This window comes from Diceros bicornis, chromosome 21 (genome assembly GCF_020826845.1).
Source record: "Diceros bicornis minor isolate mBicDic1 chromosome 21, mDicBic1.mat.cur, whole genome shotgun sequence".
Classification (NCBI taxonomy): domain Eukaryota; kingdom Metazoa; phylum Chordata; class Mammalia; order Perissodactyla; family Rhinocerotidae; genus Diceros; species Diceros bicornis.
The window spans coordinates 39,690,495-39,834,673 of NC_080760.1; the positions used below are offsets into that span (position 1 = coordinate 39,690,495).

General features: G+C 38.9%; 2 protein-coding genes across 5 annotated transcripts; one reads left to right on the forward strand and one right to left on the reverse strand.

Moving 5' to 3' along the window:
• Positions 1-30,325: 30,325 nt before the first annotated feature.
• TMEM65 (transmembrane protein 65) lies at positions 30,326-79,831 on the reverse strand. 2 transcript variants are annotated; one of them, XM_058564909.1, is made up of 7 exons: positions 79,127-79,830; positions 47,753-47,797; positions 44,582-44,649; positions 40,094-40,148; positions 39,167-39,209; positions 36,952-37,057; positions 30,326-32,981 (listed from the first exon to the last, which is right to left on the reverse strand). In XM_058564909.1, exons 1-7 carry the CDS (start codon positions 79,419-79,421, stop codon positions 32,880-32,882), a joined length of 714 nt encoding a protein of 237 aa, XP_058420892.1. In that variant the 5' UTR covers positions 79,422-79,830; the 3' UTR covers positions 30,326-32,879. The 2 variants fall into 2 exon arrangements, with proteins under 2 accessions (XP_058420892.1, XP_058420893.1); XM_058564910.1 differs by lacking the exon at positions 47,753-47,797 and having other exon boundaries at positions 79,127-79,831.
• A 49,351-nt stretch (positions 79,832-129,182) lies between these two features.
• TRMT12 (tRNA methyltransferase 12 homolog) lies at positions 129,183-133,960 on the forward strand. 3 transcript variants are annotated; one of them, XR_009223292.1, is made up of 2 exons: positions 129,183-130,692; positions 133,724-133,776. XR_009223292.1 is itself a non-coding variant. In XM_058564902.1 (2 exons), exon 1 carries the CDS (start codon positions 129,285-129,287, stop codon positions 130,602-130,604), a length of 1,320 nt encoding a protein of 439 aa, XP_058420885.1. In that variant the 5' UTR covers positions 129,183-129,284; the 3' UTR covers positions 130,605-130,637; positions 133,724-133,960. The 3 variants fall into 3 exon arrangements, 2 of the variants coding, with proteins under 2 accessions (XP_058420885.1, XP_058420886.1); XM_058564902.1 differs by having other exon boundaries at positions 129,183-130,637; positions 133,724-133,960; XM_058564903.1 differs by having other exon boundaries at positions 129,183-130,438; positions 133,724-133,960.
• Positions 133,961-144,179: the final 10,219 nt, after the last annotated feature.

Below are 144,179 nucleotides of genomic sequence, written 5' to 3' on the forward strand. Positions count from 1 at the left end.
CTTGGCGTGGGTAAGTAGTTGGTGGGCTCAAGGTCAATAGCTGGTAAGTATTTAGACCAGAATTTGAACCCAGATGGTCAACCACTTTCCACTTGGCCACACCGTCGACGCCTACAGGAAGAGTGTGTGACAGCACGAATTGTGTAAGATTTCCTAAACTTTGTAACCTCCCTGTGCTTCTTATTTTGGGATCTCTGCTGTCTATGTCCCCACTGTGATTAGTTGAGGATAAAACACCATCAAACAAGAGGAGCCCATCTGCTTGTCCTTAGAGGCAACAAGAAGAGAAATCTCTCATGATCAGTGGGGCGGGAGTGGGGAAAGGTGACATCTAAGGGGTGAGGTTCTAGAACCTTTGGAAAGACAGAAAGGGAGAGTCTGGGAGTCCGGCCAGGAGAAGCTGCACCCCAGGGGCTCAATGGTAGAAAGACTCAGGCCACCTCACATCATGTTCCCAAAGACATAAATAAAAAAATCTTTATGTAGAGAAAAGAAGCGCAAACGTCCACTGATCACTGAGGTCCCTGGTCATTTCATGGACTTGAGCATAACACACACACAAAGAATCTTTCCTTTTTCAGAAAAAGTGATACTCTTTGGATTTTGACAATATCATTTATTTTTTTTAAAGTCTCCATGGTTGTTTTTATCCTGGAAATACCTGGTCTGAGGCTGGGCCAAGGGAAACCACACCAAGGTCACCCCTCGTCCTTCAGACCTAGTCTCACTGTATCATACGACCCCAGAGGGTTTGGGGAGGCAAGTTAGGCTCCTAATAATATATCTATCCCTTGGGATATTTAGTTCTAACACCCCGCCACCGCCACCACCACCAGGTTAATCTTGGGTGCTCCTGGTGTGTGGAGGACCTGACACCATCAATGACTCTGCGTTAATAGAATGTGTTCACACCAGGAAAGAGCCCATCTCCATGCTGCCCCCCAGCTGGGCTCATGAGTCAGGGACAGCCAGCACCTGGACTCCAGGGAGGCACAGCTTTCAAGACTCAGGGCCTTTCCTGCAAGTTCAGGGAGCCTTCCCTGCCTGTCGCCATCCAAGTTGGCATCACCCTTCTCCCATGGCCAACCTCTCCCTTTTAGTCATTATCTAACGGTTAAGCGTGTAATTGTTTCTGATTGTTTCAGAGGTATGTGCTTGAGTCCTGTTGTAAATTCCTTGAGATTCATGGGGTGGAGGGGAGCAGGGGGACTGCCTTCTGGATAGTTATATCCCCCATAGACCTAGCCCAGGATCCAGCTCACACTCACCAAATCTTGGCCAACTGTCTGGAATTTCTCCGGGTCCTCAAAACTGCCTTCTGAACAGTCCTAGCTGCAGTGTGGCCTGCTCCCGGAATTCTTTCTCATGACTTCTGTTTTCACCTGGCGTATATGGACTCAGAAAAATGAAGAGAGAGAAGTACAAAGACAAAGGAACAGTAACCAAGCTAGGGGAACTAATCTTGGCATCAAAACTGGTTCCTTGGAAATGTTCCTCTCCTGCACATATAATCTCATTTTGATTAATGTGTCCCCATTGGGAGCATAGATGCAGTTTGAAAGCAGTCATGGTGTCTGCAGAGACCAAGTTAGAACAGCCACTAAGCTGTTAAGGCTTTGTCAAATGTGATTCCAACTTTCACTTCAGTCTGAGCCCCCACTGTTCTCCCACCTCCCTCTGTGCTCTGAGCCAAGACTGAACTCCATGGGAGAGGCAACTTGTGGGATGGGAAGAGAACGGATTTTGGGGTTTGGCAGGAGCAGGTCTGAATCCCACCTCCACATCTTAGGAGCTGTGACTTTCCTGGTAGAGCATCTGCCACAACTAAAAGAGATACTATATGTAGATGTGCCAGTGCACACAGTAAGTGCTCAATAAATGGAAATGATTTGTTTTGCGTCATATCATTGGGAACTCTGAATACACCTTGTTGTCACAGCTGCTTCTGCCCTGGATGAATAGCCATCCCTGCTGGTTGACATCATATCCATCCTTTCAGTCCCAGGTTAACTGATACCTCTTCCAGGAAGCAGTCCCTGATTTCCAAGTCAAATAAGACACCACACATGGAAATATGACCATGTCATTCCCTTTCTCAAAACCATTCAGTGACTCTCCATTGCCTAGAGAACAAAATCTAGTCTCTTTAGGGAGAACAACAAGGCCCTTCATGATTTCACCTTTGTCCCCAGCCCTTCCTGAAACTCCACCCTCATTTTACGTTCCAACCACACGCATCTCCTGTGGTTTCCTGAGTACAGCAAACTCCCTCATCCTTCCCTACTGCTGGGCGCTGCACCACCAAAACCAGGCAGCCAAATCAACTGCACTTGGATTTATGGGGCATGAAACATGCAAAACGTGGGGCCCAGTTGTAAAAGGGCTCTTGAAAGGTCCTTTCCTTGGAGCACACCAAGAATCATGCCGCAGGACCTTGAGGATCTCTGCATCTGCATCTTGCAAATAGAGCACTCCTTGAGTTCATCTAAAGCCACACTTTGGATGACCATGTAAGATGTGCTTGTGTCCCCACTCCCCAAACCAACCTGTCCTGCCTGCCCACCTGACAGCAGCCTGGGGTCCAGGGAGAAGGCATCCCCACTGTGGGTGGATGAAAAACCCAGGCCTCTGCCATTGCTCCGTGCAGGATACCGGGTGAAGCGTGGTCTCCCGGCCAAATCAGACCTGGTCCAACCTTGACTTGTCACTTACCAGTTTGGGGACCTTGGCCATGTCTCTGAAACCCCATTTCTTTACCTGGGGGAGGAGAATGGTAATAACCCCAAGGTGTTATTGAGAGGAGTGTCTGGCATATAGCAGGTGCTCAATAAATGTTGATTATTATTAGAATGTCTGAAAGTAGCAGGCAATGATTCCTCTGAAATACCACTGGACCATAACAGGCATTTGGGTTGGGTTTTATGCTCTGCCTGAAGAGACTGATCCAACCACTTTGGACATATTTGAAGTTCAATGTTAAAAGGTCAAGGTTGTGTCCTCTGCTCTAATCCTGCCTCTCCAGAGGCCACTCTGTAGAAATTACAGTCTGATAAGATGCTTCCCTGGACGGAAGCATCTCTGCGTTCCAGGGAGCATGTTCAAGAATTCAGCCTCTGCAACTTTGACTCTTCAGGACTTATTATACGATGTGTGGGGTGTAGTGTGGAAACATCCAAGAACCTGGCGGCAGAGGACCTGAGGTTCCTGAACCAGTTGGTTACCAGCTGAGCTGTGTGATCTTGGCTAAGTGATTTAGCCTCTCTGGGCCTCAGATTCCTCATCTCTAATATGGAGGTATCTACCTCACAAATAAGATAATGAGAGGGTAAGTGTTTTGTAAACTACAAAGTATGGTTCAGGTCTAAGGCTCTTGGATTCACCTCTTTTTCCTGTTGGCCTGTTTTACTATAGGTTAAAAATCTTTTATCTACAATTCCAAAACGCAAAAATATCGGAAAAACAATCTTTTTTGTAACTCATTTGGCTACAATACTTGACCTGAATTGATAAATCTATGTATAGACTTTATTTATCCCACTTATGATGAATATTCTTATGTTTTACTGCAGAAATAATAAAGTGTTTGATTTGAGAATGCTGTTCCAGTTACCTCTGGGGGTGTCAAGTAACACATGAGATATTCTAAATTCTGAAACACATCTGGCCCCAAGAGTTTTGCTTAAGGGATTATGGATTTGCATTCTAGAAGAAGATCCTAGCTGTATTCATTCATGTACCACTTTCATGATTTTTGTCATATCCTCTTATACCTATATTATTATTTGCTTTATATATTTTTAATTGACTCAAATTTTTTACTATTTTTTTAAATGAATCTTTTAAAAACTATACAGTAAAATAAACACCCAATTATACATTCAAAATGTTTGTCTTTGTGATACCCCAATCATACTGCATGTCACAGGGAACGCATCCTATACTTTGGGCAACAGTGACCTCAAACCAGCATAACACATTAGCTCTTAAATAGCCAGAACACAGGGTTAAGGGTGACACTTGTGAGGTTCAGACTCATCTTTGAAGTTCTCCCTTATCATTAATATTCAGCAGTTCGACTCCACCAAGCGTTGGCTGCACTCCTGCTGTGAGCAGTGATAGCCATCACAGCCGCTGTGAAGTTCTGTTGAAAAATCGCAAAGGGGCCAGCAGAGATGGCAGGTGAATCTCCACTTCCTAACAGCTTACGTGTGGTAAGTTCTTTCACTGAAATTTTCATCTGATCCTCACCTCCACCAATAGCAGAGGTAGTATCGGTATAATTTAAAACAAAACCCAGGCCCACAGGGGCTGAGAGCTTTGCGTAGGATCTTCTAAGTCACAGGCAGAGCTGAAAGTAAATTCAGGCCCCTGTGCTGACCTCTGGTTTTCTCTGCCCCGTTGTAGGTTCTCGGTCACACTAAGCCACAGTCCTAGCTGCTCACGGCACAGCTTATGCCACTTTCTGCCTCAGGTTTATGTGTTAATATTCACAAAAGCTGCTGGGTTTTCATAAAACCAGCCTGCTCTCTGCCTAAAATATCCCCTCATGGCTCAGCTACTATTCTTTGCCAGTTCTCCGTGAAAAGGCTCAGCAATGGTTGAATGGGTCTAACAAGGCTTTTAGAGGTTTTAAGAATCTTCAGAATGGACCAAGAAGAATTACGTGATGGTTTTAGCATTTTCCACAAAGTTAGCAGAATAGCAGTTTGTGGAAATGGGGCAGGGCCCAGATAACCTGTTCCAAGGTCACATACATCAGCACAATTTAGCCTTTTGGTAAATATGTTTTTTTTTGTGAGGAAGATTAGCCCTGCGCTAACATCCATTGCCAATCCTCCTCTTTTAGCTGAGGAAGATTGGCCCTGGGCTAACATCTGTTCCCATCTTCCTCTACTTGATATGGGACACTGCCTCAGCATGGCTTGACAAGTGATGCGTCTGTCTGCACCCGGGATCCAAACCCCCGAACCCCAAGCTGCTGGAGCAGAGCGCGCCAACTTAACTGCTACACCACTGGCCCGGCCCCTGGCAAATATGTTCTAAAAACCACAATTTCAGTGGAAATCAAGAATTTCCCAAATTATCTAAACAAGTAAAGGAAAATCGGAGGTCTCATTCACTCTCTTTTCCTTTTTACCAGAGTTAATCACTAATGTTTCCATCTTTCCTCTTTTTTCCCATGTGTAAGGTCATGAAAAGGAAATTATGCTGGGGTTCAGGAGACTGGGTCCTAAGTTCTGGCCTGATACTAAGTGGCCCAGTGCCCCAGGCATCAGTCTACCCACTGTAGACTACGGAGCATGCTCTAAGGAGCTGGCCTGTAGTGTAATATGGAAATCTAGGTGCTGGGATCAAACAGACATATGTTTTAACCCTAGCTCTGCCCCTTGGACAAGTTACTTAAATTTCTCTGAGCCCCACTCTCCTCATCTGTAAAACCTATCTCAAAGGTGTTAATGAGAATTAAAGAACCAAATGGATATAAAACACTGAGCACAGCCCTGGTACAAAGTAACAGACAAATAAATATAGCTGTGTTGTTACTGTCAATTTGGATAATCTGGGCCTTCCAACTGGGATCTATGAACAGATTTAATGAACAGCTCTTGCCTTCAGTGATTGTGGATTTATTGCCCAGAACAGAATGACTAAGGAAACATCATGCAGCTGACAGATAAGCTCATCACAATTCAATTTTCAAATGCATGAATTTTTCTAGCTTTGAGGAGCTATTCACGGTGCCTTGGGAAAAACAAATCAACCAGCACAGCTTTAAATATGGCCAGTCATTGACTGTTAGTGGAAAAGGGAGTCATGGCAAATGGGAATAAATAACATCAGCAAATAATTATTATTTTAGTCTGTGCCTTTGACTTTCAAGACAGAACAGTTTACCCAGGTGTACTCCCCTGATTTGAGTTTCACCAAATTACCATCCTCAGCTCCTCCTCTCCTGGAGGGAAACAGCCCAAAGTTAAGCAGCAAAAGCCCAGAGGAGACATCAGGGACCAGGCCAGTATTTTGTAAAACGGAGTCACCTGACCAATTACATGAGGGTGACCTAGGTGTTGTTAAAATGTAGATCCCCCAGCCCCAAATAAATGAGAGTATCTGGGGTTGGGGGGTTGAAAATATGCATTTTTAACAAGAACGCTTGATGCAACCAAAACTTTGAAACCCGCTGATCTTAAGCCATATTATAATCACGCAATAAATGCCACGTATTATTCATCTCGGTAGGATTTCTCCCTGTCTCCAGCAGAAATTCATGGTCTAGAAGGAGCAAAAGACAAGCAAACAAACCATCCTAGGAATTGTATAGCCAAATAATAGAGGTGAAAACAAAGTATAGTGGTGTCCCAAGGCAGGAGGGCTCAGCTTGCTTGAGGACACAGAGGGACAGTTGTCAGGAAGGTCTTCCCCAAGTGGAAGCTTCACCTGCACACTTTCCAGGTGGACAAAATGCGTGGAATGTAGAGGTTGATGGACAGATGGGGACAGGACACACCAGCAGAAGGAATCACATGAACGAAGCAGAGAGATGTGCGAGTCCCTGACACATCTGAGGAGCTGCAATGATTCTTTATGCGGCTGGAGGCAGGAGTGGCATTTGGAGGGAGAGCAGAAATATGTCTTCTTAGCTGTGCAAAATTACAAATTATACTTTCCTTCTTCGAGGAAGGGAAGCAATCTCCAGTTTCTGGCATTAAAAAGCATAAACAAATCTCTAGGCTCTACTATGACTTGACGTTTTTTTCCTCTTTCTGATTTTAAAACACACTCGCATCCTACACCAAATCCCAAGGAGATGCTAAATATAGTCGGCTCTGTGAGCCTGCTCAATTTACTCTGCCAAGTCAGTCTTTTCGATTGTGATTTATGCTCAGATTGTGATTAAGTCAATGTAGTCAATTAACTTAGTCAAACCAAAGATTTGTTTTCCATAAAAATCGCCATTCTTATTCTTATGAGGTCTTATTATAACTAACTATTTTAACCAAAGATTTGTTTTCCATAAAAATCGCCATTCTTATTCTTATGAGGTCTTATTATAACTAACTATTTTAGTCATATGCTCATGGGTCGACTTTTCAAGTTGGGCCTATTTCACATATCTATTGCTATGTAACAAACTATCCCAAAATTTAGTGGCTTAAAACAACAACTTTTGCATCTGCTCACTATTCTGGAACCCCAACTGAGATTAGTTGGATAAAGCTTCTGCTGGTTTTGATGGTGGTCACTCATTGGCTGAATTCAGCTGTGGGTTGGCTGCGGGCTGGGCTCAGCTGATCTGCAGGGATGGCAGACTTTTCTCAGGCCTCGTCAAATAGTCCCTTTAGCAGGGTAGCCAGACTTCTTATATGGCAGCTCAGGATCCCAAGAGCACCAAAGCAGAAGCTGCCAGCACTTCTTAAGGCCCAGAAGTGAGAGTACCACTTCTGCTACATTCCATTAGTTAAAGCAAGTCATAAACCCAGCCCAGATCCAGGGAAAGGGTACATAAGGGAAGGTAAATACCAAGAGGCATTGTTTATTGGGGCCACCAGTGAAACAGACTGCAACAGTTTTCTCTCTGGTCCCTAACGGCTCTTTACCCAAGACCCCTACATGTTTCATCCTATTACAGCATCAGTCTCAGGCTCAAGGTCTAAGTTCTTGTCATCTAAATCAGATGCAGTTACGTAGATGAGGCTTCTCAGGTATGTTTCCTCAAGATCTGAAGACGTGTGAACTTAAGGGACAAATTGTTTTTCCCCTCATACTGGTGAGACAGAGATAGAACAATCACAGTAGATCCTCCCTTTTAAAAGAGAGGAGAATGGAAGGCACATAGTAGTTGCTGCTCCATAGCACTTCCAAAATCCAGCTGGGCATATGTCACCAATTCCCCCTGCTCCAGGGACAGTCTGATCCCTGGGAGTTATATTCTCATTGCTCATTTGTTTTCCCTTTTTTAAATTGAGGTATAATTGGCATACAACATGATATTGGTTCCAAGTGTATAACATAATGATTTGATACCTGTATATATTGCAAAACGATCACCACACTAAGTATAGCTAACATCCATCACCACACGTAATTACAGAATTTTTTTTTCTTTCTTTCTTTTTTTTTGTGAGGAGATCAGCCCTGAGCTAACATCTGCCAATCCTCCTCTTTTTTTGCTGAGGAAGACTGGCCCTGGGCTAACATCCACACCCATCTTCCTCCACTTTATATGGGACGCCGCCACAGCATGGGTTGCCAAGCAGTGCATCAGTGCGCGCCCGGGATCCGAACCAGTGAACCCCAGGCCGCCGCAGTGGAGCGCACACACTTAACCACTTGTGCCACCGGGCAGGCCCCCAGAATTTTTTTTCTTGTGATGAGAACTTTTAAGATTTACTCTCTTAGCAACTTTCAAATATGCAATACAGTATTATTAACTATAGTTGCCACGCTATACATTAGATCTCTATGACTGACTTATAACTGGAAGTTTGTACCTTTTGATTCCCTTCATCCATTTCCCCTACCCCCACCCCCTACCTCTTATAGCAACTAATTTGTTTTCTGTATCTATGAGCTTGTTTTGTTGTTGTTGTTGTTTTTAGATTCCACATATAAGTGAGATGTTACCGTATTTGTCTTTCTCTGTCTGACTAATTTCACTTAGCATAATGCCCCCAAGGTCCATCCATGTTGTCTCAAATGGCAAGATTTCATTCCTTTTGTTTTCCTAATGAATGTATCTCTAGATAGTTCTGGGAGGAAAACTGTATTTGTTGAAGAGCTTGTTTGTTTTTTTTTGTGAGGAGATCAGCCCTGTGCTAACATCGGCCAATCCTCCCCTTTTTTTTTTTTTTTTTTTTTTGCTGAGGAAGAATGGCCCTGGGCTAACATCCGTGCCCATCTTCCTCCACTTTATATGAGACGCTGCCACAGAATGGCTTGCCAAGTAGTGGATCGGTGTGCACCTGGGATCCAAACCCGCGAACCCCGGGCCGCGGCAGCGGACCGCACGCACTTAACCGCTTGCACCACCAGACCGGCCCCTGTTTTTTCACTTTAAAGTCTATACCCTAGTTAATAATTGAACACAAGGCAAAACAAAATGGTGTGATGCTATAATCACAAAAGTCTCTTGCAGAATGGTTTTATATTGTAGCATCCATTAAGGCATGTGGCTTGGCTGCTTAGGAAAAACAAATGGCGGACTAAGCTAACACCAATGTGCACAAAGCATCAGATCCTCCAGGTGCCCTTCTTCTCTTCCTTTCTGCCTCCTGGCCAGCTTAAGCCCCTTGAGGGCAGGTCGGTACTGTGGTCAAGAGTGAGTCCAGATACCAGCACTGCTGCTTAGTAACTGTGCAAACTTGGACTAACTTTTGAGCTCTCTAAGCTTCATTTTCCTCATAGATAAACTGCGATCATGATAGCACCTACTTCACAGGGTCATAGTGAGGGCTAAGTGAGGTAATACACCTAGAGTGCTTAGAACAGGGACCAGTGGGCACTCAATAGTCATTAGCTTTTGTTATTTTCTCTCCTTTTGGGAGTTGATTGAGCACACTATACTATCAGTCAAGTACTCTTGTAGGTACTAAAATGCCCAGGTGAGCACCTGACTCTACCCTCTCCCAAGTGGTCAGGAAAGGTTTTACTGACCCCTGAGATGAGGGAGTCAGTAAAGGATGAGGAGGAGTTTGGCAGATGGGCAAGGAAAGAAAGGCGGCTCCAGGCAGTGAGAATTTCAATGAGGAGAAGCAGGGGGAGAGTCATGGCATTTTGGGACAACTACAAAAGGACTCACAAAACTTGAGCAGGAGCAACACAAGACTGAAAGAGGCAGGGTACAAGGGAGGCTTGCAGGCTGGAGGATGTGGAACGAGGGACCAGATCATGAAGGACCTAAGCATCATATTCTGGAGGTTGAACATTATCTTGTAAGACATACCTTCTTAAACTGGCGTATGGTGCTGTGCTAGCGAGTATAAGAAGCTATAGCATAAACAGAGTGCATTTTTGGGGAGAGTACATTTTACTCCAAGATTCTTGGAAAAGAAACATTTTTAATTAACATATACCAGTTCTAATGTTCTCTGACCCCAGGTTCCTGAAAAGAATATAAAGAGGAAGACGGACTATGAGTCACCAATGCTACTTTGCCCTCCATGTGCTCCCTCAATGCAGCCACATGGCAGAAAGGCCTTCTGCTGGGAGTCTAATGCTACCCCAAGGAGCCTATTGGGATCTCATGAAGCACACTGGAATTCTGCCGCCTCCCCATCCTTCTTGTCCCCTGATATTAGCTGTGTCCCCCAGGAACAAATGATAGAACCAAAGGGTGGTTTGGCCCCATTGTGCGCTACATTTGGTTATAAGCTCTTTAAGAGAAGATGCCAAGTCTTACCCTCTCTGTAGTCCTCACTGCAATACCCCTCTCTCTTCACTGTCCTCTGAGGCCCCAAGTTCCTCTCCTAATTTAGCCCCAGCCCACTGAGTCACTCTCCATGTTGGACCCCAAGACCACTCCAACCCTAAATTTTTTCCCTTAGTCTGCAGAAAAAGGAGCTCCTTTCTTTTCTGCACCCCAGACCCTCTCACTTTAGTTTCAGGTCCAAACACGTGCATCCGGTTTGCACGTTGGTTGTCTCAGCCCACCAGGTGTCTGGCATTAGGCACTGGACCCTTTGCCGAGCCTGTCATCACATTTGGGTTGTCATCTTCATTGCTGGTTCTCCCTGGATTGCAGAGTCATTAAATTTTAGGGCTGAAAGGGATCTTTGCGGCCGTTGAGGATAACTTGCCTTGATTCACTTATATTTTCTATTTAAGGTATTTCTTGAACATATACATTGCTACATCCTTCATGTGAATTCTCTTAATTCTACTATCAGCCTTATGAGGATATAAGGGGATTATTATGGGGGATTATTATGCTTGCTTTACAGATTAGAAAGCCAAAGCTCAGAGAGGCTAAGTAACTTGCCCAGTGTAACCTAAGTGATACAGCAAGATTCAAACTCAGGTCTGTTGGCCCCAAATCCAATGCTCTTCCCATCCTTCTCTACTACCAGCTGTAGAGGCTCTTTTGCCTTGTGTGGTCTCTGCAGCTCCTTCCACTGGATGTCTCTCTTAACCTAGTGTCTCCATAAGGCCCTCAGCTTTTGCTCTTTACAGCTCTACCCTCCATCATCAAAAACCCTCCCATTTGATTCCATCTAGAAGTTTCCTTCCCTCTCAAAGTTAGGCTCAACAACGTTAGTATGAAAAATACAACCATGATCTTGCCCTGGAAGTCCCTGTGTGCTGTCTTTATTAAAATATTAAAAATTTTTAAGACTCTACACTCACATTTCATATCCTGTGCCTACGCTCATATCCCTAACAAAACTGTGTAAAATCACCTGTGAATTCCTTTTGGAAGAGGAGACTATTTCTACTGCCAGAACTGGATGTTATTATTTCCTACCTTATTTGTACAATGGAGACAGCTTCTGCTCAACTACCTCCAGTGGGTGGGTTTAACACTAAAGTTTGTTTCTTTGAGTGAAGGTGCTTTGTGAACTGCATTGCACTCGATACCTGTTGGGCATTATTAAGGTTATAATCTCTCCTGGTCCCTGGAGATCCCGGGAGTGCTGAAAGTGGCCTGACTGCCCTGCACACCCAGAACTTTCCCTGGGACTGAGCAATGCAAGCTGCAATCCAGATTTTGTTTCTAGCTTGTAACAATGTAATTTACCAACGGGCAGAACCACAATTTTGAAAGTAGTGTGTGTATACTCCTCTTTCTTCTAACACCTCCTTCTTTCTGATGGTTCCACCTTTCCTTTGCTATCATCCATTCTTCCCTTTGGGCTCTGAATACAAAATTCCCATTTTTCCAGATCTATCCCAACCTAGTATTCTTTCATCTTTCACTTGCAGTACCACTTCTGCAGCATCTGGATGCTACTGTTTTCAATATCAATTCTTTTTTATTCAGTTGAGTGTAATTTTGAAAAATCTACTGAAAAATAAACTCTAGAAAGCAGAGAGAAATGGGCTATTTAAAGCAAAAACCATCACTAAAAGTGCTGGCTGGGGTAAAGAAAAAGACTTTTGGAAAACAAGGCATTCAACTATTCCCATAGCAACAAGGGAATCAGGCATTTCTGTGTGATCCAGTAGATGTTTATGAAATGCCAACTCCTAGAAAAGCGTTATAGAGCAAAGAGCATAGGACTTAGAGGCCAAGCACCTGTGTATCAAGAGAACCGCCTCTGTCATTCATTGTATGCCACCTTGAAGTTCTCAGAATTCAAGTGTCTTGCCTATGAAATGGGGTAAGGGATACCTGTGTCTTCAAGGTTCTTATGATGGTCAAATGAGATAATCTGTATGAAATTTGTTTGTCAACTAGAGAGCTCTAGACAAATTATGATCACTCTATTAGAGCAGATAATGCAGAGGTTTAGAAGAGACAGCAACCCAAGATGAATGACCAAGCAAGGGGCACACACACACACCAGGCTTTCTGGAACACATTGGGGGGTGGTAAATTCACAGAGACAAAAGCCATAGTAGATGTGTGAGCCCCTGTTTCCCACTGTATTCGAACAGCATACAAAGATCAAGCAGGGCCAAACTTCAGGCTCTGGAAGAGAAACCTTTGGGCTGTGAGGCTTTTAAGTTGCACGATTGACAGAGTACAAGCCCCCCATGTGGTGTGATCAGGGCTACCGTCCAAACCTTGTGGTCCCAGCAGTATGATAGGTCAGAACCTTGGTTCCATCCCTGTCATCATCTCAGCACTCATCAGTTGGCAAAATCAAGAGGGTGGAGTGAAATCTTGGGATTGCAGCTGTCTAATATGGCAGAACCTCAGCATGCAGCCCAGGTCGGCTACTTTGGTATTCTTGGTTGGGAGAGCACCAGTCCAACTAAACTGACATTTCAGATTTCTATCATAAGCTGGTTTGATTGTCTTAAAACTCAGCTATAGCTGGTTTCTATGGAGTTTTTCAGAGGCCAGCCCGTGAGGAATCAGTCTTGGATAAGTTAGCCCTTACTTTTCAATGGAGTAATAAAGCATATTCTTTTTTCCCATTTGAGTTCTGAACTTTTGAGAAACAAATAAGCCAGGCAGTTGAAGATAAAAATAGCAGCCTTATTGCTGATAAAGTCTCGGGTGGAAATACAGGCTAAGTGTACAGCAACCATAGGCTTCCTAATTCTGCACTCCAGAATTGGGCAGACCAGCTATCAAGTCACAGGCATCTTTTGTAAACCATGGGCCTTTCCTGGAGCAATATGTTTTCTAATAAAATTATCAAGTGGCCAATATCTCTGCAGAGAGGCAGATCCCAAAGAGGACCCAGTAAGTGATAAGTTCCCCCCAACCCAACCATCATAAGCAAAATATGGTAGATACATGCAATCCAGGGGTTGGGAGGAGTCAGGTTAGTGATTGAGAGAGGCTGAAACTGTTAAAATAGATGGCCCATGAAGAAATAAGTGCTGCGAGATTAAATATCTCCTCTTAACAGACTCTGAAGAATCCAGTGAACTGTAGTCAGTCCAGTTTCACAAGAAAAAGGAGGTGTGTCTGAAGTTTTCCATTAAGTAGAAGTCCCCATTTCACCCCCATGGATGTTCAGTATTATTATAACTTAAGATAACAGTATCCCAATGACAAAGTGTTTCCCATCAATGTCTCATTCAATCTTAAAACAAACCTGTGAGCTATTAATAATAGTGTCTTGTACTCATTTTGCAGATGAGCTAAATGAGTTACCTAGGATCAAATAGCTGGTAAAGAGAAGACCTGGGACTTAGACTTAAATATGATTTCAGTGAAACTATAGGATTCATAGGACCTTATCAGCTTTTCACAACACACAAGAAAAACATTGAGAGGCTCCAAATCATTGCACTTCGGTGCAGTTATTTTAGGCGTAGCAGTGGCTGAAATAACTTCAAAGCCATGGGTTTGATCTGGGTTATCTTTTGGTTGCTTAACTTTCATCAAAGATGTGCCTGATGAACTGAGATTTCAATACTTAAAAATAAATAAAGTCACACTATAAATGCCCAAAGGGAGAGAAACTGGAACGTTTTCACTTTCCCATTATTCTTCAGCTCAAAAATATTCAACAGGCTCCATTTTTTGTCAAATATTTAACCATCAAACTGAAGACGGGAGAAAGAGTCCTAAAAATGACTCTCTTCACTATAACCACTTACCGAGCACTTTCTATATGCCGAGCATTTCACCAGGCATTATAAATATATAATCTCAATCCTTACAACACTGGAAGAGAGATATTATTGTCTCAGTTTTATAAATGGGGACACTCAGAGAGTTCAAAGAGGTTAGTTCTCATGTGTAAGTTCCCACAGCTAGGAATCGATTGGCTTAGAACTGTTGAATTCCAAATGACGAATACTTTTAACGTAGCTTCAGACAAGCAAAGGACTTCAGCTGTAAAGTACATCTTCCTCTATGACCCACTGCCACGTCTATCAACAGCAACTATTCCCCTGTGGAGCTCCGAGGCCAAAGGCTTAAAAAGAGCATTGAAAATGGGTGAGCAGTTTAAATCTACCCATGGATTTTTAATGAGTGTACACTTCCCTTATCAAGCCTTCAGAAGTTGAAAATTGATACTTATGCTAATGAAAAACATATAGAAAGAGGGATAACCTATAAAATGGGATCATGATGAATACCAAGGACACAACAATGAATTAGACACAGCCTTTGCCTCAGTGCTGAGGCATCACACGACAGATGTGAAACAATGTGCTAATGGTGTCCACAGGGAGCCATGGGATCATAGAGAATTTAACTCACCAGTTTAAAATGAATTGATGTCTCGCCTCCTAAGATTGCTATATTTCATTTATATTTTTCCTGAACTGCAATAATTCAATGTTTTTATTTAAAAGATTACTTACATTAAATCTTACTGCAGAGTAAAGGTTAACTAATATGAATAGTGTCAAAATGACTTTATTGCCCAATATGTTGAATTATATAAAAACAAAAAACTATAATATAATGGATCACAAGAACTTAACAGCATCATTATGAACCATGTAGGTCAATCACTTAGAAAAACATAATTCTGGAGCTTGCAGAGTATCCAAAGATTGTCCATCTCTCTGATGCCAGAAGATCCTCCAGGGAAGGGATTAGATCTAATGATTCTGTTGACCCACTTCCCTCATAATCTGGTTCATTACTGGACACCAAACACATAAACTCACATAGGAGTGAGTGCAGAAAACGTTTTTTTCTGCATTGCATTTTGAATCTCTAAATTTTGCAGAGACAAAGAGAAAAGCTGAATCTTAAATTAGTTGGTTAAACTATTTATTAGCTGTCTGAGTGGGAAGAATATTGCAGAAAGATATAATTACAAAACCTGAATGTAGCCAGGATTCAGCCTAGAGTTTTCAGCCTGTTTATACAACATGCCAAATATCAGATGGCATGCAAAGGGTAATGTGTTAATAGCAGATAGGCAAAATACTGCCTGCAATTTCTAGGAAAGACTAAAGAATTTGGACGAAGTGTTTGGCAGAGCTGCTCTACAACGTACTTTTTCTCTTGAAATCTGACTGCTTAGAAATAGAAAGGACTTGAATTAAATGAGAAAAGTTTATTTAAAGCGCCTTAAGCATTGTTCTTCTAAAATCTTCCATTTTCTACACAGGGAAATATAAATATGAAAAGCATGGTACCAACAACCAGAATATTTACTCTGTAAATTTAAAACCCCTAAATTATCCACCCTTCTCCCTAGTTGCCTAGCATACTGCAATCCTGTAAAATTTGAAGGAAAAAAAAAGCCTAGAATTTGGAATGAGAAGAGTAGTATTTAAATAAAGGTCTAGCTACTTAAACAGCTTTGCAACTCTTCTCATCTATAAAATTGGGGATTGCATTGCCCTTACCTGTTTTGCTATAAAAATGCTATGATTATTAAGATATTCTGATGGCCCATCAATAGTTGCTATTTGCTTTTGCCTGCTCTGGAAATTCTGATTTTAAATGCTTTAGAATATATCTTTTCTACCCTACCACTACAATGATGCATTTTCAATTTTAGTTTTTTCCTACTTATCTTTTACTTCTCTTATCTTCCAGGAAAAATTCAACACTTATTACACAGTGTGCAAGGTCTGTGATAGTTGCAAAGGGAAATACAAAGATGAGTAAGATCTGATTCCTATCTTCAAGAAACTTATGACATAATAGAAGGGATACAGGTACAAAAAAATGCCCATGATAAGGCATCATCTGGAAGGATAGATCATTATAATAATGGTCTCCAATGAATAATGCCTCCCTGTGTCCATGCCCCTTTGCAATATGACATTGCTGTTCCTCACATCAGAAGAGCGGAGTCAATTTCTCCATCTCCTTGAATTTGGGATGGTTTTGTAACTTCTCTTGACCAAAGGAAGGTGGCAGGAGTCACATGGTGTAAGGTCTGGAGTGTAGGCATTATGAGACCTCATGGTTTCTACTTTTACTCTCTTGGGACCCAATGGCCACATAAAGAAGATTTGGCTAGACTATGAAATGATGAGAAACCAAATGGTGAGAGAGAGTTCGATCTTCCACCTATGCCAAAACGATCTTAAACCCTCCAGCTTCTGCCGTCTCACCAGGTGATTGTAGCCACATGACTGAACCCAGGCAAGACCAGCAGAGAAACTGACCAGCAAATCCACAGAAATGTGAGAAATAATAAATGTTTTCTGCCACTAAGTTTTGGAATAATAGATAACTGAAACATCTGATAAGTGCTACAACAAAAGTAAAAAGTGATTTGGGAATAAAGAAGCATTAGAAATTATTTCCTGCTCAGAGGATGTGGAATGACGGCAGCACAGAAAACTTTACAGAGTAACGTAAAGTAATGTAGTAATGTAAAGTAAACTTTACAGGCTTTTAATGTTTTTCCTTCTTTTCTTTTTTTTTTGAGAGTATTTGTTACACAGCTTTATTGCAAATATTTAAAGTATAAAATATGATGAGTCTTGGCATATGTATATACCTCTGAAAACATCACCACAATCAAGATAATGAATGCATACATCACGTCCCGAAGTTCCCTGGTGACCACTTTATAATCCTTCCTCCCCTCCCCACTCCCCCTCCATCCTCAGACAACCAGAAGTGCTCCATCACTATAGACTAGTTTGCATTTGCTAGGATTTTATATAAATGGAATCATACAATGTTACGTCTGGCTCCTTCCTGTCACCATAATTATTCTGAGACCCATCCAAGTTGTTGTGTGTGTCAATAATTCCTTTTCATTGCTAGTGGGTATTACATCATATGGATAGACTACAATTTGTTTATCCATTTTCCTGTTGATTGACAATTGAGTTGCTTCTGTTTTTGGGCTATTACAAATAAAGTTGCCATGTGCTTTAGTGCTCAAGTCTTTGTGTGGACAAGTGCACTCACTTCTCTTGCATAAATACCTCCAGGTAGAATGACTAGGTCATACGACAGGTGTATGTTTCCTTTCTAAGAAACTGCTGAATTGCTTCCTACAGTGGTTGTGCCATTTTACAGCTCTGCCAGCAGTGCTATGTTCCAGTTGTTCCACATCCTCATCAACGCTTGGTCTGGTGAATTTTTTCCATTTTAGCCATTCTTGTGAGTGTAGTTTTAATTCGTATTTTTGTGACCAGTGACATTGAGCTTATTTTCATGTGCTAATATGCCACCTATATATTTTCTTTGGTAAAATGATTGTTTGAATTTTTTGCATATTTTTGTTTTTTATATTATTATTATGAGTTATAAGAGATTTTACGAATTCTAGATAGAAGTACTTTCTTTCCAAATGTTTTCTCCCACTTTGTAGTTTGCCTTTTCATTTTCATACTAGTATCTTTGGAAGAGTAAAAGTTTTTTATTTTGATGAAGTTCATTTTATTGATCTTTTTCTTTTAGAGATCTTGCTTTTTGTATCCAATTTAAGAAACATTTGCCAAACGGGTATTGCTAAGATTTTCTCCTATGTTTTCTTCAAGAAGTTTTATACTTTTACCTCTTACATTTAGGTCTATGATTCATTTTGAATTCCCTTTTGTATATTAGTGTAAGGTAAGGGTTGAAGTTCATTTGTTTTTGTTGTTGTTGTTTTGGTTTGGGGTTTTTTTGTATATGGATATCCATGTGTTTCAGCACCATCTATTGTAAAAACTATTATTTTCCCACAGAATTGCCTTGGCACTTTTGTTGAAGATCGATTGATTATATACGCATAAGTCTATTTCTGGACAAATTCCATTGATCTATATGTCTATCTTTATATTGTCCTGATTATTGTTGTTTTATAAAACAATCTTGAATTCAGATAGTGTAAATCCTCCACTTAGTTCTTTTTCAAGCTTGTTTTGGTTATTCTAGGTTCTTTGCATTTTCTTATAAGTTTTAGAATCAACTTAGGAATTTCTTTTAAAAGCCTGCTGGGACTTTGATTGGGATTGTGTTGAGTATATACAGTTCAATCTGAGGATAAATGACATCTTAACAATACTGAGTCTTCCATTACATGAATACAGTATGTCTCTCCACTTATTTAGGATTTCTTTACCCCAGCAATGTTTTCTGTTTTCAGTTAACAAGTGTCACATATCTTTTGTCAGATTATCCTTAAATATTTCTTATTTTTGGTGCTATTGTTTAATTTCAACTTCTTTGCTCATTGCTTCTACATAACAATACAACTAATTTTCGTATATTGACTTTATGTCCTGCCACTTTGAGAAACTCCCTTATTAGTACTAGTAGCTTTTTGGTAGATTAATTAGAATTTTATACGTAGATGATTGTGTCATTGGCAAATTAAGACGGTTTTATTTCTGTCTTTCTAATCTGGATGTCATTTATTTAGCCTTATTGCACTGGCTAGAGTATCTAATACAGTGTTGAATAGAAGGGGTAAGGGCATTCATAGATGCTCTTTATTAGGCTGAGGAAGTTCCCTCCTACTTCTAGTTTGCACAGAATTTTTTATCATGTATGGATGTTTGATTGTTTTATTGGATTTTGTCAGTTTATTTTTTTGCATCTATTGAGATGGTCAATATAGAGAAATTAGGTCCTTAAATACCAATGGCTGTCCTTCTTACTGCCACTCGCAGACACGCTTAGAGTTCTGTCCTTGGATCTCCTCTCTTATGATCTACAAAATGAGAAGACCTATATAATACAATGGCTTTAACTAACATCTGTGTGTAAATAACTATCAACCATATATATTTCATCACAAATTCTCAATTGAAATTGAGACCAATATTCTCATCTTCTAACTGTACTTTGTCTACTGGATTATCTTCCATATATCTCTAGAAAGATAAATAAGGGTGAGATAAAAAGTCCAATGCCTATTCTCTTCAATTAACTGACATTGAATTAAATAGGATCCTCATTGAATTAAATAGGATCCTCAACTTGCATTTATACCTTTTTTTTTTTACCAATTAAGATCCTTTAAGTGTAAGGTCAGAACAAGATCTGAAATCAGAGAACTTTTTAAAAAATATTAAGACCAAAGGATTATAATGCAGGATTTCTCAGTCTTGGTACTATCGACATTTTGGGCCAAATAATTTCTTATTATGGGGGCTGTCCTGTGCATTGTATATATTTAGCAGCATCCCTGGCATCAACCCACTAAATGCCAGTAGCATTCCCTACCCACTCCCCTGTTATGACAGCCAAAAATGTCTCCAGACACTATCAATTATCCCCTGGGGTGGGGGCAAAATCATCCCCAGGTTGAGAACATCTGAGTTAGTAGCTTGCAGTAGATCATTGGTCCCACGGAGATCAACTAGAAGAGCTAGATTTTTCTAAGCTGTTTGCAGACATTGGGGAGCCTCTAAGCAACCAGGATATGATAGGACAAAAACTAGCACATTGGGAACTTCAGAGATATGAAACAACATTTTTGCAGTCATTTTTTTCTTTAGAGTATTTGCCAACTCTGAGTGTGGAAGAAAAGGCCAAGGACCTGCACAAAGGGCCAGGGCATAGTACCACTACTAAGAGGATGAGACATCAGGAAAGCTCTGGGATGTTTCACAGAGCTAGAGAAAAACAACTAAGAATTTGAGGGGCTAGGAAGATGGTGAGAAAGGAGAGGAGAAAATTGAGCCCGATGCTATTGGCTAGTTTTCCCTTCAGGAAATTTGCTGAATTCTGAAGTTGTTTGGGACGAGAGGATAAGAAATCAAGCATCAAAAAAGCCTCTGAAAAGCAGAGCAGCGTTCTGGCCATCTCTGTCCAGAATCACTCGGGGAAGCGAGTCCAGTGAATAACCCCGGGCTCTCAGTTGGACCACCTGGAGAAATAGTCCATAGAAACAAGGTGAACCAAAGGGAGAGGGAGCCTTTCAAAATGGACAGAAGAACAAATTACCAATATCAAGAATAAAAAGAATATAAATAACAACTATATACCAATAAACTTGAAAATTTTGATGAAATAGACAAATTCCTAGAAAAATACACATCAACAAAACTAAAACAGTAAATGGAAAAACGTTAATAATCATATATATATATATAGACAAAATTAAATATTTAATTAAAAATCTTCCCACAAAGGAATTTCCTGGGCCACACTGGTAAATTCTTCGAAATGTCTAAGGAAGAAATAACACCGATCTTACAAAAAATTCTTCCAGAGAATAGAAAAAAAGGAACACTTAACAATTCATTTTGAGGTCAGCATACTTTGATACCAGAACTTGACAAGTATACTACAAAAAAGGAAAATTACAAGCCAATCTTTCTCATGAATACAGATGCAAAATTTCAGCAAATTGAATGCAGCAATAGATAAAAAGAGTAACATATCACTATCAAGTAGTTTCACACCAGGCATGCAAATGTAACTTTACACTTAAAATCAACCAGTATAATTCACTGCATTAACAATTAAAAAGAGAAATATCATTTGATTATCTCAATAGACAAAGAAAAGCATTTTATAAAATTCAACACCCATTCATGATTAAAAATAAATAAACCCTTACCAAACTAAGAATAGAAGAGAACTTCCTTAATCTGATAAGAGGCATCTATAAAAAACACCTACAACAAACATCAGTTAGTGGTGAAATACTGAAAACTTTCACTTTGAGATAAAAAAAAAAAAAAGAATGCCCATTACCAACGTCGTACTGGTGATCGTAGCCAAAGTATTAAGAAAAGTAAATAGGGGCCAGCCTGGTGGTGTAGTGGTTAAGTTCAGGCACTCTGCTTTGGCGGCCCAGGGTTCGCAGGTTCGAATCCCGGGTGCAGACCTGTGCACTGCTTATCAAGCCGTGCTGTGGCAGGCACCCCATGTATAAAGTAGAGGAAGATGGGCACAGATGTTAGCCCAGGGCTAATCTTCCTCACAAAAAAGAAGAAGAAGAAGAAGAAGAGAAGTAAATAAAAGAGCTAACGATTGGAAAGAATGAAATAAAACTATTACAGTTAGAAGACTACATAATTATGTACGTGGAAAATACAAGACAATGTACAGAGAAACTATTGGCTTTTTTTTTTGGTGGAGGGAGGAGGACTGGCTTTCAACAAGCTGATTTCAAATTTTATACAGAAATACAAAGGGCGAAGAAGAACACAGACAATCTTAAAAAACAAAAGTGAAGGACTTATACTACCAAATATCAAACTTTGGTTACTAATTAGTACAAATATAAACAAACTGACCAATGGGATAGAATAGAAAATCCAGAAAAAAAAAAAAGATGCGCATATATACTGTATTAATTTTCTATTGCTGCCATAACAAAATTATTACAAACTTGTCATCTTAAAAACACACAAATTTATCAACTCATAGGTCTGTAGGTCAGAAGTCTGGTGGGCTTGGCTGGTTTCTCTGCTTAGAGTCTCACAAGGCCCAAATTGAGGTGTCACTAGGGATGTGTTACTTTCTGGAGTATCTAGGGGAGAATCCATTTCCTTCCTCACTCGGGTTGTTAGAATTCATTTCCTTGAGATTGAAGGACTAAGGTCCCTGTTTCCTTGCTGGCTATCAGCTGAGGACTGTTCTCAGCTTCTAAAGGCTGCTCATATTCCTTGGGTCCTATCCTCTACCTCCATCTTCAAAGCCGGTAACAGCAGATTGAGTCTTATGCTTCAAATCTTTATCTGCTAGATTTCTATAACTGACTGTTCTGCCTCCCTCTTTCATTTTGATAATCCAAGGTAATCTCTCTAATCTACAACCTTAATTCCATCTGCCCTTTTATATAACATGTTCACAATTTCCAGGGATTAGGGCATGGACATCTTTGGGGAGCCATTATTCTGCCTACCACATGCACACTTAGTTTATTATAAAATTGACACTGTACAGATATTGAGAAAAGATTGTCTTCTTAAGGGATAGTACTAAATCAATATGAATACCTATATGGAAAATTGTATTTCAACTTTTGCCTCAAGCAACATATAAGAATCAATTCCAGATGAATTGGTAGATCTAAATGAGAAAGGTAAAACAATAGAGCTTTTAGAAGAAGACATGATAGAACATCTTCATGTCCTTAGAGTTGGAAATGATTGCTCACATAGGAAGCAAACAATACTAATCATGGAGAGAAAAATTGATAAATTGGACTTCCTTAAAATTAAGAATTTATGTTCATCAAAAGACAGCATTAAGAAAGTGAGAAGGCAAGTTTACTTCATCTGATGTCGGTGTAACAGCTCCAGCTTTCTTTTGGTTAGTGTTTGCAAGCCTGCTGTCAACAAATTCTCTTGGTTTTTGTCTGTGAACAGCTTCATTTCACCTTAATTTTTGAAGGTTATTTTTGCTGGGTATAGATTTCTAGATTGGCAGTTATTTTCTGGATGCACTTTAAAGGTATTATTCCATTGTCTTTTTTGGTTTTCATTGTTTCTGTGGGAGAAGTCAGCTCTCGGTCCTACTGCACTTTGAAAATGTCTTTCATCCCCTCTTTGGTTGTCTTGAAGATGTTTTCTACATCTTTACTTTTCAGTTGGTTTACTGTGTACCTAAGTATGATTTTATTTTCCTTTATCCTGCTTTGATTTTCTGAGCTTGGTCAAATGTTGCTTCTGCCCCATTCTCTCTCTCTTCTCTTTCTGAGACTCTAAACTACACATTTTTAAAAGCCTTTTCATCGTGCTCACATGCCTCCAAAGCTCTTGTCTGTTCCAATACTTTTTTCTCCTTATGCTTCAATATGTATTGTTTTCTACTGACCTGTCTTGCAGTTCACTAATTCTATCTTTTGCTATGCAAATACACTATTACATCCATCTAATGTGTTCTTAATTTCAGATATTGTATGCAGTTAAAGAATGTCCATTTCATTGAGGGTATAATGCAAAGTGAAATAAGTCAGAGGGAGAAGGTCAAATACCATATGATTTCCTTCATTAAGTAGTAGATAATAACAACAATAAACAAACACATAGGGACAGAGATTGGATTGGTGGTTACCAGAGGGGAAGGGGGGAGGGAGGAGGGTGAAAGGGATAATTCGGTACATGTGTGTGGTGATGGGTTGTAATTAGTATTTTGGTGGTGAACATGATGTAATCTATGCAGAAATAGAAGTACAATGATGTACACCTGAAATTTTTACAATGTCATAAACCAATGTTACTGCAATAAGCAAAAAATTTAAAAAAAAATAATGTCCATTTGATTCATTTTTATAGAATAACTTTCTGATGGAAGTCTGCCTTTTCATTATTTTCTCCATAACTTGCCTCAAACAAAAATAATGTGGTTATTTCAGAGTTCTTGTCAGCTAACTCCACTATCTGGATTATCTCTGGGTTTCTTGTGTGTCTTTTTTTCTCTCAGTTTTTGGTCATGTGGTCTCATCTTTTGGCATTAATCTTCAATTAATTTCCAAGTGTTATATATAAAATTTTTACAGGCTTCTGGTGATGTTTTCCTCCAGAGAGGAAGGACATCCCCTTTCTTCTGTGGGGACAATAAAGAGTGGTCACTTAACCAATCAGGAATCATGATAAATCAAGGCAGAGTTGCAAATCTTGGTATAAGGCTCATTCTACCTTTGATTTGCCCCTGACCTTCAGACTGTTCTAATAATAACCTAGGATATTCACCAGATCCCCTTCTTCCGGCAGGTCCTGAATTTTAATCTTTGTTTCATGACACTTTCTGCTTAATTTTGTCTTCTGTCCTAAGCAGCTTCACAATTTTGCACATTTTCTGAGGGGAAACTGCACATGTTTGAGGCTCCTCCATATCTCTACTGAAAGCTCTCTTGGTTTCTGTCCTCCAGAAGCAAGCCTTATAAAATATAAAACCAAAATTATCAGCCTCCTGCCTGATTTGACCAAAGCCTCCTGCAGAATTGACAAAAGCCTCCAAGCTAAAAGCAGCCTTAGAAATTAGCTCACTTCTCAAGTGTTCACTCCTCTTTGAAGTCTTGCCTAAACAGGTTCCCACTGCCTTCAAATAGATTAGCTGGGGAATGATGATGATGGATTTAATAATTTTTAGCAACTAGTGACAGTTGTGTTGCTCATTCTTTCACTTTCTGAATAGAAATTATTATTGCATACTGGGTGTGTAAGGGCACACCTTTTTCATTTATAGGTTATCTTATACCAAGGAGCCAGTTTAAGACTTTACAGAGAGAATGGTACATTCCCAGAGTTGAATGAAGTCACTGCATAGGATCTTGAGCCCAATCCCTTGTGGACAGGTGTCTTCCATCTTGGGAAAAATGTGAGGCATGAATACTTGGTAGCAAAAGCAATGGACTGTGACAGACAGCTAGTTTTCCCCCAAGATATCCTTCCCTTCTTCCAATGTTTGGCTATACACTTGGCCAAACAGAATGGCATCTCTTTTCAGCTCAGTGTATTCATGTGACGGAGGTCTGATAAATAAGTAGATAAGCCATGTGGTGACTTAAAAGTTGGTTTAAGCCCTTTACCTTTCTTTTTAGTTCCTTCGTCCTAGGTAGAGTGTAAATATGATAGCTGGGGCTGAAGCACCCACTTGAGAACATTAAGTGACTTTGAGAATGAAAGCTATAAATGATGAGGCAGGAAGATGGGAATCTGGATCTCTGACTACTTTGTGGAGCATAACGCTTATACAGCCCTGGACAACATATCACAATAATTTTACATGAAGGAGAAACAAATTCCCATCTCATTTCAGCTACTGTTAATTGGAGGTTTCTTACTTACAGCTAAACCTATACTAATTAGGAAAGTTCAGGGCAGCAGTTCTCAAAGTATGGAAGTGTGGTCTGCAGACTCCTGATTTTTTTTTAGGGAGTCCATGAGTCAAAACTGTTTTCTTAGTATACAAAGACATTATTTACCTTTCACTGTGGTGACAGGTTCACTGATGGTGCAAGAGCAATGGTGGGTAAAAGCGCCAGCATCTTAGAATGAATAAAGGAACTAGTAATTGTTGTATTCTTCATTGCCATGCACTTGCAGAAAAAAAAAAGTTTCACTCAATGTCCTTGATAAAGCAGTAAAAATTATTTATTTTAAATCTTGAGTCTTGAGTAAAAGTCTTTTTAATATTCTGTATGAAAAAATGGAAAGTGTACACAAAGTACTTCTGGGGATACCAAAATATGATGGTTGTCTTGAAGAAAAGCAATTGTGAGATTGTTTTGAGTTGTGAGATGAATAAACCAGGTTATTCAGATGTGAGTATTTGGCAGATATTTTCTCAAACATGAACGAAGTGAATCTAATGGTATGTGATCTTAATGATAAAATTTAAGCTTTCAAGTGAAAATCAGAATTTTGGAAAACGTGTATCTGCCATTTACACACATACATGACAGCTTCTCAGTACTTAACAGGCTTTTTAAAATAGATGGCTGGTTATATTAAACATGTCTTTTTATTTTATACAGTGAAATGTATTAACATTTGCAAGATCTGCATAACTCAGTGAACCAAGTTTGCAAATGCTGAACGCATAATGTTTGTAAAATCATCCATGGGAAAAATGTTCAAAGTGCAAGGCAGATCAATGGTTTTTAATGAAACTCAGTGAAAAACTTCATTGATATGGTTTTAGATTCTACATTGCAACTAAACATTTAAAAATTACCCCTTGTTCAGTTTCAGTACAGTCTCCAAGAATAAATCTATAGCCATGTAAAAAGGTTATTAAAATTTTCCTCCATTTTCCAACAACATATCTGTGTGAGGCTGAATTTTCTTCATATACTTCAAACAAAACAACATAGCAAACAGAATGAATGCAGAAACAGATATGAGAATCCAGCTGTAATCTATTAAGAAGGACAGTAAAGAGATTTGCAAAAAATGTAAAACAATGCTATTCTTCTCATTATTATTTTTTTGGAAAATAATTCTCATAAAATATGTATTATCTATGTTAACATGAAATTGTTATTTTAAAATAAATTAGTAAATATTTTTGTAATTTGTCAGTTTTAATTTCTAATATAGTAAATATTTATATAACCCTCATAAACAAAAGCTATTTGAAGACCTCAATATTTTTTTCAGAGTGTAAAGGGGTCTTGAGGCCAAAAAGTTTAAAAATCTTTGGTTTGTGATATTGAAAGAATTTGAGACACAAAGCTGTTCTCTGTGAAATCATGAGATCAGTAAAAGTACCTTTAAGCCCAAGGTGGGTAAATAATGCCATGTTCAGAAGAGAGAGGGGGAAGAGAGAGGTTCTAAAAATTGTATGCTAACATACTTGATATTAACACTCAAAAAATATTAGTTCTCAAAAAAATTAGAACAGATTAAACAGAAAGTAAAGTGGCAACCATTGGTTCCCAACACAAGTTCACTAAGAATAAATCACGTCAAACCAAAGAATGTTTCCTTGATAACTGGTAGAATGGTGAACATACATATGTACTGAATTTCCCATTAAGCATTTGACTGTTACAAAACAATGGCCTAGAGAACTGCCAGTAGGAGATGAACCATGAACCAATCTACCTGAAGCAAAATGTGTTAAGTTCAGAAGTGATACAGAATGTGACAGAGGAAGTGACACAGCTTTTTAGTACTGATAGAAAATGGGCTGGGAGTCAAGCCTGAATTCAAGCGCCTAGAGAGAAGGGCATAGCAATGTGGGCAGCAATGATTCTTTCATTAAACAAGTATCTATTGCACATCTACTGTGTGTAAGGCACTGTACGAGCATTAAGGATAGAGAAGTGAGCAAGACAGATGAGATCCCATCCTTTGGGGTGCAGATCCCACAAGTTTATTCTTAGTGAACTTGCATTGGGAACCAACGGTTTAAGGCACAATCAGATCTTTTCCCTCTTATGAAATGTGGGCTCTTTACCTGAGTCGGTATGGAAGAAAGAACAGTTAGAGCTGTTAACAGTAAAAGAATGAACTAAATTAATTAAAATTTGTTTTCCTCCTTCCAAGTGGGGGTGGGAAAGAGAAAATGTTTGATTTACATGCTTTTAAAGTAACAGTGTGGGACATAAAATACATTCTAAAAACTGCATTTCCATCAGTCTGAGGTTGAGGAAAACAAGAGAAAATAAGGAAGACAACAAATGCACTTGAGATATAGGGGAAAGACATACAGAAGAATCAACACATTGCAGCGCAGGAATGGGGGTGGTGCGCTTGACATGCAAGAAGGAAAAACCTTAATTCTAATTAAAGTACCCAACAGTTTTGACTCAACTATCTCTCTTAAACCCCATTTAAGTCTAGCATCTGCATAAATATTTTATAAATGGTAAAGCACTAAATAAATGTATAGCTTTCATATTATTAACAAATGGCAAGTCTTTTCTGAATTTCACAGTTCTCATGGAAAATTCCTTTATCCTAAAGTTTTTGAGGGTTCTCCTCATCTCCCTCCAAAAGTAGTTCCTTTAACTCTTTAGTTATCATTCTCACATTTTATTCACTTAAACAAAAAGTTTGACTTGTAGTTGTAGGGAAATTGTATATTATCTCAGATGCCTACTCGACATTTTTAATCTTTGTGCCAATAAAAAAATTTGCTCAAATTTCTTTCATTCACAAACTTTTCAATGGCATTAACTTATGTTTGATGCTATAAACTTTCATATAAAAATCAATACACAACACCATGTGCTTCATATGGCTGTCAGCATAAGATCAGTAGACTCAGAAAGTCCTGAAACTTCAAAATTAAAATGTTATGTATCCCTGCTTTAATTACCAGTCCATTTCTAAAAGTTAAAGGAGAAAAAACTAATTTCAGTGTTACGATTCATATATCAATAGCATCTACTGCTTTGGTAAAAATAAGTGATCTGTTAGTAAGGTTTCATTATGAGCACATAACAAACCCTAAATTATTTGCTGATGGATTATCCACTCGCTTTATGAATTTCAGGGTAGCTTCACCACGCTTCTGGGCCATTTCCCTCTACTGCTGTCAGAATATATGCAGGAAGTATTAATCTTAAAATATAAATATTAATCTTTAGGCTTAATCCAGAAAACATTAATAATGCAAAACAAACAGGAAAACATCTTACAATGCATTCCAAAGTGAAATATATTTGATATGTTGGACATTTCCTTACCTTTCTAGAACCTAGCATGATCCCTTCCCCTTGCGTGATAACTTCTCCTTGCAGTATTGTTTATGCTCTTCCTACTTTCAGGTCTTCCCCGACCACCCTGTATAAAAATATCCCCCCACATATGACCACTGGTACTTTCTAGTCCCCTCATCATGTTTCATTTCTCTCTAAAGAACTTATTCCACTGACATGAAAAATATTTGTGTACATTTGCTTTTCTGAATTCTTCTCCCCCACTGACACCACCCAGAGAATAAGCTTCATGATGATAGGGACGTTTGGCTGTTCACTCAGTGCCTTGAATAGTTCTTAGCACATAGTACGCACCCAAAAACACAGGATTAGTTAAATGCACTTTGAGATTATACATACAATTCCCTTAGATTATAGATGAGAAAATGGCTCCACAAAAATAGAGGTAAAAAGGAATCTAAGCAGAGAACAGATGTTACAAAGCCCATGCAACTGATGTCTCTATTGCATAGTAGTTAAGAACATAGGCTTTACCCCTGGACAAACCTGGATTCCAGTCCACTTATTAGTAGTGACATCACAGGCAAATTAACCTCTCCATGTCTCAATTTACCCAATATGAAATAGGGATAATAATAGCACCAACTTAATGTTATTAAAATGATTAAATGTGCCAAAGTGTGTAAAATACTACAGTACATAGCAACAAATAAGTGCTTAATAAAAGAGAGCTAACATTATATTTATCATCATCATCATCATCACCATCATCTCACTCAGGCTCCGTAGCCTATTTTCTAATATTTCCCAAATAATTTATGGTAAAACTGGCTATCTAGTTTCTCAGTCCATACAGCCAAGAAGCAGCCAATTAGAGAGAGAAAGCAGTTGCCAGAAGTGAGAGCAGCAAAAAAATGGGAGGAAAATGAGAAACTATAAAATCCAGATTCCTGAGGTACCATATTACAGCACAATAATAATGTCCATGAAGATGATACTTAGCCACTAAGAAAAAGATTACATTACATTTAATAGACTTTTTTAAGATGACAAGAAAATATAATTCTAAAATTAGGAAGCTTGGGGCCAGCCCCATGGCTTAGCGGTTAAGTGCGCGTGCTCCACTGCTGGGGGCCCGGGGTTCGGATCCCAGGCACGCACTGACGCACCGCTTGTCAGGCCATGCTGTGGCAGCGTCCCACATAAAGTGGAGGAAGATGGGCACGGATGTTAGCTCAGGGCAAGTCTTCCTCACCAAAAAAAAAGAGGAGGACTGGCATGGATGTTAGCTCAGGGCTGATCTCCCTCACAAAATAAATAAATAAATTAATTAATTAATTGAATAAAATTAGGAAGATTTACTTCAAAATGATTTACACAAACTTTCTGTGTAAAAGATAAACTTCCATTACCTTCCAAATTCACCTTCTAGAGAAAAGAAGTAAATGAGGCGTTATTACACAGAAGGCTTGGATATCTCTGCTGTAAATACTCATCAGTGTAATTTATGCCAATCTCTCTATCTCGAGGTTTTTTTGACATCGATATGGGATCATTCTTCTCTCATAATCTATAATGTTGTATCTCAAGTGTGGATTTCAGGGAGGTGATAAATAGTTCCATTGTACTGTCTCAGTGACATTGCTACAACCCTGTAACAAATCTGCATTTATTAATTCTATTTCCTTTAGCAACAGAATAACCAGGGCCTTCTGAGATTAGGAAGAAAATCAAATTTCAAAATCAAAACCACATTCCAAATTTCTTAAAAGATTTCTTTTTGTTCAATTTCTTTGTAAAAACATTGGTCACCATATAACACAGTGTCAACAAAATGCACCCAATTTACATGCATCAACAAGTCAATAAGTCATAATACATGGACAACAGGAATTTCAAACGAACAGTACTAAAGTAGCTCATGTTGCATTTAATCATAGCTGTAGTGCTCCCCATAAAGATAGCTAATATGAGAAGAATTCCAGTTTCAATCTGAAATAAGGTTCTTTGCGACAAGTAACATGAAACAATGATTATATGAAGTCATTATCTTAAAGGGAACAATTTTTCAGAAATCACTTTGTGCAAAGCACCATACTAGTTTAGAATAAGATCTTGAAAAAATGTGTACCTTAGGTTAAAGACAAAAGGGCTCCATTTTTTGAAAATGAAGGACGCAAATTTTTACTGAGTGCATAAATTAAAATATCTTTCAATATGAAGGTTATATATTCCATGTTTTGACACCTTAAATAATTCTGCAGACGTTCAGCTAAGCTGAAAGATTCTGTAGGACTGGGTTATTTTCAAGAGCAAAACAGAGAAACCAAAAGTCAAAAGCCCTTTCTAAACTCACAGGCAAGTTTTGTGGATATGGGATTTAATTAATAAGAAGGAAATACAAGTTAGGCAACAAAAGTACTTAAACATTTACAAACAAAAATTTTTTAAAAATAATACTCTAATCCTATCATTTGAAATAATAATAAAAATTTTTTTGGTTTGTGTGTGGTATTATGTGGAAGATACAAACCACAATTCTGTTTAAGATGTCAAGTTCTATAATTCTAATTTGATCAAACGAGATTGTCATATTATTTATCCATAGGAAGAATGTTACATATTTATTTTTATACTGTATGATTTATTTTCTTTTTTTCCCTCAAAAATCTATGATTAAAGGATAGCACTAAGTTATTTTGAAGTGCACAGAAGAGAATTTATGACAAGTTGCCTTATGGGAAAAAACAGCTCCTCTGAAATAAGAACTCAAAGTAAATATGTGCAACTAAAACTTTAAAATAAGGTAGCTATAAATACAGCCATCTTACAAGTTTCCTTTCTTTTGGTTCTATTTAGCAACATAATTTCAGTAGCCCAAATAGTAATTTTAATTTCAGTTTTTCTCCTCCATGATGTATTTACTCTTAGAAGAGTAATTTTTTAGCATGTGTAATAGACCACATACTAACAAACTGTGAGGGTTCATAAAATTAAAATTTATAATTCATACACAATTATACTTAAGTCAGATATATTTTGTTGTTATGTGCCATATACAAGACTGGAAATAAGTAACTTCAACCTAGAATATGATTTAAAAATCACAAAAGAAAAAAGACCAAAAGAGGGAGAAAGGATTTCTCCTCGTGTAACATTTGACTACTAGACTATATACAGCCAAAAGCAAAACATAAAATATTTAGTTAAACCTCAAAAGAAGTTATCCAGAAATAAAATTCACTAAACAAGATACAATGACGTCAGGATTATGAGTATGGAGTACTCAGACTCATTCAATTCAGATGAGAAGACGACGCTTTGGGGAAAAAAAAAATCCGTCCCAAACAATATAATTTGTTATCTCATTAACTTGACAAACATCATTTCAATTTCACCACTTATATCATAAACTTTCTTGACAGTTCCCATTTTCTACTTCTTGAAAAAAAATTTTTATAGCCTCTTAATTTCCAAGTGTCACATCAAACCCCTTAGTTCACCCTGATTCCATAATCTCCATTAAAAGTATCCTAAAATAATCATTTTTTCCCCTCAGCAGTCAGAAACTACCATGTAATTACTCAAAATTGAAAAGTAAAAGTAAAAACATCAGCTCCAAAGAATACACTCATTAACATATATGGTTTTATGTAGTAGGGAGACTACATAATTGCTCATTCTCATTAACCTTTGGCTCTTGACACAGTAAGGTCAGAAAATTAAAGTGAGTGATAAATACTTAAAATACTTAACGTCTGCATCCATCTTGAATAGATGTGTGAGTTTAAAAAAATGACTGAAATATGATTGTAAATGTTTACTGTGAACCAGTACAAAATTGATGGTGCCAAAAAAAATCTTTAACTGGTATTAAACATCTTAAGTAATTTGGAAAAAATCTTAAGGTTGAATTGTAACTATAGGGAATAACAACAATAACAGCAACAACAAAAAATGCTTTCATGCATGTACACATGTTAAGTAACAAATAAGCAAACCCCAAGTCAGTACAGTACATCAATGACTGATACTTAAATGATATTTTGATATATAAAGAAAGAGAAGGAAAAGGTAAAATCTTGACTGCCATTGATGAACAAGCATTTCAACAATTTACACAAAATGATAGTAAACAGTGTTTTTAAAAAGATGTCCTAAGAAAACCAAGCCACAATAAGTTAGTGTTTTCCATAATACATGCTGAATTATTTGATCCCATATCTATACACTGTTAACTGTCTTAAATCCTAAACGTTGTGACAGCATATTTAATAATTGAGGTACATTAGTTTACATCTTTTTATAGGTATTCTAAGAGGGTTAATTTTTCGCTTCCAGTTTTTCATCTTCTTCACCTCCTCCAAGGAAAAGCAAAGGAAACATTCCTAGAATGCAGCCAATAGTCACCCCAACAGCTTTGCCCTAAGGAAACAAAAGAAAACATTTTTTAAAGTTATTTTATCCCTGTAAGAGGAATGCTTGCTTAAGTATCTATAATAAACAATTACTGTGTACTATCAAATTCAACTGTGACTACATTTGTTTTGATCATAGTAAGTTAAATATTAAAATAAGCTACAAAAAGGTTCTAGAACAAATAATACTTAAAGTTCATAGCAACCAGGAAGATTTTTTTCAAATTGCCATAAAAATAACATCAAAGAAATATTCAAGTAGAAAAACACTTCTTAAAAATTGTACACATATTTTACTGTCAGAAGATAGGAAGAAAGGAAAAAACCTCACCAAGTACTCCAATATATTTTGATTTGCTACCCTTTGTACATATTCCTTTTCAATATTTATCCCCATGGATACCTAATTATATGTAGGTTTAATCATTATGTAAACCTCACTCCTCACCCCAGAGCCACACGTTATAATAAGCTCTTTTCCAAACTGTTTCATGAGCTTAATATAAAAACTTCCAAATTCCACTGAACTGATGAGCCTATAATCTACTTAAAGCTCTCTTTACCATTAAAAATCATTGCTACTTTTTCACCATTTTAAATGATATAACAATAAACATTTCTGTGTATAATTCTTCCTCAATGATTTATTTAAAAATCAAATAATATGACTGTTTGTGCATATTCTTAGGGTATTGCCATGCTGTCAATTCTAGACAAAACTGCGAACACATATATACCAATTGCAATATATGTATATGTATATATACATATCAATTTTTCTGCAGCCTCATCTAGATTATGAAAATTTTTTAAATTTCATTTTTGTAACTGGTTTTTTAAATTTGCATTCCTGTGATGACTATTAAGGTTAAACACTTTTCAATTAAATTTCATTTCTTCATATAAACATTTATAGAGAATCTACTATGTGCTAAACTCTGCTAAGTACCAGGGAGACAGGGACTGATCAGATGCAGTCTGTCTCTCTCCTCCAGGAACTTCCAGTTACTAATATAAAGACAAACAAAGTAAGTTCTATCAAATATTATAGGTGTTACGATAGCTACATAATCTACAGTCTTGAATAAAATGTCTTTTCCTATACATTGTCCATTTATCTATCAGATCCACAGTTTTTCTAATAAATTTCAACAGTAGACATTAATGTTCTGGTAACAGCTTGCATAAAAAACTTTCAATTCTATTATTTTTGGTTTGTTGTTGTTGTTGGTAGTGGTGGTATGGTGGTATGCTCACGCTTTATATTGATAGTCAGATCTGTCCTTTTCAAGTCAAATTTTAAAAGGTATCATTCCTACAGGGTTCTAATAAGCAGAAATTTTCTTCATTCCAGATGCTGATAAAGTTAACCGTAGATTCTTATTTTGACCTTGGATAACATTTATATTCATTTACATATGCTTAGAGAGACTATATTCTATTTTAGATTGCTGACTTCCCCATATACATGAAATGACCATTGCTAATAGGCTCCACTTCCTCTTCCCACCCATTCTGTTAGAATGCCTGTTACTATCATCCATGGAAACCAAAGCTTTCCTCCTCACTCACTTTAGGAATGCCAGTCAATGAGTTCCGACCCATTTATCTCAACAAGACATAAAGTCAATAGGGAGGAGAGGCAGGAAAGAAGTGAGATATCTTTTTCTGGCTCCCTGATCCAGGACCTGAAACATATTTTTCCATTGTAAAAAGTTACTTATATGTTATTATCAGCTCTTGTGATACTCTAGGCTCTATAGTTAACTACATTGGGGCTAACCTGAGAACTTGAGTACATGTGTAATATTTTCTGCAAGAAAGTATTTTCCAAGTTTCAAACAACCAAATTACAAATGAGGTTTTAAAATACAGCCTATGTCAGTTGGAACTTGCATGTGTATCGGCACATATTCTATTACAGGTAAATTTCAGATCAGTTTATGTCATGAATAGATGGCTGATCACTAAGTTCAACTACTTTAGGCTGTTTGTAACCAAACGTTATGTTACAGAGTAGAAGATTTGATCCTAACATAAAACAAGCAGAGTCAACAACTAAGGCATAGAATCACTCCACACGCTGGTGGGAGATTTAGCAAAATACACACACACACACACACACACACACACACACAACATATATATATATATATATATATATATATATAGTGTACATATATATATACTATATACCATATATACTAGTATTTATACTAATGGTACATGTGTATACTAATATATATGTGTTTGTGCATGTGTGTATATATATATATATATATATAATTCAGTAATGAAGTGCTTTTGTCATAGAAGAAGGGAAATGGATCTGCTTATAATATAGAAAGAAAAGAGAATTATCAATTAGTGAGAAGAGGAGACCCCAGGAAAAAAATCTCTTGATCCCAACTATAGTGCTAAAACGTTAAGCCAAATTGCTAGAATGTTAGATTATCCTTATTCTTGAACAACTCTGGCTGGTATTAGCTAGCTAGTTTTAGCTCAATTTACCTACAAATTGCAGGATATGGACATATATATATATAATTTGTTACATAGCAATAGATAGGTCTAAGGTGGAGCCTGAGAATTTGCATTTCTAAGAAGTTCCCAGGTATTGTTGATCCTGCTGGTCCTGGCATCACATTTCAAGAACCACTGCCGTATACAATCTCACCTTCTCCCAGGGTTTTAACTATCACCTACCTTTTCAGGGAGGTCTGCAGTGATCCTCTTATATTTAATACTGCAATCTGTCTCCATCCTAGCACTCCCAAACTCTTTTACCCTGCCTGGCTTTCTTTTTTTCTTTAATTCCCATAACACTTGTGGATTGCTAATATACTAAATATTTTATTTGCCAGATTTTTAAATTGTCTATCTTTTCCCTGCTAGAAAGATCACTAGAAAAAAAATCTTGTTTTGTTAACCAATATATTCAAAACCCCTAGATCTGTACCCTGCATACAGTAGGTAAACAATAAGTACTTGTTGAATGAATGACTGAAAATGCCCATCATCTCTAATTCAGACCTCTCTAACTCTTGACCTTTAACCCAAATGCCTACTAGGAGTCACTACTTGAATGTCCTACTATCATCTCAAATTCAACATGTCCAAAACAGAACTCATTATCTTCCCTTACAAACTTGTTCTTCCTCCTTTACTTCTTGACTTAATTGGTGGCATGGTGATCCACCCAGTTTCCTTCCTATTTAAAATTCTTCACTAGCACTCCAGCACCTAGGTATGAGGTTCAAGCTCCTTAGCACAGCTTATAGATAGAAAGTACCTTTCCTGTCTGATCCATTCTTACTTCTCCAATGCTGTTTTCTACTGCTGCTTCTATCCACAACTACTATATATTATATCCCAGTAATACCTAATTTCTTGTATTTCTCTGAACACACCTTGTTTTCATCATGCTTTTCTACTTGCTAGTCGATATACTTGGAATTCTCTTGTTCACCTAGTAAATGTCTCATCAATAATTAAAAAATCGGCTTAGATATAATAATTGCCATGAAATCTCCCCACCAAACGAAATCTCTCCCCACAAAGTATTAATTCTCTTACTTGTGCTATTGCTATATCTAGTGCATAATTCTACTCCTGCATATGTCACTAAATTATAAATTGTTTACATTATAAACAATTAGGTCTGGTTCTCCACCTAAACAATCCTCAAAAAGAACTATAGTGTATTATTCATCTTATGTCCTTCAGTCCCTAACACATAACTGATACTCCTCAACACTAACTGAATCATATAAAGAATTTTTAAAAAATCAAATATACCTACAAAAAATAAAGAGTCCATAAAAAATTACTGTGCTTCCGAAAACTGCCAAAGTTTGGAAAATTTTTGTTAAAAACTCCACTCGAATTTTAATCTCAAATTTCTCAAGAGACTGAAATATACAGTGTCTTGCTCTGGCTACTCGAATTCATTGTCATAAATCACATAAAGTACTTACCAAATGTGTACTAAGACGTGTTTGCCACATGTCAACTTGTTTTGGTGTGAGATCAGGAATTGATAAGCCTAACCTGGAAGCCAAAGCTTCAACGTAGCCTGCAAGTCTTTAAAAATACAAGAGGACGGAATATAAGTTTTTAAAGAAAGACAAAAACATCCTCAGATTGTAAAAACTAACTACTACAAAGAGAAACCTGTAATTGGCACTCTAGAAACGGTGTAAACATTTTTTTACAACTTTCATTTTTTATTGTGTATAAATATATCCAGTTTAAAAATATTTTCATGGGGCCAGCCTGGTGGTGTAACGGTTAAGTTCACATGCTCCGCTTCTGCGGCCCGGGGTTGGCAGGTTCAGATCCAGGGTGCGGACCTATGCACCACTTATCAAGTCACGCTGTAGCAGGTGTCCCAGATATAAAGTAGAGGAAGATTGGGCCAGGGCAAAAGAAAAGAGGAGGATTGGTAACAGATGTTAGCTCAGGGCTAATCTTCCTCACAAAAAAAAAAAAAAAATTTCATATTAATATATTTAATACATAGGTAAATTAATTTACTTAGAGCAATTACTCTCTACCATTGCTTTAAAAAGATCGATTCAAGGTATATAAAAAATTTTTACAGCAATTACAATTAATGCACTTATTCCAAATTCAAAGCGAAGCACTTTAACATACGATATAAATTAAAAACTGTCATCAGAAAGCAAAAATTTCCAAAATTTATCAGATTTATATACTAAGAAAAACAGCCTAGAATTTTTAGGGCAATCTCAAATATTTATCAATTCTAAATCGCCATCATTTATTGGATACAATCTTACTTTATGAACTGTAAAAAAGAAAAAAATTGCCAATTAAACTATGCATACCATCAATTATAAGATGGATCTCAAAGTCAGATATGTTAAGTTCTAAAAAAACTGTGCATCTAAGAATTGATAAAATGTGCTATTTGTTATTTAATGATATTTTTTAAAAGGCAGAGGAGAAATAGTTCTTAAATATAAAGACTCTCAATAAAATCTTTATCTCTAATCAAAAATAACTGTTTTATGATGTGATCTAAAACTAAATGACCTTAAAATCTATTAGATCATTTGCTTCTATTAAATACAGAAAGCTATCATAGTAGCTATAATATTATCATTATGAACCCCAATGTTGGAAACTGGAAAATGGAATGTTTAAGGGGTGATATCCTTATAGATTTATGCCAGGAATTCCAGGAACATAAAGTTTCTGTCTTGGCCCAGAGCAAACAAACTTGGTTTTTAACAGTAGCTTTGGCCCCAGACTCCAGTACAGAAGACTAGTATATAGGGTTAGATTACTTATAAAGCTGCCTTTGCTTAGATTATAGGGCTAAGTCGACTTCTTCTAGACCCAAATCCAAATCTCAAAACTCACCACTCTAAGGAACCAAGAAAGGAAGAAATAGAACCAAAGACCGAGCAAGAGAGAGTATGTTTATCACAATAATCAACGCCAGTTTAGTCTAATTTACACTTTCAAGGCTTCCCCAAGCTCAGGAAGCAGCCCAGGCCATCTGCCGCTTGGAAGAGAGAGTGTAAAATCAGAAAGAGAGAAAGAGACCTTTTCTAAGTACACATTCTCAGTTTATTTCATCATTCCTGCCACAAGGAATAAAAAGAGCAAAAACTAGCCAAACCCATGTATGCTTTGGCCATTATTCCTTTTGAAAGTTCCTCTTTCTAAAAAACATGCCCAGTCAGTATCCTCACATTTGACCCATATCTCTTATATTTGGGCTTAATGGGAGGAGGGTGGGCTGGAATAATGATAGGGGTTCTTACTTTGAATCTTCTCACCCTTGGAAATGTCTATAAAATACATATAAATACTTCAGTAAATGAAATTCAACTCTGCTTACATTATAGTAGTTTTATAAAAAAATTTTTGCTTATATCAGAATTGCTTGAGAAGATTATTAAACACAACTGTCAGGGCCCCATCCCCAGAGACACTAATTCTGTACAACGGGCTGTGACCCAGGCATCATCAAGTATACTTGATGCACACCAAAGATTTAATATTACTGATTTAGAAATAGTAAATTAAAAAATTTAGTTCTAAAAGACATAAATAATAAATGTCCCTTTTTTTATACGCTTCTCAATTAAAGGAGAATGGAGAAGAGAAAAAGAGCAAGTAAGTACACACACGCACAAATGAATAAATGAATGAACATACCCAAGTCCAGCTAAATCTGACACAAGATTTCCCAAAGCAGCAGCTAAAAAAATGAAAAATGGACAAGTGAGTTGTTACATGGGAGTCAGAAAAATCACTATAATACATCACTATATAATCAACAAAGCACTGGTCTGGAAGAGTTATTACATTTCTCAAACTACAACGACTATATCCAAAGTAACTCATTGGCTAGCTATGAATCTCAAGACTTCAAAATAGAACACAGTGCTTCTGAGAGTAGAGTATTCTACCTCCATCAAGTAGTAGGTTTTTTCTGTGGTAGCAGCCAGTTTCCATTTTGGTTTCAATATTAAAACACTTGTACAATATTTTATAGTTGTAACTTTCAGCTAATATTTGTTTAAGAAAATTTGGATATTTGGAAGTTAAAGAGTAAAGCCATATGTACAGCTCTGAAATTCAAGAAAATCAAGCAGAAAAGATTAACTCATCTACTTTATGTGTTCTATACAATAAACACAACACAGAACCATCCCCAAATTTCACCATCATGAAGAATAGAGTGGTTACTGGAGGGAAAGGAGATAGAACCAAATTAGATTTTCAGTCTTGTATTTCCTTCTTTGATTTTTCTACCCGACTTGAAAATAAATAATGTAATAGAGAAAAGGGGTAGAAAGGTTTTAGGGTAACACTGAATTACAAGAAAAACTTTTCTTAACATAATCAATATAGCAGATTATTGCTACCTGTTAACTAACATAAAGAACCCAAAATTTCTCACCAAAAAAAGTGCTACATACACAAAATTAAGAATTACAGTAACAGGATTAAGGAGATAAACTAACAGACATCTCAATGAGTAAACTCATTCAAATAAATCATCCTCTTCTAAACCTAACCTATTAAAATGTTTTATAAATATACAGACAATGGAATAATAACATTACTATTATTAAATACCTGCCATAGTTGAAATTCCCAAAATAATTCCAATAGACATTTCAATTTGGGTTCCCTGAAAAATGATACAAAGAAATTAATCTTAAAAATTAAAGCCGAAGCGTCTGTAAAAGAATAGCAAAGTATTAATAAAACAAATAAAATAGTAAACATGTCCTTGGGGCAAAATTATATATACAAAATATGCAGAAATATGTACATGTAACGCAGTAATTCACTTAATTATTAAATATATGCATTCATGCAGAAATAATATCAATATTTTAGTCATTAAAATTAGGCTTTCATAAAAATAAAAAATAGCAAAACATACAGCAATACAATTTGTCATTAAGAACCCAGAATTTATATTTTCCTACCACAGAGAAATAAGTTTTAAAGCTCTTTGAACACAAAGACAACCAACTCACCTAAATTTTAAAATCTGAATGATACATCTATACTACTGTTATTTACTCTCCAAAGGGTTAAAAAGACAGACTAAACCAGTTTCTAGGAACCCAAAAGATCATACACTTCAAAAATTATCCCTCTAGGGGCCGGCCCGGTGGCGTAGTGGTTAAGTGCATGCGCTCCGCTGCAGTGGCCCGGGGTTCGCAGGTTCGTATCCCAGGCACACACCAAGGCACCGCTTGTCAAGCCATGCTGTGGTGGTGTCCCATATTAAGTAGAGGAAGATGGGCACAGATGTTAGCCCAGGGCCAATCTTCCTCAGCAAAAAGAGGAGGATTGGCAACAGATGTTAGCTCAGGGCTGGTCTTCCTCACACACACACAAAAAAATTATCCCTCTAACCCTTAGTTCTTTAACTAGTGAGACCATATGATTCATTTATAAGCAACAATAGCATTTAATACAATAGAGCTACAGCAAAAATGAGGCTGCATTATATTTCCACCGAATTTATTTATTGAGAGAATTTATGACTGTCCACATCTATCTCATTCTTCTGAAGAAAAGAGGGGCTCATATTTTTACTTCTACTTTAAAGAGAAGGAAATGAATTGAAAAAGACTAAACTATGCTAATGGGTTATTACAAAGAATAAAGAAGATATCCTAGGATCTATTGTGCTAATTCAGTTCTAATCCTTGGGCAATGCTGCCATAGTGGACTTAATTTTCAAAAGCACTGTTGAATACTGATGCTTGAAAATTTCTAAAAAAATTTTTAAATCTCAGTGACATTTGTGGAGGAAAAAACAAAGTACACTCTATCTGGTACATAGAAATATTGCATTACTCAATTATTTACAAAACTAAAGAGAAGCTGAGTTAAGTTTTCTTCAATTTTCGTTCCCCTAGGCCTTTTGGTTCCAACCCCTTATAAAACAATTCTTGTAGAGTATGGACCAAACAGCCTGATGTACAGAAGTCTCCCAGGCACTCAAAATTACTTGTAAAGAATTACCAAAGAAATAGATTTCTGAAGAAGAAAAGAACAGGCACAAAGAATGAAAATGTGTATCTTTATATACGAATGCAAAACAAAAACAAAAAAGAACTGGAGCATTAATATAGAAGGGAAGCACCTGAGAGCTACAGTGTATAAAAAATAAATACAGCATCTTTACCAGCAATGAATTATTAGGAGTGACCCAAGAAGAACCTGTTTGCAATACATGTATTCAAAAAGTACTGAAGTGCTTAATCATTTGGTTGAATTTAAGAAAGCTGAAGGTCCTTCTAATAGCATGAAAAACCTCATATAAAGTCAAAGTTGATTTGAAGGCAATGGATTATCCCCTCCTTTACTTTTCCCATAGTTACATCAAATTTCATGTTAACAGGTGAAGTAGAAATTACAAATAAATCTAATACTAGTTGTCTTAAAGTTATATCTGGTTCATCACCTTAATTAAATTAATCTACTCTAGAATTCTAATAAATTCTAACCTAATTAAATTGTAGGAAAAATAATTTTTAAAAACCACTAAAATATGTCATAAAATGCAATCCCAATAATATAAAAATATAATTAAAAACTATGAAACCAAAGGCTTAGTATGAACAGCAGCCAACAATAAAGGTCAAATCTATTACAAGAAGTTATATAGGAATTTGTTTTTATGACTATAACTAGGGTAGCAGCCATGAGAGCACACCTAACAGAAAAGAGGAAAACATCAAATGTCTACGGCATAATAAAAAAGAATCAAATAACTTACTATCTTAAAACAGTCATGGCTGTCCCACAATGTTAGGAGGCAATTAGTGTTTAAAAAAAATAAAAAGGTGAAAAACATTCTCAAGATAATAAGGATCACTTATTTCCCTTTTCACAGATTCTATAGTTATATTATTCTTGTATGTTAGTCTCAGCAGCCTATTACAAAGCCTCTTTGGAAAATATCACTGTCCCTGAATTAGTCTGCAATTATCACAGGATGATATTTTTGCCACACCTATTAATCAGGTATTGAAGCTAGTATTTTAAACATTTATCTGAGTATTATATAAATAAAAAACTAGAGATAAGTCCCTGAAACTGTATTTCAACGTAAACTAGAAAAACAAATATTACTAAATTGGAGTCAACCATCTCTAGCCTGGAAAAACAGTCTGCTCTCAGTGTTACTAATAATGAGACACAGGCCTGAGTAACACAAAATATTAAACAATATTACAATAATTTGACTCTAGAATGTGAGTGTTTTGTTTTGTTGGTAGCTGTATTTAAACAAAAATATCTCTTACTTTAGATATTTATTTCAAAAAAAAGATAAGACCACACTGTGAAGGTCTTATTCAGTATCTAAGAAGCTACCCAATTTTCCTATTCTGATCTCTCTTCAAAATCTTCCTGCACCCCTCTTTATGCAAAATATATCAACTCAACACTTCCCTGTAGCAAGGACAGTATTTCAGCATTTGAATATCTAAAGTCTTCCCTATTGAGGTGGAAAAAACAAATGATTATTAAGATGGTAGTATGGGGGGTACTAGCCATCAATAAAGAGAATCAAAATATTGAGTCATGTAAAATTGAAAGAAATATTTGCCACAGAGAAGCTTTAATTCAATCTATTCAAGAACACATCAAAGTCTTAAACAGAGCTTATAAATTCAACATAATAGCATTTTCTTACAATTAGATTTGATTTACATTAACTATTTAAATAATCTAACTCAGATGTTAGTAATTTCAGAAAAGGTGGCTCTAAATGGTTGAATAAGTTTCTCACATTCACAGATACATAAATTGGCCAATCTGATTCTTATATACCTATTAGGAAAATGTCATAATCAGTCAAGAAACTAGCATTTTGAAATTATATTTTCGAGGCTCCTGCCAGACCACTCTGCTAAAGAATTATCCAGTGGGTGTTTATCATTTTCAAGTTGTGTGCATACTAGAATATCTTCCGTAACTGTTTATGAAGCAGTATATCTTCCTGCTGTGTGAACCCTGTAAGTTTCCTCAACCAGCTGAATGGCTAGACTTTCTGGATATCTGATCCCCATCAATCTGGACACAAGGTGAGACTATACAGCAAAGAAAACCATTCTTGAATGAACCAATTTTAGATATTCTTTAGGCAAATCTACAATCTATACAATGTAAATTATACTTTTATCCCTATTTTGAAAACAAATAGTCTATTTATGTCCATCAGTAGTATACATGACCTCCAAAACACCAAAAAAAAAAAAAAAAAAACCACGCATCTCTCATATGTACTTTCCTCACATTCAATAATGCTAAAATTATTCCTTTTTTTCGAGCAGTCTCCTACACAATAGCTAGAATTTATAGAATTTTTTTAAAGTTAGAGTCGGCAAAGAAAAGTAGTTAGAGCACTGAGCAGTTTCAGGAGGCTTGCATCTTAATTATGGACTTATTTCTGACTTTAGAATCTGGACCCAATATTGATATCCTTTAACAAAGGGAGTCATGTAACAGTAAGAAAGGTAAATCAGCCATCCCTGAGACTAAACAACACTTTTATAGAACATCCTTACATTAAAATGAGTGCAGCAAAGGAGAACTTGTTTTTAACATTACAATGGAACAAAGACAGAAGAGGGAAATATACACAGTGTTCTGAATTGAAACTTAAAATATCTTTGGATTAAATGGATAGACTGTATATCAAAACACCCCTTAAAACATTTTTGCATGGAAAAATTGAACGAGGAACCAGTCAAATAACATACATATATGTGATGAGAACTGCCGATACAATTAAAGAACATCAGAAAATTTTACATACTTTTTTTCTTTAATAAGAATGTTGAAACTAAAACAGGATAATATAGACCCAATAAATATGTTTATTATTGTCGATGCTTTACCAAAAATCTTAATGATTAATACATATGATGCTTTAAAATTGAGCTTTAGTCTAACACGAAGTATAGTAAAAAATAGCCTCATTCATTGTGATGTTAATTAAAACTTTATAGCTACAATATACAAATAATGAGGAAAATTTAGACCACATTAATTTATTAACTCAAAATAGAAGGGGTGAGAGAAAGAACTTACTGCAACAATCATAATTGCATTATCCAAAAAGCCAAACCCTATGAAAGGTATCGCATTGTGGATGAATACTGAAAAACATCAAAAACAGAAAAATATATTTTAAGATTTCTATAATTTTAAAATGACAAAAACAGACCATATGATTAAAGTCTCCTAAATAGACTTGATAAGCTTTGGAATTTGCTTTCCATTCCCCATAGGAAAAAGATTCTGCTCCTGATATAAGTTTAGCTATTTGTAGAAGCTATACAGGGAAAAAAACAAAATAAAAAACACATGTCATGTAAAAATACTTGTGTTAGGCTTTTGTGTTTTCTTACTGGCAACACACACATACACACAAATTATATACAGTTAACGGCAGAACAAATAAGCACATACATAGTATGAGTACCATGTTTTACCTGTTTAATTGCTATTGACATCAATCTGTTTCTCTCTTATACCCAAAGATTGATATCATAAAATTGATCTCCATATTAGAAATAAAAAATTCCCTGAAATTTATACAATATTATAAACCAATGTTACCGCAATAAACAAAACAAAAAAAAAATTCAGGGAATCTATTTGGTTACTTTTACTCACTAAACAATTTTTCAAACAAAAATGTGATTTTTTTCTAATGAAAAATGTGACTATCTTATCTATATTGGATATCTATGTACAGTCTTTTTTCCCCTTCAACAACATATTGGTATCCCTGAACACTTTCACAAACTATAAAAAAACAATATTTGATTTAAATCAAAATGTAACTTGGCCTCTTCCTACCAAAGGCACATCTTATCTCATCTATCTAGTACATAATCTGAATGACCTGAGATAACAGAACTGTAACTAGGAAGAACTAATATCTATATATTTTTTATACATTTAGCCTCATTTGTTTCATATTTGCATCTTCAGCACAGTGCAGACTGACTAGTACATAGGAGATGCTCAATAAACATTAGTTAAGTAAATTGAGGACCACTAACCTGGAAAGGAAGAGAATTCCAGATTGAGAGAATTGAAGGCAGACTGTGAAACAGATTCAAAACTGGGGATAGTTAAAAGACTTTATTCTAATTAATTTATAAAATTGCCAAGGTATAGTCAACATCAGTGCAACTGAGGACTTTTTTTAGATAAAGATCAAAGCTCTGAGTTTTATACCACATCCAAAAAACAGTCCCTTAAACCAATTGGTTATATGTATCTAGTGACTTCAGAGTCTTTTTTTCTTTTAATGCAGTTAAGTTCACAGAACGTATAATTAAAATATAATCCGGAAGTTATGAAAGTTTGATATTACTATAGTTCTATACCAATCAGGGAAAGCTAATAAGCAGTAAAAAAACCCAAAAAACAAACCACCACTTCTACCTATAACCACTATCAAAGGCTAAGGTCAAAGGAAAATAGTATAAATAGTATATATCCAAGGTCATTTCAAATTTCTTGTTATCAAGTAAAAATGTTCAAGTTAAAAAGCATCACCTTTTTAATTATAAAGACTATTATTTTAAAAGCTATTAAAGATAATAAAAATCAAATAGCACATTAATGAAATGGGATTTTTCAATTAAAGAGTCTAATCTTAGTTCTTTGACTTTTTGCTTAAGTCTAGTCACTTAACTACTAGACATTCAAAATTTTATAATAAGCAGCTTCCAAAACATGTACACAATCCTAATTTTCAAAAAACATAATACAAACTTGATAGGTCAAAACAGTATAATGAAATTTTTAAAATTCACTAAATGAAACGTTTACAGTGAAGAGAGCGCTACTTTAAACATATCTCTGCAGAGAAGTCTCTCGATTCATCTTCTCAATCGTCTTTGAAATGTAAATATGGCAAAGTAACTATGAATCCTTTGGGATTACTTAACATTTTGGAGTTAATTTGATGGCATCTCTAAAACTGGCCAGTTACAAATATCTTAAAATTAGTTGTTAAGGCTACTAAATTAAGATTAGACTAATTACTATCCTAGTAAAAACTTGGTTGGCAAAACCAGGGCACGTTGCTATAATAATCACTTTGAACTATAAATATATCATGTTTTTATGTTTAGACATAAATAAATGTGTCCTACAAATAAAAATTTATTTTCAACCCAAAGGAAAAAATATAATTTTCAAGAAGTTAAATAAACATGTACTGGACACTCCACTGGACACTTAAGATACAAAGATAAATAAGACTTGGTTACCAACCTCAAGAAGTTTGGGTATGATAACACAGCCGTGTAAACACTTAATTTCAATATGACCAAAGGAAAATGATAATAGTATTATACAGTGCTATGCATATAGATTGTATAAATCTAGGCTAGGAGAATCAGGAAAGATGACCTGGGGAAGAAGTCTTAAAGAATTCTTAAATTGTTTTGGTATTGGGAAAAGTTATTTATTTCTAATATAAATTACATGCTACCTCTGTGAGAAAAAAGAACTGGCTATTAAATAGGGTTTTTAAAAATTATATAAGTTTTCTCTCCAGTATTTAAGGATCTCCTACTATTCCATAACTCAGCAGTTGTTAGCAAATCATATCTAATATTTAGGTTTAACTTACAACCTACTCAAATTCACTGCACCATTAAATAATTCTCTTCTTACTGTCTTTACAATAAGATTCCAAACTGTTTCCATCACTTCAATGTTAGCCCTTGGATATTTATTCCTATCATAATAGAGTAAAGAAAGCACACCAGCAGCATTGTAAGGTTCTTCTTCCTGGTGGTTTTAAATGAACTTGACTTTCTTCATTATTACAAACAGCAAGCCAGAAGTATCGTCTCCACCAGAGAACAGCTGTACTTAGTTAGCCTTGAGCCTAGAAGTTCTAGTTCTGTAATTATCCAACCTAAATCCAAACTAAAGTAAGCATAGCCTTCTTCCTGGGAATTAAGAAAACCTCTCCTTTAAGTATAATTCTGTTTCTAGATGGTAACAATATTTAAACAATTTTAGATATGGTTAACAATATTAAAAATTCCATAATATTGCAATATGTCTTAAGCCAAGTTTATAAACTTTTTGCTTCATCATAATAAATAGGATAATCCACTCTATCTAGAAAGACTTAGTTTACTGACATCTGTACTATCAATGAATGATACAGTTATTTCAAATCCAAAAGATAGATGCACAAATATGTAACAATTATAGAACCATTACCATATCTCAGCTGTCCTGGGGTGGGTGGTGGAGCTTCCAATTTTTCTAAAGGGGAAAAAAAGGGTGTGGGGCAAGAATTAGTTACTATAGCATGATTTCTTTGTTATTACATCGAAGAAAATACCAGCAGATTTACAAAGTGGGAGAATATCAGAGTTTATTCATAAATTATCTTTAGGTTAATGGACCAAAGCTATCCATACAGAAAATATTACTTGATATGGATTAAATCACAAAGCTAAAGAACAAAACTGAGTTTTAGTTACAAGCCTGCCATGGACTCTATACTCCTGGGTAAATCATCTGCTTTTTGTTTTTTAAGTCCTTGCATCTATATAATGAGCCTGTTTACATTAATTACAGTTAAAAAAAAAAGAAATTTCAGAACTATAGCTGCCCTTCTTGAAGATGGCAACCCTAGATGACTTAAGAAATATATCCAAACAAACATTGATAATGGGAAAAAAAGAATATTCAAATAGATCTAGATGTCCTTTAAAAATAGGAAAATAATATTTTTAAAGCAACGTATTATAACAATGACTTCACCGGCTTGTGTTCTGTTCCTTAATTGATCTCCCTTGATCAAATACTGAATATTTTGGGTTTTGAAACATGTACTACTGGATAATAAAGAATATTCTACATAATAAAACAACCCAAGAAAAGTAGGGTGTTTTTCAACAAGTTAACTACTATTCATAATGTATGTCATAACAAACACACAGAGTTTTCCCAAGTATATATCAAAGTAAATATCTTCAAGTGCCGTCATTAAATCTAAAAATTAACAATTATTACAAAGAAGCAACTTACCTAATCTCATAATAATAACTACCTCACCATTTGTATAAGTACAAGAATAAGCTATGGTAAAATGGCAGAGAATTCTACCTTCATCCAATCCAACAGAATTACCTGATAACCTATAAAGAAGAACCCACACCGTGGCCTGCTCTGCTCTAAAGATTTAGTACAACCAGACTGTTCAAGGAAACACATTACAAACTGCATATACATTTTCTAAAATATACTTATAATCTATAAAACTTAAGAACTGAAGAATTTAGTTTAAAAGATGTAAAAAGCAAATAAATCTCCACTGATAAGCTATACAAAAAAAGGAGTATGGTTTACATTTGTGAATGCTATTTTACTAAAAAAGCATATAGTACCATAATGCCTTTACAATAAGAAATACACTGAAACCTAGAGTTTAATCAATTATCATATTATTCAGAAAGTTCTAAGAATGCAAGTTGAAGTTTCGTTTTTCCTTGTCTAGTAGAGTTAAGATATGAAGATATACTAATCTTTACAGAATTTTAGACCTGATTAAAATATATTCTCCATTCTTTGACTAGCACTATTATCTCAAAATCTACTTTGAAAGCATGCAAATGGTTTTCCAAATTTTTAACATGGAATATAGGATACCACTGTACTCCACAGAGTTTTCTGGTGAAGTAAACATGCAAAAGTGGTTACATACCAGAACTATTTGCTAGTTGCATTACTCTCATCATCACTACAGTTCTGACACTGTGAGAAGTCCTTGTCAGTTGACTGGAACATCTTGAAATACCTAAAAATTCAACAAGCAGGACCTTCCCAACAGAATGAGAGTACACAGAGTCCTTGCTTTTACTTCTTAAAATTCCCTACATATTGAGCAAAATATTTAAAATATTTTACAACTCCTAAGAAGAAAGGATAAGAGCTATGCAAATGTATAATGTGCAGCAGTAAAGAGAAAAAAAATCAAATAAGTAATCAACATTCCTAATCTTTCTTTCCAACTATACATAAGGACTAAAAAATTAAAGGTAATACAAAAATAATTTTTTTAAAGAGAAAAGAAAGAAATACAAAGTAAAGAAGATAGAGCAGGGAGGAAAACCATTGGCACAGAGATTAAAGCAAAATCAAAGCATAGATTCTGCCTCCTGCTTCACAAAGAACCTAAACGGTAAAAATAAAAAAAACAAAAAAACAGTAAAGAGGAAACATGAAAGGAACATTTCCTAGAAAGTGGAAATTTTATTGGAAAGTATCCATCAAAAAATTTTTAAATCATAAATTGATAATTTTGAGGACTTTGACACTGTAAATGATCTTTACTTTATTAACTGAATCAAAACAAAATATATATCAGAAGCAAAAAACATTAGATGTACAATACACAACAGAACTTAATCTTGGAAATAAGCCCAAGGTTTCAGCAACCTGTACAAGTGCTAAAACGTAATGGCTGCTAATATAACTTCCCTGAAAATAGTCACAACAAACCCCAGAAGCTTAACTTCCCTACATATATATCTTAACCTTAAGAATTTTCTTCTGACATATGGTAAACTATCTATACTTACAAGCGAAATGTATTCTAATATAATGTTTTATTAAGCAGACTTTGGAGTTAGAAAAATCAGTTCTTTCAGTTACTATATTTGTGTGTGTGTGTGTGTGTGTATTATATACATCATAATTTCTCTCTTCTTTTCCTGAATATTTTAAAATAATAAGATGACCATTAAGATTGTACTTCACCACACCGTATTTTCCAACCATTTTTAGCTTAAAAAATTCTGGTTCTGGGGCCAGCCCAGTGGCGTAGTGGTTAAGTTTGCACGCTCCACTTCAGCAGCCCAGGGTTGGAGGGTCGGATCCCAGTCATGGACCTACACACCGCTTATCAAGCCACGCTGTGGCAGGTGTCCCACATATAAAATAGAGGAAGCTGGGCACAGATGTTAGCCCAGGGCCAATCTTCCTCAGCAAAAAGAGGAAGATTGGCAATAGATCTCAGCTCAGGGCTAATCTTCATCACAAAAAAAAAAAAAAAGAAAGAAAGAAAGAAAGAAAATTCTGGTTCTACTTCCAATACTGGCTGAGTAACCTTCTATCAGACCAGCCCTCTTGCACAGAACAACTATAAACTATACGCAAAAACACAATAAATACATAACCACCTGAAACCACTAGAAAATGACCAAAAATAGGTTGATTCTGGAGAGGAGTCAAAACTTAGAAGACAGAATGGACACTTAGTGAGTTACCCATTTGTTGCAGCTTTTGGCCAGGGGGTAAGCCTCAATCCATAACCTGCAGGGCAACTAAAACTCTAATAAAAAATCTTCAGTCTTTTTGGCCTGAGAAAGCAGTGGAGAGGGTGCAAGGTAAACAAAGCCACTGGAAAGTGAGAGGGGGATTCTGGAAAGAATAGAGTCAGAAAGGAGGAGCCCTAAATTCCATATATATATTCAGTTCAAACATATGGCTGACCTGTACAGAGAAAACCCCGAAAATCCCAGCTAAGGGTAAAATAACTGAATATTTGAGTTGCAGCCCAAGAGAGACAGTTTGCAGTTTGAGCCTAACCATTAATTGCCTGCTAAAGCAAATAAACAAAAATAAATATTTCAGAAGAATAAAACAGAATCCAGAGTCTCTGCAACATATTAATCACAGCAAAGACTCGGATACAATTCAAAATTACCTCACAAACAAAGAAACAGGAAAACATGATCCATTTTTCAGGAGAACAAACAATAGACGGAGACCAATTCTGAAGTGACTCAAACGTTAGAAGTAGAAGACCAGAACTTTAAAGTGGCAATTAAAATTATATTACAAGACATGAAAATATGCTCAAATAGAAACTATAAAAAAGAACAAAACTTAAGTTCTAGAACTGAAAAATATATTGCCTGAAATTTTAAAATTAACTGGATCCAGGCTTAAAAGCAGAATGGTGCTTTCAAGCAGAAGGGACAGAAGAAAGAATTAGTGAACACAATGACAGATCAGTAAAAATTACCCCATCTGAAGAACAGAGAATAAAAGGATTGAAAAATAATGAACCAGAGTCTCAGGGATCTGTGGCTAAATATCAAAATGTCAGTATATGTATATCTGGAGTTCCAGAAGGCAAGGAGAATGAAAAGGACCAAAAAAATATTTGAATAAATAATGGCTAAAAATTTCCCAAATTTGGTGGAAGACAAAAATTTCAAAAGATTCAAGTTCAGTGAACCCCTAGGTGGATAAAATCAATGATAAAGAAAAAAATCTTGAAAGCAGTCAGAAAAAAATGACACATTAAATAAAGGAAAGCCATATTAGAATATGCTAAAAGAAAAAAAAGCTGTCAGTCCAGTATTCTATGTCGAGAAAAATTATCCTTCAAGAATGAAGGCAAACTGTATCTCAGATAAACTAAAACTATGAGAATGTTTTGCCAGCCAACTTGCAAAACAGGAAATACAAAAGGAAGTTCTTCAGATTGAAGGGAAATACCAGTTGGAAAGTAGGATCTTCAGGAAAGAATGAAGAGCATCAGAAATGGTAAACATTTGGTAAATACAAAAGACTACCTTTTCCCTAGTAATTTAACTTAAGTAAATCTGACTGTCTAAAGTAGAAATTATAACACTGCCTTGTGGAGTTTATAACATACGTAGATGTAATACATATGACATCAAAGCATAAAAGATGAAAGGGGTTACAAATGGACCAATTTGGTAATCCAGTTGCAATATTTCTTTAATGTATATGAAGTGGTACAATATCAGCTATAAGTAGTCTGCGAAGAGTTAAGAACGTAAATCTTTGTAATCCCTAGAGCAACCACACACACACACAAAATGCAATGAGGACATATTTAAAAAGCTAAAAAATAACTTGAAGGGAATTCTAAAAAATATTAAATTAAGTCAAAAGAATGCAGGAAATGAGAATACAGGAACAAAAAACAGAGGGACAAACAGAAACCAAAGAATAAAATAGTAAATCTATATCCAACCATATCAATAATTACATTCAACGTTAATGGACAAAATACTCCAATTAAAAGGCAAAGATTGTCAAAACTGATAAAAAAGCAAGACCTAACTATATGATATCTGCAAGAACTACGCTTTAATATGTTCAAAGTAAATGGATGGTCACTCCTGTCAGAATGGCTATAATTAACAAGACAGGAAACAACATGTGTTGGAGAGGATGTGGAGAGAATGGAACTCTCATTCACTGCTGGTGGGAGTGCAAACTGGTGCAGCCACTATGGAAAACAGTATGGAGATTTCTCAAAAAATTAAGAATAGAACTACCATACAATCCAGCTATTTCACTGCTGGCTGTTTAACCAAAGAACACGAAAACATGCATGCATAAAGATACATGCACCTCTGTTTCATTGCAGCACTCTTCACGATGGCCAAGACTTGGAAGCAACCTAAGTGCCCGTCAAGGGAAGGATGGATAAAGAAGATGTGGTATATATACACCATGGACTACTACTCAGCTATAAGAAACGATGAAATCCAGCCATTTGTGACAATATGGATGGACACTTAGGGTATTATGCTAAGCAAAATAAGTCAGAGGGAGAAGGTCAAATACCATATGATCTCAATCATAAGTAGAAGATAAAAACAACAACAAACAAACACATAGACACAGAGATTAGATTGGTGGTTACCAGAGGGGAAGGGGAGAGAGAGGAGGATGAAAGGGATGATTAGGCATATGTGTGTGATGATGGATTGTAATTAGTCTTTGGGTGGTGAACATGAGGTAATCTATGCAGAAATCGAAGTATAATGATATACACCTGAAATTTATATAACGTTATAAACCAATGTTACCACAATAAAAAGATAAATAAAATAAAATAAAAAACGAAAGTGAATGGATGGTAAAAGATATACAAATCCAGTCCTGGTGGTCTAGTGGTTAAGATTTGGCACTCTCACTGCTGTGACCTGGGTTCGTTTCCCAGTCATGGAACCACAACACCCATGTGGCAGTTGTCATACTGTGGCAGCTGCATGTTACTGCAATGTTAAAAGATATGCCACTGGTATTTCCAATAGCAGCAGGGTCAAACGTAGTGGAGAGATTTCAGCGGAGCTTCCAGACTCAGACAGACTAGGAAGAAGGACTTGGCCACTTACTTCTGAAAAAACTGGCCATGAAAACTCTATAAATAGCAGCAGAGCATTGTCTGTTACAGCGCTGCAAGATGAGAGGATGGCACAAAAAGACTGGGCAGGGTTCTGCTCTGCTGCACACAGGATCACTAGAGTCAAAATCTACTCGACAGCACTAACAACAAAAAAGATATATTACACAAACAGTAAGCTTACAAAGGCTGGAGTGGCTATATTAATATCAGATAAAGTACACTCAAAGGCAAAGAGAATTATGAGACCCAGGGACCTTTCAAAATGATAAAAGAGTCAATTCATCAAAAGGCATAATAGCAATTTGTTTATACCTAATAACAGAGCTTCAAAATGTGTGATGCAAAATCTGACAGAATTAAAGGGAAAATAAACACTTCCACAATCATATGTGGAGATATAAAAGCCTCTCTCCCAGTAATTGACAGAAAAGTACACAAAAACATCAGTAAGATATAGATTATTTGAATGATACTACCAACCATCTTGATCCAATTGAGATTTAAACAAAATTGATATTAAACATCCACCCAACAACTACAGAATACACATTCTTTTCAAGTGCAGATGGTACACTCATCAAGATAGACCATATGCTGATCCACAAAACATGTGTCAATAAATTTATGATTAAAATCATAAAGAATATGTTCTTTGACAAAAATGGAGTCAATAACAGTAAGATAACTAGAAAAACAAACTTGGAAATTAAATAATATCTTCTAAATACATGGACCAAAGAAGAAATCAAAAGGAAAATTAGAAAATACTTTAAACTGAATAACAATGATAATAAGACAAATTAAAATTTGTGGGATACAGCTAAATGAATGCTTGCAAGGAAACTTAGTCTGAAATACTTTCATTAAAAAGAAGAAAGGTCTAGGGGCCGGCCCCGTGGCCTAGCGGTTAAGTGTGCGTGCTCCGCTGCTGGCTGTGCAGGTTCAGGTCCCGGGCGTGCACCGACGCACCACTTGTCAAGCCACGCTGTGGCGGCGTCCCACATAAAGTGCAGGAAGATGGGCACGGATGTTAGCTCAGGGCCAGTCTTCCTCAGAAAAAAGAGGAGGATTGGCATGGATGTTAGCTCAGGGCTGATCTTCCTCACAAAAAAAAGAAGAAAGGTCTAAAATAAATTACCTATGTTTCTATCTTAAGAAGCTAGGAAAAAAAGAGCAAGGTAAACCAAGAGTAAGTAGAAGAAAGACGGAAATAATAATGAAAAGAGCTGAAATCAATGAAATAGAAAACATTAGGAAACAGACAAAGACAAAAGTTGGTTCTTTGAAAAGATCAACAAAATTTTAAACCCCCAGGTACACTGATCAAGAAAGAGAGAGAGAACATAAATTACTAATATCAGGAATGAAAGAAGGGACATCACTACAGATCCTCCAGACATTGAAAAGAGAATATTATGAATAACTTTATGCCAACAAATTCAACAACTTAGATGAAATGGACAAACTCCTTGAAAAACAACTTATCCAAACTGACATAAGACGAAACAAAAAAATCTGAATGCCTCTATCTAGTAACAAAATTGAATTTGTTACCAAAAACTTTTCCATTACATACACACACAAAAATCCTCCAGGCCCAGTTGGTTTCACTGGTGAATTTTATCAAACATTTAAAGAAGAACAAACACCAATCTTACACAAACTCACAAGCTCTTTCAGAAAAATAGAAGATGAAATACTTTCCAACTCGTTTTATGAGGCCAGAATAATCCTAAATACAAATCCTAACCAAGAAATTACAAAAAGGAGAAAGCTACAGACCAATATCCCTCATGAACACAGACACAAGAATCCTTAATTGAATAATAACAGTTCTGCTTTCCTAAGTGTGTTTATTCATAATAGTGGCAAAAAATAACTAACATTCAGACTTCCTTACATTTTTCCCTTTCTTAGATATTTCTCACTGTTTGAAGGAAAAGTTGCTCTTAATACGGTTTCATGTTTAGAAATATATAGGTCAGGAAAATTATCTGCAAGTGTCTATGAGATAATATTTACATACAGGACAGGATTTTTTTTCCTTTTGATTTCACATTTAAAAGCCTTTGCTAGAGGTAGTATAAATAAGACAAGACAGTTGTTGCAAATTGCTAATATATACTATATAAAATCAAATAAAAATTATTTGAAATGGGACTATTTCTTCCTCCAATCTGTCCTTGAGAATTTAAATACATTCAATTATTATAATGTAGAGACAAATCTTTTCCTAATACAAATATACCCTAGATATTCATTATAAATTCTGAAAACATAAGAAAAACACTTTGCATGTTTAAATATAAGATTTTTCAACATTTTGTTTTGCTTGGGTAACTCAGGAAGATTAGAGAAAACAATGTAAAACATTTAAAGCAATTTACTTTTTTTATCAAGTGAAACTCTAATTTTTTAGAAAGTAGACAGAATGAGCTATTCCAGATAGCTTTCTAATTAACTAAGGCAAGCAGAAAACTGTTGTAGCTTATCAAATACCGTTATGACTTAAGAAATATTGAATTTTTTTAAAAAGGAATATTTTTTTGACAAATTGGAATATTATAGTGCATCAGAATCATCACTTTAATACTTAATTATTACCTATTTAGGAAATATAAAACTGAGGTACACTGTCACATAAAAAAGAAATCAAAAGCAAGTCAGAAAAAAACACAAGTTAAGGCTTTTTTCTCCTATTTCAGGAATAAAAATGTATTTAATCCAGCTGATTTTTATATTCTGTTACATAATATAAGTAAAAATATTTAAGTTTTATGTTGTATTCACTTAAAGAAAGGGGTAAGTCAAGGTGGGAGGAGAGAAAGACAAAGGGAGAAATAAGAAACAGAACAAGGTAAGAAAAACAGATTAGGAAAAAATGCAGAGATTTTTTAAAAAGAGAGAGAGACACTTTTTTAAAGAGAGCCTCAGAGAAGGCCACACAAGCAAGAGACTCCCTAGATCCAGGCAAATGAGTTGCTGGGACATGGGTTTTTTCAGTCTCTCTACTGTGTTTCTTCATTGCTTGGGCATACAGTGGTCTAAACTTGGCACCTTTCGATCAGACTCCACCGTGCACACAGATACCTCCTAATATACAGCACAATGCTAAGCACTATAGGAAAACCAGATGAATAGAAATCATCTCCAGCGGTGCCAGAGGTTCCCAGGTTTTGCCACAGGACACAGGTCTAAAGGTTTCTGTATCCCAGACCGTGTTCTACAAGTTTATTTTAAAAGGGCATCTGGTTGGGCTGGCCCCGTGGCTTAGCGGTTAAGTGCCCGCGCTCCGCTGCTGGTGGCCCGGCCAGGATCCCAGGCGCGCACCAACACACCGCTTCTCGGGCCACGCTGAGGCCGTGTCCCACATACAGCAACTAGAAGGATGTGCAGCTGTGACATACAACTAACTATCTACTGGGGCTTTGGGGGAAAATAAATAAATAAATAAATAAATAAATAAAATTAAAAGGGCATCTGGTAAGAGAGGAAATTGGTTAACTGTAGGCTCTAATAAGTTGAACTCCAGTTAATCAAGTATTTTTTTTCTTCTTTTTCCTGTAGTGAAAGGTAACCAATAGTTTTTCGATTGGTAAGATTAAAGAGAAGCTTTACCTAGGACATATATTTGGGACAGTAATCCTACAACCAAGCCTATACTACTGTAATGACCGTATCACCTCTAACCATACAAGAACAAATACTGCCACTTTACAGCTCACATTTGCTTTAATCCTGGAAAATTCCTACCAGGTTTTACCAAAATGTTTTAGAATACTTCATAACTAAAATGTAACTTATATATTCAAATATTTTTATCAGTGCTATAAGCATACTAAAATTTACCCTTTATATTAATGCTTAGAATAAAATAGAAAATTCTTTTAAATTGTGCTTTTCAGGAATATATAACATGCAAGTTTTAGAAGAGAACTTCTGGGACTAGAACAACTGCCTGCAACCTCACCATACAATGCCTTGTGCCTTTCATTGTGCTGTTCAGTTAACATTGATTGCTATAATAGGAATTTACTGCAAACATCTTACGTTAAACAAGCCAAATTTATATACACACACATACATATACATAACTTACCCATAAATATTTATTTATTCATATTTACATATATTAAAAGAATGAGGATATTGAGTTTGTTTCTTTAACTTAAGAGGAATTTTTAAGTAAAAATTAGAAAGTAATGCTTAAAATACTAACTTTCTTTGGTTTATCTAAAGGAATAAGTTACACTTTTCAAATAAGGAGGTTATACGTGTTAATGAGATTCAGAAAAACAAAGAAAATTAAAACTACCTATAATTTATCAAAAACAAACATTTTAATGTATTATCCTTCAATCTTTTTTCTATAGAGATGTATATACAAAGTTGTATTTTGTGGTTTTCACAAAGCACTATTTGGTGAATATTTTCCGTTATCTTTAAATTTTTTAAGGCAATAATTTTATTAGTGGCATTTTATTACCCCATATTTATTCTTTTTCACAATAACACTAATATAAACTTGTACCCAAATCTTTTTATGTTCTTCTAAAAGTTCCTTAGGGTAAATTCCTAAGTGGCATTACTGAGTCAAAAAGGCATAAATTTAAGGATTTTAAAATTTTTACAAAATTTCTCTCAGAAGGAGTATGCCAAATTACTTTCATCTTGCTGCATTCTTATTTTTATTTATTTTTTTGGTGAGGGAGATTGGCCCTGAGCTAACATCTGTTGCCAATCTTCCTCTTTTTGCTTGAGGAAGCTTGGCCCTGAGCTAACAACTGTGCCAATCTTTCCTCTATTTTGTATATGGGTCACCACCACAGCATGGCTTGATAAGCGGTGTAGGTTCACGCACCCACAAACCCGTGCCACCAAGCAGAGTGTGCAGAACTTAACCACTACGCCACCGGGCTGGCCCCTGCATTTCTATTTTTTTAATGTTACACTCTACTAAAAATATTTTCATGTTTTCAGAATGTAGGTAAAATGTCATTAAAACAAAATCCTTGAAAGAAATTTCCAAGCCCCAATCAATTGCCAATCTATTTTAATTAGCAAAAGATTCCAATACAACAAATAAGTAGAATAGGTCTGAGAAGTTTACTATAAGATTCAACCTGTATATCTCTCCTTAATTATTTTCCCTTTAAAAATAAATATTTTATAAAAAATCTTCAGTCCCACATTAACAAGTGTTTCTAGAATATTTTTTAGGGTAAGCTATGCCTGATGTATCTCTTTTTCTAATAAGTTATTCTACCAACAGATACATCTTAAAGTGAAAATCAAAATATTTTGGTAGAAGAAATGTAACTGGAATATCTATAGTCTAAATTTTGGTCTACTTTATAAAACAAAATGTGTTTACAATGGTGGTGCTAGAAAATCAATCTAGATTTCTTGGCATATAGAGTGAGTTCTATTATACTATTTAATAGAAAGTATAATTTGTCATTTTCATTGTTAAACATTCCATTAAATTTAACCATACTTCACAAGGTATAAATCCAAACTTGAAACAAAAGAAAATCTGAGAAACAAAAACAAGAGTCTTGTTTTCTATTACTCTTTCATGGAATGATAATTCTAAATGTGATAAACTTATTTCAATCTGTTACCATGGACGTACACATCAATGGATCACAAATCAAGAGAAAAATTCAAAATCATTTATAATAGACTTAGTAAGAAAAGTATCAAAACAACTTCACCCTGAGATAACATAAAAGGACTATTCCTTTAATTACAAAAAACTCAATACTCTTTAAGTATCCAATTATCCAGTTTCCAATCTTTTGACAATCTAATATTTGCTCCAGGCCCCACCCCAGCATCTGCCCCAGGAAAGTGCAGGAAGTAGACACAAATCACAAGTGGGCCTAATAAGAGATTTAGGAAAAGAACAGAGATGAAACTACTGTGTTTAAGCAACAATTTGAGGACTATGGGTTTCAGTTACTCATATTTCTGAACATTATGAATAACTAACTGTTTAGACTTTCAATAGAACCAAAAGTTCCAATGGGTAAGGTGAAATTTATAATATATAAAACATTAAAAAATACAAACAAAATGCAAATCATGCCGTATGCAAAATAATTTAAGCAAATCATATTAAATGTCAAAAAAATCAAACATGCACCAAAAAGACGTTTATAACGCTACACAGCAATATTTTTTAAAAGAAACAAATGAATATTGCTAAGTAATATACTTACAAAAAAATGATGTTCAAAATTGAAAAATAAAAACACTCGTTAGAAACAGCAAGGAACTTCTTAACTTAGTAAATTTCAATTACCAAGTCTTGTCTTTTAAAATAAAGACCATAATTGTAAAGGGTCTTTTGAATAATTTTTAAAAATACAGGCCTTGGGGCCAGCCCGGTGGTGTAGTGGTTAAGTTCATGCGCTCTGCTTCGAGACCCAGGGTTCGCAGGTTCGAATCCCAGGCACAGACCAACGCACTGCTTATCAAGCCATGCTGTGGCGGCATGCCACATACAAAATAGAGGAAGATGGGCACAGATGTTAGCTCAAGGCCAATCTTCCTCAGCAAAGAGAGGTAGACTGGCAATGGATGTCAGCTCAGGGCCAACCTTCCTCACCAAAAAAAAAAATACAGGCCTACCTAAGACAAAAAAAAAAAAGCATTTGAGTGTGATTTTGTAATTTTTTTTTTTTGATTTTGTAATTTTATTTAGCATTTAAAAGCTATACTGAAACATGCATATTAGATAGCAAAGAAATTTCTACCTCATTAACCTCCTAGGAGACGTAACATGCAACCTGGGGCTTCTTTGCAACCTAGACCGGTATCCAGTTTACTTAAGGGCAACCAACCTATTCCCAGGCTGAGGCAGGCCAGTGGTACAACAGTTGAGGTCAAGAGTTGGCCAGTAGTAACGATGAGGCAGCCAATAGTGCCCAATTAATCATCACCCTTATTAACCTCATTAATGTACTAACCTGTTGATTGTTCAACTCTGGTTTAAGAAACAGTAAATACTAGAAGTATAATAATTTATTTCTCTTATAGCTATCATTTCATGGAGATTTTTTTAGGATAATCAAACATACTATTGATTTGTGGTTGCTTTTACATGTCTAACTTGGACACCTGGAACAATTATATATACTAATTAACACCAAGACTATATATAATCCTTCCCGTCCTTCATGGCAAAGGAGAACAGACAAAGAAAATAATTACTATATATAATGATATTCCTTTTTTTAAAAGGCTAAGATATTAAAACAACAGTACAACTTTTAAAAAATAGTCAGATCTATGCAACTATGACACACAACTATCTAGTGGGGCTTTGGGGAAAAAAAAGGAGGAGGATTGGCAATAGATGTTAGCTCAGAGCCGGTCTTCCTCAGCAAAAAGAGGAGGATTGGCATGGATGCTAGCTCAGGGCTGACCTTCCTCAGAAAAAAAGAAAAAAAGTCAGATCTTGTTACTGTTACTTATTAGGTATAGAGATAGTACCCTATAACTTTAAGTTTAGAAAATCGTATAATTACACACATTATACATGGATATACTATAGTATAGATGGAAAGCTAAAAGTGAGCTATAAAAAAATAATTCATCTTGGAACATCATAAGTCGTAGATATATCTGTGCGTATGGTTACATAGATCCCCAGAAAACATTCATTTTAAAATAAAATTGCTTAATACTAGGAAGGAGAAAAGATTTTTCAGTCAAGGCATTACCTTTTTACCTTTCAATCATTCCCCAAATAAGAATTCATTCACAGAATGTCAAAGCTGAAAGGATCATTAGAAACCATCAGCCAGTGGTTCTGAACATGGGATGGTACCTCACCTTAGAAGATGCTCGGAAATGCAGGGTTGTTTTTGGATGTGATAATGACTGGAAAATGCTACTAGCGTTAGGGATTCTAAACATCCTACAATACACCAGAGAGTCCTTCCTAATGAAGAATTATCCAGCCCAAATGCCAGTACTGTGCCCTCTGAGAAATCCTGACTTAACTCTCCACTTTAAAGACGCAGCCACTTAGTCCCAGAGACGTTAAGTGATGTACTCAAAGACACACAGCTGGGTCTAGAACTCAGATTCTAATTCTCTTGTCCTACTTCTCTCTCAGTGAATTAATTCTCAATAGAAAAACATAGAAGAACCAAGAAACAATCATATATAAATCAAACAATCATATATAAATACATAAAACATCGTCAAAACATTGGTCATGCATTAATACTTGAAATTGAAGTAAAACTGCAATTAACTAAAATACTAATATCCTTTTCAAATTGCTTTTTTTCTCTCCTAAGAAATAACTGCCTTTCAGATAAATCATTTTCAAAAATCCATCCAAGTTAAAAGAAAGAGGAAGAAATCAACTGACTTACTATGGTTACCAAATAAAACATTTTCTGAATGGGAAAATTACAAGGTTTCTGCTGGTTTAAGAACAACTGGATAGGGGCAGGCCCCGTGGCTTAGCGGCTAAGTGCGCGCGCTCCGCTGCTGGCGGCCCCGGTTCGGATCCCGGGCGCGCACCGACGCACCGCTTCTCCGGCCATGCTGAGGCCGCGTCCCACATGCAGCAACTAGAAGGATGCGCAACTATGACATACAACTATCTACTAGGGCTTTGGGGGAACAAATAAATAAATAAAATTGTTAAGAACAACTGGATACCCTATAGTCTAGCACTAATCTCCCCTGCTAACCCCAAAGAAATTTATTATAATGAAAAGAGCACTGCCCTAAAAATCCAAAGGACTTGACACTAATCCCTGCTTTGATATGTATATAACTAGCCGCCAAATCTTGAACATATCATAAACCCTCTAGATCTCAGTTTTACCTTACATAAAACGAGGAGTTTACGTCTCTGCCATCCCGTCTAGCTCAAAGATTCTCAGTCTATATTTCTTCTTTATTGCATAATGAGTAGGATTAACAACACAGAGGGGTACCCCTAAACATTCACGAAGAAGCACACTACAGTGAGTAGGGATATAACTGAAGACTGAGTCTCAAAAGGAGATCACTGACAGGTAAGTCCTACTGTTAGTCTATATAGTTATTGTTCAGCAGCACGTTACCTCCTAGAGATGTCATCTGCCATCATCTATAGAATAAGTATCATTCCTTTTTCCCTACATTGTCCTAAAAATGAGAGCTAATTAAACAATCTTCCGAATAATTCAAAATTAAAACTTTATTCTTTAAAAGATATTTGCATTAAATGTTTAACTTCTACCTAGAAAATGAGATTAAAATTTATTTGTAGAACTACATTAGACCTGGTAAAGTCGAGTACACTGGGGGATTTCTGCAGATAATGTACTAATATGTTAATATATATGTATATGTGTATACATGTGTACACACACTATATGCCTCTACATTTCTCTGAAGTTCTTACAATTTGGTTTTACTCTTGACACTACATATACAGCCTAAGAAAGCTGAGGTGTACTTACTATTTATCCCTACAAAATTTCAATTGGTCCAGAAAATATTTGATTGCTTTTCATACATTGTGTTGTACTTCTTCGGCAATGCATCTATATTAAATAGTAATCAAAAATAAATAAAATAGGGACAGAGAGATATTTATTTCTCCCTTCCCTTTTCTCTCTCTCTCTGTCTCATACATGCACACACACTCAACACAATTCCTCCACTACCACCACCACCACAGCATGCAACATAAGTCACCAATCAAGCTATATGGAGACTGAATATACAAACACTTTCAGGAATGGCCTTAAAATGAACTTATATACGGCTTTCAAACTATTCAAGAATATATTTTTCAAATATATTTTCCTTAAGTTCAGTTACTTAAATACAGTTCCTCTTTACAATATTCTGAAGGTTTCCCTGCGTGTGGTCCTTTTTTCCTACTCATTCATCCTAAAGAAATTCATAATCTTTATTGCTTGTTATGTCTCACTTGCTGTGGTTATTTCAACAATGTTTAAATACGCTATTTAAATATATAAATATAAGTGATTTTGTCTTTTGTTAAGGTTATAAATTTAATATTTCAGTTAATTAAACATGCAATTATTATTCCATCACATCCACAAGGTCTAGGACTAGATAATAAAAATAAATATTCAGTAGACAGTCCAAAACACTGATGCAAAAAAAAAAAAAAGACTACCATTATAACCAAAGCATTTTATTTCAAACAAGCAAGAAGTTCTGTCAAATAGATGCTTTGCTATTTGCAATAAACATGTGACTAACAATCAATACTTTAAGATTGTACTATACCAAAACTATCAGGGGTCTCTGCTGAGGATACCTCCTTTGCTTGCTTCACAATGGCAATCTCAGGTTTGGGATATCTGCATGCTAAAAATATTTTTAAATCAAAATGTATTCAATCAATAAAGTAATAAAATATGTATAAACAAAAAATGTATATGAAATTTTGAAGTGAAAAGTGCTAGAATATAGGCAGTCCTCACTTTGCACAATAGTGTGAGACCATAAGAATGACAATGCAAGCTGAAACCACGCAAAGCAATCTTAATAACCAATGCAAAGGGGCCGGCCCAGTGGCATAGCCGTTAAGTGCACGTGTTCCGCTGCTGGCAGCCCGGGTTTGGATCCCGGGCGCGCACTGACGCACTGCTTGTCAGGCCATGCTGTGGCGGCGTCCCATATAAAGTGGAGGAAGATAGGCACAGATATTAGCCCAGGGCCAGTGTTCCTCAGCAAAAAGAGGAGGACTGGCATGGATGTTAGCTCAGGGCTGACCTTCCTCACACACACACAAAAAATAATAACCAATGCGGAAAATTACAATTGTTCTGTAACCTTTAAAATTTTCTTTAAAAACTCTTTTACTGACAGTTAAAAATACAAAAGGAAATCTTAAAAATAGTAAAACTAATATTTATTTAGTATACTGTAATTTAAAATATTAGAAACACTGAGAATTGAAGTGTTTTATCTCTTTGTAAAAAGATTATCAAAAGTAGCTTCAATAGTGCTAATACTCTTCTCATCATATAACTTACAATGTGGAGCAAGCATCTTTTCTATGCCTTGGTAAATTGTCACATTCCTTTCTAAGCTTGGATTAGCTTACATTTTATCCTTTATATTTTCAATATCATGAAATATCTCTGAGAGTTCCTTTAATGTGAAGTTTTTACCAGAGTCACTTCCTCTGGAACATCTTCATCCTTTTCATCACAACCTTCTCACTTTCCTCATTCATGTCCATAAGGTTCGCCTTCTCTAAGCTCTTCTGGCTGCATATTTGGAGTCTCTCAAATGGCAGCAGTTCAACAGCGGTGTCAGCATTCCCACAGTCAGCTATTTTTCCTATAACTCCATTTACATTTGATTAAAATTTCACTTCAGCATTATCACTCTTCGTTTCTTTGCTGTACTTTCATCTTTTTTGGTCAATTCCCTTTTGATTATCCATTTTTGTAAAACATCTCATTGGTTTATCACTGGGACATAAGGAAGCAACACAACTACACATTTTGCTTTGTGTGAACCAAATAACAGGTAAGTAGTGACCAACCAGTGACAGACTGAAAAAGTGATGTTACTGATCAGGATCAAGACACACATCTGTTTTTACACAGTGATTCGTGGACTGAGGAGTTAGCAGCAAAGTTAATACTTTAGGTAATTACCCATAGTTAATATACTGTGGTAAATGAAATTCGACCATGTTCTTGGGGACTGGTGTTATTTAACTAAAACATGGCTACTGAAATTCATGCATATGGTAACTGTGCAAAGCAGAGACTGCCTGTAATAAGAAAAAAATGAATTATTTAATGAAATGGGCATAAATCCAGTGGTGGTGATGAGATATTGGTGACATGTAGGAGGAGTGATCAAAAGAATAAATATATCAAGGATAACGGGAGTCAGGTATTTTTCCATTGGAGAATGAAGTTAGAAATAGAGAAAGAGAGAAAAATAGAACGTATCCTGTGGTGTTGGATCGGAACTGGAGAAATTGTTATGAACTTTTATTTTATAATATATATAGACAGACAGAGAAATAAAAATATAAATGATATTTACTCTGTATATAAATACATATATTCACTAGCTCTGTCCACTGTGGGGGACTGGGAACAGCAACACCTTAATAGCTACAAGCGGACCTAATGCCCAAATCTTGGTTTCTAAATACCATCTACACTGAAGAAACTCTTTGAATAAATGGCTGATTCCAGGGTTAGGGCAGGAAAAGTGCAAGATAAACCTGGAACATCTTGTGGTGCCAGAAAGTAAGGAAATATTCAAAAAATAATGGGGACGTGTCAGAAAGATAGAAGCCAGCCTGAAGGGGTTCCCACTGGCAAAATATGGAACAGTTAGAGGGTCAAAAATGATAGTAATGAATTATAACCCATTAAATAGAATAAGAATCCATGAGTATATACTGATATAAGTTAATAAATAATTGATGACAAATGAGATATTTGTTATACTCAAAGTACCTCTCCACAAAATATTAATTACAAAAGGAAAAATACTAACTATATAGTGGATAAGTTAGCACTTTAAACATCACTTTAAAAGTCAATGTTCAAAGGAAATGGTTAACCTGGAAATGGTTAACATCACCAGGGACAAACTGAAATCATGAGCCAATCAAAAGGATGAAAAAGAAGAACGTAACATCAAATTCCTGCCAAAGGTGCATAACTAGAATCTATTCATGAGGAAAGAGACAAAACCAAATTGAAGTACATGCTACAAAACAACTGGTCTGTAATGCTCAAAAGCATAAACTTCATGAAAGGCAAGGGGAACACTGAGGAGCTGTTCCAAATAGAAGGAAATTAAAAATATGTAGCAACTAAATGCAACATGTGATTTTGGACTGGATCTTTTTGCTGTAAAGGAGCATTATTGGGTCAACTGGTGAAACTTGAATGGCATCAGAGTATTAGATGGTAGTACTCTACCCATGTTATACTGAGGCTATAAGGGACAATGTTCTTGTTTGCAGGAAATAGATGCCAAAGTACTCCAGTTGTAGTGGACATTGTAATGCACAGTCGGTCCTTAGATACCAGAAGTCCTGCCAAGAGACAGCCCTCAGTGGACAGTCATCTCGGGGGACTGCCTCAGCTGAAGAACGCTGCCTCATCCAAGGCTCTGCACCCTGCCCAGGGCAGCCCACATCCAATAGCTCATTTTCACAGAGGTTGAGGCCCAGACCTCTCACCCAACTCAGGACAACACTGAAGGGTCATCCAATCTCTAGAACCTCTGCCAAAGCCTGCTTCCTTCCCTTCCCTTTCTAAAGTGAGGATTCCAACAGGACTCCCCAATAAACTTCTTGCATGCTAATCTTTGTCTCAGAGACGGCTCCCCAAGGAGCCTAACCTGTGACAGGGATGATAGGACATCATGTCAGCAACTTATTCTCAAATGACTCAGAGGAAGAAAAAAAAAAGCTTATTGTACTATATTTGAAACTTTTCAGTAAACTTGAGATTGTTTCAAAATTTAAAAAGTAATACGAAATTAAATGAGGAAAGCACAGAAAGAACAGAATGAAGAAAAGCAGAAGAAAAAAAGTATGACGGGGGACATGGTTCACTGAAGAAATGAGACTAACGAAAAGACAGCATATTCAAGGTAATAATGGGAAATAAAAAGAGGAACAAAAAGGAACACATCTATGACACCACATTTATTACTCAAAAGTGATCACTGTATAGCTATAAAATCAGTTTAACAATTCACATTTTTTCTAATGTCTTTAAGAAGCCCTCTGATCAGAAAAAATGCTAAGATAATGTTTTTTAAACCATAAGATTTTTTCCACACAGAAATATAAAATTCTGCCAGTTCACAAAATATGCCACATCTTACATCATCACTCTCACATCTGTTTGCCTGTTTCTTTTCACAATTCAAGCATGCCTGAGTTTCTCTACATGACTTCAACTCCTTCCTGTCATAAAAACAAAAACAAAAACACCTTCTAGAACCTTGCTACTCAAAATATGGTCTCTGGACCTGTAGTACTGAATCACTGGGAACTTGCAGTGACTAGAATTGCAGTAGTCAGAAATGCAGAATCTCAGGCCCCACCTCAAACCTACCGAAACATAATTTGCATTTCAATAAGATTCCCAGATGATTTTACATGTATATGAAACTTTGTAAAGCAAGGTTCTAGTTTCCACTGTGGGACGCAGAAAGCTGCAAACAGCATTGCTCCCACACTTACAGCGAAACAACATCAAACTAAATTCAAATTCACGACTTATTTCTAACCTGTGAGAGAACTCAAGTCACAGAGCAAACAACTGGCCATAAATCAAAAGAGAAGCAGGCACCTGCAAGGGCAGAGGGGACACGGGACATTAGCACTTGCTTACTTGGGATAGATGCAACCGGATACCATAGGAAGAGCATGGCTAGAATAGTAAGGGAACAGGTGAAGGCAGAGTGAGGGCTAGGAGGACAGTGTGAAGGCATTAGGGGATGCATAAATTGTAGGGAGTCTGCACTTTCTTGCAGGTTCTTTCAGCAGAAATCCCACCAGACACAAAAAAGGATAAGAGAGGGAGCCCCAAGAAAGTGTCCACTGCGGTGCAGATCTAGAGGAAAAGAAAAGCAATAGTGTAGAAGGAACATGAAACTCTACCTGGATCCTTTTCTCAATCTCTCCTTTGAGTCAAAAGCCTTAATCTGGGAGAAGGCAAAAATACTATCACCCTTAGGGCAGGCAGGGTGACCAACTGTCCGGTTTGCCTAGGACTGTCTTAGTTTTAGCACCGCAAGTCCCACATCCCAGGAAAAAATGTTCCCTCTAGCTCTTAGGTACTTTAATTTGAAAAATAGAGTTTCAAATCATCTTCGTGATTTCTACAAGCTTCTTACCAAAGAAAATGAAAAGATCTTACCTGCTAAATGGCCTGCATATTTTCTAGTGAATGCTGCTAAAAAGAGGTGTTGATTTGCTTACCTGTGATATTATACTTTTCTCTGATAAACGAGAATTCTACACAGGCATTCTTTAAAAAATGAGTATACTAGTAACAAATATTTAAAATAAGTTCAGACTTCTGATCTATGTATGAGTAAAGAGATAATCTCAGTAGTACTCAAGCTACTGCCCAACGCCTCCTGCTCTCCATCTCCAAAGTTCCCTTTAAAGAGTTGATTCCTTCCTTATTGATATTTCCTCCTCAGCCAACTAAAATCTGGCTTCTCCCCACATAATTCTTACAAAAACGCATCTGACAAAGATATCACTTCTCTTTCGTGTTATTAAATCCATCGGACCTTCTTCCCCCCACTCCCAGTCTTCCTCTTATTTGACCTATCTAAAAAATCAGATCATTCCTTCTTTTTTGAAATGCTCTCTTCTTCACTTAGCTTCTGGGATACACTACTCTTGCTATTTTTCCTGTCTTTGTGGACACTCTTCCTTGGTCTCCTTCTAGTTCTAGTTCTTCTTCCTCTTCCCTTCCAATAAACATTGGTGTTTTCCAGAGTTCTCTCCTGGATCTATATACAACTGTTAACACCCACACTTACAAACTCAACCTAAACTTCTCCTCTGAGCTCCAGATTAATGTATATAAATAAACACACACACACACCTGCTTACTTGACATCTCCATTCACATTCACAAAGGTATCTTAAACTTGACATGTCCAAAATTAACACTTTAATTTACACCCCCCCAAAATCTATTTTTCCCCCGTCTTCTCCCTCAGAGTTAATAGCAACACCTTTTAATCAATCACTACAGTCAGAAACCTAAGTTATCACTTACCATTTCCTTTCCCTTAATTACCTGACCCTTTCTAACCCATCAGCAAGTCCCATCAGTTCCCTCTCAAAAATATATCTTGAAGCCATCCCCTTCTTTTCATCTCCATGGCAACCAAGTCTTAGTCACCATCATCCCTCGCCTAGACTCCTGTAACAGGTTCCCAAGTGGTCTCCCAGTTTATGCATTTGCACCTTCCAGTAGCAGCCAAAGTGCTTTTTAAATCCCATTATCTCACTCTCATATTTAAACGCTCGAATGGCCTTCCTATGGTTTACCTAGAAAGGCCCTGACTAATCTGGCTTCTGCCTACCTGCCCATCTCATCCCATTCCACTCTCCCTTTTGTTCATTAAGTTCCACTCATATTTGCCTTCTGTCAATTCTACAGTATGCCAAGTTCCTTCCTATCTCAGGGTCTTAATATTTGCTTTTCCTTCTCAGAATGCTTTTCCTCCAGCTTCTGAATGACTGGCTTCTCAATCCTTTATTTCAGCTTAAATATCACCTACAAAGGCTTTCCCAGATCCCTTTATCTAAATTAAGTGTCATTCTGTTTATTCTTCTAATAGCATAGATAGATAGCACATACTATCTATAATTACTTTATTTATTTACTTTATTACTCATATCTTTCCTCTCTCAAAAATGTAAGCTTCATGGGAGTATTTTGCTAAATTAATTCTCTGATGTACCCCCAACATCTAGTACAGTGTCCATTATATGGTAGAGAGAGTAACAAATATTTGTTAAATAAATAAATTTTCAAAGTTTAGAAAGCTTTTCTATGAATAGTATGTTAGCTATTAAAAAAAAGAAAAACAAACTCATTCAAAAACCTAAAGGAAAATTAGAGTAAAGGCTAGAAATTTATGACAGAAGTCCCAAATATTAGTTTTCTGACTTTTTCAAAATCCTCACACAATTTATAAGCTTTTTTACACAATGATTTTACTTCAATTTCCCTTAATTTCAAAGTAACAATGCCATATTTCCTTTTGTATTGAACGCTATATATTGTGCAAACATACAGAAGATAGACTAAGATTAGTTACCAGCACATGTGATTTTATTGAGCATCTGAGGTGTTACCTTTTTTCCTAGCATGTGTTAAAAATCCCAGGTATGAGTATTCAGAAGGGTGCAATAATAAGAACAGGGGTTTTAGAATCAAACAAAGCTAAGTTAAAAACTCTACTCTGCCACACAAGGTTGTAGGATCTTGGGCAAGCTCCTCTTAGCCTCAGTTTCTTAATCTATAGGATAGAGATAATTCCTTCTCTCTCCAAGAGAAGTGAACAAAATAATTATATCAAAACTCACTTAGCTCAGTATGTCTGACACATAGCAAATATTCAATAATTGCTAAGTAATGGTGGTAAAGATGGTGTTAGCAGCAGCAATAGTAGTAGCAGTGAGATGTCTTCTATAAAATATAAGAACCATTATATTATAGAAATTTAGAAATTGTGTTACAAAATATTAGGCTGTTTTTAAAATTATAAATGTTTTTAATAACACAATGTATTAAATAATCTACTCTAAAACTCAGAAAGACAGAAAATTTAAACTAAACCAAGACAAAACACCATTCTACCTTACATTTCCCTGAAATTTTAAGATCCATAAATAGTAATGCCTCAGTTAACTACACTTCAGGTGCTTAAAACACAGGTCCTTTAAACAGCCATAACCCTGATGTTAGCAAAAATACTCACAAGAGCTTCAGTGGGAGATCTAAAGAGTCAAAGATCAGTGATAGATGCAACTGGCTAGCTGGAAAGATAAAAGAAAGTAGAGGTCTATGACCTTGAAATGTCTATCAAGATTAAACTCCACTGAGAAGCATAGGGGGTTTAAAAAAAAAAAAGAGAGAGAGAGAGAAAATGAAAGAAAAAGAAGACAAAAAAACACTATGGAAGAGTGATAAAGAGCAGACATTAGCAACAATAACAGAGATGCCAAGAAACAGACTTCCTTACACAGCAGAAAAGTTTACCACAACCACAAGAGATGAAGGAGACTAGAGTAGAAAAGTCTGAGGGCGTGGGGAGGGGGAGGGGAGAAACAAGCCCAACACATTTCAACACCACTATGACAGAGTCTGAAAAGCATGCCAACTGAAATGGCAGTATTCTGGAGGCATTTGGTGTGATGACTAGTATGTCTGCAAATAGAAGTAGCCCCAAAGAAAATTATTGTATTAAAATACAGTATATAAGGACTCTGACATCTGGTAGAAGCTAAATTGTGCTCATACTTTTACTAAGGCAGAGAAAAATGCAATATGTTCAAATACGTTGCCATTAAAGTAAATGTTTCAGAGGTTAAGGGGAATGACGTTTTGTTACCTACAAAGTCCTTTGTCTAGGTGAGTCTCTCATTTACCAGATGGCTTGAGGTAACTAAATGATTATATTTAACACATAACTACTTATTTTTATGTGGCTGTTTTCATTAACTCAAAGCAGACCTAAACCTATGAGTCAATGACAAGGCTAGATCCTATAAATCTACATACTAATTAATTCAGCTGACTTGACCAAGATGCTTATAAAATCTGCACTTACGAATTTAGTCCCTATTTGTTCCAGTTAGCTTTACACTCTGACATGCCAAAGAAAACCAGTCAAAAGTATGGTTATGCAAACATCACTATTTTTAGAAAAACTGAAACAGTCGCCACTAATAATGGTTCAATATCAGAGCATCCCCAACATTCAAGTTCACTATCTTTAGTTTACCTGATCCTTCGGATAACCCTATAAATTTATGTTGCAGACTTTATATTATTTCAATTTCCCTATATACAAATTTGTGGATAAAAATTTGCTTGTCACAATTACTATAAAAAAGTAAGCGAACAGTAACTATTGAGATGAACAACACCAAATTAATTACTGATGAATTAAACTATAGCAGTATTTGACTTACCTGGAAGCCATATTTTTAAAGTGTCTAATATTTAGAATTTAGTCAAGAACTTAGAGTGAAGGAACATCACAATTAAGGAAAACAATTATCACAAAGTTCATTTATTTGATAATAAGGTGAGAAATCTAATACAGAGGTGAGGAGTTACTCTTCTGGCCTTATACAGAGACAAATAAATGTAAAATAAAGCAAATGAACTAGAAGCAAAGAGAATACACTGATAATAGCAAATATCAATGGATGATAGGAAAAGAGGAGCGACAAGCCTGAGGACTGAAGAAGAAACAACCAATAGCATTTCATATAAAGCAATGGCCCTAAACCAGAGTGACTTTGCTACCCTCCCCCTCTTCCTCCCACTCAACGTCTCCTCCAGGGAACATGCGGCAATGTCTCGAGACAGTTTTGGTTGACACAACTGGGGGTGAAGAGGGTGGCAGGGTGCTACTGGTATCTAGTGGGTAGAGGACAGGGATGTTGCTAAATACCCTGTGTGAAGGACAGCCCCACAGCAAAGAATTATCCAGCCCAAAATGTCAATATTGCCCAGGATGAGAAATCCTGATATAGAGGAAAGAGTCCTATACATCTCAATATATAAAGGAATCACTATACTGGCACTCAGTATAAGAACAAATGTTCAAAAGTCTTAAGACAAGCTAACACAAACCTAATATGTTAACGGTATGCATTAATAGAGAAAGATGTAATACAAGATTTCCAACAGAAATTATTTTTTTAAAATGTACTAATATAAAGGAATAAACTACAATGATTAGTTATGGTCATGTAAATGGAATACCTCCTACTAACTTCCCTTCCCTTGAATCTAAACTGGCCTTAGTGACTTGTTTGACCACCATGCAGCAGAAATGACATTCTGGGACTTCCAACGCTAGGTTTAACAAATTTGTGGTAGGCTGAATAATGTCCCCCAAATATGTCCACATCCTAATATTCCAACCTATGAATACATTCCCCTATATGGCGAAGATTTTGCAGTTGTGATTAAATTAAGGAATTTAAGAGAGTAAGATTAGCCTGGATTATCCAGGTGGGCCCTAAATGTAATCAGGAGGGTCCATATAAAAGAGAGGCAAAAAGGTCAATGAAGGAGAAGATGATGTGACAACCGAAGCAGAGATTACAGTGATGTGACCAGGAACCAAGGAATGTCAAAAGCTGAAAGAGACACCGACCAGATTCTCCCCTGGAAAAAAACAGTCTTGCTGACACTTTTATTTTAGCCCCTTAAGTCTCATTTTGGACTTCAGACCTCCAGAACACCAAGAGAATAAATCGGTGTTGCTTTAAGCCACTTAATTTGTGGTAATTTGTTACCAATAGGAAACTAATACAAAGTCTTACAGCTTCTACCTAGCCTTCTTGGAACATTTTCTCTGGGAGTCCTGACCCATCATCTAAGTTTTACAACCATCTTAAAAGACTGTCATGCTAATAAGATTACATGCATCTACTCTGGTCAACAGTCCCAGGTGAGCCCACTCTTCTAGCCATCTCCAACAAAGTGCCAGACATGTGAGTGAAGCCATCTTGGACCTTGTGCCCAGCTCATTTGCCAGCTGTTTATGGAGTGAGCTCCATAGATACCACATGAAACAGAGGAATCATCCAGCTGAGCCCTTCCTATATTCCTGATCCAATCACAAAATCATGAGATATAATGGAATAGTTACTGTTTTAAGTCACACATAATTCTGGACATCAAGTTATATGTAAGTGATGATTAAAAATTGTTAAATAGCATATATCCACGTTATAATGGAAGAAAAAAATCCTATTTGCATTATCTGTTTTCTACTGGCAGTAATTCCTAATAATAGGGCTACTCCAATATGCCCAGTAACTCTCAAGTATTTAGAATTCAGCTTGTTGGAATATACTGCTATAATTAGGTTCTTTCCATATTGATAAAATAACTGATTATTGCAAAGCTTCATTTAACTTTTCTAGGCCCAAGATACAGAAGCTCTCAGCTTATTAGGCATCTCTTACTTCTCCTGACTCAGTTCACACTTCATATCCTCATCCTGGTTCTTCTCCTCTTGCTGGGTCTAGTTCAGGCTACACTTCCCTTATCCCTCTTAAAAGCCATTGAAATATCTTTATTCACATATCTTAATTTGAAGTATGAAATGTTTTTATTGCCTTCTTTCTTATTCTCTTTGAGCAAAAGCCAAGATTACCTCCAATTCATCCCAGAGGCTAACAGATTAACAGAGTTGCCACTTTCTCATAATCCTGATCAATGCACAGAGAAAAATGAGGACACTCTTGTTAAGAGTCCAAGAACCCTAGTGGATCGGAACTCCAGGAAAAATCTTATTTGTTTTTAAGTATTCAAGGTATCCACTTTAATATTACCTTTTTATCTTCCAGCCTTCATTTTGCCAAAGGCCCCTTATGCTATATGGCAATTCTCAAAAGAAGCTCCTCATCCCACCTTAAAAAAATAATCACAAAAGGTGGGGAACTACAAGATTAAAGTTTAAAATTATATGATGTAGGGGCTGGCCCTATGGTATAGCAGCGGTTAAGTGTGTGCACTCCGCTGCTGGCGGCCCAGGTTCAGATCCCGGGAGCGCACCAACACACCGCTTGTCAGGCCATGCTGTGGCAGCGTGTCACATAAAGTGGAGGAAGATTGGCATGGATGTTAGCTCAGGGCCAGTCTTCCTCAGCAAAAAGAGGAGGATTGGCATGAATGTTAGCTCAGGGCTGATCTTCCTCACACACACACAAAAAATTACATGATGTATTTATATAGATGTAGATAAACGGTAAAAAATAAATTTAAAATGTGTACAATTACCACTTATAGAGAGAAACAGAAAAAAATGCAAGCTGATAAAGATCTAACATTAATAGAAAAACTGCTCTGTTCACCTGGATACATCTCTTATTTTGCTATATGTAAAAAGAATCTCATTTTTAAAATACCTTAAGTACACGTTTTAAAAAATATTCCCTAGGAAGCTCCTTTTTTCAAATCGCATCTTTCATTGTGCCTCTCCAAAAGCCAGCTCTTATCTCTCTGTCTAATTCCCCAATGAGCACTAATTACAACACCTTATAAGTGTGAAAGGCAGCCTCCAAGATGGCCCCTAATGATTTCCACCTTCTGGTACTCACACCCTGTATAGTACCCTCCTACAATGTAACAAGGCAAAAGAGATGGACTACCTCTCCTAAGATTGGGTTATGAAAGACTGTGGATTCCAGCTTAGGACCTCTCTCTCATCACTCATTCTGGAGGAAACCAGCTGCCATGTCTTGAGAACACTTAGGCAGCCCTGTGGAGAGGCCCACATGGCAAGGATTTGAGACCTCCAGCCAACAACCATGTGAGTGAGCCTTCTTGCAAAGGAATCCTCCAGCCCCCCAAGACCTCAGATGACACAGCCCCTGCTGATTACAATTTCTTGAGAGACTCTGAGCCAGAAACATTCCACTAAGCTGCTCCAGGATTCCTGATCCTCAGAAACTGAGAGACAATACATGCTTGTTTTAAGTCACTATGTTTTGGGGTAATCTGTTATACAGTAATGTATTTCCAATACAATGAGCACTGCCCAGCCTTCAAAAATCAAATTGATATATTTTTTAAGTTTTAAAAAATAATTATAAATAGAAATAGTAATCGCAAAACTTGGGTGACAAATTTGTTTGAAAAATCTTGGTGAAAATTGAAAGGAAACTACAATAATGTCAGCTCGCCAGTCCTACTCGTACAAACAATGAACCAACAATGTACTATCAGAAGAATATGGACTGTTCCTGGAAGAAGAGAGACAAGGTTGAGCAGATACGTTGATAACATCAACTTTTTTAAAATTGGGGAGAAAATCAGCTTATAATTTAAAAATCACAACAGCCTATTTAACTATGATAAGACATCCCACAAAGTCTGCCTTATCTATTAAAAATGATTGTAAAGCTTTCTCTTGTCACAGACTATATCACATGCCTATTAATAAGGGCAAATGTACCAAATTTCAGCAGATTCCACTGTCATATCAAAGCCTGGATGATTTTTTTCCAGTACTGTTTCCACACCAAATCCAAAACACTTCATTAGATCACACAAGCACCCTTCCCAGGAACACATAAGATTTCCTATAAGAAACAGCCCTTTTAACAGAATTTATTTCATTGGAAAGTGTACTTAGGACACACATTTAGTACATGAGTCGGGTACTTAAAAACATTCAAAAAGCAACAATAAAAGAAAAAAAATGGGAGTTTTCCATTTGTCTTATTGGGAAAAAACCTTGCTTTCAGGATCGGAACGAGCTGTATGCATTCTTAACAGTAAAATCCTCTTTACTTTAAATGATTAATGAATAAGGTAGTTTACTAGTAGTGATGATTCCAGTTATCTCCATAGGAACTATATGTATTGACATTGAAAACAATAGGGAACACTAAGAATGTACTAAAAATTAAAGCAACATCATCAATAAGTGTCACCTGAGTCAAAAGGCAATAAGTTAGTCATCAACATTGACAAAAATAATTGCTGTAGGGCCTGCCCGGTGGCGCAAGTGGTTAAGAGCACACCCTCCGCTGCGGCGGCCCGGGGATCGCAGGTTCGGATCCCGGGCGCGCAGCAACGCACTGCTTGGCAAGCCATGCTGTAGCGGCGTCCCATATAAAGTGGAGGAAGATGGGCACGGATGTTAGCCCAGGGCCAGTCTTCCTCAGCAAAAAGAGGAGGATTGGCAGATGTTAGCACAGGGCTGATCTCCTCACAAAAAAAATAAAAATAAAAAATAATTGCTGTAAATTCTGAAATTCTTTAGCTTATAAACAGGAGATAAGCAGTTAACTACCACAGTTTCCTATATCCTTGCCTGTTAATCTTGAACAATGACAAATTACTAACTTCTCTCTCATATAACTTACATACTTACTAAGTTTAATTGATGCTAACTGATCTCCATTAACTGAAGTTACAGGTCCTTTCCAGAATATTTAAAATCATGTTAAATTTAAAAATATTATCTTCACTGGAAAATGTAGCATCCCTACTACAACACTACTGTCATGTGCTAAAGCAATAAGGTATGAGGTAAAATTTATCCAGTTTAATCGCAGGACACGCTTTTCAAGAACTGTCATAAAATCATGTTAACAGGGCCCTCCAAACCTGTAACAATGTTAATGCAGAATTTCCAAGAAATTACTTAGAAAAGGCCAAATGTGTGTTCAAATAGTCTTGCCCATGGACAAAGGTTCCTAAAACTAATGCTCCAGCATATGACTGTCTACGTTGTTTTCCAAGGAGCCCATTTTCAGAATTGAATATTTTAAAACCGCACAGAGTGCACACCTAGCTTACAAATATGCTAGTATTCGATTACGACTTCCTACAACATCATGATTACACATTTAACAACTGAATTGATTGCAGTGTTCCATTTTTCCTGTAAAAGCTTTGTGGGCAGACAATGTCTGGACTCATCCAACACCATAAACTGGTCCACAATTCCCTGAACTGAGAAAAGAAAGCAAAGCGGTTAAAAGGCACAACTAACAAAAAGTCTCTGCAGAAGTAGTACAGACAAGTCATGCTTCCATGAGGTAGATAATTTCCTCCACTCCTGTATAGAGGCCAAAGAAACACTTTTAAGTGCCTCTGGCAAACCAAATGCCAGGTTCCAAATCAATGTGCTCTAAACTTAAGGAATCTACGGACTGTTTATGTACCTGCCAACTTGGGGGGGAGGGGAATAAACTTAAAAAAGAAACTTGCAAACACAGCAGAATGTAATATAAAATAGTAGCAATGTATTTTGTCCGGCAAGATACTTTAAGACTGGATGATTTAATCGTTTTCTCCTTTCATCCCTTTGATTTTCTCAACTTTTAGCTTTCCCACCTGGACTCAAATTCTGACCTACCAGCATTCTGCACCGGTTTTAAAAATATCCTATTTTAACATGTTAACTTAAAAATAGCTTTGTTTTCACCGTCCCACATTACTGTTGAGCAGAAGTCTGCCTTTTACTGGAGAGCCACAGATTCCCAGAAAAATACCTTCTGATTTAGCATTCTTTCAAACTCTGGGGAAACAACAAACACTGGGGTTTAACTTGTGCGGCACCGAACCTATACGGGCTTGCAAGTCTGCATCTGCGGTTACTGGTTTGATCCGTTCTTTCCATTTCCCAGGAGAATGTTTCCTTAAATTAAGACAACCAGATCCGCGCGCACCCAAGCAGCTGAGAGCATCTCTGACTTCGGAAGCCACATCCCTTCTTTTGGACACCCAGACGTTTTCGTCTGACAACCCTGCAAGAAAGTTTCCCCCTGCCTCCCTGCACTTTCGGAGGAGGCTCGGCACGCCACCTGCCTGGCTGCACGTCCACGAGATCGCAGCGAGAGCTCGGGGCCGGGAGGGCCGGAGGGGAGGTGCACAGCAAACCAAAACAAAAGCAAAACGCGATCGGGCGGCAACAGGGGCTTCTGAAGCCGGGGAGGAGGCAGCAAGCGCTGGCCCCGGCGGCCTGGCGCGATCCGCGCCCGTCCTCCCTGCCCCGGGGACACTCGGGAGGCGGAAAGTGCCCCCCGCGGACGTCCCAGGCGCGGGGCCGGCGGCGGGGGTCCCAGGCCGCGGAGGGGAAGGGCTCGCGGGGGCCCCGGATCGCCCCAGCCGCCCCCTTACCTTGGGCGATGGCAATGGACTCGAAGCGGTGCAGCTCCTTGAGCAGGCAGCTCCTCTCGGTGGAGTGCAGGCTGTAGATGAAGTCGCGCGCGCCCTGCGCCGTGTTCAGCGCCTCCATGGGCTCCTTCTTGGGGTGCGTGCCCAGCCCCCGGGGGCCGCGGGGGGCCGCGAGCGCCAGCAGCCCCCGCCCGCAGCAGCACCAGGACGGCGGGCGGGGCGCGGCGGCCGCGGCGGCCGGGCCCGGCCTCAGGCTGCGCGCGGTCCGGCTCCTCAGCAGCGGCAGCAGCCGGGACATGGCGGGCTGAGGAGCAGAGACCCCCGCGGCAGTCCGGGAGGGCGATTTCTGGCGAGGCTGAGCGGACAAGAAGGAGCTGGGCTCAGCCCGACCCCGCCCCGAGGTCCTCCTGACAGGCAGCCGAGGCGCCGGGCACCATGCACTCCCCGAGCCCGCGCCGCCGTCGCCTCCTCTGCCGTCCCCCTTCCCTTCCAAAAGGCCCGCGGCGGCTCCGGTCCCTCCGACGGGAAAAACTTTCTCTGAGGAGGCCGGGCTGGGAGGGCTCCCGGAGAGGGCGGGCGGGCGGTGCGGGCGGGCGCCTCCCGCCTGAGGAGGAGCGGCGCGGGCGGGCGGGTTCGGCGAGGGCTGGTGTCTGTCAGTCTGATCTTCCAGAGGGATGAGTCAGCCACGCGCCGCCCTCCTCCGGCGCCGCCCTCCTCTCCCGCCGGCTTTCCCACCCTCTTGCCTGCCCTCGTCGCCACTCCGAGCGGCTCCCGCGCCCTCAAAGCGGCCGCGATCCCTCAGCCGCCGCCGCTACCCCTAGCGGCGGTATTAGGGGTAACAGGGCGGGGCGAAAGGAGAAGGCGGGGCGGAGGCGGGGCCACGCAGGCGCAGTCCCCAGGCTCGCTAGCCGTGCTCCCTCCCGAGTAAGCAGCGTGCGCGCGCGTCTCCGCACGCTCCGGGGCGTGAAGGTGGCGGGAAGCGGGTGCCGCTTGTGCTGGGATCCGCCACCTTTTCGGCGAGTGGAGGACGGAGACAGAGCTTTGGACTCCTCTCCCGACCGAGTAGTGCAGCTGCCACCCGGCCCGCCCTAGCGCCATGCCTAAATCTGGGGGTCGTTCTGAGCAATGCTCCAGCGTGCGTCCGCCGTCGCCCGGCACGAGCCGGGAGTAGTCCCTCCAGGCCGCTCCGGAGAGCCTCGCTCGGAACCTCGCGGGGTCACAGCGCCCTGCTCAGGTTTTTGGGCATTGAAGCGCCCAAGCCGCGCCCTTTGCCAGGTTGGCGCCCACCATGGCCCAGGCCAGACACTCGGGTCTCCGAGGCACCCCTTCTGGGAGCTCTAAAGAGGGCGAGGCCGGTTCTACCGCTTCCCAAGAGGGATTTGAGACTGAGACCTTGACACTGAGAATACCCTTCCTCAATCTGATGCCAGCAGCTTGCAGATTGTTAATGCTGCAGTGGGGGGCAAGCATGTCACAGACCTTTTCTGGGTGTTTTGTCAAGGTTGGGTTTTTTTCCTCTATGCCCAGGCGGAAAGAATTGTGCGATTCTCCACTATTTCCGCGTGTCCAGGTCCTAGGCATCTTTCAAGGACCCGTTCAAAGGGTTTCCTACTCCAAGCTTTCCTTGATCTCTTCCTAAGAGGGGAGATCTCGGCTTTATCTGAACCTGTCTAATGACGCTTAGGCTTCCTGTCTTAGAGAACAGATCCACTTAGAGAATAATCTGCTTAAGTGTAATCAAGATCTAAATCCTATCCTTATTATATCCGATACTGCACCCAGCCCAAGACCTTGTATGTAGTAGATGTGCCGTAAACACATAGGTGCAAAATATAAATGTGAGTCAAGGGAGGAATATTATAGCTAAATTCTCCTGCTGCTCTAACTCAGTGGTTCTCAAAGTGTGGTCCCTGGACGGCAGAGCTTGTTAGACATGCAAATTCCTCTGCTCCACCCAGGACCTCCTGAATCAGAAACTGGGCGTTGGGCCCAGTCATCTGTGTTTTAACAAGCTTGCCACTCAATACTGATGCACATAAAAGTTTAAGAACCACTGCTCTAACTTAAAGAAACATGGAAGCATTTTTTTTTTTTTAATTTCAAGGCAATGCCTCTGGTGTAATAATAGCAATTAAGAATGCACTCTGTGGAAAATGCAAATTCTTTGAGTGTAGAGACTGTGTCATTTTTGTCTTTGAAACCCTCTACACCCCCAGTGTGTGTTGGACTCCCCTGCAAAGTTATTTCAGTCTCAAGTTCTTGGGATTACCACCACCCTATCCCTTACCCCCAAGGGATTCTGACTCATTGGGCTGGAGGTGGGGCCTGGGAAGTGAGATGTGGAAAAGCTCATCACTAAGAACCCATTCCCAACAGTCTCTAGGACACAAGTTTTGTGTGTGGGCTCCAGAAACAGACTGCTGAAAGTTTGGTAATTGGATCAACCATTCCCTAGCTATGTGGTAGATTATTACAATAGTGGTCCCAATGAATCATGCCTTATGGCATCCACTGCCTTGTATAGACCTTGACTGCATTGACTATGGGCTTGGTCGTGTGACTTGCTTTAGCCGATAAGTGAGACATCACAAACCTGATCTACGTGCTTGCTTGTTGGGGCTTGCTGTACTGTGTTTGCTGTATGATTTATGAATATTCCATTCTGCTATAGAAAATAAGAGAAACTAAAATGTAGACACAATTTTCTTTCGAGACGTTGCACATAGAATAAATGGATATGTGTTGAACATAGATAAAAAGGATAGAACAAATGAAAGGGCTACTTTAAATAGAAAGAGATAGACCAAGTGAACTTTAAATATTAATAAGGCATGGATCATATTACCTGTAGACTGACAACTATGGCATCCCTAAATTGGCCACCTAGTAGTGACACCCATTATAGCCCCGTGATGGCCTCATGTCCTGTCTGCACAAGAAAAACAGATAAACTCCTAACTACTCAGCCAGCTAATGGCCAGCTACAGTTATGACCAGACACAGTTGCCTCTATGTCTCTCTGACAGAAGAAATGAACGTTGGTTCCAAGTCCCTTCGATCTGCCAACCCCCCTCGCTTATTCTCTACTCCGGTCCTTAAAACCACACCATCTGCGGAGAAGACTGGCACAGCAGAAACGGATAGGACATATGAACATTGCATAAACAAAATTTAGGTACTATGGTCCTTCTACCCTGCTTATACCCTATCCTAGGCTTGTTTATCTACCCTATCTCTTTCCTCTTGCTTCTCACTCTGTTCTAAATTGGTTGATAAACTGGGTTACTAGTGCTGCTCTTTAAGTGAACACGTTATACCAAACTTAATGGCTTAAATAGCCAGTTTAAATAGCCAGCTCCTGATTTTGTGGCTTAGAAATTCAGGAACGGCTTGCTTGGGCAGTTCTTTGTTGGAGTCTCTTATCAGATGTCAGCTGCAGCCGCTGTCATTTGAAGGCTCATCTGGGCTGGACATCCAAGACAGCACACTCATGTGGCTGACAGTTGATGCTGGCTGTTGGCTGGCTGAGAGCTCAGCTTGGGCTGTGAACCAGAGCACCTTCCCACTGCCCCTCCAGCATGGCAGACTTCTCAGATGGCAGCTGGCTTCCCTCAGAGCAAGTGTCTGAAAAGAACCAGGCTCACGGCTTTTTCTGACTTATCCTAAGAAGTCATGCAGCATCACTTCCAATGTACTCTACTAGCTACCAGCAAGCTACTAAGACCAGCCCAGATTCAAGTGAAGGGGGTATAGCCCCCCCTCTCAATGAGAGCAATGCCAAAGAATTTGGGGACATGTTTTAAAGCTGCCACATAAACAGTGTGATTCAAGCATCTTAATTTGGTCTATAAAGCATATCTGTTCTGTAACCTATGGTACAACCTGTCTGGTGCTATACTTGGAGGCTGCCATGGCATCGAGGTAATTTTCCACGTGCCATTTTCCCTCTTGGAATTCAGCTGCCATATAAAGAAGTCTGGAGTATCCTGCTGGAAAGGCCACATGGAGGAGGAGGCAACAGCCAACAGCCCCAGCTAACTACCAGGCACATGCACGAGGCCATCTTGGACCGGCCAGTCCCAATCAAGCCCCAGATGACAGCATTGTGATCTTTAGCTCTGGAGCCAGACTGCCTGGGTTTGAGTCCTTGCTCTAGCATTTACTAGCTGTATAACCTTGAGCTAATATCTCAACCTTTCCGTGGCTGCTCAGCTGTTTGATGGAGATAAAGGCATGTTGCTAAGTTTGCTCCTCTGTTAAATGGAGAAAGAGGGCATCTGCTTAATAGGGTTATAGTGAAACTAAATGAGTTAATACATGTAAAGCATTTCAAACACGCCTGGAACATGGTAAGTGCTCAGTAACTATTAGCTATTATTATCCAAATTCCCAGGGAGCCCTCAAACCTCTAGGATTATGTCTTTGGACCCTAATTTGAGAGATATCTACCTAGCTACTTGTCATTTAATACACATTAATGTGTATTAACTGGGTTCTCTATCCACTCCCTTTCTCCAAACACTTGAATGTTTGGATATCCTAAATAAGAATACATAGAGGAGATGGAGGGGGGAGGGTTTGGGGTCCATGTACGGAGCTACTGAAAAGTATAGGATAAGACAGGTCTAGGTGTGTGTGGCAAGAGGAAGGTTCTGAGGAAATATGAGGGTGCTGATGAGGCAGTACTAGCAGGTTGGAGCCTGTTACAAAAACAGAAGAGGAAGAGGAGGAGGGTTCAGAAGGCAAACTTGGCCTGGGTTCGGCTTAGCCTGCTCTTCAATTTTAAAGATGACCAGCATCGTGCCTCAGTTAACAATCACAGTTTCCTCCTCATGAAAAATTGCTGCTGAATCAACAGTCCACAGTAGGTTACATGAGGCAGATGCTCTCCAGAGTTCCTGGCATCCCTGTTGCTGATGGGGCACAAGGCTATTTGCTGTCTACCTCTTATGATATGTTATACACCCAGCCATAACTGTCCACTTTAAAATTCTTGAAATCGTAGCTTTCCTTTGTGGGACCTTTAATCATTTCTTCTGCCCACATGTTTGCGGTTCCCTTGTTGCACTTCTCATCCATCAAGTTCCTGACTTAGGAGTCTGACCCCTGAGGTCCCACGCCCCATCAGGGTCGTGGTGAATCAATTGCTTCTTCACAATGAAAACCACAAAATTAAACAAATAAATGGAGAGAAATACCAGTTCAAGTTCGGAAAACTCAATAGTACAAGATGTCAACTCTCCCTAGATTAATCTATAAATTCAGTGCAGTCCCAATCAAAATCCCAGCTGGATTTGTGTCTCTATATGTGTGCATATGAAATTGCCAAACTGATACTAAAATTTGTGTTGAAATGCAAATGGACGCAGTATCTTTCAGCATACCAGAAAAAACACAGGTCCCCCTGAGTTCAAATCCGAACTCTGACACCTGCTAGCTGTATCAATTTAGACAAGTTGTTTATCATTCTAAATTTTGGTTTTTGGGTTTCTCCTTATTTCTTAAGATCTATCCCACAGAAACATGAAGATAAAACGAGATAATAGTATGTAAAACATGTGGCACAATACCTAACATGTAGTAGGATTAAGATTTAAAAATTAGTGCTAGAAGTAAACAATGTGTCTAGAAGTATCAGAGGCTCATATAACTTTAGAGCTAAAAGAAAGAGAATCCAACAAAATCTCTATTTTCTAAACATTCCTTCACTCTCCAACTCCCTGCAATCTAGCTGTCTAATTTTCAAAGAACAAGGCTTAGAGATATAAATTTGGGAGTCATCAGATATCATTTAAAGCTATAGAACTGGCCAGGTTCCCATTGGGGTAAAGATGGAGATGAGGGGAGGGGCTGGGGCTGACCCTGGGACTCTTCACCACTGAGAGACTGGAAGAGGCCGAAGAGCTAGCGAGTTAGGAGGAAAACCAGACGGCTGTGGTGTTCATTGTCTTCTTTGTTCATATCATTGGAGGTGCCTGGAACTATATCCACCTGGTATAATACTGGTCATTATTATTTTGGGGATATTGGATGATTTTTTTTAACTTTCTCCTTTGCACTTGTCTCTGTTGCTTGAATTGTTTATAAGTGTATATAATTAAAACAAAAATAAACTTTTAACTCTAAAGAAAAGGGCTATACAACACTTTTGGTATGAAAAACACCTGAGAAATCCTAAATAAATCCTGAACAGACCATCTCTCTTTTGGATCCTTTGTCTTCCTCTACCCCAGTCATTCAATATTGCCTCTCCTCATCACCTCTATGGCACTTCATTTATGACGATTTGATCTACATGTTGGAAAGTGCCCATCACAGGGCAAGAAATAGTATCTCACGGAAGCAGGGTGCAAAATATAAGACAGCAGCTATCACTTGGAGCTCAAAAATCCTGGGCTCAATTGCATACTCTATGAGGCTCGTATTTATCTGTTCATAAACATACCTATAGGTGACAAGACTGTGACTGACCCACACCCAACATAAAAGTGCACGCCTAATACCCGCACACATGCACACACACATACACACACGCACACACACCTACCTAACTCAGGGCAATATTTTGTAACTTTTTCCCCTTTCCAGGCTGCCCATTGTATTTGAGGTTGGAGAGGGATGTTGATCAAGGTACATATAAACAAGAGAGCCACGAAATGCCTTCTTTTCAAACTTTAAGCTCCAATCTTAGTGAGGCTTCCAAATACTTAGATGCTGCAAGAACTATTTTTGAAAAATGACTCCATCTTTGGGCCCAGCAGGAAGGTCAGTAGAAGGATTTTGAAAGTTCCTGTTTGTTTTGGAAGGAAAATAAGGCATCAATTCAGACTTTCCTGAACACCTTTTCAAACAGACTTATCAAATCGTCTCCCAACACATATCTGAGTTCAACATATGTTGATCACCCCTCTGTACCAGCCAGCAAGCTAGGTACTGGAAGTATAAAAATAAAAAGATATTTTGGGGGCTGACCCCGTGGCTTAGCGGTTAAGTGTGCGCGCTCCGCTGCTGGCGGCCCGGGTTCCAATCCCGGGCACACACCAACGCACCACTTCTCTGGCCATGCTGGGGCCGCGTCCCACATACAGCAACTAGAAGGATGTGCAACTATGACATACAACTATCTACTGGGGCTTTGGGGAAAAAAGGAGGAGGATTGGCAATAGATGTTAGCTCAGAGCCGGTCTTCCTCAGCAAAAAGAGGAGGATTAGCGTGGATGTTAGCTCAGGGCTGATCTTCCTCACAAAAAAAAAAAAAAAGATATTTTGTTTAAGGCCAAATTTTCTATTTAAGACCTAATATTTTCAACGCTATCAGTTACTACTGTTCTGATTCTCAGGCCCAAGAGGATTGCTCTTCCCTGTCCCCTTGAAGTTAGAGGTGGCCGTGTGACTTGCTCTGGCCAGTGAATGGAACCTGACACATTTCACCTCTGGATGCAGGCACTTAATTGCCTGTGCTCAACTATGCAGCCCTCTCCTCTCCTAGCATGGTGAGATTCGCAACATGTGTTGAAATGGACATTCCATGAAATTGAAGAGGTGGGAGTAGTGAGCCAGTACAGGAGGCCAGCTGCCCTGGAGAGTAGCCCCAATCCACAACAGATTTTGCATGACAGAGAAATAAACTTCTTTGTGTTAAGTCAGGGTGATTTAGAGATTGCTTGTTACTGCAGTAAAAGCTCCCATGTCATGGCTAGCACAGCTCCTACTTGGCTCTGTTTCTTCCTTTTGTAAAGTTGAAAGCCTTCCTGCACTCCTGCTATTTTCTTTATCTAAAGGGAGGACCTGTTTTGGCTCCAAGGTGTTTGTTTTTCTTGATTAGGGTATAGGGAGACGGGGTCCTCTTTTCCTCTGTCTAGTTTCTGAGCCTTATATGTGTCTGGAGCCACAGACATAGATTTGGAAGTCAATAGCGTTAAGGAAGTGGTTAAATCTATGCAAGTGGATGATGCTGTCTACAGAAAATGTGTAAATGAAAACATAGGAGGATAGAGACCTGGGAAACAACAACATTTAAGGGGTAAACAGTGGAAGAAAAAAGAACTGAGCAAAGAAGGTGAGCTGAAACGGCAAAAGGAAATAAAACTGTGGCCACAGAAGCCAAAAGATGATAGTTTCTAGCAGAAGTGGTCTAGAGTTTCAAATGCAGCAGCAAAATCAAGCAAATTAAGGATAAGAAAATGCTCATTGGAAATGGTGAGTTGAACACATAATAAAAGCACACTAAATAAAAGTAAATGGGTTAAAAAAAGACATAGCCTTGCAACCACAGAGTTAATGGGAGAATAGATGACAGCAACACAGTGACACAAGATGGAAAGCAGATGGAGGAGTGGTAACTAACCTGACTGATCGGAGAAAGGTGAAAACTAGGCTGAATGGAACAGACTAGAAGAAGGTTACTTTGAGCAACAGCCTCAAAAAAGTACAGGAATTGGAGGTCCCAGGTACCTGTGAAGGTAGAGATATAATTGAGCTTAAAACAGAGGATCTAGTTGAAAAATTTTAAAGGAGCAGTTATAAACCTAGATTTCCTCCTACATCTTGTGCAGCTGGGAGATTGCCACTTCCTCGCCCCAGGAGAAATCTAGAAGTTTACTAGTGGAGAGACACTAGGCTTGGGGGCTCCAGGAACACCTGAGGACAAGGGAGGCATACCAAAACCAAGGAGATTAAGTGAATGCCACAGACCAACTCATGGATTCCTGTCACTCTTCTACTCTGCTTCAACATCACTGGTAACCATACCATTGGAAGATTCTTCTCTGAGCACCCAATAAAAGAGCTCAGCTAGACCTCCCCACAATGAAATCACCCATTAACCAGTTCTGCCAATCACAGAACTTCCAAATAGCTTTTTGTTGTCTCACTCTTAAATACAAAATACGAGCCAAGAGCCTAAAATCACTAGTCAGTTGAAGAAAGCCTTCAAGATGGAAAGACAGAACCAAAATAGCCAACATTAAAAAAAAAGGATCTCTGAGGACATAGGGAGCAGAATAAAAGCTTTTGAAAATGCATAACATTGACATCTTTACAAAATAAGAAAAGATACTGCATCAATGGAAAAAATAGGAGTCTATAAAAGTAGACACATCCAGAAAACAAAAAAAAAATTTCTTGAAATTCAAAAATATGATACTCAAAATGTAGCAAAAAGATTGGAAGATAACATTGAGAAAAATTTCTTTAAAAGTAGACAATAGATAATATAACAAATGTAAAATACAAGATAAATGACAAAATTAAAGAATCAGGTTGGGAGATGCAAGAGAGTCAAAGAAGATAAAGCACTTTTGAAAATGTAAGGGAGAAAATTGTCAAAGAAATGTCTGAAGGAAAGTTCCCTAAAGTGAAAGTCACTTGTTCCCAGATTGAGAGAGTTCATTGAGGGCTCAGAACACTAGATGAAAAAAGATCCACTTTAAAGCATGTCATCATGCTTTACTGTCATCAGATCACTGGGTACCAAGAAAAGACCCTAAAAGTTTCCAGCAGCAAGGTCAATGGGTGTCAAGGGAAGTTAAATAAAAAGAATTTAGTTTCAGAATTTCCTCAGATATCTCAACAGCAATGCTGGAAGCCAGAAGACAATGGAAAAATAACTTCAAAATTCTGAGAAAAATTATTTCCAATCTAGAATTCTATATGCAGCAATCTAGTGTGAGGGTAGATTTTCAGACATTGGAGTCTCAGAATATTTATGTCTGATACATCAGATCAGGAAGAAACTGGAAGATATGCTCCATCTAATTGAAGGAATAAACCAGGAGATCCGGGAAATGGGAGGTCGCAGGACGTTAGCTCTAGAGAGCAACCAGTCTATGTGGGAACAAGGTGATACAAGGTTTCCAGAGGTGTATCTCCAACAAAGAGATAGACTTAATAGGTTTTCTGATATATCTGAAAATATTGAAAGGAGACTTACATTTCTTTGGGAGAGTTTTGGAATGGATTAATTATAGGTACCAAGAAAAATAAACAAAAACTGAGGCAATTATTAACTCTAGTAAATGAAAATTATATTAGGGAGAAATTATAATAAATTAAAATGTCACAGGCAAATAGTATTTACAGGATTATAATAATTCAGAATGTTGATTTAACCAAAAATTAAAACTTCTAAACTGGGTGGATGGGGGATGGGAAATATCTTTGTTATCTCAGGCCGCCATAACAAAATACTGTAGACTGCATGGCCTAAACAACAGGAATTTATTTCTCACAATTCTAGAGGCTGGGAGTCCAAGACAAAGGTGTCAGCAAAGTAGGTTTCATTCTGAGGCCTCTTCTCTTGGTTTGTAGACAGCCACCATCTGCCTCACTGTGTGCTCATATAACCTCTTCTTTGTGCAAGTGTGGAGAGAAAGAAAGCAAGCATTCTGGTGTCTCTTTTTATAAGGGCCCATCATGAAGGCCCCACCCTCATGAGTTCATCTAACCCTCATTATGTCCCCAAATCCCCATCTCCAAATACTATTGGAAGTTAGAGCTTCAACATATGAATTTGGAGGGTGGGGACACAAACATTCAGTCCACAACAAGAAATGTGTGTTTATATGTATATGTGTCATGGGGCAAGGAAGTAGGAGTAAGAAAGCTAAATCCTTATCTTTTGTAGTATCAGTCAGGTTCACAATGGGACACAAATGGTAGTACACGTTGAATAGGATAATTTGAGGAGGGTTTATTTCCAAAGGGGCTGTTTACAAAGGTGTGGGTGAAGGGGAACCACAAGAGACAGTGCAGTAACCCAGGGCTTAGTAGCAATTGCACTGTTACCAACCCTAGGCTCAGAGGAATAAGTGCAGTGCATGGTGACCACAATCTAGAATGAGAGTCAAGTAGAGTAGGCCTCTTTGGGAGAAGCAGTGACCGCTAGTTGAGGACACAGCCGGCTAGAGTAGATGGTCAAGGAGGGATCCAGGGGAATAAAGATTCTGATCTCACTGTCTTTTCTCTCTCTCTGATCTCCTCTCCAGGTTCTCCCAACTGGAGAATAAAAAACTCAATCGGAAGCCAAAGGACCCATTCATAATTCCATTGAGATGGTCCATACAGGTGAGTTTCTCTGAACAGAAAGCAAGGAGATGGGTAGAGAGAAGATCCAAGGGAAAAATGGAAGACATCCAGCACAATAAAAAAAAACAAACAATGAAGAAATAATAGGCATAATCCCATTATGTACCCAGAAGAAACTTCTAAAAAAGTGGAAAATAGTTGCCTTTCTGAAATGAAAATTGGAAATATGGAGACGCAGGGCTGGGAAGTGCTTTTATCTTTTTTATATTATATACTTTGTAGAACTATTTGACTTTTATAACTAAGTATAACTTTGATAAAAATAATCTTTAAGTGCTCTTTGGATTTGCAATGAGAAAATCATTGATGACCTTTTGCCATGCAGTTTCAGTTAAGTGCTGGGAGCTGAGGTCAGATTATAATAGGTTGAGAAGAAAAGCTGAGATGAGTGGGAGATGAATTCTAAAAGATAGCCAAATTTTGTTAATCAAATGTTTAGTTAATGTCTTTAATAGCTAGCCTATTAGTTTAGATAATAGGTGTACTGAATGTGTACTGAATGTGATTTGTGTTTTAATGAGCTCTGCATGTATAATCCATGTGTCCAGTATGTTCATGCACAGTTTTAGGATTCACAACATCTTTTTATGCTTTTAATTATTAAAATGGTTTCTGGCTGTCATTCTTAACCTGTCCCCAAATATCATCTTAGCTCTAACATCCATTCCTCTTGCTATATTTCCTTTGTATACCTTCCAAACTCAAACTAAAAGTTTGGACCATTTTTGATCTCTTCTTTCACTTCTAACCTGTCCTTGCCAAATGCTATACATTCTACCCATTAAATGTTTTTAATTAATTAATTAATTTTTGTTTGGCTGAGGAAGATTCTCCCTGAGCTAACATCTGTGCTAATCTTTCTCTATTTTGTATGTGGGTTGCCACCTCAGCATGGCTGCTTACAAGTGGTGTGGGTCCATGCCCGGGATCTGAACCCAGGCCACCAAAGTGGAGCGTGCCAAACTTAACCACTAGGCCACGGGGCCAGCACCAAAATTTTTTTAATTTTTATTAAATTTAATTTTTATCGTATCCATCCTGGCTGGTTCTGATAGAGTCTAAGCCATCAGGATTTGTTGACTGTCACTATGGCCTAACTACCTCTCTATGCCTCTAAACAATATCTCCAATAGATTCCCTTATTAACTAATGGACTTCTATCTTATTAACTAATGATCTTATTAGAAACTGTTTTTCCAGCTGCATCTCTTATTAGTTCTCCTTTCTTGAGCCAAACATGACTCCTTAGTACTCTCCAAGACTCCCACTCTCCACACCTACGTTCGCATTGTCGCCTCTGCTTGCAGCACCTTCACCCTCATTTCTTCTGCATGTGCAATCTTTCCCATTCTTCAGGGCCCAGCTCAAATGCTTTCTCATTCTTGAGGTGGCTCTTAGAGATGCTTTTCAGGAAGGCATGAGCTCTTTTTCTGAACCCCCTCATCACTCTCTCTGAACCCTCTCCTGTGTTCTAGTATACTGGGTGCCTCACTTACAAGCAACTTGAAGGAAGCTTCCCTGTCTGATTCATTTTTGTTTTCCCTTAGCAGCTAGCATAGTATCCTTAACATATATACACTCAATACATGCATTGAATTTTTAAATTAAGTTGCCAATCAATATTTTTCCTGCTTTATTGAGGTATAATTGGTATTCAAAAAACTGTACAATTAATGTATATCATTTGGTAAGTTTAGACATATGTATACACTCATGTTACCAACACCAAAATCAAGGTGATAAACATACCCATCACTTCTAGAAGTTTCTTGTGTCCCTTTGTTTTTGTTTTTTTGCTAAGAATGCTTAACGTGAGACCTACCTTCTTAAAAAATATAAAGTGCACAATACCTTATTGTTAGCTATAGACACTAGGTTGTATAGCCGATCTCTGAAACTTATTCATATTGTATAACTATAACTTTATACCCATTGAACAACTCCCCTATTCTTCTCCCCCATCCCCTGGTAACCACTATTCTGCCAATCAATATTTGGTTTTATTGTGTACTGTCATTTGAAAGGCAAAAAAGAGCAATAATCTTAGGAAACAAACTGTTACCATAATATGACCAGCTAACTTTGCCCCAGGTCCCAGCAAGAGAGGAAAATACGATAAGGTTGTTAAGAAAAGATAAGGGATGGGGGGACTGAAATGTCCTACCAAAATTGAGAAGCTATAACCCAATTTTGTATCTGCTGTGTACATAAAGGTTAAGAACATAGAGTCAGATTAACCTGGGCTAAAATCTTGCCTCTTACCAGCTGCATATCTTTGGACCAATTAACCTCTTTGAGCCTCAATTTCCTTCCTGGCAAAATTCAGACAATAATGGTACCTACCTCCCAAAGCCGTTCATTTACTTAAGTAAGATAATGTACATGAAGAGTTTTGCAGAATGCCTGGAAAACATCACACACAAACATACACTCAGTAAATGATAGCCTCTTTTTTATTATCAGTGGTGAGAGCTGTATTAAGCAGTTGCCAAGAGCATTAGCTTTGGAATCAGACAGAGCTGGGGAGTTCTTATTATTAAAAAATGATGAGAGAATACTTCCAAACTCATTTTATTAGGCCAGCATTAAACTCATACCAAAGCAAGATAAGGACACTACAAGAAAAGCCAATTACAGGCCAATATTCCTGATGACCATAGATGCAAAAATCCTCAACAAATACTAGCAAACCAAATTCAACAGCACATTGAGAGGATCATGCACCATGATCAAGTGAGATTTATCTCTGGGATGCAAGGATGGTTCAACATACACAAATCAATAAACGTGATACTCCACATTAACAGATTGAAGGATAAAAACCATATGATAATTTCAATAGATGCAGAAAAATCACTTGACATAATTCAACATACTTTCATGATAAAAAGTCTCAATGAATTAGGTATAGAAGGACTGTACCTCAACATAATAAAGGCCACATATTACAAGGCCACGGCTAACGTCACACTCAGTGGTGAAAGCTTTTCCTTTAAGATCAGGAACAAGACAAAGGGGCCATTTTCACCACTTCTATTCAACTTAGTACTGGAAGTGTTAGAGCAATTAGGTAATAAAAAGAAATAAATGGCATCTAAATCAGAAAGGAAGAAGTTAAATTGTCTCTGTTTGCAGATGACACGATCTTATATTTAGAAAATCCTAAAGTCTGCACCAAAAAACTGTTAGAACTAGTTAACAAATTCAGTAAAGTTGCAGGATACAAAATCAGTATACAAAAATCAGTTGTCTTTGTATACGCTAACTACAAACTATCTGAAAAAGAAATTAAGAAAGCAGTCTCATTTACAATACCATCAAGAACAATAAATACCTAGGATAAATTTAACCAAGGAGATTCAAGACCTATATAATGAAAACTATAGGATGTGGATGAAAGAAACTGTAGAAGACACAAATGGATTGGAAGAATTAATATTGTTAAAATGCCAATATCACCCAAAGCCATCTATAGATTTGATGCAATCCCTATCAAAATGCCAGTGGCATCTTTCTTATACCTGTTGGATATTTGTAGGTCTTCTATGGAAAAATGTCTCTTCAGGTCCTTTGCTCTTTGTTTAATCCAGTTATTTGTTGTTTTGCTATTGAGTTGTAAAAGTTCATTATATGTTTGGATATTAACCCCTTATCAGATATACGATTTGCAAATACTTTCTTGCATTCCGTAGGTTCCTTTTTCATTTGGTTGGTTGTTTCCTTTGCTGTACAGAATGGAGAAAACAATCGTAAAATTCATATGGAAGCACAAAAGACCCTGAATAGCCAAAGCAATCTTGAGCAAGAAGAACAAAGCTGAAGGCATCATTCTTCCTGATTTCAAACTATATTACAAAGCTATAGTAATCAGAATAGCATGGTACTGGCAGAAAAACAGACATATAAACCAATTAAATGAAATAGAGAGCCCAGAAATAAGCTCACACATATATAGTCAACTATTTGACAAAGGCACCAAGAATACACAAGGGGGAAAGGCAGTCTCAATAAATGGTGTTGGGAAAACTGTATATGCACATACAAAAGAATGAAATTGGACCTTATCTTACATCGTACACAAAAATCAACTCAAAACGGATTAAAGACTTAAATGTAAGACCCAAAACCATAAAATTCCTAGAAGAAAACGAGAGTAAGTTCCTTGGCATTGGTCTTGGTGATGATTTTTTGGATATAACACCAAAAGCACAGGCAACAAAAGCAAAAATAAACAAGTGGGACTAGATCAAACTAGAAAGCTTCTGTACAGCAAAGGAAATAACCAACCAAACGAAAAGGCAACCTCCAGAATGCAAGAAAGTGCCTGCAAGCCATACATCTGATAGGGGTTAATATCCAAAAAGTATAAGGAATTCTTACAACTCAAAAGCGAAAAAACAAATAACTGGATTAAAAAATGGGCAAAGGATCGGAAGAGACATTTTTCCAAAGATGACCTACAGATGGCCAACAGGTATATGAAAAGGTGCTCAACATCAGTAATCATCAGGGAAATGCAAATCAAAACCACAGTTAGGTATCACCTCACACCTGTTGGGATGGTGAGTTCCAAAATGACAAGAGATAACAAGTGTTGAGGAGGGTGTGGAGAAAAAGGAAGCTTTGTACACTGTTGGTGGGAATGTAAATTAGTACAGCCATTATGGTAAACAGTATGGAGATTCCTCAGAAAGTTAAAAATAGAACTACCATGTGATCTAACAATTCCACTTCTGAGTATATATCCAAAGGAAATCAGTATCTCAAAGAAATATCTGCACTCCGTGTTCCTTGCAGTATTATTCACAATAGCCAAGATATGGAAACAACCTAAGTGTTCATCAACTGATGAATAGATAAGGAAAAAGTGGTATACTGATAAAATAAAATGGAGACTGCTTGAAAATCCCCCAAGCAGACAAAACCATTTAAGCCATGTAAGCAGAACTTAATCTAGCTTATTTCATGAAAACAAAACTTAACTTAGGTTATTTCTCCATCCATCACTTCCCAGTTGCTATAAAGTTAAATGATTCGGTCTGCTGATGATTTTCATTGTAATAGCTAATTACAGTTGTCCCTCGGTATGCACTAGAGATTGGTTCCAGGACCCCCAGAGGATACCAAAATCCATGGATGCTGAAGTCCCTTAGTAAGCACTCCTCATCCAAGAGTTCTGCCTCTGCAAATTCAACCAACATAGTACAGGATCCGTGGTTGGTTGAATCTGTGGATTCAGAACCCACGGATACAGAGGGCCGACAGTATTTATTATTCACCACACAGAAGACCCTATGCTAAGTACTTTGCATACTTCATCTCATTTAATCCTCTTAGCCTTGCAAAGTAGCTTTTGTTATCTCTGGTTTCTAGATAGTAATAATAATGAAGGTGATTATAGCTCACCATCATTGAGTGCTTACCAGAGTCCAGGTACTGTCCTAAACCTTTAATATAGATTATCTCTCTTTATCTTCATTAATAACCTTATCAGGCCGAAACTATTTTTAATCCTCATTTTTTAGATAAGAAACTAGAGGTACAGAAGGTTAAGGAACCTGCTCAAGGTCACACAGCTAAAAAATGATGGACAGGATTCAAACCTCTGGTCTCTGTGACTCCAGAATTCAAACTTTTTCCCCTAAAAACCCCAGCCAAGTTCAGGGCCAGACATGATGACCTTAGAGCTGAGAGACACTGGGCCACCACCACCTTGTCTTTGCATGAATTTCAAGGTTTCTCAAAATCAAAAGTCTATTTTCTCCTCTTGATCTCTCCAGCGGCAGCTTCCCTCGATAAGTTATCTGTTGCCTGCCTAGCTCCATATTTAATGATTTTATTAATATCCAGTTTGAATTTCCCCTTGTCATTACCCTTCTTAATTACCTCAAATGATTTCTTCGTATAATGTTGTCCCTGAGGCATTGGAAAACATACCATTTGAGGAAAAATTATATAAGATAATACACGACATACAGGGTCTATTAAGACCAACCAAAACAAATTCTAACAAAAATGTTAGAAAGGATTAATGTATTTCAACCTTTTTCACTTGTGACTATTTATTGGCAAACTTCTCTCTGCCTAGCACTGAACTGGGCATCCTTTTCTTTCAGTTACATGACCTCCTCTCCTTCCAATGATCCTTTTGCTCCCCCTCTCTTTGGCCACTTATCCCCATGGTCACACCTGGCCTGGTCATCACAGATAATATCCACACCTTAAAATTCAATTATCGCACTCCCCTCTCTGATCATCGCTTCCTACCCTCCTAGATCACTTATTCTTACTCTTCCCCACTACAGTTGTTTGACCCTATCAGGACCTCTAATCCTTTGATTCTACCACTTTTTCATTATCCATCAATCCTCTCGTGTCCTCCCTTCCTTTTGAACCCAGCTTAAACTCCATGGCCTTATAATCTCTCCCTTTGAAACACCAACTTGCTTGCTCTCTTCTCTCTCCATCCTATTAGTTTGACAAAATGTCACTCTTGTTAAACTCAAGTATGGGCCCAATATCCACACCAGCTCTGAGCAGGAGCACGTGGCTGGAGTACATTATAACCTCTTTATCTGTGCCCACCCCTGGGCCTTCTCTCCCTTTACAACAGATGAAAGGTTCCTACTCTTATCAGAGGCATGTTCTTTGGATCTTAGCTGCTCAGCAAGACCACTCCTAGAATTAACCTCTAGTCTCTTGCATCTTTAAGTGCTCTCTACTGGATACTTCCCACAAGCATAAAAGCATCTTTCATTATCTTCCATCTTTAAAACAAATCTTCTCTTCAAAACAGATTCACCTACACCTACAGCCCCATTTTTCTATTTCACTTCAGGGCAAAACTTCTGGAAGAGGTGTTCATGGTCAGTATCTCCTCACTTCCCGTTTACTCTGTAACCCACTCAATTAGGCCTCCACCCCTGCCACTCCACCAAAACTGCTTCTATCTGTCAATTAATAAGATCAGTGTTGCCAAACCCAATGCTCACTTATCTGTTCTGATTTTCCTCCAAATCTCAAATGTATGCGAGATAATGTACTTCTCCCTCATTCTAGAAATCCTCTTTATTTGACATCTGGGAAAACGATCTTCTGGTTTTCCTACCATCTCATTGGCTGCTCCTTCTTCTAAGTCGTCTTATAAGGTTACTCTGCATTACCCAGGCATGTTCCAGGGATTATCCTCAGCCTACTTCTCTTTCTACTGACACTTTCACCCTAGGTGATCTCATTCAGTCCTATAGCTATAAATGCCATATATATGCCAAGGATTCCCAAATCTCCATCTCCATGCTAACATGTCCAGACTCATGTATCTGCCTGCTCACTTGACATCTCCATTTGGATCTCCAGCATGCATCTCAAATGTGACATAACGGGCTGGCCCCATGGCTTAGCGGTTAAGTGCGCACACTCCACTGCTAGCAGCCCGGGTTCAGATCCCCGGCGCGCACCGACACACCGCTTCTCCGGCCATGCTGAGGTGGCGTCCCACATACAGCAACTAGAAGGATGTGCAACTATGACATACAACTATCTACCAGGGCTTTGGGGAGGAAAAGGGGATAAAAAGGAGGAGGATTGGCAATAGATGTTAGCTCAGGACTGATCTTCCTCACAAAAAAAAAAAATGTGACATAGGCAAAGGACTTATGATTCTAAATCAGTTATCCCCAAACTAGCCCCAGGTAAACAGCACTATCACCCACCCAAATTCTTGGGTCAAAATCCTAAAAATGAAATGTCTATAATAGGCAAATCTGTAGAGATAAAAAATAGATTAGTGATTGCCTAGGTGTATTGGGTTGAATGACAGCTCCCAAAAAGATACGGCCATGTCCTAACTCCAGAAATCTATGAATGTGACCTTATTTGGAAAACGGGTCTTTGCAGATATAATTAATTTAAGGATTTTGAGATCAGATCATCCAAGATTCTGTAGGTGGTTCTTAAATCCAGTGGTAATTCCAATGACAAGAAGAGAAGAGACATAGAATTGTCTCTGTGTCTTATAAGAAACAAGAGAATAGACGTAGAAGAGAGGAGAAGGCCGTGTGAAGATGGAGGCAGAGATTGGAGTGATGTAGCTACAAGCTAAGGAATGCCTGGAGCTGCCAGAAGCCAGAAGAAGTAAGGAAGCATTCTCTGCTAGAGCCTTTGGAGGGAGCGCAGTCCTGCTGACAATTTGATTTTAGACTTCTGGCCTCCAGAAATGTGAGAGAATAAATTTCTGTTATTTCAAGCCACCAAGTTCCTGGTAATTTGTTACAGCAGCCCTAGAAAACTAATTCAGGCAATTCAAGATTAACCAAGATGTGGTGTTGTAGAAAAAGGCATGAGACTTGATCTCAAAAGAAGAGTTTAGATCACAACCCCTTACTCTGTGTGACCTTGATGAAGTTCATCTTTCTGAGTCTTACTTTCATCCCTTTTAAAATCTCCGAAGTAATACCTAGCTTACAGGTACTTGAGATTATAAGCAAAGAAAAGGGCTCTTTTTTTACACCTCTTTCTCTCTCACTTCCTCTTGCAGTGTTTTCTGTCTCATGGATGGCATTATTAATATTCACCCAGCCGCTCAAGCCAGAAACTTGGGGGCTCCTATTTACAATTTCTCCAGATCTATTTCCCGCTGTTCCAAAGCCAAACCAACTTTCACTCAGATCCACCTCTTTCCATTTCACCACCATTTCTCTCATCTAGACAATCATCTTTCACTTGGAATACAACAACACTCTCCTAACTGGTCTCCCAACACTAGAGCTATTCTCCACAGCAGCCACAATTATTTATAAAATGCAAATTTAATTATCTCATTTACTTCCTTAAAACTCATCAATAGCTTCCCATTGCTATCAGGATAAGGTATGCAGTCTTTGCCCTGACCCACACGGCCCCGCATTGTCCCGCCCTGGCTCCCTCTCCAGCTTCCCCTCGACCCCTCTCCTACTAAGCTCCAGGCACACTGGTCTTTTGTCCCTTCTGGAACCCTCCAAGCTCCATCCTTCCTTAGACACTCTCATATTCTTTCCATTCTGCCTGAAGCTCTCTCCTTCTCTCTCCACCTTGCTGATCGTTCGTACCCAGTTCATTTTTACCCATCTTCCAGGTCTCAACTGAAACATCATCACTTTCTCAAAGAAGAGTTCTCTCACTCTCTCTTCCCTCATACCAGAGTATATCCCCCATCAGGTGCCTCCATCACACAGACACACACAGAGCCCTCATCCGCTCTTCTAATTGCTTGATTAGCATCTTATTCCCAGCTATTCCTGTGCTTCCCTAAGTAAGGCAAGAACTGTGTCTGTTGTGTTCAGCTTCGGTTCTCTGGTGCCTATCAGTACATAATAGGTGCACGACAAATGCTTCTCAAATTAATGAGAGGTAAAAGTGAGTCTAAGCATATCGTAAACTATAAAAGGACTATAAAAATAGCAAATTTCACTTTCTTATTACAGCCACATAGGTAGAACATTATGAATCTAGCTTTGAGCTCATAGCAACCATCATGCCAGCTATAAGTATGGCATATTTTGGGTTCCTGGCTATTTGATGCTAATCCAAATGGTTGGGAAAACTTCTGACACTTATATTCCCCTTATCTTTATCCTGCAGGTTTCTTTGACTGATAAACTCCATGGAAAAGAGCACAGGCTCCATGATGGCAGGGATATTCTCTGTCATTCACCGCTGTATCTCTTAGGTTAGGCTGTAAACACATACTACATCCTCATTAAATATTTTCCTAGTAAATGAATCACTGGGTTTAATAACAGTTCAAACAATGCACTTCTACCACCACCAACAAATATCCTGAACTTCTCAAACTCAGATTTGCAATGTAAATAATATGTAAATAACTAGATGGTATTTTATAAAAAAGGAAACACCGCCATGAGAGTCCTCAGAGAGGAACACAGGTAAAGCAATTTTCTTGTTGTTAAAAAGATTAAACTAAATGAACCTCCAAAGGTCCCTTTCATTTTAAAATTCTGATTCCAGGATTATGTTAGGCATTTGGAATAGCAAGTGTATGAGCTTACTGAGAAGTAATTGGGTTCATGGGACACTGGTGTAATTGACACCCCAATTTAGTATTGACTTTTCGCAGGGCATTAGCAAGGACTTTGCACTAATTGGTTTTAAAGCTTGGTGACTGCAGCATTCCTGTTAATAGATAGTCTTGTAGCTTAGGAACAGTGTTTCAAAGAGACTCAAAAGAAGGCTCTAAATTCTTCTTCGTCAGTACCAGCTTAAAAAGGCAAGGCCAAGTACTGGAATGGAAAGAACACTGGTTCTGGAGCCAGAATTGGGACAAGTCCTAGCTCTACCTGCACTATGTATGGCCTCAGATACATCATCTACCTCCTTCATTTGTAAATAAATCTTTACCAGGTAATCTCTAACATCCCTTCAAGTTCTGAAGACTCATGGTTCTAAGATACTGTGAAAGCTTATAAGCATGCACATGTTATTCCTCTGCTTTAAAATTCCCAGTGCTCCCCATTGTACTTAAAATAAAACCCAGACTCTTTATACTGGTCTAAATATCTTGGATGATCACCTGATCTCAACCCCTACCACTTGCTGATTTTTGGCTGTGCCAGGCACGTTGCTGCATCTGGATGGAGCACGTATTATTCCCACTAGGTGGGCTATTCTGCCCCCAGGTCTTTACATTGCTGGCTCCTTTTGATCATTCAGATTCAGCACAAATGTCACCTTGTGAGAGAGGTCTTTCGTGAACACTCAATACGAAGTAGACCCCACCCCCATGCCCTTCTCTGTCACTTCATCCTTGCCTTGTTTTCTCCACTGCACTTATCAGGATCTGAAATTACCTTGTCTAGCTATTTGTTTCTCTGCTAATTGAGAATTAGAATGTATTGCTACCTGAAAGCAGGAACCTTGTCTGTCTAATCCCCATTGCATTCCCAGTACCTAGCCCAGTGCCTACGCCAAAGTAGATTCTCAATAAATATTTACTAGTTTTAGGCTCAGGATCAAGTTCAGTTGTTCTCTCTGCGTCAACATTATTTGCTTGGCCTGTTGATGTTTTTTGCATGATCAAGATAGTAGGTCCCCAAATATGAAAATATTTTTGGAAAGAAGAAAAAACAAAAGGAGATATCACTGTAGGTTTAAGAACAAATCACCAAAGTGAATAGATTGGGACTTGCAATTAAATCACTTAAAAATGATGGTGTTCACCAGTTTCCAAAATATCAATCTTTATCAATAAACAGTAAAAGGCTTAGATGAGTACTATCTATTCACATTGAACTGCTGAAATTATTCTCCAGTAAATATTCACTTTTTTCACAATCTGTAACTTACCAATGGTTGGGATTCCAAAAATTAGCTTGGTAAATTGTTTGTTTACAACTTGAGGTGTGTTTGTCCAAAGAAATTATTCTCAATGATGACATGCCAGGTGAGGCAAAATAAAAGAAAAAAGTATAGGAAATCCCTCTCACGCCTGATTTTAGCACCGTACTAATACATTGTGTCCCCATGACTCACACTGCTTCTATAGCAAAATCAACTGCAGACTTCCAGAAAATTATTTCTGGGCAGCATCCCTTCCCTTCCCTACCCTGTCCTCTCTGGCTCCAGAGAATTTAGTTTTTGAAAAATCTTAGGTTCTTGCCTTTTCTTCCTTGCCACAACATTAAATTGGCCAATGTGCACCAGAGAAATTTTCTGTAAATTCAGCAGAAGGTAAGTGGATGACTCAGGTGGGCATCTGAGAATACAGTTTCTCATCTGTGTGCAACCTAGGTGACAGAGTGGCAAAAGGAACTTTGCCAGTGTGATTAAATTAGGGATCTTGACATGGTTAGATTATCCTATGTTATCCCAGTGGGTCCAATCTAATCACAAAAGTCCTTTAAAGGGAAAAAGGGAGACTGGAGAGTCAGAGCAAAGATGTGACTACAGAATCAGAGTGATGTGATTGCTGGCTAGGTAGGTATCACAAGCCAAGGAATGTAGGCAGCATCTAGAAGCTGAAAAATGCAAGGAAACAGATTCTCCCCTAGACCCTCCAAAAGGAAGGCAACTCTGTTAGCACCTTGATTTTAGTGTCGTAAGACCCACTTTGGATTTCTGACCTCCAGACCTGTAAGATATTAAATTTGTGTTGTTTGAAGCCATTAAGTTTGTGGTAATTTGTTATAGGAGCGATAGGAAACTAATGCAACATTTTACTATCATTCATTATAACTGGTTTCCTTGGTAATTTTATTTTATGCATTCAAAAAATTTTCAATTCTGCCACTTACTAGCTGTGACCTAGAGCAAATTACTTCCTCTCTGTTTCCTCATCTATAAAAAGGGAATTAAAAAACCCACATCCCAGAGTTGTTGTGAGAATTAAATGAGACAATTTATGTGAAGACCATAGTGCAGGAGGCTCTTGGTAAGAACGCAACAAAATGTTCTTTCTGTTGCCTGTCTCCCAAAGCCCTTACGATTATGGATTCTTAATGAATTTCTAGATGATAATCAGTGTGTGACATTGTAACATTTTCCAGGCCTGACCAGTGTTGTTAAATCTTAACTGTAGCTACTGCTAAAAATATCCTAGACCAGTTGCTTAATTTGACTTTGGCCTTGAAATGTTTAAATACTGACTGTGTTTGGAAGTCTAGTTCCAGTTTTGACTAGTATTTTCTGAATAGCTTTGGGTAGATAATTTATTGTTTCTATTTATAACATTGCTCCTTTCCTTTGAGTAATCTTTGGTACATAAGTTCAAATATAATTTATAATTGAGACGGTGATTAAGACAAAAATAAAGTGATAAAGTATTTTTCCTGAAAGCATGTACAATAAATATTATTGTCTTAGTGACTACATTGTACTTAATGAACCCTATATTCTGCAAGTGTCTGAAGTAGTCCCTCGTTGTTGATTAGCCACCTTTGAAATCATTACCCTTTGGGTGTCTATTTGGCATCAGAAAAGTATGACATTAAGTAACCAGGTTATCCAGGCCTCAAAGGTCGGTGCATTATAAATCAATAAGCACTTATGGAATTCCAACTTTTCTATAAATTCTTTGAGGGCAGGGGCCATGTATTTTTCATTCCCATTTGTGAGTCACAAATTATCTGCAGCATCATAAGTTCAGTGACATGTCTTCAGAAACTTAAAAGGAGGATCAGAAGACCCCAAATTGCAAAGTGGTTATTTTACAAAGCTTTCTCTTTTCTTAAGATAGTTTTCTATAGTAATATGTGTGTGTTTCTTTAGAAATAACTAAATAGAAATGATGATAGAAATACATTAATAATCATATTACAATATATACTTATGATAAATGTCATATTTATCATATTATATTTAACATATTATAATAAGTTTCCAAGCTAGCCCATAAACTTCAATTAAGCCCATAATAAATAAAACAACCAGACTGTACTTTTTTTACATTCCATGTATTTTAATATATGATAAGACTCTTAAGGATTATCACTAGGCCAGGTTTCCCTCCAGAGTGAAGCTTTGATTCACAGCCACTGTCTAAAACCCCAAGCAGGACACTGAGACTGGATTGGCGGATAAGAGGAGAGAGACGGAAGGCATAAGGAGTCCTTATGAGTGGCACTCTGGTGGCAAGAAAGGGGACTAAGAGACTTTAGTCTGCGCTTATCTGGCTCCTAGAAAATGATATTAGTAGCAGCTTCTGCCAGAGTTAGTATTTGTAACATATAAGGTTTTTTCATGTACATCAGGCATTTATAACCTGGGGTCTATGGGATGTCTAGTGGATCTGTGGAAGGAGTTCTGGTGTTCGGGAGTGACTCCTCTGAAATCATAGGCAAAGTCTAGACTATGTACATTTTTCTAGAGAAGGTCTTTCTCAAAGGGCTCTGTGACTCAAACACGATAAGAGGCCAAGAGACATGATCTCATTTGCCTCCCCCCCACCCCCCATAACTATCTGGTGAGGGGAATAGTGTAGCATTATGACCTCAGGGCCATCCTCCAATCAAAGGCCATAAGTAACAGGTAGTGGCCCCACAAAATCTACCAACCAGCTGCCCAGGTAAACAGGAATCCAAGTGCATAGGAGCAGTGATCTGGCTGGCGAGGGGAGGACTAGAGGGAATGAGAAGTAATGTTGAGGGAATTCCTACAGGTAATATTGTAAGAGAGAGTGGAAAGAGAGACAGGAGATTAAGTGGAATTTAAGGAATCAGAGAAACCTGAAAAAATGGCAGGGCTATAATTTTTATCTAAGGGACACAAAGAATTGCTTATAAAGGGCAAAGTCACTCCCACAAGGAACTCCTACCCTTGTTGGGCACGGGGACGTAGAAGTTGGGATCAACACATAAAACTCGAAGTTGACTTGACGGAAGTGCTATTTTATGGATCTGGCCATAGCCCTCAGTAATGACCTCAGTGTACAAAGCAGGGGCTCAGATGTTTTGTTTGTATATCATGATGACAGCGGACACCATGAGTATAAAATAGAATTACTGATCAATGTGTGGTACTGTTCACAGCCATAGATAGTTAGAAAAAGCATAGAATAATTGGGGGAAAAGCCAGAGAGGAGACAAAAGTTTGGCTGCACCAGAAAAGATGAGCAATATTTTTAGCAGTCGAGTAAGTGTTTAGACAAATATTGAGGACAAAAGCGATATTTGTCTGGTTAAAGCTCAGAGAGCTAAAGCAGGAGGAGAGCCCGAGTCCTCATGTGAAGAGGTGCTGATTTGCCCATCATTGGAAGCTCAGGGCTACACTCAGCTCTCTTGACTCCTAGACGCATGATTTTCCCACTACTCCATGCTGCTATGTTGGAGAGTAGTGAGAAGTAAGACTGCATAGGTAAGGTGGGGCATTATATCCAGGAATGAGGGGTTTGGGCTTTGAAAATCCAAAGTGTGTTTCCTGAACAGAGGAGTGTTATAGAAGAGGCACTATCCAGTAGAGGAAAGCTAATCCTGCGTTTACACAACGAAGAAAGAATTTGTTCCATTCTACAATCAATAAATGTCTGGTGGTTTGGCAAGTACTCAGCATAAGAATAAAAAATTTGACATCTAAGTGATTTAAAGTAAACACTAAAGATAACCAGGGCGTGCAGCAATGTGGCCCAGACCTTTGATAGCAGCCACCTGTGCCTAATGGATGATGGGTGTCAGCCACACAGTCAAGAGTATCAAAGACATATCCCGGTCACAGGACACAAAGCGCTGGTAGACCTGGTGTCCTCGGGTGCAGAAATCAATTTCACGTGCTACATGCATGAGTGGAGAAATGACGCATTAAATCAAGTCTTATCAACCATTATCTTTTAACTGTGACTCATGATTTTTCACCAACCCCTACAAGATGCCTTTTTGCCTGAGATATTAGCTTCATGACTGGTTGCAGATGACATGCTTCCCACTTCTAAGATTCATTTGATGGCTCATTTGTCACATTAGCCATTTTTAAGCATTCCTAGATGATGTTTAGAATGACTGTAAGCTTTTCCTTGCAAGTGACTGAATCATCAACTTCTATAACACGCCTCAATTGACAGAAAAGGCAGAGGATCATTCGGCCATCGGTATATTTTTCTGTTTTAAAGGCAGAGTTGTCAGGTTCAGGGTGTTTTCCAGGTATGATTTACATACAATGAAATGCACTGTACCTCAGTATAATTTTGATGAGATTTCATGAAGGCATACCACCCAAGTTACCCGTGTCCCTATAAAATACAGAGCATTTCTACCACTCCGGGAGGTTCCCTTGTGACCCCCTCCTAGTCAGTTTCTGCCTCACCTCAGGCAATCTGTGTTCTGATTTCTATCACTATAAATTAGGTTTGCCTGTTCTAGAATTTCATATAAGTGGAATCATGATTATATACTATTTTCTTGACTGGTTTTTTCACTCAGCATAATGTTCTTTGATATTTGTCTGAGTTGTGTGTGTGTCAGTAGTTAATTCTTTTTATTGTTGAGCAGTATTTCATTGTATGAATATACCACAGTTTGTTTATCCCTTCTCCCGTTGATGGATATTTGGATTGTGCCAGATTTTAGAAATTATAAATAAAGCAGCCATGAGCATTCTTATACTAGTTTTTTGGGGACATATGTTTTCATTTCTCTTGAGTATACACACAAAAAGTGGCTTTGTGGGGCATAGAGTAGATGTCTGTTTGACTTTATAAGAAACTGCTGAACAGTTTTCCAGAGGGGTTGTGCCATTTTGCATTTGCACCAGCAGTGCATGAGGGTTTCCATTGCTCCATATCTTTGCCAACATTTGGTATTGTCAGTATTTTTCATTTTAGCCATTCTAGTGTGTGTGTATTGGTGTCTCATTGTGATTTCAGTTTGCATTTGCTTGCTGAAAATTATATTGAGCACTTTTATATGTGTCTATTGCCCATTTATTTCTTTATGTGTGTGTGATACGTCTCTTTAGGCCTTTTCTTAATTTTTTTGGTGGTAAGGTGTTTTGTCTTTTTATTATTGATTTTCTGGAGAGCTTTATATAGCATTGTGAATATTTTCTCCCTGTCTATGACTTGTTTATTCATTATTTTTCTATAAGCAGAAATTTTTAAATTTCATGAAGTCCAATTTATCAGGTTTTTTCTTTTATGGTTAGTGCTTTTTGTGTTCTAAGAAATCTTTGTCTACATCAAGTTACAAAAATAATCTCCTATGTTTTCTTCTAGAAGCTTTATAGTTTTCGTTTTTATGTTGAGGTTGAATTATTTTTTCTGTATCATGTGAGGTAGGGATCAAGGTTCATTTTTTTTCCATATGAATATCCAGTTGTTGAAGCATTATTTATTGAAAAGTCTTTCCTTTGCCCACTTAATAGCCTTGGTGCCTTTATCAAAAAATCAATTAGCTATAAATGTGCCTGTCTATTTCTGGACTCCTAATTCACTTTCATAGTTCTTTTGTTTTACCCTTATACCAATTTCAAGCTACCTTTGTTACTGTAGGTGTATAGTAGGTCCTCCAACTATGCCCAAGATTGATTTGGCTGTTCTAAGTGCTTTGCATTTACATATAAATTTTAGAACCAATCTGTCAATTTCTACCAAAAAGCCTGCTGGGATTTTGACTGGGATTACTTAGCATCAAAAGAAAAATTGGGGAAGAACAGACAACTTAACAATATTGCACCTTCTAATTCATGAACATCTCTCCATTTATCTAGGTCTTCCTTAATTTCTCTCAGCAATGTTTTGTAGTTTTCAGTGTAGAGATCTGAAACATTTTCCATTAGATTTATCCCCAAATATTTTATGTTTCTGATGCAATTATAAATTATTTTTTAATTCATATGCCACGTAGGTCCCTTTATCTTCCCCTCTTTTTAATATAATTGTCTTAATATTTCCTCTACATACATTGAGCACCACATCTGAATTTTGTGTAGATATAAATTTTGTGTAAACCATCAATGTGCTCGAAGAAACTCATGAAGAGAAAGAGAGTCATGAGAATTAAGTGGAATTTGGTGGGTGGGACTTCTAAGGAAGCATATTAATGGTGGCAGACTCAGTGCCATGGGCCTTTTGACTTTCTCCCATACCCTTCTCCCTTTCTTCCTTCCTGCACTACAGCTCAATGCTTACAGATGGAGAAGGGATTTTGAGAGCACGAGGATGAAGACATATGAGAAAGCCAGAAGGATCTCTGGTCCCTGAAGGCATTGTGAAACTGCCTCCCTAGTTTACCTACCTCCAGACTTCTTGCTATGAGAAAAATGAGAGCCTATCCTGTTAAACCAGTATGGGGGAGAGGTGCCTTCACTCTCAATGTTTCTGATTCATTGGGTTTGGGGTAGAGCCCAGGAACCTGCAACTTTAACATGAGCTCCAAGTGATGCTCATGCCAGTAATCCAAGGATCATCCTGAAGAAACTCTGCTTTGGCAAATGTAAATAGGAAATGTAGTGGTAAGTGGCGAGGACAGGAGAGGAGAGGAGCAACATAAATTTGAGGAGGGGTAGCAAGTCAAGTAATAAATTGCCAGTGGCATATACAAGCTCATGAATGACTGCTTAGGCTTTACATTAAGATACACTAACATGATCCTTAAATTGTCCAACTTATAAGACATCGCAAGAGAGAACTGATGGTAAAACTAGAAATTGCTTTTAGCAGATTCAGTCCCTTCAGTTCTCATTTAGCTTTATTATGAAATCCTTTTGAGTAGCTGAAATGAGAGCATTTTCTTCCAGAGAATTGTTGCTCTGTAAAATATTGACTTGGGTGACCTATACCAAGAAATATAAGACCTATTCGATTCGCATAAGTGCAGTTCGAGCAGTTCCCTTTCTAAGAGGCAACACTAACTATAATAAATGGATACTACCTCAGTTTAAATAAATAAAGGGTTTTAATTTTCAATATCAGTGTGAAAAAATATTCTCATTTGTTTCTTCCTGAGAGTATCTTATTTACAGGCATTAGCCCCGGTTCTAATTTTTAACCATGACAGATCCCTTGCTAAAACCAAATCCAACGCAGAACAGCCTGTTCTTCCACCAAATAGGTCTATGTTATTGTTAGTTTTCTTTATAAGATAGCAAGCTCCCCTAATGCATTTAAAATTGGACTTTATTGAGACATAGCCTTAGAATACTTATACTGAAAAGTGGTGAAGTGTATATAGCAAATGTAAAATAATTACAGTGGAGTTCTATCTTGTTGAGGAGTCAGGCACCCTTAAGTGTGCTCATAAGACTCAGGTGTAAACATAACTTAACTTTGTAATCTCTTAAATCATCCATACAGTGTAACACTGTCTTGACATGAGTACAGCCATGTTTGGCTGGTCCATGTACCTACAGCCACCAGCACACAAAGAAATATAAAGCAGCTTTCTGTGTGGTGGGAACTGGCCCTTCTCCCACAGAGATAGTTGCAATTTGTAAGATTACAAGACTCTTTGAGCGTCATAGCCCAGAACAGACTGGCCATTCGTGCTGGGCTAGGGTGATAACCAAGGAGCCCAATGCACGTACGCAACTGATGACCATTTGTGCATGAGAACACCAAATGCTTACTCTGGAGATTGCTCATACTATATAAGCTGCTGGAAACTGAGGCCTGGTGAGAGTCTCACCTGTGGGGGGGACGCCTTGCCCAGGACCTCTTTTGATCAGCACTCCTGCCTAGCTGTATCAATTCAAGGGACTCTCCCCAATGTAAGGACATGGATGTTGTAAGTACCCGATCTGATGTTTCTTTTTTCAATCGATCTGATGTTGTTTCCTCTTTTTATTGACCTATTTGGATGTTATAAGTATCCAGTCTGATGTTTCTTATTTGCTAACTTTTGCTTTTACCCTTCCCTGTATAATAAAGTGTGCATTCAGTCCATTCATTTGGGTTGGAAAGTTTCTTTCACGTCTCCAATCGAATCCATCGAACCTAATACAACAAACACCAATATTAGTTGTCTCTGGTCTTCAATGACATAAATGTTTAAATACACAAGCCATTCTTTTGTACTTTCAGAACTAAAAAGGAGTTGATAAGAATTGACAAACAGAACATTAAAGTTGCCCATATCTGCCAGGGGCAGGGGATTCAGAGGAAAAGAATGAAGTTGTGGCCTCTAGGGGTTCAGCCTGGTGGAGAAGACAGACCTGGAAACAGATCATTATAGTGGGGTAGTGCTGTAGGGGAGTTATGGACAAGCTGTATCATGGATGCATAAAGGAGCAAGTTCTGAACTTCATTTGAGCAGAGACTGAGCCAGCCAGAGAGAAGGGGAGGCAGCCAGGGCAGACATCTGAGAGGAGGGGCTGACACTGGAGCCACTGTAGAGGACGGCATAAACACGGCTGTGTGTGGTGCCTGTGGAAGCAGGAAAGGGGGTGAGGTCTTTTTTCGTGGGTGGAGCACAGTGTGCTTCAGGAGGGGGGCCAGTTATCCAATAAGAGACGAATAAGGCCCATTGCCTAAAAAGCCTTGAAGACAAGGCCAAAGAATTTCAACTTTATTCTAAAAATAATGAGCAGTCATTAAATGATAGTAAACAGAAAAATGAATTGACTAGATGTGCATGTTAGAAAGTTTACTCTGATTAAATTTGGTGTTTATGGTCATTTCTGTAAAGCAGTCAGTATCAGAACCTTGGTCAGGAACTTCACCCCCTAATAGGACCCCTCTAAGGTCTTTATATTTCCCCTGAAATTGACAACCAAAAATAAAGATGACTTCCTGTGCAACCCTATGTATTTTCTTCCCTTCCTTGGGCCATTATGACCTTTGGAGTCTTCTCTTCGAATTCAACAAATCAATGTAAAAATAATTTCGTAGAAACTATCTCCCTACTTCTTTTCATTCATTTATTTCCCAAGGTCAGTTTTTAAGTGAATCTATCTAGAGAAAGTGTTGCTGTGGAAACTGTACAATGAAAAATATAATGTACCAGTCTGTGGGGCCTGGATCTCTGAGCACAGGATGGCTCAACTGAAATCCTGGAGGAACAGACTTAGGGAATCTGACCTTGTCACCTGTTGGTCAACATCTCCCATGGTTCCCCATCACCTTCTGGACTACTTCCAAGGCCTTCTGCAGTGGCCACAGGTCATTCAGGATCTGACCCACATGTATCTGTCAATCTCTCCCTGAGCACCGCATGGTGGAACTTGAGGTGCTAGCAATACCCAAGTCCATTTACTTGTCCATCAAGCACATGTGTTCTCTCTCCCTCTCATACTTATGCATCTGTTGTTCTTTCCGCCCTAAAGACCATCTGGCGAAAGAACAAACTCCTCCTTTAAGAAGGAATTCATCCTCCCTCACTGCCTTAGTGAAACATCTCCTCAGATTATGGGTTCTCCTCTCTACCTTCTTTAGAACTTAGTGATTCTGTACTTAGTCTAGTGAGAACAGGCTACACTGTGGAGCTCAGCGCAAAATGAAAATGAGGGATCCCTTGTTAAAAAAATTATTAAGAATTTCAAGACAGCAACAGCAAAGTGGGCCTTGTACAGGCACATGGCCCTTCTAAGCTTAGGGCCATGTACAGATGCAGAGGTTGTACACCCATGAAATTGGCCCTTGACTCTACTGTGTGTCTTCTAAGGACACTGAGGACAGAAACTCATCTGTAATCTACACATTCTCCAGGCCCAGGTCAGCGTCTCCCGCACAGGCACACAAAGATGTAGTTGAGTAGATGCACAAAAGAATGAATGAATGATGTTGAAAATAGTTTGCATTTTACAGGAGATTGTATGTATTCTTTTCCTAGGGCTGCCATAGCAAATTCCACAAACTTGCTGGCTTAAAACAACAGAAATTTATTCTCTCATAGTTCTGGAGGCTAGAAGTCTGAAATCCAAGTGTCAGTAGGGCCATGCTTTTCTTTGAAGGCTCTGGGGAAGGATCTTTCCTTGCCTTTTAGCTTCTGGTGGCTCCAGCCACCCTTGGGGGTTCTTGGCTTCTAGCTGCTTTACTCCACTCTGACTCGATCATCACGTGGCCTTCTTTCCTCTGTGTGTATCTTTGTGCTTCTTCTCTTTTTATCAGGATACCATTCATTGGATTTAGCACCCACCCTAATCCACTATGACCGCATCTTAACCAATTACATCTACTAAGACCCTATTTCCAAATAACATCACATCCTGGGATTCCAGGAAGACATGAATGGGGAGAGGGCACTATTCAACTCACCGCATTTGTTCATAGGACGTTCTTCAGAATGCCTCAAGACTATTTTTTGCTGAAATGTTTAACAGTTCATATGAATTGTAATTTAATTGTGTTTGCCAAGGGAACTTGAAAGATACATAAAGCCATACAAATTGTAGAGAGGCATGTATAATAAATATAAGTATAACCTGGAAAACTAAAAAAGTTTTGGATGTGGTCATGTAACTAATATCAATTATGGTTGAAGCATCCTGGAAATGTGAAAGGCAACGCCCAAAAAAGAGGAATAGGAAAATGTCTGATTTTTCCTAAGGAAAATAAGGTGAAATCCAGGAACTGCTAAATTTTCTGCCAGCACTGTGTATGCGAATGGCTGGGACCTAATTGGTTAGAGTTTCCTGTATGGTTCTCCTCCTCCTGGGAGAGACTAGGGGAAAGTCTAGGTGGTTAGAATGCCCCTGGGCTTAGCAGTACACATAAATTGTTTATTAAGGGTTAGGAACAGTGTATCACTGTGCATACGTGAAGGAGATCAGGATCTGAGAGAGGCCTCTTTGGGGGTTTAATTAAAATATACTGTTGACATTTAGAGGTTCTTTGCTGAAACATTGTTCCATTAATTATTTAAACTATTACAGAAGCATGGAGGTTTAAGTGTTTTTTCCCCAGCTTTATTGGGATATAAAAAATTGACAAATAAAATTGTAATACGTTTAAAGTGTACAACATGATGATTTAATATATGTATACATTGTGAAAGGATCCCTACAATCAAGTTAATTAACATATCCATCACCTTGCATAGTTAATTTTTTTTTTTTGACGAGAACACTTAAGATTTACTCTCTTGGCAAATTTTAAGTATACAATACAGTATTATTAACTACAGTCACCATGCTGTACATTAGATCCTCAGAACTTATTTATCTAAACTAAAAGTAACTAAAAGTTTGTGCCCTTTGACATACATCTCCCCGAAATCCCCACTCCCCAGCCCCTGGCAACCATCATTCTATTCTCTCTTTCTATGAGTTTAACTTGTTTGTTTACTTACATTCCACATATAAGTGAGACCATATAGTATTTGTCTTTCTCTGACTAGCTTATTTCACTTAGAAGAATGCCCTCCAGGTTCATCTATGTTGTCACAAAAGGCAGCAGGATTTCCTTTTTTTAATGGCTGAATAATATTCCAGTGTGCGTGTATGTCTCTGTGTCTGTGTGTATGTATGTGTACCACATTTTCTTTATTCATTCTTCTGTCAGTGGACACTTAGGTTGTTTCCCTATGTTGGCTATTGTAAATAATGCTGCAGTGAACATGGGAGTATAGATATTTTTTTGAGATAGTGATTTCATCTCCTATGGATGTATACCCAGCAGTGGACTTGCTGGATCATATGGTAGTTCTGTTTTTAATTTCTTGAGGACCTTCCATACTGTTTTCCATAGTGGCTGCATTAATTTACATCCCCACCAACAGTGAACAAGAGTTCCCTTTTCTCCACATCTTTGCCAGCATTTGTTATCTCTTCCCTTTTTGATAACAGCCATCCTAACAGATATGAGGTGATATATCGTTGTGGTTTTGATTTGCATTTCCCTGATAATTAGCGATGTTGAGCATCTTATCATATACCTGTTGGTCATCTAGATATCTTCTTTGGAAAAACGTCTCCTCTGGTCCTTTGCCAATCTTTTAATCAGGTTATTTGGTTTTTGTTTTGGTTTGGTTTTATTTGTTATTAAGTTGTAAGAGTTTATTATATATCTTGAATATTAACCCCTTATTGGATATATGGTTTGCAAGTACTTTATCACACTTCACAGGTTGCCTTTTTACTTTGCTGATGGTTTCCTTCGATGTACAGAAGCTTTTTAGTCTGATGTAGTCTCACTTGTTTATTTTTTGCTTTTGTTGCCTGTGCTTTTGGTGTCATATCTAAAAAAATCATTAGCAAGACCAATGTCAAGGATTTAGTTTAATTGATTTAATTTTGTTAATGCATCCCCTGTAAAAGAAAGAGGAGAAGGTTGGTTAGGTAGTAAGGGGAATCATGTTTAACCCTCATTTGATAATAAAATAGGGGGGCTGTAGAACTTTTCCTGCCCTGCAGGTGCTGGGCTGGGTCTCTCCTTGGCCCTGGCTGCCTTTAGCATAAGAAGTAGAGATGGAAAGCCTTTCTGTCAGAAGTTCTGAGCTACCAAGTAGAGTGTTCCTGTGGGCACTCAGGCTGTCGTGGGCCACCCCTGCCTCCTCTTCCACTGATTTCTCCAGGCTGGCCTGGGAAACCAGCACCATCAAAACACCTAGATGCTCTCCTCCCGGTGCAGGTACTAGATGCTGCAGCCCTTCAATTGCCCAAGCATGCAACTTGTGGGCGGTTTATTTGTAGGGAGATTTGGCTCTCTTCCTCTCCTCCCAGACTCATTCTCTGAAAAGGGCTGTAGAGTGGAACTACTTTGCTGCCCCAGCGTAGCCAATGCCTCTTGTCAAGAATGCACTCCTCCTGTCTGACCTCGACAGACTCATTAGGAAGTCTTGTAAGATAAGTGTCTGGTGCCTTCAGGTTGTGTCCTTGGATTCCCTCTGAGTGCCCCCTCTCATGGGTTGAGTCTCCCAACAGGCCACTCTATCCCAACATACTCCAGTTATCAGAACAGAGCAGGAGATTCCTGTCCAGGGCTGGATCTAGGACAATGGGAAACTAGCATGTGTAAACACCATTTATTTAATCATTCATTCAATGTGTTCCTTTATTCAGGTATTCACTCATTCAAGAAGCATTTATTGAATATTTACTGTGTACTGGTCACTGTGCTAAACACTGAGAGAGAGTGATGAGCAAGACCGGCAAAGTCTCTAACCTAGTGGAAGGAAATGGAGATACAGGTTATGAGAACACACAAAGGAATTTAGCAGGAATTTGAGAAAAAACAACTTGGAAAAGGGCAGTTCAGACAAGGTTGGCAAGTAAGACCACTCGGAATGAGGAAGTGACATTTGAGCTGAGAGCCAAGAATGGAAAGGAGGGAGCCATGTGAAGATCTGAGGAAGAGCATCCCCAAGAGAAGAAGCTGAGATAAGTGCTGACAGACAGCAGAAGGCTTGGACCATTTTGTAGGGCTGGGCAGGAGCCAGATCATGGTGGGCTTCGTGGGACATGTAAGTTAGATTTTATCATAAGAGCAATGGGAAGACATTGGAGGGTTTTAGTTTGGGAGAGAGACATGATCAGATCAATGTTTTAAAAAGAGAGCTCTGGGGGCCAGCCTGGTGGTGTAGCAGTTAAGTTCAATCCACTTCGGCGGCCTGGGGTTCGCCAGTTCGGATCCTGATCGTGGACCTACGTACCCCTCATCAGGCCATGCTGAGATGGTGTCCCACATAGGAGAACTAGAAGGACCTACAACTAGGATATACAACAATGTACTGGGGCTTTGGGGAGAAAAGAAAAAAAAAAGAGGAAGATTGGCAACAGATGTTAGCTCAGGGCCAATGAAAAAAAAAAAAAACGCCCTGCCTTATAGAGTGATAAGAGGAGGATCCCATGGTCCAAGGGGTAGTGTAGCATTACACTTAAAAAAACCGAGAGCTCTGGCTGCTGCGTGGAGAATGAGTTCTGGGTACAAATGGGATTCCATTTAAGGCTAGAGTAACCTGGGCAGGGAGTAGTGGTGACTTGAACTAGGGTGAAGGCAATGGGGATGGAGAGTTGGGGACACGCTCAAGATGTATTTTGGACTTAGAACAAAACAGAACTTGCCAAAGGACAGGTTGTAGAGGATTGGGAAAGGAAAGATGCAAGGGCAGCTCCTACAACTTGTTCTTGAAAAGCTGGGCAGGTGGTAGTGCCATTTCCTAGAACAGAGAAAACTGGGGGAGGCTGCCCCAGTGATCTCTCCATGGCATCCCATGAACTGATGGCATGCACACTGGGAATTCCTCTCTACAGATGTGCTCACCTCGCTTTGTTTATATTAAACACCTGTGGCCAACTTGGTACTGTCCTCTCCTGCAGTTCTCCCAGCAACTCTATGAAGTGGGTTCTATTATACCCAATTCCCAAGTCAGAAAACAGGTGAGTGTGGAGGATAGACCAAGCCATCCCTCTCTTGCATTTTGAAGAACACATTCTGTTGTTTTTCCTCCTACCTCACTGAATGCTGCTTCTTATGGGTATACCATGGGCATCTTCCATGATTAGGCATTGTTCTGGGGTGATGATGATAATGAAGAAGCAATAATAGCCAGAAATTTTTAATCATTCACTATACGCCAGGCACTGTGTTGAGGACTTCATATACAGGACCTTGAAATCTCCAACAACTCTGTGGGAGGGGCAATTATTGTCACCCTTGTAAAGATGAAACTGAAGCACAGAGAGCTTAAGTCACTTGCCCCGGGTAACACGATAGAAAGTGATGAAGCCAAGAATGGCGTCCTCCCCACAAGAACCTCCTTAAAGACCTAAGTCCATGTCTGTCTTGTTTACCTCTGTATCCCCATCATCTTGCACAGCACCTGGTATAGAGTAGGTGCTTAATCAGCGTTGATTGTTTGAATTTGCTTTTTAAACATGCTCCTCCAGATAAATCTGATGATGTGTGTGTGTGTGTGTGTGTGTGTGTGTGTGTGTGTGTGTGTGTGTGTCAGGGGTGCATGTGGGATCACTTTGAGAGAAACTGCCTTGGTGACTAGAATTTAGAAGATGGTTTGGAGCCACAGAACGTCTGGACTAGAAAGAGCGTTTGAAGCCATTCAGCTCTGCGTTGTTAATTTTCTTGTGAGGGAACTGGGGCCCAGAGAATCTAGCTCTACATTGTTAATTTAGTGATGCAGAAATTGAGGCCCAGGTAATTTAAATGACGTGTCCGGGATAACATAGGTATTAACCGGCTGTCTTTGCCTGACATCAGATTTGCCCTAGATTCCACAGCAATAGCCCCACAACCCTGCCCTGAGAGCACGCTACACGGCCACGGGAGGATTGCTGAGGCTGCTCAGACCCACATCCGAGTGTGTCATCTTGCACAAGTTCCCGAGTCTCTCTAGGCCTCAGTTTCATCATCAAAAGAGCAGAGATAAAACCCGACTCACAGAACTGTCATGCAAATTAAGTACGTAAGGTTTTCATAGGACAGGGCCTGACAGAAACACTCAGAATAAATGTCTCTGTTAGACTAAATTTTGAAGTGTTCATTTACATGGTGTTGCTTTTCTCTGTTAACCCTTTTTCCTTTGTCCCCGTTCACATTTACGAGGCTCATTGCTTGTCGCCTCCGGAGGAATGTAACAGGAGAGAGCAGAAATAGCCTGTCTGTCTTCCTGAAATTTTTTCCTGAAAGCCTAATCCCCAGGACCAGGGAGGAATCCCAGGTACAAACTAAAGCTCTTGGCAAGAAGCCTGGGGGCAAAATTTTAAAAAGGAAATTCTGCAAAAGTTTGGGATAGGGGAAATGAGAGAGGAGAAAGGTTCTGTAGGTCCGGAGTGAAAAAGGAAGTTGGCCCCACATCCCAGAATGGCCCCTGGGTTTGTCTGGGCAGATGGGAATACAGGGAGGCTCCCCTAAAAGTCCCCTGACCTACCCAAGTGTGGTGGAGAGCCCCAGAAGGCCACGCAGATGAGACAATTGTAGTGGCAGCTGACCTGAACCTCCATTACCCCATACTTTGGCATCATCATGATCTTGATATCACAGCAAAATTCCAAGTGTCAGGAGGGTCTCCAAAACCATGGCCCAGTCCTCAGTGGGCAGAACCCTAGGGATGGGTTTAATTTTTCTGTCAGGAGGAAGGGAACCTTGGGTTAGTTGACTTGCAGAAAATAAAGCAGCTACGACTTGTTCTAAGTGTAGTGGGTAAGCGTCCAGAGCCACTCGTGGCCAAGAGAAGGAGTAACTCTGCCAGTGCCGGTGCCCTGTACATGCCTCACCACACTGCCGGTAGGCTGGAGAGCTGAGGAGGAGGGCAGTGTAAGCTCAGGCCCCTCTCTGTGCACCCCCATGGTGTTCCCAGAACAGCCAGCAGCAGATCCATGTTCTGTGGGGCCTGGAACTTAAAAATTTGTGGCCCTCTTTAAGAAAAAGAATACAAAATTAGGAACAGAAGTGAATATTTATTTAGAATAAGAAAAGAAATTCCAACATGTTGCTAACTTTAAAAAAACTGACAAATATCACAAACATTATAAAATTTAGAAAAATAACACTATTGTTATTAATTGTGCCAAAGGCACCTATGTAGTATCTTTTCTTCATTTTTAGCTGCATGTTCTTTGATCCCTTCTCTATATGACAACATATGATTTGTAGTATCATTTTCCACAGAGAGAAAAGAAATATGATTCAGTCTTTCCTCAAACATAGTTGATTGAAATTTGTTTTTTATTACTAATGGTTGGAATGCATAAAACATGAAACTTCACCACAGACATACTTGCTGTTTTTATTATTGCTACTGCTTTGTGGCCTATAAGCACAAGAATTCTGATACATTCAAATTCGTGCATTGCCATCTAAATTTTTTATTAAAAAGTATATTTGATTAATATCTACAATAGCGAAAAAACTGGGTTTTCAATTTTTTCATCTTCGGGACATGAAAGCAAGAGCAAATGGCAAATTACTGTCTCCCTTGATTTTATATAGGAGAAACACAAAGTTGCACTGGTATCTTTTAAAATGCTTTTATGTGAAAGTGCGTTTTGGCCCTGTCCTATTTAATTTTCCAGCCTAAGCTGCAGTAATGTAGTTGGCATAGGGAAGTGTCATGCTGGATTTTTCTTTTCTTATTTTGGTTTACACAAGAAATGTAATGTTTTGGAAAATCCTCAGCTAGCAACCACTTGGTTTTAAAATTTCTTGACAAAAGATCTAATCACACTGTCAGAGAGATGACCTATCTGTCTTATTAAGATGCATGGGTTGAGGGACAGGAGATGCTTTTGGAAACTCAAAGAAGGGCTAAGGTGAGACCTAAACAGTAGGTGTCTGAGTCTTTGCCCGCTGTCTGCAGGTGCTGCCAGCATCTCAGCCAGGCTGCCCTTTTGGTCTTAGTTGGTTCTATGTTCTTGTCCTAGAGTAAGTTTCTTCTTAGGGATATTTATATATGCTTTTGCTCTATTCTACCAAAATGGGACCTAAACCAGAAAAGTTGAATACTCCTGAGGTTGGTCAATGAATGGCGTAATGATTAAGACACGGAGGCTGGAACATAGGCCTGCAGCAAGATTCTAGTGCTTTGATATTCCATTTAAGCTGTTTAATGAGTGCTGTGTGTTTTCAAAGTGGAAGAGTGTGTCTTAGTGAGTTGAACTTGTGTTGAATGTGATTCTTGAGGCCAGCTCCGTGGTGTAGTCGTTAAGTTCGGCACACTCCACTTCAGCAGCCCGGGTTCACGAGTTCAGATCCCGGGCACGGACCTACACCACTCGTAAGCCACGCTGTGGCAGTGTCCCTCATACAAAGTAGAGGAAGATTGGCACAGATGTTAGCTCGGGGCTATTCTTCCTTAAGCGAAAAAAAAAAACGAGGAAGATTGGCAACAGATGTTATCTCAGGGTGAATCTTCCTCAGCAAAAAAAAAAAAAAAGGTGAATGTGATTCTTCACTAGATATCCTACTCAATTTTTTTTTAAATGTGTGGTGCATTTATGATTATATGTGTTGCATTGTTGAGTATATTCCTGACAGGAAAGAACTTCCATTTTAACAAGACGTTGTCAAGAACTGAATCTTCCATTTAAAATTGTACGTCTGAAGATTAAAATAATTTTCTGTACTCCAGTTACTGTTCTCCTACTTTGGAAACCTGGTTTCTCCTCCACGACCCACATCCTTCCAGTGCACAGCACCAGAGAACTTGTTCACGTCCCCGTGTGACATCCAGCCCTGCACTTTTGCATCAAGATGCCGCATGAGTCAGCAGCTTGTCATAGGAGTATTCCCGGAAGCTATTCCTAAACCTGAACAGCTAGCAAGAACTTAAGTATATACAGCAGTGACTACAATCATGTAAATGTATCCCACTAACCCAAAACTAAATGTATTCTCATCTCAGCTTAACCTACAGGATCCCCAAAAAGTCCACAGACACTCCAGGGTCACCCCACATGAAGGGAAGTGTGCCAGAGGGGGAGGTGGCATGGAGTGACACAGTGATCTTAACCATTTGTGGTTAAGACATCACACTTTTCCAAATTTTACAAAAACACACGATCTTCTGAAATCTTTGTGAAGGGCCCCTTGCAGGGTCTTCAGAAAGAGCCTGTGCAAGTGAGGGGACCTGAAACTCAAGCTTCATTAATGTCACAGCAAATCTGTCTCTGAGAACAGGAAAGAAACTCACTAGTGGATGCTGTCCCAAGGTTGAGTCTTGTGTAAACAGAGCCCCCACACCTTACGTCTGCTGGGTGAGGTGGTTATACATCTGGTGTCCCGAAAGCAGAACGACTTGACTCTGAAAAGTCATTTCTTGACTAATAGTCATACTGTGCACCTCCTCACTCAGGCGCTGTGCTGAGGGTCAGGGCAGAGAGAAGAAAATGCAGGCCCCTGCTCTTGAAGGGGTGACTGTAGGCGAGGTGGATCTCTGTGCTCTGTGGCATGTGTCACATGTGAGAAATGAACAGAGATTTTAATGGCGCACTAACAGAGGCCTGAGTTCCTCCTGATTTGAGGGTGTGGTGGGGGAGGGGAGTAAAATGGCTGGGGAATGTGGAAGGGGGTGATACCTGAGCTGAGTTAAAGGTGCTGGGGGTTTAGGTGGAGAAGAGGAATAGCGATACCCTCCAGCCTTTTCTCTGGGCTGTGATAGGTCATCTTCTTTAGTGATTTCCTAAATCACTTTAGTGCATGGACTGGCCAGGTGGGGAAGAAGCATCTGGTGGGCAGAAGGAAGATGGGAGTATGTTCTGAGCGCTCACTGTAGCCACACACAGGAGGTGATGCCCTTAAGCACTTTCCTTTGGGAATGTCACCAGTCCGTTTGCCCACGAGCGCTTCCCCTGGAGGACACACCTGGCAATACAGATACATTCCAACGGAGCCATTCTCTTCACTGGCTCCAGGCTTTGAAATCAGCAACTGCAATCCAGAGAGCTCTCAACTGTGTGTCTATGTATTTTATTTATTAATTTTGGAAAAGAGTTGCAGTACTAATATATTACGTACTTCATTACATATATACAGATATAGAAATTAAAGACGTGAGATACAAAAAATGAAACGAAAGAAGAAAACTTTCTTATTTTCCCTCCTCACCCACTGGGACCCTCTTGCATAATCATGGGGTGCATTGCATCATTTTGGAGACCTCTGAAACCCAGTGTTGTCACATTGTGTTTGAAAGCAGCATGGGGCAGAGGTTGAAAAAGTAAACTCAGGGGGCTGGCCCCGTGGTATAGTGGTTAAGCTCATGTGCTCTGCTTCCACAGCCTGGGGTTCGCAAGTTCATATCCTGGGCATGGACCTACACACCACTCATCAAGCCATGCTGTGGCAGTGATCCACATACAAAATAGAGGAAGATTGGGGGCCTGCCCCGTGGTGTAGTGGTGAATTGTGCGCACTCCACCGCTGGCGGCCCTGGTTCGGATCCCAGGCACGCATCGAGACACCGCTTGTCAGGCCATGCTGTGGCAGCGTCCCGTATAAAGTAGAGAAAGATGAGCACAGATGTTAGCCCAGGGCCAGTCTTCTTCAGCAAAAAGAGGAGGATTGGCATAGATATTAGCTCAGGGCTGATCTTCCTCACACACACACACAAAAAAAGAGGACGATGGGGACAGATGTTAGCTCAGGGCAAATCTTCCTCAGCAAAAAAAAAAAAAAAGAAAAAAGAAGAGTAGACTCAGGATTTAGCTGGCCTGGATGCAAATCCTGCCCCACCACTTTCTAGTTGGGTGACAATCTTAATATCCTTCTCTTTAAAACATGAATAATAATACTGCACACCTCACAGAGTTATTGGAAAAGTTAATTAATACAGTAAAGCATTGAAATCAGTGCCCTGCACCTGGTAAGTGTTAATTATTATTTTCCTCAGTGCCATTATTAATTTATTTAAAATTATTTAAAATCTTTTTCTGTTTTTTTTTACACTACCCTAAAAAAAAAAAAAAAAAAAGATGGGAAGAAAAGGAAAGAGAAGGCTAAAAGGACTTCCTGAAAAAGGTGATCCCCAATCTGAATTGGAATTTTGCAGAAACAGGTTAAGAGTTTGCTAGGTGAGGGTCAAGGCAACAAGAGTCAGCTCAGCCTTTTCTCAGCTAAACTACAGTATTGAAGCTTTTTCACAGATCCTCTTCTTCGCTCTTACATCTCCTTTCTGTCTCTCCTCTGAACTCCTCTCCTGAGCCTCTTCGTTGTTTCCACGGGCTTTTTCGCCCACTGCCTAGAGGAATGCACTTAATGGCTGATGTTTGCTTACTCTCGCGTGTGTGTCCTCCATTATGGGACCAAAATGTAAAACCAACTCGCCTCCGAGCGTCCCCAGCAGTCAGGGGTGGCCATGGGACCACTTTCTGTGCCAGAGGGGGAGGCAGAAGTCCATGGGGCGGGCACGTCTTGTTTCTTTTTGCTCTGCCCTGTTCCTGCTTCGGTTTACTCACAGAGCCTAGAGGTGTAGGAGCCATCTTGAAACCACAGGGATGAGAGAGTCATCTAAGGCTGGGAAGGAACCTGGTTTACTGAGGATTTCCCTGAACAGCTACACCAGCCCTGGACTGCTCTTTATGTTAAAAAATATATACCTCCCCACACATTTTGAGCTGCTGGTTTGTTGGGGTTTTTACTACCCGCTGCCAAACACACTGACACGTCTGGAGGAGCCACATCAGTAAGGATGTCTGATAGAGATGAATGAAGGACGGCCGTGGGTAAGGGTAGGACCCTTGAGGAGACCTGAACATCCAAGCCATGAGAAACCCAAGAACTTTCTTCCGAGCCTTCAACTACTTTGGTGCTGGTTATTGCTGCCATCTAGTGGCAATATTTTGAAACTAAAACACTCTTGGGCCGTGAACTGTTTTTCCTTGAGATCTTTCTTCTTTCCATCCATCATTCGTTCACGCATGCATTCATTCACAGGTGCTTTCATCCTAAAGATATTTCATGAGGGCCTACTGTGTGTGGGGCTCCTCATAAATACAATAATGAGGGGGGAAATCCAGCTCCTGCCCCTTGAAACTTATATACTTGAGGGAAGATAGCCATTAATCAAATAAAAAAAATGGAAACGTATGACTGGAAAGGGCTATAAGAGAAGACTGTGGTGCTAGGAGAATCAATACGGATTTGACTTATTGCGGAGATGGGTAGGAAGTTAGACAAGGTTTTCCTGAGGATGTTCTGATTGGCCTGAGGTCTCAGGAATAACCAGATTAGGAAGGGAGTGTTCTGGGCAGTGAGTGCAGTCATGAAAGTGAACTGCAATGAAGGAAGGGGGTTGTTGAGCACTAGGGAATGAAAAAGTCCATGCGTTTAGATTAGTACTTGATACTACGCATTCTAGTTTCTGAATTGAGACTATGGGTGTAAATTATAATGACCATAGAGTCATTTCACCTGAGTGTGAGCTGCAAAGATACTGGCTAACAGATATCTATAGAACACTCCAGCCAACAACAGCAGAAGACACATTCTTCTCAAGTGCCCATGGAACATTCTCCAAGATAGACCATATGTGAGGCCATAAAACAAGCCTATAAATTTAAGAGGATTGAAATAATACCATGTTCTCCAACCACAGTGGGACGACATTAGAAATTTGGGTAATTCCAAGTGTGTAGAAATTAACACACTCCTAAATAACCAGTGAAATGCCCCTGCCAGTATCCTGGTTGCTCATGTTAGAAACCTGGGACTTTTCTTATATGAAAAGAAATGGGTCAAAGAAGAAAAGCTACATATGGCCTAGGTCTCCATGCATGAGCAGGGGAAAGATGGCCCCATTGAGCAGTGGGGCAAAATAAAGATGCTTTCTGGTTACAACCTGTGAGTTCTGAGTGTTCATTTTACTGTTTACATTTAAAACACTACAAATCAATAAGTAAAAAGGCAAGAAATGTTACCACTCAAAGATGTGGTTCTCTGCCCGATACACCTAAAAAGCCAATTATTATGGCATCAGCTTTTGAGAAAAGAAAAAAGATTTATTGTGAGTTTGACCTGCAAGGAGACAAGAGGCAAAAGCTCTCAGATCTGTCTCCCTGATCTGGGGAGGGCTTGGCCAAATTTACAAGATGAAAGGCAGGGCAGTCTGAAGTATGGAGATACATGATTGGAGGTAAGGAGAAGTGAGGTAATTGGTGATCTGTGCAAGCGTAGTTGAGCTTCACGCCTCTTCATAGGACACATGTTCACAAAATGGCAGCAGTACTATGATCTGATGGCAGAGTTTTTAGCCCCTTGACATCAAAAGGGTCACTTATTGGGCATTTGTGTAGGTCCAGTTGATAGCTTGCTGGTCTCAACTGGCCTGAACTGGACAAAGGATCAACTCTCAGTTCCTGAAAAGAAACTCTTAATTACTCTGTTGATAAGATAGGGTCGGTTGAACTGGTCCTAATGGGCCCGTGGTTATGGCATCACCATATAAAAATAACTCCTATTGGGATTTTTTTGCAAAATGTAAAAAAAAATTCAGTAAAACCATCTTCTAATGAACTAAGCTGAGAACTTTCATATATTTTATTAAAACTTGCTATTTTTAAGTTCTTATAAATTTAAATATTACAAAGTCTCAAGCTCTAGGTATCATCATATGAAGTATTCAAAGCCAACGTATGATAATGGAATATTCCATTATGGCGTAATATGATTTATAATGTGACAATGTGGCACTTTATAAAATAAAACAAAGCTTATAAAAATCTCATTACTATCTTGGTTTCTACTTCAAACACATTGACATAAAACAAACTAGTCAAATAATAGTATGTTATCAGTGACATAAACAAAGGCTAGAAGTCCACGCAGGAAGTTGTGAGCCAAGGTCTAGGGCACTGTCATTGGGACAGAGAGAAGGGGGAGCTGTGTAGCAGGTAAAGTCCGTTAACAATGGAGATGGCTTTGGGGTAAGCACTGAGGACAAGGGAGAGGCTTAAGTAAAAGAAAAGTCCTAGGTTTCTGACATAAGCACCTAGGAGACTAACGGGCATTTCATGAGCCAACGAGGGGTAGAAAGAACAGAGGTTGAGTACATTTTGGAAGTGTTGAGTTTGAGGTGCGTGGAAAACATCAAATAGGGGGGAGATGGTAGACAGGTATACCCATAAGAAGCAGCATTCAGTGAGGTAGGAGGAAAAACAACAGAATGTGTTCTTCAAAATGCAAGAGAGGGATGGCTTGGTCTATCCTCCACACTCACCAAGCACTTGAAAATGCAACTCCAATAGCACTTAACTCATGGCATTAGTTATTTGTGAGTGTATCTACAATTCAGAATTGAGTTCTGTGAAGGCAGGAACTACATCTTATTTGACTCTCTATGCTTTAATGAGCTTAGCACTGGGGGGTTTGTCAAATAGTTGGTGTTCAGAAAATGCAGAAGTGATGCTAAAATGAATGAACAAGTGAAGAGGCACCCAGTGGAAGGGAAAGGCATTCCAGGTGCAGCAAGCAGAGTGAAGAGAAAAAGAAGAAGAGAAAAGCAATTATTCCTCTTTATTTCCAGGCTCCAGGATCTCTCAAGCCATGGAAGAAAGCTCTTGTGCATTGAGCCAGGCCAACACAATTCAGAACCTCCTTCCTACATGAAAGCTGACAGAATACTGGGGAGAAAAGCCCTTACAGAAGTGAATACAGCCTCTCTTGTGAGGGGCTGGTAGATGGTCCTTAGGTCTTGAACGTGTTGGCACCTCATCAAGAAGAGGTGGTAATACAAACTCATCTTTAGCTGGGGCGTCTCTGACTGAGATTCATGTGGAATGAAATCATTCCAGCCACTTTAGGAGAGGCAATTTGTGAAAAAGTTTGCCCACCCTCCCCTCTCCTCTCCTCTCCAGCTAATTTCCCTAACCTACTTCTCCTCACTAACTCATTATCCTCTTCTGCATTTGAACTCCTGAATTGTCTACAAGCTTGTTGATTATTGTCATTGCTGGCTGCTTTTGCTTTGTTGTGATTTTAATGAGTTCAAATGACAGAAATGATGGGGAAAGTGAGGTCATATGTTTATGTGATGGTGGATCAAATTGGCTATCTACAAGTGTGGCTCATTTGTACATCTTCAGTTTTTAAAAGGACCATTTCCAACTCTCAAACATTAAGTTAACTTTCAAATCATATCCCCCAATATTTTGTTTATCTCATAATAACAGTAAAGCCTAGGTCAAAGTCTGTACTACATTATTTTAATTATTGTTGCAAGGTGTCAGGCTGACTTTGGAAGAGAGGGAAACCTAGAGAAAAAACACTATGTAAGATATGACTTCTCCCATCTCCCACTACAAATAAAACTAAAGAGAGTTTCCATTTGTGTGGGACACAGAAAACAATTTCGTCAGTGCATCATAGATTTTTCTAAAGATTTTTCTAAGATATAAAAATAACATTTGTTCATCATATACAGTTTGTAACTAGAGAAAAATGTTCAAAATAAAATGGAATTATCTCTAGTTGCATCACACGTAGGGAATTCCTGTGAATCACTGTTCACCTTTGAGAGCTTGCCCTAATAAACTTGTTTAAAGACATAAATAATATGCCACTATCTAAGGCATAATTGTATATTTTGCAATTTAACACTGCATAAGGAGTAACTTCCCATGTCATTAAAATTTCTTAAGATCATCATAATAATTGTATAATATTTCCATCTAAAGGATGTACCATAATTAATTAGACCATTCATCTATAGGTTTAAGTAAAACAGTAAGGACTATTTTAGTTTATCAATCTTTGTCTGAATTCCTGATCATTTCTACATCCATGGAATGGATTACTGCTTGAATGGGTATGAACATGATCAAGTCTCTTTGTTTTCAAAGCAGTCATTCTTGTAGTAACTACAGTATTTGCCAAGCAATGACTTATGACCAGGAACTATAAAAAGCGCTGGAGGTATAGCAATAAACAGAAAAACAAAACAAAACAAAAAAAACATTCCCTGTCTTTGAAAAGATTATCTGCTACCAAGATGACCTTCAGACAAACCTCCAGCCATTGCATCATCTAGGGGAAGGGCATTTCAGATAAAGGGAACAGCAAGTCCAAAGGTAAAAGCATAAGAAAATGCTTGGCCTATTTTAGGAAGTGAAAGGAGACTGGTGTCTCTAGAGTGTGTTTAGTCTGGGGAACAGTCCCATTTCAGGTTGAGATTTAGGAGCCAGATCATGCATAGACTGGTGGGCCAGGGCAAGGAGAAAGGGCCAGGGCAATGGGTAGGCAAGAACTGTTCATCAGTAGCGAGGGACAGAAACTGTGTTTTGAAAACTCTCATCCTGGTTCATATGTGGAGAATTAAAAAGAAGTTATGAGTCCTAATGGAGAGCCCAGTGAGGAGGCTGCTGCAGTAATCTGTGTGCCAGAAGGTGGCTAAGAAGATCAAGAGAGGCAGACTAATTTGATATATACTTTGGAGTATATGGAGTATATAAGCACATGGCAGCTGACCATCAAATAGTTACAGGAAGTTGAGGAAAAGGAGGGGGAGAGGTGATTGAAGATACTTCCTAAACAGTGTGCTTAACTAAATGGGTGGACGCTGGACAGTGTGGTACTGTTATATACATGGGGGTCAGTGGCAAAAAGAAATCTGTTTCAAACATATTAAGTATGAGTTGCCTATTAGACACCAAGTTGAGATATCAAAAACACAAATGGTCTTAGATTTGGGAGTGGGAGAGATGGAGTGGTGAGAAATATGAACTTGGAAATATCAGTAGGAATGAAGAATCAAAAGAGAGGTTGTTAAAGATGGCAAGTGGCAGCATGTTTACATACTGATGGGAATAATCCAGGAGAGACAGAGAAAGAAATTGAAAATGCAGGACATAGAGAGGATTAGTGAAAAACTGAAGTCCTGAGAGAACTCTGGGAGACAGTATAGAACGCGCCTCAGAGGTAATCCAAATAAGGTGTGTAGAAGCTGGAAATTTATTCACAACTACCATCAGTCACTGGTTGAGGGATGCTCTCCGGGGGCGGGGGGGGTGCAGTTAATGCCCCAGCATTTCTGGCTTGCCCTGGACATGAGCTAAGACAATCCTGGTGAGCAGAGAAACCCATCAGGCAAAGACTCCTAAATGCTTGCATTTAGAAGCCAGTGGGGTGGCATACACAGGAATGGTGAGTCCCAAGGGTAAATGAGGCACTAAGAAGTTCTTCTACTCTGTCCTGCTTGATGTTTTTTCCAGGGAATTTGAATCTTAAAAATAGAGATGAGACTGAAAACAACTCTGATTGATACTGAATAGGTGTCGAAAACAAGAAGGTGTTTTAGCCATAGCCTTGTGCCTCCCATACAGAGAGACCTGAATTGGGGACTTCAATTAGTGTTAACCTCTCTGGGTCTCAATACCCTAATCTGTAGAATGGTGGGAGGTAAGTGGAAAGAATAGGGCTTCTTTACAACTCTTATTTTCAATTATTTGAATTTATCTGTAGGGGAATTCCCCTTCGGCCTCATTAGATTATCAAAGCATTCCAAAAGGTATTTAATATCTGCCATATAACCATTCAGCTTGTTACATTCTACCTTTTGAGTATCTATTCTTTATTAGTTACTATTCAAAGCATTTTGTATACATAATATCTGTAATCACTATAGCAATCATCTGAGGAAGTTAACACAGTTCCCATTTTATAGGTGAAGATTCTGGATCTGAGAGGTGATTTGATTACCCGAACTCAGATCCTTCTGACTTGCAAACACTTGTTTCTTATACTGCAGGATAGTGAGGTGGCGATGACTATCTCTGCAAGGAAAAGGAATGGGGAAGCTGTATCTGACTCTTCACTCTTAGCAAATACAGTGACCGCCCATACTGATCTGAGAGCAGCATGAGACTATGGGAAGGCTTTCTCCAAATTCAGCCCATCATTCCACGTTCACTTCTCTTTTTGGATCCTTGAGCAGCACTGAAGAGGGTACACGAGGGTTCTGGAGGATACCGACTAATCTGAACTTTTTAAGCCCACAGAATTCCTTGTTATTATTAATTTCCTCTTAGACTGAAGCAAGTAATGGTCGACCACAATAAAGATGGCGACAGCGGCTTCACCACGACAACGGCGACGCCATTCGCCCACAAGCGCGTCAGTACCACTTAGTTCCGGCCCGCCAGTTTGACGTCACTTCCTGTCCCGCCGCAGTACGTGCCTTTCTTCTTCTTTCGGCGGTGGATGAATGGAGGAAGGTGAGCGGACTCTGATCAGAGGGAGACTCACGGAGGGAATCCGAGAGAATGTGGGGCCAGCAACATGGACAGGGAAGGTGGGAAGCCCGTGGCTGTTGTCGCAGTTGTGACTGAGCCTCGATTTACCCAGCGATACAGGGAATATCTCGAGGAGCAGAAACTTCTGGATAGACAGCACCGCGTGGAAAAGCTGCCGGATGGCACCGTGGCGCTCCCCGTGCTGGGAGAGGCCGTCCCTGAGCAGCACCTGCGGGAGCTGAGGAATCGTGTGGCCCCAGGCAGCACCTGTATGGTAATGCAGCTCCTGGATCCTGTTCCTTCAAAGAAGGCCCAGGGTTGTTCACCTGCCCAAAGGCTGTGTCTTGAGGTGAGTCGCTGGGCAGAGGGCCGGGGAGTGACGTGGTCAGCGGAGTTGGAGGATGATTTGCCCCGATCTTGGCAACGGCATGGTAACCTCGTGTTGTTGAGTGCGGACTGTTTCCAAGCCAAGCAATGGAAAAATCTGGAACCAGAACTCTGGAAGACTGTTGCCTCGGCACTTGGCGTCCAGCGTTTGGCCAAACGAGGGCGGGTATCACCGGATGGTACTCGAACTCCAGCAGTGACTCTGCTGCTGGGTGACCGTGGCTGGGTGGAGCATGTGGACAATGGAATCCGATATAAGTTTGACGTGACCCAGTGCATGTTCTCCTTCGGAAACATCACTGAGAAACTTCGAGTGGCATCGCTGCCCTGTGCTGGAGAAGTGCTGGTGGATCTCTATGCAGGGATTGGTTATTTTACATTGCCATTCCTAGTTCATGCTGGTGCTGCTTTCGTCCATGCCTGTGAGTGGAACCCCCATGCTGTAGTCGCTCTGAGAAATAACCTTGAGATCAATGGAGTAGCAGATCGGTGCCAGATACACTTTGGGGATAACAGAAAACTAAAGCTCTCCAGTATTGCAGACAGGGTGAATCTGGGACTGATTCCCAGCTCTGAAGAAGGCTGGCCCATTGCCTGCCAGGTGCTACGACAGGATACTGGGGGCATTTTGCATATCCACCAAAATGTGGAATCTTTCCCAGGGAAGAATCTTCAGCCTCTTGGAAGCAATGAAGTGGAGAAGGAGGATTGGCCTTATCCTCAGCAAATTACCACCAACCAATGGAAAAATGGGGCCACCAGGGATTCCAGGAGAAAAATGCTGTCTGCAGCCACCAAGCCAGAGTGGCAAAGGTGGGCGGAATCTGCAGAAACTCGCATTGCCACTCTGCTTCAGCAGGTGCATGGGAAACCGTGGAAGACACAAATCCTGCTTATCCACCCAGTGAAATCCTATGCTCCCCATGTGGATCACATAGTCGTCGATCTGGAATGCCGCCCCTGTCCTCTAGTTGGCTAGAGAAGGTGGCTCGTGAGACACAAGGATCTACGTGTGAGTGATCCTTGATGCATCGGCTCAGGCCGGTTCTCATCCCTCTTGTCTCCTGGTAACCTATTTTAATATTTTGTGGCCCTGAAAGCAGGGCCAAAACCAGTCCAGATCATTTCATTTATCTTCCATTAACATGTTGAGAATGGCTACATATCTGGGAGAAGCAGTGTGGTCATTGAAATGAGGCCCATCTGTGCAAACATGAATTCCGACTTCTGACCTCTGTCCTATCTGACCTTGGGGACAAGTTTCCAGTATTCTTTGGGCTTGGATTTCCTCATTTGCAAAATGAGGGTTTCTTTGAACTGTCCCTCATGGCTATTATCTAATAAGCTGTTGTACACGGGGCATTGGTTATTTTAGAGTGAAAGACAGAGTGCTGTTTCCAAAATCACTTCAGCTACAATATGGAAAATCGACTGGAGGGGAGCCAGGATGGAAGCAGGGAGACCAGTGAGGAGGTTGTCCAGGCATGAGGTGATGGTAGCTTGGACTAGGGTGGTGGCAGAGGGAGGGTGGATGGATTTGAGAAATAAAATTGACGGGACTAAGTAATGGAGTCCAAATCAAAGCATTAAAATAGCGCTGCTTTGTTAGTATGAATGGCTAAATTAGGGAGGGAAGAGGGCAAAAATTACTCTTGTGTATGAACTCCATTCCCCTACTTGAGCATTCTTAAATGAGTGTGTGCATAGGGAGGATGTCTTATATATTACATACATTGTGGTAGAAAAAGGTTTAAGAATGACTGCTTTAAATCATAGGGAAACTACATTTCCAGCCTTAAGCTTGTGCAGTAGCTGCCAATTGCCAGCTATTTTTAAAGTTCAAATTAAAATCTTAGATTTTTACAGCCCTCAGACTCCCTTTTCATCTTCCTTCCCTGGCTGACAACATCAGGACCAATGTAAGGAGCTATAGGCAATGAGAGATATTCTGCAGAGTTTTTCAAGCCTCACTTTATTTCATGGCTGTCTGCCATCACCACTGGTTATCTTTGGAACCACTAATTGTAGAGAATCACTCTGTTTGCCTTTGGGATGACTAATTGTCAAGAATCGCTTTTCAGAGCTTTGTTTTGGTGCACTTTGAAGCCATCTGGCCTGTTTGCCTGATGAAGGAAATATAGAAAAGTGTGACTTTATCAGGATTATGATTGTACCTGGCATTTGGCTGGCTGGATTGGGCTGGGCTGTTTGTTCTTCTATTGCAACAGTGGCACTTGGCACAGGATTGGTGCTGTTTGTGTTATTCCACAAATATTAAGTGCCTACTATATACATGAGCCGCAGGAAATATAAAGATACATTAGATACAGTCCCTGTCTCTGAGGAGCTCACAACCTAGCAGCAGAAATAGATAAATACTCAAAGAATTGGAATACAATAAGTGCCATATGAATGATAACAAGTTGTAGGAGCGCAAAGGTGGGGAAGAAAAGTTCCGAGAATTGAATGGAGAAGTCTTCAGAGAGGTAGTGTTTGAATTGGCTCTTAAAAACTGAGTAAGACTTTGCTAAGTGGAGTCAGGGTGGAAACAGATGCTAGTTGAAGAGAATTACAGGTGCAAAAGTTTGAATGCTCAGAAAATGTTTGCAACGTTGTCATTAGATCAATTTGGAACAGAAGCAGTGAGAGATGTGTTGAAGATAGGGGTTATTGTAAGGATCAGAGAGAACAGTGTCTTGTACACAGGAAGCCCCCAGGAAATGTTAGCTAGTGTGTGATCCCACCACAGAAGGGGGAGCCTGCTTGTTTCCATTCTTGTCCCACAGAATGGCCTTCCTGTGTTTGCCTTAATCATCTCTCCTTTTATATATTGGGTTTCTTACAACATGTGTGCCTACAGCTTCTCTCCTCAAACTAAAGATGCCAAGCTGGGGCTTGAGCCAGTATGAGGAGGAAGGCAGGGGAGAAACAATGAGGAAGATGAGTCAGTGAGACACATGTCCAGGGGATGAGTTACCTTCCTGCCATAAGCTATGCAGCTGATGTCAGGTGCACCCAAATGAATTCATTCAACCTGTTGTATATATCAGGTCCTGAGTGTTCAGTGGTGAAAGAAGGTTGACATGGGCTCTGCCTTCATAGAATTTAGGTTCCACTCATTCAACTCCTGGCTCCCCTTCTTTCTGTGTGACCTGAGGCAAGTCATGAATCTCTAGATTTAGTTTCCCCATCTACATTAGGGTTAACAATTGTACATATCCTGAAGGGTAGTGGTTAGGGTTAAATGAGTTAACATATGTTAACTGTCATCACAATGACTGGCATATAGTGAATACTTCATTCAGTCAGTCACTGTATAAGGTGAACTACTATTTCCCAATTTTGCCCTGAGGGATTGCTGTATATTTGGGTTACTTAAAGTGGAATGTTTTTACTTTGAAAAGCCATTCATTGATTAATTAGGATATACTGTGCACTGTCTCCATCAGGCATTGTGCTGAGGGCCAGGGACATAGAGGTGAATAAAGCTGAGTCCTGCCCACAATGGGGTCACTATCTGGTGACATGGACACAGAGGAAACAAGGTGAATCCTATATACTAAGTGCTGAGATAGACACAAACAGGTTTTTAGGGGCACACATAGGGGAGGCAGCCACCCACATTTGGGGGTCTGGGGTGGGGGAGGTGGGGAGTGTGACTGAGAAGGTGGGAGCAGGGATGCCTAAGCTGAGAGTTAAAGAGTGAGCAGGAGGGCCGGCCCCGTGGCTTAGCGGTTGAGTGCGCGTGCTCCGCTACTGGCGGCCCGGGTTCGGATCCCGGGCGTGCACTGACACACCGCTTGTCAGGCCATGCTGAGGCAGCGTCCCACATACAGCAACTAGAAGGATGTGCAACTATGACATACAACTATCTACTGGGGCTTTGGGGAAAAAAAAAAAAGGAGGAGGATTGGCAATAGATGTTAGCTCAGAGCCGGTCTTCCTCAGCAAAAAGAGGAGGATTAGCACGGATGTTAGCTCAGGGCTGATCTTCCTCACAAAAAAAAAAAAAGAGTGAGCAGGAGTTATGTGTGAATGGAAGAAAATAAGCGTCCCTTAAGCCTTTTCTCCACTTGATTATATCCATTTACATTACAGTTTTCTGCGAGCACTTGCTGGATTGGCCTGGTCAGGAAGAGGCATCTAATGGAACCAAGGAAAAAAGTCCGAAAGGGTCAGGAGGCGTATGGAGTCCTTGTCACCTCAATCCAGGAATCTGTAAAAGCTCTAAAGGCTTCCTTTGTGAGTTTCAGTATTAGTTCCCAGTTAATGCTCCCACTTAATGGAGATGTGGTTAAAAACAATAATAATTTTATTAAACTCCCTCAACCGTGAGCTGCTCTATTATTAACTCTATAATTTTAATAAATTATGTGCATGTATTAATATATGAGTATAATGCATATATTTTAAATATACATAGAAATTTAAAATGATGAGAAAAATAAATAGAAAAAGCATCTTTAATTCAGTTTCTCCTACCCGAGGCACACGTGAAAAGAAACCCAATATATGTCATTCTGAACAGCCTCAGGGTGCAGCCACATCACATGGGGCAAGCCATAAACTAGTCATTTTCAAACTAAAATATTACATTAAGTGATTACAACTATTTAAATGTTTTTAAAAACTGTAACAGGGGCCGGCCCGGTGGCGTAGCGGTTAAGTGCGCGTGCTCCACTGCGATGGCCTGGGGTTCACAGGTTCGGATCCCGGGCATGCACCGACGCTCTGCTTGTCGGGCCATGCTGTGGCGGCGTCCCATATAAAGTGGAGGAAGATGGGCACAGATGTTAGCCCAGGGCCAGTCTTCCTCAGCAAAAGGAGGAGGATTGGCATTGGATGTTAGCTCAGGGCTGATCTTCCGCACCAAAAAAAAAAAATTGTAATAAAAACCCAGCCCAGCTCATACATCACTAGTGGGATTGTAAAATAGTGCAAGCACCTTGGAAAGCAGTTTGGCAGTTCCTCAAAAAGTTGAACATAGAGTTAGCATATGACCCAACAGTTCCCCGTGGTCTATACCCAAGAGAAATGCACACATATGTCCACACAAAAACTCATACATGAATGTTTTTAGAGGTGTTATTCACAATAGTCAAAGTCTGAAAACAACCCAACAGTCCGACAGCTGATGAATGAATAAACAAAATGTGGTATATCTGTACAATGGAACCTATAAAAAGGAATGAAGTACTGATACATGCTACAACATGGATGAACCGTGATAACATTATGCTAAGAGCAAGAAGCCAATCACAGAAGTTCACTTGTTATATGATTCTGTTTATATGAAAAGGCCAGAATAGGCAAATCCATAGAAACAAAGTAGTTTGCCTGGGGCTGTGGGAGGAGGGAATGGGGAGTGACTGCTGGTGGGTACTGGGTTTCTTTTTGGGGTGATGAAAATGTTCTGAAATTAGATAGTGATGATGATTGCACCACTCTGAATATATTAAAAACCACTTAATTGTATACTTTAAAAGGGTGAATTTTATAGTGTGTGAGTTATATCTCAATAAACCTACTGAAAAAGAAACAATTTGAGATGAGACAAGGAAGAAACTTGGCAAAGTCTTCCTGAAAGCCTGAGCTGAATTTCAAACTTATTCATAGGGGTCAGCCAGGTAAAGGCAGAAGGAAGTGAGGGCCCCTCAGACTCTTTTCCAGCCTAAGCCATTTCTGTCTCATTGAAACTCTCTCTTGGGTCTCACTTTACATTCTTAAATTACCATTATGCCCTTTCTCTAGACCATTCTCCAAGTTGTTCCCAGGAACCTTTTCACTGGGGCCTAGAGGGTGTTAACTCACTGTAGGAGATGCTGAGGTTGACTCACATAATACCCATCCCAATGCCCCTTGCTTTTAGCATCCTCTACAGGGAGGCTGGGCAATGAAAGTCCTTGATTTCCCAGCTTCTCTTGCAGCTCCAGTGGCCATGTGAACCAGTTCTGGCAAGGAGATGTAGGCAAGAAGTCCCCAAAGAGGGTTTTGGTGCTTCAAGCCTTCCTCTTTCTTTGACGTCCTCTATTTACCTGTGATGCAGCAGCAACATCTGGAGGTGCAGCAGCCATCTCTCCAGGCACCCTAACGTTGGAGCAGGATCATGCGAGGAGTCTTATTTCTTTAAGAGATCCTTGAGCAGTTACATCAGGCCTAGAATGCCTGTCTCTGAACTTCTTGTCCTATGGGAAAAATACCGCCCACACAGTTATTATATTATAGGTTACTGTCAGAATTTTTTTTGTACTTGCAGCCAAAAATTACTTCTACCTGATATTCTAAATAGTGGGTTAACCAGATCAATAAGACACGTGATAGAGTTGAACAAAGAAAAACCACTGGCAGAGTGGGAATGCTCACAGGGCTCTCACCACTAGAAACAGCATTTTGAAATCAAAGTTCCTTTTCAGATGCTTCTTGTTAATGCTGCCATCTAGTGGAGATGCTGTGGAAATAAAAACTCATTCAGCCTTGAACTACTTTATCCTTGACTCTGAGGTATATCTTTATTCTTTCCCTCTTTCTCCTTGCCCTTCCCTCCTTCCCTCTCCCCTTCACAAATTTTTTTGAGCCCTTATGGTGTGCCAGACACTGTGGTAACCAATAGGAATAAAATAACAAAACCAGACCTAATCTCAGACTCAGGGACCTTATACTCTAATGAGGGAATGGGCATTAAATAATCACCACATATAACATGTCATGTAACAACTCACATTCTAGTAAATGCTAGAAGAAGAGGTTCTCGGTGCAATAGGGACCTGTAACGGGGTTGACGGAGTCACAAAGATGAGGGAAGGCTTCCCTAAGGACATGATGACTGAGGTGAGAACTGAAGGGTGAGCAGGAATTAAGTGACCAAAACGGGAGAGCTCTCCAGGCCACGAGGACAGTGTGTGCAAGTGCCCTGCAGAGTTGTTTGAGGGGCTAAAATGAAGGCCAGGGTGGATGGAAAGGAAAGAGTAGAAGTGAAGGGGTGTTAAGCAGGCTGCAGAGGTAAGTGGTGGTCAGACCATGCAGGGGACAGTGTAGGCTATATTAAAAACATTATCCCAACAGCAATGGGACATCATTGAAGGGTCTTAAGCAGAGAAGTCACATGATTAAATATATGGGGTTTTATAAGTTCACATTTCATTAGAATCCTAGTGTTCTAACACCATTTTAAAATATACTCAATATATACACAAAACCCCATAATATTACTTCCTCCTAATCTTTTCTTTCTTTCTTTTTTTGGTGAGGAAGATTGGCCCTGAGCTAACATCTGTTGCCAATCTTCCTCTTTTTGCTTGAGGAAGATTGTCACTGAGCTAATGTCTGTGCCAATCTTCCTCTATTTTGTATGTGGGTTGCCACCACAGCATGGCTTGATGAGCAGTGTGTAGGTCCACACCTGTGTTCTGAACCCATGAACCCCAGGCTGCCAAAGTGGAGCACACAAACTTAACCACTATGCCATTGGGCTGCCCCCCTCACCCTCATTTTCAACAACTGTGGTGACATAGGACTGTACGAGGCCTTGTACACATAGTTCATAGTCAAAAATTTTTGTCTCTATGTTCATGGGAAAAATGCTAGCCTCACAGAATGATTGGAATCGGTTGGGACATATTTCCAATTGTGTAGAATTGTTATTACTTCTTCCTTAATGTTTTGTAGAATTCCTCAGTAAACCATCTGGGCTTGGATTTTTCTTTGTGGAAGATTTGTAATTACAAATTCAACTACTTTAAAAGATATAGGATTATGTAGGGTATCTCTTCTTGAATGAGCTTTGGTAGTTTGTGTTTTTCAAGGAATTTATCCATTTCACCTAATTTGCCAAATGTATTGATATATCCCCTTATTGTACTTTTAATAATTGTAGGATCTGTAGTCTTATCACCTTTCTCGTTACTTAGATTGATAATTTGTATCTTTCTCCCTCTTTTTTTTTCCTGAGAAGTCTGGCTAGAGATTTATCAAACTTACTGATCTCAAAGAACTAGCTTTTGGTTTCACTGGTTTCCTCTACTGTATTTCTATTTTCTCTCCTAACTTCTGCTCTGATCATTATTATTTCTTTTTTTCTGCTTAACTTTGGACTTCTTTTGCTCTTCTTTTTCTAGTTTCATAAGGAGAAAGCTGAGGTCATTGATTTGAGGTCTTAATGTAGGCATTTGTTGCTATAAATTTCTCTTGAAGTACTATTTTAGCCACATCCTTAAATGTTTATATCTTATGTTTTCATTTTCTTTCAATTAAAATTACATCCTAATTTCTCTTTTGATGTCTTCTTTGACCCATGACTTATTTAGAAGTGTGTTAGTTTCAAGGTAGTTGAAGATCTACATAGCTTTCTGTTCATTTCTTTTTTTTTTTTTTAATTTTATTTATTTATTTTTTCCCCCAAAGCCCCAGCAGATAGTTGTATGTCATAGCTGCACATCCTTCTAGTTGCTGTATGTGGGACGCGGCCTCAGCATGGCCTGACAAGCGGTGCATCGGTACCCGCCCGGGATCCGAACCCGGGGCCACCAGCAGCGGAGCGCGTGCACTTAACCGCTAAGCCACGGGGCCGGCCCTCTGTTATTCATTTCTAATTTAATTCCATTATGGTCAGAGAACATACGTAGTATGACTTGTGTCTTTTATATTTATTGAAATCCGTTTTATAGCCCAGAATATGGTCTATCTTGGTGAATGGTTCACATGTACATAGAAAAAAAGGATATTCTGCTGTTACTGGGTGGAGTGTTTTACAAATGTTAATTTGATCAAGTTCATTATATATTATGTTGGTCAAGTCTTCTATATGCTTACTGATCCTCTACTTGTTCTATCAATTATGAAGAGAAGGGTATTGAAATCTCTTACTGTGATTTTGAATTTTTCTATTTTTCCCTGAAGTTCTATCAATTTTTCCTTCATGTGTTCTGAAGCTATATGGTTAGTGATTAGTGTTGTGTCTTCTTGGTGAGCTGACCTCTTTATCATTATGAAATGATCCTCTTTATTTCTGGTAATATTTTTGCTCTGAAATTTAATTTTTCTGATATTAAGTCACTCTAGCTTTCTTTGGATTAGTGCTAGCATGGCATATCTTTTTCTATCCTTTTACTTTTAACCTTTTTGTATTTTTGTATTTAAAATGTGTTTCTTATAGTGAGCATTTAGTTGGGTCTTGCTCTTCTCTTTTGCATCCAATCTGATGCATTGGATTGTTTAGACATTTAATGTGATTATTGATAGAGTTGACTTTAAAATATACTGTCTTGCTCTTTGTTTTCTATTTGTCTCATCTGTTTTCTGTTCTTTCTACCTCTTTTTTCCCCCTCTTTTTGGATTGTATTTTATTATTCCACTTTATTTCCTTTCTTGTCTTATTAGCTATAACTCTTTGTTGTTTTATTTTAGTGGTTGCTTTAGGGTTTAGTATACATGTTTGGCTTATCACAGTCTATCTTCAAGTGAAATTATACTAGTTTGCATATAGTATAAGAACTTTACAGCAGTACACTTTCATTTCTCCCTTCCCAACCTTTGTGTCATTGTTGTCATTTATTTCAATCCAGGACATTCTATGGGACAAGAGTATCTGTGATTAGCAGAGCAGCCATGGAGTTTATGGCAAGCTCTTACAGGAGAATCACAAGGTGGATTCCTAGGCCATCTGCAGCAGAGGACCACATCTCATTCAAAAACAGCTCCTTGCATGCTAATGGACCTTGGTAGGAACTGAGCATCTCATGGGACATCAAGTGTCCCTGTAGCCAGAGCTGCCCATCATGAGCTGGGTTTTGTCAGACCCACCAAGTCAATCCATCATAAGATGGAAGTGATACATCAGGGACTGATGATAGGCAGGGCCAGAGGAAACAAATAGGTGCATGGGCAGCTGGCCCAGACTCCCATGTCATACTTGTAACTCATGCAGCATTGTCCCTCCCTCAGCTCACAATTTTGGCCCCTTGAGAGGCTCTTATGTCTGATGGAGGACAAAAAGCCTGAGCTAAATTCACTGATGGGTTTTTTTGGAATGTGGGTTCAAAACAAAAATAGACTGTTGCTATCCTACAGCCCTACTCAGGAGTGGTCTTAAAAGACAGCAATGAGGGGAATCCTCCCAAAAGGCAGAATTTGGGGCAATATTCCTGATCATCCACTTTGTGTGGAAAGAGAAGTGGCCTGAAGTAAGAATATACCTTCATGGCAAGTGGCAAATAGGTTGGCTAGTTGATCAGGGGCCTGGAATGGGAAAGACTGGAATATCAGGGACAAGGAAGCCTGGAGAAGAAGCAGTGGAGCAATCTATGGGATTGGGCACATGAGTAAAGCACTTTGTATTGCATAGTAATGCCGATCAGAGACAATCCACCATGGAAGAGGCACTCAACCATCGAGTAAATAAAACAAGGTGGGGCCAGTTAACATCAGCAGCTGTAGTCATCAGCTACCCCAGTACAGGCATAATGGGCTCATGAACAAAGTAGTCATGTTGCAGGGATGCAGGTTAGCAAGAGGCCAATAGCATGGCTCCCACTTACCAAGTAGCCACTCCCTAATGTTCAACACTGAGCCCGTGATAGAACACCAGCCCTCAAGGAAACCAAGCAGCTACTTGGTGGCAAGTTGATCACACTGGACTCTTTCTATCCTGGAAAGACAGTGATTAACCTTGACTAGAATCTTCCCATCTCCAGGTATGAGATTGCCTTTTCTGCCCACAAGATGTTGGCCAGCACTACTATCCAAGAGTTTACAAGTGTTTGATCCATCAATACGTATCCTGCGTAATATTGCCTTTGACCTGGGGACCCACTTTCCAGCAAAGGAGGTGTTTCAGTGGGCACATGACCATGGGATTCACTGGTCCTATCACATACATACAACACAGCCTAGAAAATGCTGGCCCGATGGAGTGGTGGAAAACACTTTTGACACTGAAGCAAAAGTTTGGAGATAACACCCTGTGAAGATGGGATGCCATCCACCAGGACACAGTATACACTCTAAATCAAAACCCATTATATAGTGCCATGTCCCACATAGAAAATGTGGGTCTGGGAATAAAAGGGTAGAAAAAGGAGAATTGCCACTGTGGTAGGCTAAATAATGGCCCCAAAATATGTCCAAATCCTAATACCCAGAACCTGTGAATATGTTATCTTACATAGCAAAAGGGACTTTGCAGATGTGATTAAGAATCTTGAGATGAGAAGAGTATCCTGGATTATCCAGGTGGGCCCAATATAATCTCAGAGATTCTTATAAGAGGGAGGTGGGAGCACATCTCCTTATAGTAGGAGATGTAATAACTGAAGCAGAAGGATGGCGTGATGTAAGGAAGGGGCCAGGAGACAAGGAATGTAACTGGCCTCTAGAAACTGAACAACGCAAGGAAATAGATTCTCCCCCAAGCCTTCAGGAGGAACACAGCCTTGTTGACACCTTGATTTTAGACTTCTGACCTCCATAACTGTAAAAGAATAAATTTGTGTTGTTTGAAACCACTGTGTTTGTGGTAGTTTGTTATAGCAGCGCTATGAAATTAATACAGCCACCTGCTGTCGCCACTGGCCCACATGGGGAGTTTGTGCTTCCCATCCCACGGCTTTGTGAGTCTAGAGGGCTGCTTCCTCTTTCATCAGGAGACACAACAATAGACCCTTTAAACTTTAACCTACTTCGGTTTCCCAGTCACTTCAGGATCCTTGTGCCAAGAGACCAGCAGGCAGAGTCACCATTCTGATTGGGGTAATCGCATCTGATCAAGGGGATGCAGGGTTATTGTCACACAATGAGGGCAGGAAGGAATACATTTCATACTCAATGCATCCACTAGGGCGTCTCTTAATACTTCTCGACCCAATATCAGGAGTAAAATGGGCGACTTCCAAAAGGATAGAATAAGGACCTCTGAAAAGTGGCTCCTCCATAAAAGCAATGAGAAGACTGGCAAAAATTGTCCAAGTTAACTTTCAGAACGCTAGAGAGTAACTAAAGGCTTGCAAAAATCCAAGGAGCATTTATTCAAGAAAAACAGCTAAATCTTGATTAAAAAGGGAAGTTTCTGGCATTCTAACTTTCCTATTCCCACCCCCCACCCCTAATATAATGTTAAATTGCTCCTAACTTTAGAGAGAATGCCTCCAGTGTGTTTCACCGTTAAGATACCCTGTCCTTTGTTAGGCTGTATCCAGTGTCCCAGTATATTGCTGCTTCTTTATCATCCTTTTCCCACTGCACTGTAGTGTCATGTTTATCATAAATCAGGTGACCAGATCTGTGTGGGGCTGTTTCTAGACTTCCTTTTCTGTTCCATGGGTCAGTTTTTCTATCCATGCACCAATACCATCTTGTCTTAATTATTATAGCTTTAGAATAGGTCCTAATATCTTATACTGTAAATCTTTCAACTTCGTTCTTTATGATTTCCTTAGTTATTCTTGACCTTTTGCATTTTCATGTGAATTTTAAAATCAGCTTGTTGATTTTTGGGAAAAAGAACCTGCTAAGATTTTTTGTTGCAATTACATTGAACCTATAGGGTAAAACTGACATCTTCACAATATTGAATCTTCCATCTTGAATCTTTTATTCTACTCAGTTGGGTGTAGCTATGAAATGAGAAGTGATTATCAGAAGCCAGGACTATAGGATCCTGTCTAGGGTGAAGGGTCCTATACTTCCCATCTGTCAGTGGGATACTATATCCATCTTCTCTGGGCTCCCTGCCTTGACAGATGTTTTTAATTTGGTATTATTTATACTCTCTCAGCAGTCTCTCAGCCCTCAGATTATTCCTGACCATCACCCTAGATGATGAACATATTTGAACCTATCATTTATATTCTAATATAAATTATGTACTACTGAATGATTATCACATACAACAATCCAAACTAGTAAACAATATCCTCACAGTACTCCTGAACCATAAATGAAGTCATTGCGAAGTGTTGTGTGTAGTATCACAAGGGTTCCAATGAGTATTTCTCCTAAAACTTGTTTACTGTATACCATACTAAGCACTGTTTTAATTTGTGTAACAACCATGAGAAATTACTTGCAGAGGATCAGATCTTAGGCTCTGGAATCAGACAAATATGAGTTAGAAAACCAACTCTTTTGCTATTATTTTGTGTCCTTGACAAGCTTGTTGAGGATTAAACCGGATAATGCATGTTATGTATTTCATATCTTAGCTGGCAATATTAACCTTTTTTTTCTTTTTCCCAGATGAGCATACTGAAGATAAGAGAGTATAAGTACTTTGTCTAGAGACATGGAACTATTAAGAGGCAGAAGTGGGCAAGCACACTGCCAAGCATACAGAAAAGTGCTGAGTAAATGTCTGTTGAATGAATGAATGAACCAGTATATACTCAATGTTGACTCCAAATGCCACTATATTCTCTGTTGTTTCTTTTGTTAACTAAACAAAAACAGACTCTTTATTCATTTGGCATTTACAAAACCAGAAAATTCAAATAGCTGAATTCTGATGGGCATATCTGAAATTTACTTTAATGAGTAGAGCTATGAAGTAATTTAGGATCAGTTTATTTTTTAAGTTATTCCGAAGGTCTGAGATAGAGTTATGGTATGTACTTTTCCTTTTTTGGGCTATCAATTCCTACCCTTCCTACCAGCATCTCCATCTTGCACTTGAAGAACTACATAATATATTGGTGGGGAGGGTGGGGTGGGTAATTCTAAGTGCTTGTTTCCTATGCTTCCTCCCACTAAGGAAGCTGCTTGTACCTGCCCTCTGGTACAGCTAGGATACAGATACATTGTTCAATAAGCTCGACCAATTGCACGGTCACTCTTAGGATTTGAAATTTAAAAAAAAATTTTTTTTTCCCCCAAAGCCCCAGTAGTTGCACATCCTTCTAGTTGCTGTATGTGGGACGTGGCCTCAGCATGGCCAGAGAAGCAGTGCCTCGGTGTGCGCCCGGCATCCGAACCCAGGCCGCCAGTAGCAGAGCGCACGCACTTAACCGCTAAGCCACAGGGCCGGCACCAGAACTTGAAATTTTAAGGAAGAGTGAAAATAATCCTCTAAAATTCCCTTTTTGCTTAAGATAGTCCAGAATCAGTTTCTGTTGCTTGGAACAAAGACTTGGCTGATGCAAATGTCGACAGAAAATTCAAACTAATTTTTATACAGTTTTTATATATCCTATATCTAAAGGCTTTTTAGAGCTACTAAAAGGCTTTTTGAACTATTAAAGACGAGTGAACACATTGTTATTTTTGAACACGGGTAATTTATGTGTATAAAGTTTGCATGTCTATGTGAATACACACACACACATACCCTACACACTGTTCTGGGTTGACTCAATATAAATATATACCTGAGTTGGGCAACATTCCAATCCATGTAGAAACCAAGCAAAGATTAGATGCAGTGAATTACAGCTATTTCTTTGAAAGCTTATCTTATATCTTAAAAATTCCTAAGCATTCTAAAAACTACCTCATTAATATAAATTTTGTTTTAAGGTAGTATTTTAAAGATCTTGCCAGGATATTATTCAAACCTTCATTTTATAGATGA

Excerpts from the sequence above, each read along its gene's own strand:
- TMEM65 (XM_058564909.1), bottom strand. The coding sequence starts at position 79,421 with ATGTCCCGGCTGCTGCCGCTGCTGAGGAGCCGGACCGCGCGCAGCCTG. Across the intron at positions 37,058-39,166 it reads TCAGATTTAGCTGGACTTGG|ACTTGCAGGCTACGTTGAAG; the intron begins GTATGTTCATTC and ends GTATTTTTAAAG. Across the intron at positions 32,982-36,951 it reads CACGTCTTAGTACACATTTG|GGCAAAGCTGTTGGGGTGAC; the intron begins GTAAGTACTTTA and ends TTGTTTCCTTAG.
- TRMT12 (XM_058564902.1), top strand. The coding sequence starts at position 129,285 with ATGGACAGGGAAGGTGGGAAGCCCGTGGCTGTTGTCGCAGTTGTGACT.